At 38.9% G+C, this 144,179-nt stretch overlaps 1 protein-coding gene across 1 annotated transcript; it reads right to left on the bottom strand.

Annotated features, from left to right (window-relative positions):
* Nucleotides 1-28,117: 28,117 nt before the first annotated feature.
* Nucleotides 28,118-140,549, bottom strand: ADGB (androglobin). Its single transcript, XM_032217185.1, is given in 40 exon segments — nucleotides 28,118-28,250; nucleotides 41,376-41,559; nucleotides 42,268-42,346; nucleotides 45,718-45,820; nucleotides 51,291-51,446; nucleotides 54,201-54,385; nucleotides 56,773-56,826; nucleotides 56,829-56,883; nucleotides 61,063-61,259; nucleotides 68,877-69,061; nucleotides 70,928-71,115; nucleotides 71,427-71,580; nucleotides 72,252-72,386; nucleotides 72,652-72,745; nucleotides 73,993-74,122; nucleotides 75,178-75,179; nucleotides 75,898-76,035; nucleotides 77,067-77,108; nucleotides 77,111-77,152; nucleotides 77,155-77,230; nucleotides 77,712-77,826; nucleotides 82,908-83,040; nucleotides 83,695-83,706; nucleotides 87,470-87,572; nucleotides 87,896-87,959; nucleotides 88,491-88,659; nucleotides 94,749-94,794; nucleotides 107,171-107,300; nucleotides 109,932-110,022; nucleotides 117,691-117,865; nucleotides 118,352-118,446; nucleotides 120,107-120,235; nucleotides 122,429-122,625; nucleotides 124,088-124,174; nucleotides 125,920-126,059; nucleotides 128,044-128,253; nucleotides 129,841-129,912; nucleotides 130,502-130,594; nucleotides 133,069-133,246; nucleotides 140,450-140,549. Coding segments are annotated over 40 exon segments (4,581 nt in total). The 5' UTR covers nucleotides 140,524-140,549; the 3' UTR covers nucleotides 28,118-28,181.
* Nucleotides 140,550-144,179: the final 3,630 nt, after the last annotated feature.

Below are 144,179 nucleotides of genomic sequence, written 5' to 3'. Positions count from 1 at the left end.
CCCCTGCTGCCTTCCAATCCGAGCCTTTGATTGCAGGTGGAGCCACGTTGCCTTTTCAAACTTGTAATCAGTGAAGCTGGGCTTATATACTTTTATCCAGCTGTGTGTGTGTGTGTGTGTGTGTTTGAAAAAGGCAACGTGGCTCTGCATGCAATCAAACTTTTTGAATTCCTCCCCCTCCCTCTGACCCCACGCACTACCTTTTCCAGCTGTTTCAGAGAGGATTTCAACTCTGCTCTTGCCTGCCATCATGAAAAGAAAAAAATGTAAAAGGAAAAGACATGAGCTCTGAGGTCAGGCTGAGCTAGTTGCTGCCAGAGCCTCTAAAAAAACACCCTCTACAGGAGGTGGGAGAACGATGTGCCTCATCTACGTCAGGAATTTTTGACTTTTAAACCTTGTTTAAACTCTGCTCGAGTGATCATAAAGTCAGACTAAATGAGGCACGTGGTTCTCCTGCCGCCTCCTGTAGAGGGCACTTTTTAGAGGCTTTTTTACACAGTTAAGCACTAAGCAGAGTCATCCACTGTGACTCTGGCAGCAACTAGCTCAGCCTTTTTCCTTTTACATTTTTTTTCCTTTTCATGATGACAGTGGTGAGGCTCTGCCTCCCTTGCCTCCCCAGACTGCACATCCCTGCTTCTCAGATCTCCAGTTAACAATATCTAGAGACAAAAACTTCTTCTCCCCAATCCCACCACTTAGGGTTTACCAGTCACTGTAGAGCTATTGCTTCATTGCTGGAACAGTGTCTTTAAAGTAATTTACATCTGAAGGCAGGGATGCTTCCTAAATTAAAAACATTATTTTCTGCTTACAGGTTAATTGCCTTGCATCAATTGCATACTATATTTTGCTCCAGAAATTATATTTAGAAGTGAGGGAGGGAGGGAGGGAGGGAGGGAGAAAGAAGGAAAGAAGGAAGGAAGGAAGGGAGGGAGGGAGGAAGGGAAGAATGGAGGAACTGTTTTATGTAATATATACTGTATATGTAGCAGTTGTAGATGCAGGTGGCAATACTTTATTTTAAAATAATATGCTCAGTACTAACTTATTTCAATAAATATCTGACTGTATAAAACAAATGGATTTTTTCAGTGACGTCCCAAGGCCGGAGAATTCGGCAGCTTTATCTTAAGCATTAACGACAGATTCCCTCAATATCTCTTTGATTCCTAGATATGATTCTGTTCATAAAAGACCAATATTTCCAAATAACACACAACTGTGTAGCCTCATTAACATCAGTAGCACTGCACTTGAGAGACTGATTTGAATACAGCATTTTCAGTCTTGTGGCTGGAGGGCATATGAGAAGATCAACAAACAAAGAAATGCTGAATCATTTGGACATGTCCTCATCCATTGCAGCGAGGAACAGTGCTTGTTATGGTCTTCTCTGACTCCTCAGAGTCAGAGGCTAAGGAGCCTGCTGGCTGCCAAGTTGTCATCCTTGGCAGCCAGCAGACAATTCATGACCTGAAACTGACCCAGCAGAAAATAATCAAGAATAGGTGAGGGGAGGTTCAGATGCGAAGAGCCAGGGGTGGGCTGCTGGGGGTTCGCACGGATTTGGGTGATCATCTAGCTAGGAGTCTGCCCGGTTCAGGGAACTCCCAAATGCCACTCCTGGATGGCTCCACCTCTCCTACCAATCCCCTCCCCCATCTCCTACCGCGCCCTTCCCAGGAGTCTCCACGCGCCTGTTCACCATGCAAGGTAAGTGCAGGCCCATGAGGAAGTTTGGGGATGGCGAAAAATGGGCCTACAGGAAATTCGGAAGTCAGGAAATGGGACTGTTTCTGGCCTCCAGAGCCTGGTGGAAGCAGTTTTGCCCTCCCGGAGCTCAAGGAAAGTCTTCACAGCCTGGGAAGGGCAAAAACACCCCCCATGGTGCAGGAGGCCAACTAGACCACACCCACCATGGCCATGCCCACCCAGCAATGGGGCAGCAAACCCAGCCCATCCCTGGGAGGAGCCAGATCCTGGCAGGATATTGAACCCCAAGATGTGAGTAGGATCAAATTGCAATCTACTCAGCCACTCAAAAAGCATGTGGGGCCATGTTGCTAAAGGAGCCACTATTTAGAGGCAGTTCAAGAACTGCCTCTCCATTGGAAACCACTCCCCTCTATTAGACCTCATTACTCTATTCTTTCTTCTTGTTTTGCTCTGGGACCATGGGACCTGGTGTATGATTCCTGTACTACAGGTAGTTCTTACTTTTCAAATGTTTTATTCATTTTCATTTTCAATTTGTACATTCACTTATATACTGAATATTTGCAATAATAATAATATAAAAAATAAAACAAACCTAAACACAACTCATCATCCAACATATAAAACCAACCTGTCGCTTTCATCCTCCATACACCCCTTCTTCTCCCCCTCCAACTTTCCTTTCTCCCTCCAACAATCACCCCTCCTACTTCCCTTTCCGCTCCTATCTTCCTTTCTCGCCTTCCTCACCCTCCTTCCCCTCTCATCCTCCTTACATTCCCCTCTTCCTCCCTCCTTACTTCTCCCTCTTCTTTTCCTCTACTTCTCACTTGGTGCATTTCTCTATTCATTAATCTATTCAGTTACTAAAATTGCGCTAAAAAGAAAAGAGAAGAAAAAAAAAAGAAAAAAAAAAGAGAAAAAGAAAAGAAAAAGATAAGGAACAACAGTATACAAGTGTATTCTTCTTATTCTATATATTGAGACTATATCTCCACCCACACCACCCCACCCAATGAACCCCCCTCCCTAATCCCCTCCGACTTCCCAGGTCCCACACCCGGCACAGTTCACTACCATTCACCTTCTAGAATATCTTATAGTCAAATAGATTAAAAATAATAATGAAAATAAAATAAAAAGAACACTCCGGAAAAAAAGAAAAAAAGAAACAGAGTAAAAAATCTTTTTGCATTATGCTCAGTCCTCCCATCATTAGTAAAATTTAAACATATAGATCATTCCAGTCTATTTTATCTTCGTCCCTTGCTTCTTTGCTATTCACCCCCATCTTCCTGTAGACTCTCCAAGTAGCCTTTCTTAACCTTATATTCAGATAATAGTAATACAAAAATCATTTACCTTCTAATACAGAGCAGTCTAATCATACTTTCGCTACTCTAGTCTTCCTACCCCTCGCTTCTCTACTCCATTCCTCCCCAGCCAAATTCCATAAATTAGGATCTCTCTCTTCACTTAAAATCCTGAGCGTTTTATGTTAGACTCAAGCATGTAAATCCGTAAAAATGTATGTCCAAAATCCATACCACTTCATTCAGTCCCAAGAGCCTTCATCAATATCCCCGCTTCCACCCTGCCTTCTGCCCCACTCCTCCCGACTCCATTCATCCCAAACCGCAATTCAAATAAATCTTGGTCTCCACTTCCTCACACCAGAAAAACAATTCATGCGGCCGTTGTTGGATTAAAAATTCAATAAGTCTTATATAAATCCATACAATATCTGTCCAAAATAAGCGATGCTTCTTTCCGTTCTCATCGATATACAGCTTTTACCATTTCATACCAAACAGGAATCCTAAAATTTTAATCAATCTAGAGTTTAAAAAGTATTTTAAAGACATGGCTGGATCTTTATTCTTTACTCTTCTGCCCTTCCGGAAAGAGAAGGCAACCCTCTGCCTTATAGCCACGTGTCCCGCTGCTTTGAAGATATGGCTAAATCCTCAGTTTTCTGCGCTTCTGCCTCTCCGGTAGGGGGAGAACAACTCCCTCCATCTGTAACAAGTTGAATTGCTGCTTGTCTTTCCTTCACCTTGTCTTTCCGCGGTTCCGAGGTGAGTCAGGAAGTCCCGCCTTCAGAGTTTTATAATAAAGTCCAGAGCTTCCGAAACAGAGTTGAGACGAAATCTTTGATTCTCGAATGTAACTGTGATTCCGACTGGAGATTCCCATTTATACTGTATTTAGTGGTTTCTAAGCTCTTTGGTTAAAAAAGTATTAATCTCTCCTTGCTTGCAGCATCTTGAGTGGTATTTTCTTTAAAGACAAACAAATCCTGCCCATCGATTCGCAGCCTGTTGTTGTAAAACTTTTGGATGATCGCATTTCTGGATTCTCTTGTGAAAAAATATATAATTATGTCTCTTGGGAGCTGTCGCTGTTCTGCTACACACGAATTCTGGCGATAGATTTTTCGAATATTCCAATCAAAATTGAATCCCGGACTTCCCACCGCTTGACTGAAAGCCTCTACAAACGTCTGTTTCAAGTTCTCTCCTTTTCTTTTCGGGCAGTCCTCTGGCTCTTATTGCAAACGCCTTCCTGTTGTAATTTATCATTATAAGTTGTGTTTGAGTATCTCTAATCTCTTGTTGTAATGTTTGAATGTTGGAAGTCAAATTAAAATTAGCCTCCTCCAAAGTTTCCAGTTTAGTCTCCATTTCTTCGGTATAATCTGTCAAAGCAGACATAGCTTCAAACATATCCATCTTTATTTGGGCAATCTTGGTCTCAATTTTGTCACATAAGTCCAGCACAAATTCTTTGATTTCTTGTTTGAAGTCATTGAGTATTTGAAAAAGAAGCTCCTGTGTTAAGGAATCTCCAGTAGGGGGTGTGGGAGGCAAGGGCAGCGATTTTATAGCAAGTTCTTTAAGCACATGCGAAGGGGAGCGTTTTGCCTGCTTAGACCTGGGAGCCATTATAGGTAAAAGCTGAGAATAAACAAATAAGCAGTATCTTCACCTGCTCAGTTCTCAATAAGTTATTTGTAGATTTTGCTTGTTAATGAGGAGCAGTCTCCAGGAAGATAGAGCCGGTTAATTACGCCATCTATTAATCACCAACACAGTAAAATCGCCATTTTGTAGCACGATTGAACAAAGAAGCCTCAAAGGAAAACGAGGCTGGTGTTTAAGATAGTTATAAAAAAAGGAACATCTCAAGAGTGGAACCCGCTCGTGTTAGTCTTAAGTAGCTTTAAGCAGCTTATCATTGTCCTGAGGGGGGGGATCACCTGTCTAGGGCTGCAAAAAAGGCAGCTGAGAAGAACTGGCTGGAGATAAGAGCTCAGTTACGCTGGATCTTTTCTCCGTTCACAGCCAAAAAAAAAGAAAGGGGCTGTGAACTACGAATAAATCCTAGCACCTGAGCTTCTGCCTGCCCCTTTCTGCCAAAAAGGGGTGATATCTATTGATCTTAATTAGATATACAGACCAGAACTCTGAGAGGAGCTCCGTTGAGCTCCTTTGGCGACAGGCACCGCCCCCGGAACCCCTACTACAGGTAGTTCTTGACTTACAACCATCCGTTGAGTGACTGTTCAAAGTTACAATGGCACTGGAAAAAAAATGACTTATGATTGTTTTTCACGCTTACAACCATTGTAACATCCCCATGCTGATGTGATCCATATTTATGACGGTTGCAGTGTCCCAAGGTCATGTGATCACCTTTGCCGATCTTCTGATAAGGGAAGTCAATGGGGAAGCCAGATTCACTTAACAACCATGTTAGTAACTTAACAGCTGCAGTGATTCATGTAACAACTGTGGCAACTGTGGTAATAACATGGGACAAAACTCACTTAACAACTGTCTTGCTTAGTAACTTAACTTTTGGGCTCAATTGTGGTCATAAGCTGAGGACTATGTACTGTTGTGTTTCTCACAATGCCTGACCCAGTTTTGCTGAGCCAATCATCAATTGATTGTTTTTTTAGCCCATTCTTGTGTTTCTGATGTTGTAACTCTGGACTGGTCTCTGTGTTGCTTATGCTATGCCCTAGGCATCAGACACAACTAATTCTCCTTGTATTTCTCCTGGAGTGCACCTGTAATTTCTCAATTGGGTATTTTACCTTCTTTCGTATTTGCCCAAAGTGCAGAGTCAGCATTAAATACCTGTATATAATTGGTTCCAATGCATTTGCTCAGCTTAGAACAGTACACTGCTGGATTTTTTTTTGCAACTATGACAAATTAATATGTACTATAAGATGCTACATATCACAGGATAGAATCTAAAGTGCTGTATCTGCTTATAGGCTTTTTAGCTTGTATCTTTGATAAAAGTCAATGGATCTATTCTGTTCTCTTTGGGATCCCACCCCCAGCTTTTAACATACATTTGCCAGATATTTTTTGAGCCCACCTCAATTATATATTTTTCTTATGGCAGCCTCCCAAAACATAGTGCTCCTCAGATAGGTTGGAATTATAGTTCCCAGAATTCCCAATTGAAATGATGTAGAGGTGGTATTCAGCAGGTTCTGACCGGTTCTGGAGAACTGTTAGCGGAAATCTTAATTTGGAGAACCAGTAAATACCACCTCTGACTGCCCCCACCCCATCTATTCTCTGCCTCACGAATCCCAGCTGGAGGAAATGGGGATTTTGCAGTAATCTTCCCCCGGAGTGGGGAAGGAATGGAGATTTTATAGTATCTTTCTCCTGCCATGCCCACCAAACCACACCATGCCCACCAAGCTATCCCCACAGAACTGGTAGTAAAAAAATTTGAATCCCAGCATTGAAATGATGAGTGGAGAAGGCTAGATTTTTAGGATACATTCAGGTGGCTGACAATAGCATAAATAGGACAAGAACATCCCCTTGTGAGTAAGAAATATTCCAGGGAAGTTGGTTAGATCATATAGGATTTTGTGACAAAATGTGTCTCAGTTTGGGTCTCAGTTTGTAAGATGAACCGCCATGTGAAAAAGAAGCAGAAACAGGGTTGAATGAGATGAAGCTGTAGTGATAAGCACTATTTGCATTGTGTCACCCGAGACAATTGACTTGATTTCTTGGATGATTGGACCAATATTGGTTCCTCAGTACAAATGGTACAAATGCCACTGCCCCTTCGGAGATCCATTGGCCAATGAAAACTCTTGTCAATGAGATGGAGCTACGACCTTCCCCTTCAGGAACTGATTGAGAAGCCTCAGGCTCTCTGATATTGGAACTCATTAGCAGCAAGTGATATATTCCAAGAATGTGTGCGATTGATTTCCAAAATGACCTAAATCAGTGGCTGTCACTTTGTTTTATATAAGTGAATTCCACAGTTTATTTATGTGCTGGATGAAGCTGTACTTCTGATTATTCAGTTCATTGGACGACTCTGAGTTCACCACATATTATTTTAATTGCTCCACACCATGCCTAATTTGTCATATTTCTCTCATGTCCTCCTTCTCTTTATTCTACGTTGAAAAACCCTGAGGATTAGTACTTTGCCTCATGTGGGAGTTTCTTCCGTCCCTTGATAATTTGGCTTATCTCTTCCTGCAGCTTTCCCACTTCTGCAAAATACTTTCGGAGGGACAGTGTACAGGCATAGTTTTGCCCAATGTAATTAGCACCCTAGATTTATACCAAGGGTTTATTATTTTTTTTTACTTTCCTTTTACTAATCTTCCTCTGCAATAAATTTGTCTCTTTTTTTGAGAATCAGGACATTACACTGATATTCCTGAGCAATTTGGTTCCTGTTATTCCCATCACAGTTCCCACCTGTCCTTCCCTGAAGCATCAAACATCACCTTTCATCGTTAGGTTAACTTTGAGGAATTAGTTCTCACAATTGTATGCATTAATTTGTGACAGACCTTCCTCTCTGTGCTTTTGTGATAGCTAAATTAAACTTATTTAGTGATGCTGGTCTGGCCCAAAGCTTTATCACATTCTGAAACACCTAGAATCAGCATCTGTAGTTGGTTTGCAGCCATTGGAGTGGGGTGGGGAGGAGATGCAGGAGCGAAAGATTATTCCAAACTATCACTGTTTTTCTAGAGATTAAAAAAGTCCTTATTTTGTATTACAGATGTTATTTATATAGGGATTCTCTGCAAAAGAAGAAAGCTAGCTAAGAACGTGTGGATTGGACATTCAGACCTGTTGTGATTTCTTAACCACAAAGCATCTTTTATAGGCAGACTCTAAATCTGGCTCAAATGTAGAACATACAAACCACTATTCAACAGTGATTGTGTGTACATTAAGAGTTTATTCACTGGAGACAAATTCTTTGTGTGTCCAATCACACTTGGTCAATAAAGAATTATTCTATTCTATTCTATTCTATTCTATTCTATTTTATTCTATTCTATTCTATTCCACCCCATCCCATTTCTCCTGCATCACTTCTATCTGAGAGCAACAGAAGAAATTGCCTTCAAGAACAGCCAACTTTTCTGTCTGTAAGTTTACCTTTCATTTTCTCTTTTGGTAAGGGGGAAAAACTGACCCAGAGTAAGGGTGAATTATGGGGTGCTTGATTCTTCCAATTCATCTGCATGAAAGAAATGTAGACTCACAGCAGCCCTGCTGATACCATGTTAGAAAGGGGATGAAAGGAAGGGACCAGAGGCAAGTAATCACAGGAGCAGGAAGAAGAAGACAATGTAGAAGACAATTTGCTTGATGTCAGGAAAGGAGTGATAAACAGGGGGGAGGGTTGGAAATTAGGGAGAAATCCCTGCCAAGCAGAAGGTCTCTTTCTTTCTGAAGCCATTCCTAACGTTCAGCACCTGATTCCAGAGATGTCAAGGTTAAATGTAAGACCATCCCATTTGCTGTCTCTGGAAAGCAATGTTACAATTCAACATTTTGAATCAGTATGTTTTTTCCCCAGTAAGAAATTCTTCAGGGTGGGGTGTAAAGTAAAGGCAAACAATTTTAAAATAAAGCAAGGTGGGAAACAATCCCAAATATTTCTTCTTCATTATTCCCTGTTTTATTTTTCTCCCATCTCTTTTCTGTTCTGGAGATCCTCTTGATGTTTTACTTTTTTTCTTTCTTTCTCTGTTAATCTTTCCCAACTCAAACTATATTTCTCATTTCTCCCAATTCAATGTATCATCTAGAAACTCAAACAGTTTTCTATTATCTAATTCAGTCACCCCCCTTCTCTTTCACTCACACACACACACACACACACACACACACACCACACCAAACAGACTACTAGTACATGTATTTTTTTTTGTTTAGTACGTTGGAACATGGTCATTTTGAAAACCAAGCAGAAATAACACCTATGAGCCTTTGCTTTTATCTCTTATCCTGCATCATTAAATCCATATAAAGTCTGTCAACAAAATGCATTTATCTGTTCAACACTCCTGTGCCAAGTGGGAATGAAATGGTTGCTAAGGGCATTAACTGTATGTGTGCTACCAACCTACATTTCTAGACTAAAATTCAAGTTAGGGTTTGTTTTCTGGCTTGCAATAATAATAATGGTAAATTGCGTCCTTGAAGAATTCATAATCCACTGCGCATCAATTTTTCATTTTTTTCCTCTTGGAATAATCTAAACCAGTGCGGTTATTTTTTTCAATGAATTGCAGCAATGGAAAAACAGTATCTGTTGAATACCATGCTGTTATGCAGCCTGCATGGCAAATGTCTTATACACTGTCTGTTCAGTAAGCATACCACAATCTAAAAAGACCATGAAATATTCTGAAAATTCCAACCTACATTGTTGTCTTTAATGAAAGGGGCAGTATGTCTTGTTTTAAAACCCTTTGACCTTATCTTATGAAAAAAAAAGTAAGAACAAAACATTGTATACAAAACTGTATATATTTTAAAAAGTGCTCATTGCTCTTTCCTTCAAAAAAAAAACATTCCCTAAAACACCCTAACATTCAAACGATAAGAGGTGTCCACTGCTAACCATAATGACACTCAAAGGACACAATGTTCATGGTGATGTGAGAATGCAAGCTTTCCCCAGTGTTGCATGTAAATAAACCACAGGTGGAGTTTGCATTCTGACACTATACACTTTCAATTTCAGTTTACTATGGCCATAGACTGGTACAGTATCCCTTGATTCCCCTCTGTGGATCTCTATGGGCGAAATATATAGTTAAGGTATGGACATGTATATATACATCCATATTCAAATAACAAGCAACAATGGTCCTTGAAAAGGTGTTCAACCAGCAGAAAAAGCAATTTAAAGAGTCAGCTCTTGACATTTGTGAAACATGTGTTCCTTTAAAATGTCAGAAAAATGATGCTGCAGTGCACCAAAATTGCAAAAGGAATAAAAAATTGAAATCAAACAGTAAAGAAAATGGCGGCATTCTTTTTTAATTAATCATTTAAAAAAAACCAGGCAGGTAAAAAGAAAACACATATAGTATTAGTAAACAGAGAAATTGCAGTAGATGTACAGTTAATGCTTGATACATCAGTGATAAAGAATTACCAAAAAGCAAAATGCACTGAGCTGTTTTTAACAAAAAGGATTTTAAAGCTTTTTCAATCTCTGAGCTTGATGCTAGTCTCTCACTGCTTTCTTATTTAAAGATAAATCAAAAGAAAGAAGAAAGAAAGAAAGAAAGAAAGGAAGGAAGGAAGGAAGGAGAAGGAAGGGGAGGAGGAAAGGAGGAAGGAAGGAAGGAAGGAAGATCTGCTAATATTATTGAGTAGTTATTATGTTTCTAACTTCCCCTTTGTTGTACTCTATGTGTTATGTTTTGACCTTCTTAACACAGTAACGAAGCTGGTCAAGTTCAACAGATCCTGGCTAAAGTAAATCCTAAATATCTTAATCTATTTTTTAAGGGAGGCAATCAACCTTCATTACTCTAATAATCCACTTGGACTAGGAACTCTAAGCTTATCTCCATAATGCTAGATACTGATGAATCTAGGTTTAACCCGACTAGTTATACAGGCAGGAATCCTGCCATGGCCTTTAGCCAACATTTCTGCACATCACGGCTTGTCACAGGGCAACAGTTAGGAGCCACACAACAGATGGACATTCAGTAACCGGTCTTGTTCCAGCCAGAGATTCCATTATGCGAAAGCTATGGAAGTTAAATCTCATTCAGTTTTCAGTTGTTAAACTTGTTACAAGACTGTGAGAAAAGCATAAGCTTAGACAGATTTCACAAAGGAGTACTGTAATGCTCTGCATTCAAAAAATAATGTTGCTCGAATTTAGGGTGGCAGGAAGAAATAATTAATTCCCCAGGTATGTTTGCATGATTACCATTGTCTACAGTACTGAAAAAAATGTTCATTCCTTTGGATTTAATTACTCAATGGAATGTTTCTAGACTACAAATGTTGGGAGTGCGTGATCTTTAAAAAAAAGAGTTTTTAGTGGAAGATGCTTTCTCCCAGTTTAGGCACTTTCTACTTGCAAGCAAGCTTTTCCTAATCTGGCCAGTGGTTGCACCTAGCACTATCTGCAAACAAAGTGTACCATATGGTCTCTCTGCAACTACTGACTCATGGCTGCTTGCATGGAACAGTACACAGACGAGTCAGGTGTTCACAGATGCAGTTGTGGCAACATCTGTCATTGCAAAAATAAACTTTTGAATTTGAAATGGGCCATAGCTGGGAACAATCAATGCCTAGGCCAGGGGTCGGCAACCTTAAACACTCAAAGAGCCATTTGGACCCATTTCCCACAGAAAAGAAACACCAGGAGCCACAAAACCCTTCCTGTGCCTGATTATTTCCTGAGGCCACAAAACTAGGATATGTAGTTGAATTAAACATTGTTTTCTTCTGAAATTTTTCTTTTCTTGGATTTAACCATGGATGGCTTACTGGAGGTTGAAAAGCTCAAGAAATAATGTGCCAACAGATGTCCAACATTGGCAGTTGTGACACATATTTTGAGCAACGGGGAGCCGCAACAGAGGGATGAAAGAATCACATGCAGCTCCAGAGCCATGGGTTGCTGACCTCTGGCCTAGGCCAAATGTTAAATAGCTTTTGAAAGCCGACCATTCCCAGGGATGAGGACAATGTAAAGAAGTACTGTGATCAAATTGCTTTTTTTTTTAGCTTAGGTCTGCAAGCCCACTGAACTCATTGGTTCCCTAGACAATATTTTGCCAAGTTCCTCACTACTCCTTAAGTGGAGACTTTACTGAACCTCAATGGAATGATCATACTTAGCTAACGTACTGACTTCAGACTGGTCGTTGGCAGTTGATAATGCCTGTGTTGTTTTACATTGTTGGTGAAAGAAAACTTCAGTGTGGAGCAAAATGGCAAGAGAAACCAAGATATGGAATATTCTGCTGCCTTATTACTAGCCTCCTGACATCTTCTGAGCTGTGTCCCATATTTGGAGAAATGTAAACAATGTGAAGAATAATTTTGGAACACTATCCTTTGTATCTGTAATCTCAAGTCTTCAGTTTTACCTTTTAAAATTGGAACAATACTTTTGACTCCACATACCATGTTTCCTGCATTGTACCGTGAGAAAAACTCAATAAGAATGTATATTAGGATGGGCAGTTAATTAGTTCTTTTAACCAGAAGTTGTACTTCCCAAAGCTTTGGTGCTCAGATACACAGTAATGGCTATCAATATTACAGCATGAATCTACACTGCAATGAGATCAATATCATGCATCATTGTCTAATGTATCAGGAGGAGGGAAGTCATCAAAGACATTCATACTGCGTAAGGGTAAAGGCAAAACTTAGCTACTAATTACATTCAGATCTCAGAGGTCTATAGCAATTACATTTGATGATCACAGCATAGGAGACCAAGGCAGGAAATTATGTTGTATTAAAAATGGCCCATAAAACATACCAGAAAACACATACATACAGTACCTACCTACCTATCTCTAGACATATCTGTATGCATAATCTGTGGAAGTACCTATTCAGCTGTTTCCTCTACTCTGTAGGGAGTCTAGTCATTTTTCTATGCTAGCTTTGAGCTGTGGTCGTGGCATCTTAGAATATATATACATATACATATATACATATAATATATATATATATATATATATATATGCATGCATGCATGCATGCATGCATGCATGCATGCATACATACATACATACATACATACATACATACATACATATATATATATATATAATATATAATATATATATATATATGGTGGACACCAGGTTGGGTGAGCTATATTGCAGAGGCAGGAACATAGCTATGCAGAGAAAAATAAAATTGGCCAAATGAAGATCAAGCAAGGAAAAACATGCAGCTTCCCCATTGATTTTGGCTTTTCCAGCCCACTTCAACATTTTTAGTATGTCTGGGATGAAATGATAAAATATATGTTGAATAATCTTATTAACTTTACTACATTAAACTTAGATTAAATCATGTTTAGCTTTTGTCATGGCCCTGTCCACTCAAGTTTGGTCCTTCACTGGAAAGAAAAACAGTGCACAACACTATCAGAGTCTCCGGTAGAGACTCTGGTGGCTGCTTGGCATTCGGCAGCATCAGAGGCCCTCGACCGGATTGCGCCACTACGGCCCCTCCGAGGCGGCGGATCCCGGAGACCTCCTTGGTTCACCGAGGAACTCCGGGAGATGAAGCGCCGGAGGAGATGCCTAGAGCACCGATGGAGGTCCGATAAGTCCGAATCGAATCGAGCAATGGTTACCACCTGCACCAAGGAATACACCAGGGCACTTAGGGCAGCGAAAAGATCTCATAGCCACCTTGGTTGCGTCCGCTGAGTCCCGTCCAGCCGCCCTGTTTAAGATAACCCGCTCCCTATTAAATAAAAGGGAAGCGGGGGAACCCTTGCAGGGCAGAGCTGAGGATTATGCCCAATTCTTAGCGGACAAAATTGCTCGGTTTCGGTCGGACTTGGACTCCATCCCCGCAGTTCCAGCCGAGGCACAAGAGGATCAGGTGGAACATCTCTGGGTTGAGTTTCAGGATGTTACCCCCGGGGATGTGGACAAGGCCATGAGGGCTGTAAGTGCCTCCACCTGCGTACTGGACCCGTGTCCCTCATGGCTAGTTACTAACAGCAGTGAGGTGACACGAGGCTGGATCCAGGTGGTTGTGACCGCCTCTCTTCGGGAGGGGAACTTCCCCGCCGCACTGAAAGCGGCGGTGGTGAGACCCCTCCTAAAGAAGCCATCTTTGGATCCAGCTGTTCTTAATAACTATCGCCCAGTCTCCAACCTTCCCTTCCTTGGGAAGGTTGTTGAGAAGGTGGTGGCCTTTCAGCTCCAACGGTCCTTGGAGGAAGCAAACTATCTCGACCCCTTCCAGTCAGGCTTCAGACCCGGTTACAGCACAGAAACCGCTTTGGTCGCATTGACCGATGATCTCTGGAGAGCCAGAGATGGAGGACATTCCTCCATCCTGGTCCTCCTTGACCTCTCAGCGGCTTTCGATACCATCGACCATGGTATCCTTCTGCGACGACTGCGGGAGGTGGGAGTGGGAGGCACCGTGTTGCGGTGGTTCTCTTCTACCTCTCGGACAGGTCGCAGTCGGTGTTAGTGGGGGGCAGAGATCGTCCCCTAGGCCCCTAACATATGGGGTGCCTCAGGGCTCGGTCTTATCCCCCCTACTATTCAACATCTACATGAAACCGCTGGGAGAGATCATCCGCAGGCACGGGATCAGATACCATCAATATGCGGACGATACCCAGTTGTATCTGTCCGCCCCGTGCCAACTCAATGAAGCGGCAGACGTGATGAATCGAGGCCTTGAGGCCGTTATGGACTGGATGAGGGTTAACAAGCTTGTACTCAACCCAGAAAAGACCGAGTGGCTGTTGTGTTTCCCTCCCAAAGATTCGACCAATATTCCATCACTCAGGCTGGGGGGTCAAATTTTACACCCCTCAGAGAGGGTTCGTAACTTGGGGGTCCTCCTGGATCCACAGCTATCGTTTGACCACCACCTGACGGCTGTGACCAGGGGAGCATTCGCCCAGGTTCGCCTGGTGCGCCAGTTGCGACCCTACCTGAATTGGGAGGCTCTCACAACAGTCACTCGGGCCCTTGTGACCTCTAGGCTGGAATACTGCAATGTCTACATGGGGCTGCCCTTGAAGAGCATCCGGCGACTTCAGCTAGTGCAGAACGCGGCCGCGCGAGTGATCGTGGGTGCACCTCGGTTCACCCACATAACACCTATCCTCCGCGAGCTGCGCTGGCTACCTGTCGATCTCCGGATGCGCTTCAAGGTGCTATTAGTCACTCATAAAGCCCTGCATGGTAGTGGATCTGGATACTTGAGAGACCGCCTCCTGCCAATCACCTCCCTGCGACCAATTAGATCACACAGATTGGGCCTCCTCCGTATTCCATCAGCCAGCCAGTGCCGGCTGGCAACTACAAGGAGGAGGGCCTTCTCAGTAGTTGCCCCGACCCTTTGGAACGAACTCCCCGTGGAGATTCGTACCCTCACCACCGTCCAGGCCTTCCTCACAGCCCTCAAGAACTGGCTAGCCCGTCAGGCCTGGGGACAAGGATAGTTGCCCCTCCCGAATGATGAATGTATGTTGCTTATTACTTTTATTATATGTGTCTATGTTACTGTTTGTACTTCCCCTCCCTGATTTTATGTGAGCCGCCCTGAGTCCCCTCAGGGAAAAGGGCGGCCTACAAATGTTAATAAAATCAAAAAATCAAATCAAACTATCGTACATGTTAGCACTTCTAGTTTAGGGGCCCATCAATACCCCTCACCCCACCCCAGTAATGGTATTCTATTCTCTTCACTATCGGTTCGGTAATGTTCTGGGCATGTCTGGGCATGCGCAGAACTGTCCATGATGATGTCAGGGTGGGTAGGCGGAGCCTCATGCCACTGCCACTACCGGTTCGCCTGAACCGGTGCAAATCAGCAGCATACCACCTCTGCCTACCTCCAACTCTCATTTTGCTCTTGATGGTGGGAAGAAAGAAGAGAAGCAGCTCAATGGAACATGGATCTCCCAATCATAGTTTAGTATATTATGTCCCTAACCATCTTAACAGAATAACAGAGCAACAGAATTGGGAGGGACCTTGTAGGTCTTCTATTCCAAACTCCAATAACACTCAAAAACAGAGACTGTGTGTTTCTGATTGAAGGAAAGGCAAACAATGATGAAAAATGGCAAAGAACAGCACCTCGATGGTTACATTATTTTCCATTTTCTCGTATTTCTTTCAGATGTTTGGATAAATTTATATATTTGTCTAAGGAGCCTGTTCCACAATGTTGTATGATAGGTTAATATTTTAATATCATTATGCTAATTCTACAGAGGAGAGGGAGGGAGCTGAATATGACTAAGGTGACCAGATTTTCAGATTGGTAAAGAGGGACACCTTTGACCGGGAAGGGGGGGGGGGCTTGATTAAAAATTTTATACGGAGCAACAAAAATTTTCATATAACACAAAAATAGTATTGTAATTTTCTTTTATTTCAACATAACTACAATTTACAAATATAAATTGTAACTGTTGCCAAACATCAAAATTTTTGATCGCGTGACCATGAGAATGCTGCAACGGTCACTAAGTGTGAAAAATGGTCATCAGTCACTTTTTTCAATGCCATTTTACCTTTGGTCACTAAGCCCATTATACCACCTTTCTTGCCACAGTTCTTAAGTGAATAACTGTAGCTGGTATTTTGGATAGAATCTTTTTTTAAATAGCCTAAGACAATTTAAAAAAAGAATCCACACAGAATAAATTGAAGTAAAACACTTCAAACTATTCTTTCTATGCACAATATATTTCAAAGTATTGTGCATAGAATTTTAAAAAATGGTTTCACTTCAATTTATTTTGGATAGATCTTTTTTTAAATAGTCTAAGACAATTTAAAAAAAGAATCCACACAGAATAAATTTAAAAAATCCTATGCACAATAAATAAAAAATTATTTTAAAATACATTAAAAAAATAAAAGAAAAAAACCCAGCTCACTTACCAGCAGGCACAAGTGAGCACTCCAAGTCAATCCAGAATGATGTAGATGTTAATACAAAGAACTGAGCAAATTAAAATTGTGAAATTAGTCAGGGAAATATTTTTCAAAGAAACTTTGCCACCATTTTTTCCACACGAGCCGACCTCCAACCTCCATGCCCTTCCCCTCCAGAAAATCCAGGAAAGAACACTTGCTACCTCTCTAGCTAAGTATTTCCTGGAGCTCTATGGTACTTTTTCTATAAAATGAGGTAAAAGGGGGGGGGGGGGTCTGTTTTCTTGCTTTAATGTTTTAGTATCTTGTCCATGATAAATTGTATATCTCAGTGGCTGGAAAACGACCAAGCTTAAAAAAAGTTAGTGATTTCTTTTTATTAGTTAATATATTTATAGCAGCTACTTGGAACTGAGTACAGACATTGCTATAGGGAGAAAAACCCTACAGTGAGCTTACTCCTGAGTGCATCAGACATAGTACTACATTTGAAATAAAATTGCTATAATTTATTTTTAAGTCCCTTTGGTTCACTTGGAGAAAAGTTTACTTTTCTGTGTACAAGGAAAGGTTAAGAGCAACTTATTCTGGGCATGAATCAATTTTCAAAGACAAATATAAGCAAACCTATCTTTAAGCGATAAATCAACACGTATAGAGAAGATATTAGTTGTTCAGTTGGAATCCAAGAGGGCCTTATTCAGTAAATAAAACATTTTGAAACAAATCTCTTTCTATGCTGTGCAAATATAGAAACATCTCCCTCTAGTGACTCACTACATAATGGTACAGATATGTAAATTAGCCAAGATCCAATTTGAGATTTAAGGGTAGCAGGATTCAGTTCAAATGTATGATTCAGGTTACAAAGGCAACAAGATTCAATTTGAACTAATTTGAGATTCTGCTTGATAAAACCTTCAACTATAATTTATAATGGGAAAGCATCAGAATGCCCGAAGCGACTTCATTTTTGACATAAAAGGATGTAATTAACAGTTAACATTCAGATAACTTCAAAAATATCACCATAACTTTCCATTTAGGGAGGGGAAAACTTTCCGGCAAAAGCCTATAGAAAAGTTAAATTGAATTATGCAGAAATGGCTAATTTAAAAATTTCTCTAACTTAAAAAATAAGAACTTTCAGGAATCGAGAATGAATTAAGGTCTTATTTAAGACAGACTTTTTCCCCTCTGCTTTTCTGACCTAGCCTGGCTCATTGGAAGGCTGGCAGTTCAGGGAATGTGGTATTATATGAAATTTACGCAACACTGGGAACCGAAATATACTGTAACAGAGGTGGGTTGCTCCCGGTTTGGCCCGGATCAGGCGAACTGGCAGTAATCGCAGTGGAAGGCTCTGCCCACCTGCCCGGACACTTCTGTGCATGCGCGCATGTGCATGGCCGAACGAACTGGAAGTAAAAAAATTGGACTATTGTGCATATACTACACCATGATATGTCAAGAAAAAACAGATAGGTTGCACAGAGGAAATGGACATGGAGGATGTGCGAGGAGAAAGAAAAGTAATGAAATGGGAATTGAATCAATTGGAGAATGATAGCCAATTCTTACAAGGTCAGAAAGAAACAGACTGAAATCAGACAAGCCCATTACTAAAGTGAGAGATAGGTGGAAATGATCCTCAAACTCAGTGGTTTCAAATCTGTTACGCTCTGAATACATGAGAAAATAAGCAAGAATATAAACCTTGATTGAATGGTCCTTTTAGGCAGAGCTCTCCCTGGGATTATTTCATAACTGATACAATATTTCTATGTATCAAAGAAGTGTATGCATTTTATTAGAGATGTCATATTGGCACATCTGGGAAAACCCGAATCTGAAAGCCCCTGGGTTTTCCCCACCTAAAGGAAAGTCAAAGTCCCATCCCCTGCACCCACATGTCCATTACATGGTCCAATCCATCCACTATCCCAACTGGAGATGATCCCCTAGTCATGCCTCTCCAACTGCAGGCTTAATGTCCTTGACTCCTAGAGAAAGGAATGTTGTTCTGGCTATATATCTCCAACAACTCCATGCAAACCCCCTCCTGTTTTCCCACAGCACTAAGTGTGACAGCCCTGAACATCCAAAGAAAAAGATGGCCTCCAGGGCTGACACTGGCCCAGGGTCAGTGTCTAAACACTTCCTCACTAGCAATCAACACTCAATTGAGCATAAATTAACATCATGATTAACATTAGACCAGCATTGTCTGAGATGAGCCAGATTCTGCAATCAGCAGTCATAACAGAGCCTCTTATGACTATGCTGCTGTGAACTCTTTGTTCTTTGCTTGACAAATTCAATGGAAGTCTCAAGAAGTTTAAGAAGGTTGCTGCACAGTGCAAATTACACCTTCCTTCAGACCACATTCTCCCATACATAGATTGCTTCTGCATAGGACCTATAATGAGTCTCTTGGCTGGAAAGGAACAGCAACAAGTTCTATGACAATGGCCCTTAACAGGACAATTTCATTCATTGCAGATGGTGGGAGCGGGGTGGAGAGGAGGATATTCAAGGAGAGAAGCTTAGCCAATCCTACCCATTGAGTTAAATAACCAAACTGATATTTGAAGCAGCTATTTTCCATTTCTCTCTTTTTTAACTACAATGTTACGTTAGTCTTCAGCTTTATTAGGGCAATATATGTGGATATTTCATCCCAGTACTGTAGGGGGATAGGAATGCTGAAATTCAGAGATTGCTGAAGAGCTGCCATCTATTTAGAGTTTTGCTGATAGGAGGTATAAGGTGCCAGAAAATTATTTTTTTTACAGTAAAATTGATTTCCAGATGACTCACAGTTAATATCAGCAAAACATTGAGAAGATAGCAACTCTTCTGGAAGAGATGCAAGACAGATATCAAAGGAACCAGCCTAGTTAGCGTGGTATCTTCTGTTAATACATCTTTCTTATATAAGGATTAATTATATATTTAGAGAAAATCAATTGTAACCAATTATTTACATTTAGAATATAATGAAGATTACTCTGAAGTATTAATTAAGACTTTAACTTTTCATTAAAAACCTTACAACATTCCTATAATTTAGAAAGCCACACAGTTGTCTAGCATGTCCAGAGACATATTGGTCACATACTCATTTCAGTATATTGATTTTGATCTATTATACCCAAGATAGATCAATTAATAAATAATTTTAATGCATAAAACTTTATTAATATCAAGGTTGATGAAAACCGAAAGCAAGAAACAGCTATGGATATCCCAATTATATTTTCACTGTAGAACACAAGGACTCTTACTGATCTATAGCAGTGGCAATAAGACAGGTCTGGTGAGGACATAGAGAAGTAGACATTGCTAAAGTATTAAGGATGTTGGTGGCCAAAGGGTGGACCTTTGTCAATGAAATCTCTTCTGAGAAGGGAGAGATGGCGTGATCACCCACATGTACTCTAGACAACTGCTCCTTGCAAGTAGACTACAGGAGCTGAGATTTCTGTTGTTGGCTGAAGACCTGAGCGGCTGAGAGTCATGGGATTTCAAGTAAGCTCATGGTTGTAATGTAGCCTATAGACATGAAGTTTGACTGAGATTCATTTCTTAATCACTTTCAGAATTACTTTTTCTTACTGTTTTTCAGGTATTAAGAATTAAGTTTGATGGCATTCACTAGGTGAGTTTCCTTCAATTCTTAATGAAAGAAATTTTAACTGTGGATTTAGAGATTAAAAATGGGTTGGGGGAATAAATGGAAAAGGGTTGATTAGATGTTGAGACTTTGGAAAAAAATGCAAAGAAAAGCAACTAAGACGATTAAGGACCTGGAGACAAAACATATGAATGGCTGCAAAAATTGGGTCTAGAGAAAAGAAGGACTAGGGGTGACATGACAGCAGTATTCTAGTATTTGCACAGCTGCCACAAAGAAGAGGCGGGCAACTTATTTTCCAAAGTAGAGGCAAGATAAGAAACAATGGATGGAAACTAATCAAGGAGAGAAGCAACCTTCAATTAAGGAGAAACTTCCTAACAGTGAGGACAATTAACTGGGGGAATAGGTTGCCTTCAGAAGTTGTAGGGTTTCATCACTGGAGGTTTTAAAGAAAAGACTGGACAGCCACCTGTCTGAAATGGTATATGGTCTCCTGCTTGAGTAGGGGGTTGGACTTGAAGACCTCCAAGGTCCCTTCCAGCTGTATTCTGATTGATGTAAGGCAAACAGGAAAAGCATAGCATCTAAGCATCACAGCCTCAGTACTTAGATCTCTGACTACAATTTGGCACACTATGTCAACTTTAGAAGTGACACTTCTGTGAATCACATGGGGAGAAGACATGAAATGGCCTTCAGCAGAGTGCATCAGCTCCTTCCTTCAAACATTTTTTATGTGTGGAAAAGAAGTCCGATGTGAAGGAGAGAACAGATCTCAAAAGTTTCTTAAAGAGAAACAGGTACAGCTGTAACAAGAAGATTGATCCAAATTGGGAAGCCCAGTGAATGACAGGAAGAAATCAGTGGCCTAAAATGCAGACAGCTAGCCAAAGGGGGCATTGAAATTGGTTCACATAATTGGGCTTTCAGCATGAATCGAGTATGACAGCTTCATCAGTGTGATTTGATGAATGCTGACCGCATAGATACCAGAGCAAAACATTCTATATTTTTATATAGTTTAGAATTACAAATAAAGTAAGTTTTGGAATAAAGATACTAAACATATAATTCAAATGTGCTTGTATGGTTTCCAAGAAAATATTGCCATCATGTGGCCATGTAGTTACATCTGTCAATGTGTATACACAAACATGCACGCACGGACACACACACACCTACCTACCTACCTACTGTTAACTTTTTCATTCAAATATTCTTCAGTGACCTTCTGAAGGGCAGAAATCTTGTCTCCGTGCACTTTGCTCAATGTAACAATATGCCACTTAAATTTCGCTCATTGTCATTTCTCATGCTTTCCCAATATCTTCCCAGGAGGCCTAGTAACAGACAAAGGCATTCATCCTTGCTACGTTTCCTTATGTATGGAGGGGAAAAAATAACATCATTCGTCCAATTGACAGGCCCGTCTCAAGATTTCATAAGCCACCCAGGTTTTCCATAAGCAAATCATATCCACATCTACATTACCACATAAGCCTAATGACACATCTACATTACCATTTCTCCATACAATATATTTGTATTATAATTTTCTGCCTTGGACATTCACATTTATTCACTTCAGGTTCACTCCTTGATGTATCATATAATTCTGCCACACGTCTCTAAAATAACTGTATATGTTCTATTGTCAATTTTCATCTGAAATAATTTCACAATTTTTATTCTTACTTCAGTTTTCTCTGTTGAAGGCCTTTTCTCTGCTTCATCCTTTTTGCCCACTTCTAAAAATAGTGTTGATTTCCATCAAAACTGGAATTGTGTTGCCTCTGTTTAAAACATTTTAATATTGATTTAAAATATATATATAACTAGCCGATAACCCAGGATTGCCCGGGTATTTATTTATAGGGGGAAAATATCAGGACCAAATATCATTTCTATGTTGGATTTTCCCCCTTACCAGAGGGAGCCCCTTGTGGAGTACAATGAAGCCATTGCCATGGCAACTCCACTGCACTGTACAGTAGAAGCCATTTTAAGGCACATCAGGCTGCATCTTAACAGAACACACACCCGAGAGATTTTAGGGGTGTCTTACACACACACGTATTTGTTTCCAGAGAATAAGTCATCTGTGTACCAAGTTTGGTTGAAATTGCTCAAGGCGTTCCAGAATTATGCTGGAAGATAAACACACACCATTTATATTTGTGGTGTGTGTATGTGTGTGTGTCTGTGTGTGTTTGTGTATGTGTATGTGTATGTGATATGTATATGAATACGCATATGCCAGTGACATGCGGTGAGGTTTATGCCTAATGAGGCAGAATTTTTTTAGACTTGTGAACTGCAACTCCCAGAATTCCACAGCCAGGCATGCTCAGTTCCAATTTAAAGCGATAGCATTTGTTTTCTCCTTTGCTAAATACGTTTCCTTCTTTTTTTCTTTCTTCTCCCTTCCCCTCCTTCCTCCCTTCTCCCTCCCCCCCCTCTCTCAAACACACACACACACACACACACACACACACACACACAAAGTTGCACCAGGATTCAGAAAATTTAGGTTTTCCTCCTTAGCCCATGTTAGCAACACCACTAGCAGCATTTTGGCTGGCAGGTGTAAGTAGAAGTGGAAATTCATTCTACTGAAAACATTGTTTTTGCTTATGATTGGATAATTAAAATTTCAGAAGACCCAAAGGCATAGTATTAGAGTGTTACACAGTGCATAAACTAAAGAACTGTCTCAATATGCTCCTTCCTACCTCTCTCAAACACACACACACACACACAACACAAAGTTTCACCAGGAGGATGACGTTTGAATTCCTCCCCTCTCTCCGACCCACACATACCTTTTCCAGCTGTTTCAGAAAGGATTTCAACTCTGCTCTTGCCTGCCATCATGAAAAGAAAAAAAATGTAAAAGGAAAAAGGCAAGAGCTGAGGTCAGGCTGGGCTAGTTGCTGCCAGAGTCACTGTGGATGACTCTGCTTAACTGTTTAAAAAAGCCTCTAAAAAAGCACCCTCTACAGGAGGAGCCAAGAGAACGGCGTGCCTCATCTACATCAGGAATTTTTCGGCTTTTAACCCTTGCTTAACTCTGCTCGAGTGATCATAAAAAGTCAGACTAGATGAGGCACGTCGTTCTTCTGCCGCCTCATGTAGAGGGCACTTTGTTAGAGGCTTTTTTAAACAGTTAAGCACTAAGCAAAGTCATCCATGGTGACTCTGGCAGCAACTAGCTCAGCCTGACCTCAGCCCTTGCCTTTTTCCTTTTACATTTTTTTTTTTCTTTTCATGATGACAGTGGTGAGGCTCTGCGTCCCCTGCCTCCCCTAACTGCACGTCCCTGGCGTATGCATATGTATATGTATGTATATGTATGTATCAGAGGTGGGTTGCAGACAGTATGCCCCGGTAGGGGCGTACCGGAGCCTGCCTGGAGCACCAGGTACCACTCTGGTATGGTACTCCGGAGGGCCCACCTACCTGCCCACGCTCCTTATCTTTCTTTAAAGTCTTTGGTGCTTCTACGCATGTGCATGGTGCATACAGCGCCTTCACGATGCTCTACTGAGCAGCTAGAGCATCGCGGAGGCTTGCGGATGCATCACTGGACAGCAAGATGCATGCACACGCTGCGCACGTGTCAGCGTTCCAAATATCATGCAGAATTAAATCAGAGTCCAAGGAAAAGCTATTCCAATTTAATAAGACAGACTTGGCAATGAACTGTGGAATCCCAAATCTGAAAACTTCCTGGGATTCCACCCGGTTGAAAGTTCATGATCTTATCCCCACACCCATAAATCCACCACATGGTCCAATCTTCTTCGGCCATGCTGGTTCCGGTCAGGTGCAGAGATGCAGAGACAAAAGATGACCTTGGCTTCTAGAAAGGAATGACAACAACACATTCCACCATTCTACTCCCTTCTATTCCCCAGTCCCAATTACTACACTAATGAAACAGCATAGTGAAATAATAGAAAGTGTGGCAGGCCAAAGATCCTAAAAGGAACCTAACTACAGGTCTGACAGTGCGTTCATTTACCAGTTGGAACGAGATCCGGAACCCACCACTAGTGTGTATATATGTACATACACACACACACACACACACACACACACACTTCATGGAAAACTTTGTTAGATTTTAGAACCTAATTCTTCCCTAATAGGGCTCTCTTTTACCTTTAAAGAAATTTGCTAGCTGAAGCCAGATGGGCCTTGACTTGGACGCGTTCTGTAAAATGACGAGCCAATCCTCTTTAGGAGTTTGGGGTTTTATTGGGTTTTAAAATAAAGAAACAGAAAACAACAATACTTTTTAAGAATATGAACTCACAGGACTGTGATATATTGACTAAAAGTCTGCTTTTAGGGTTGAGAAAAAGGTGAAATAGGAGGTTACTTGCTCGACAAGATCTAGAAATTAAGATTTGGAAGGCATTGTCATTTATGGTATGACAAGGTTAAGGTAAATGTTGATTTTAATAGCCACTTCGTTAGACATGCCATTCTAAGAGTTTGGAATAAATATAAAACAAGGTTTTTTATGAAGATGTCTCTTGGGCGTCCAGTCCAGGAAGTTTTTTTCAGAAAGGAAATGGTGGTGAAGCTGGGCTTGTGAACTTAAATAATACCTTTTAATTTTGGTGATCCTATCCTCAAGTCTAAGGAGTTAGAATCAGAAGGACATGTTTGCCATTCATTTACATATTTACAATTGAAAGAAAGATTTAAATTAGATAAAAAGAGTGATGGGTTTGACTTTGTTAAAAATGAATTGGAAATCCTACTGTGTGGTAGTAATGAACATTATTGTTAAGGTTTATAAATTGCTATTGAATTTGAATTTGGAAAATGAATATGTAAAGCGTTGCATGATTCAGTGGTTAAGGAACTTTGGATAATGTAATGTTTGAACAATGGGAGAATATGTGGACCAAAGGTTTAAATTTACCCTAAATTATAATTTAAAAGAAAAAAATATATAAGATGGTGTATTGTTGGTATTTAACACCAGATAAACTGTCAAGAATGTATAAAGTTACTGCAAATGAATGTTGGAAATGCAAATGTAAAGAAGAGATACCATTTATCATTTATGGCGATAAAGCAAAGAAATAGAAGGATTCATATCCTAATACAGATAATTCTTAAAGTTAAAATAAAGATAAAACCAGAAACTTTTCTTTGGGGTTTAATGGAAAAAGACTTGGGAATATTTTTTTGGAACTTTAATGTTATATATGTTGAAGGAAGCAAGATTATCTTATGCACAAAAATGGAAGGACATTACGCTTCCCAGTGAACAAATGGCTGAAAAAGTTGATGGAATTAGCAAGAGATGGCTAAATTGACTGCTTTGATTAAAGAAAAAACACAATTACTTTTGTTTCTACTTGGAAACTGATTCTGGACTTTGTGCTTGAGGTAGAAAAAAATAAAACTTTAATTTTGGTTTTTATGAATTCGATAGGTTTGTTGTTATAGAAATGGCAAATCTATACTATTATGTAAAAGTAAAAAGTTCTGGTTTGATGTTTAAATTATTCCACTGCCCCAAAGGGAGTTGGAAATCAATGCCTTTTATTTTTCTCTCCTTTTCTACACTTTTCCCTCCCCTATTTTTCCTATTATTTGCTTTTGTATTTTTGCATTATATATTGTAAACTAATTAAAAAATGGAGTGTAGATTGGCTAATAAGCAGCAATGATTTTTACTCCTGTAATAGAGATAGTCCTCGAGTCACTACCATTTGTTTAGACATCATTTGAAGTTACAATGGTGCTGAAAAAAATGACTTACGACTGGACTTCACACTTACAACTGTTAGCGTTAGCAATTGGCATGTATTTATGATGGTTTCAGTGTCCTGTAGTTATTTCATCACTATTTGTAACCATCCCAACCAGCTTCCAACAAGCGAAGTCGGGGGGGGGGGAGGTGAGATTTTCTCAATGACCATGTGATTCTCTTAAATTGCAGTAATTTGTTTAACAACTGTGACAAAAAGATTATAAAGGTGAGTGTTGTTCACTTAACAAATGCCTTGCTTAACAACAGAAATTCTGGCTCCAATTGTGGCCTTCAGTCAAATACTATCTGTATTATTTTATTAAACTGTCCTTCTATTTGTCAATCTTGTGATCTAGTGCTGATTGATAGGGGGATATCATCATACTATGCTTGCTAAAAACTTTTACACCAATGATTTATAATAAAGCATCTCCACATCTGTAGCTGAAAAGGCTGCAGAAATCTCCTGCGGAATCCTTGGTGCTCTCTGAGCTTGGTTGTTTGCTTGATGATGCTGTTTACGTAGTTGGTCAATGAAAGGTCTGCAAGCAAACACCAAACCCAGAATGCACCACGACTCCACAATTTAACTCTGGATTAAAAACAGGGGTGGGCTGCTACGGGTTCACCCGGGTTTGGGAGAACCCATAGCTAACATTATGGCTGTTTCATAGAACCTCTAAATCCCACCCCTCACTGGCCCGGCCCCACCCACCCCTCCCAGGAGTCTCCACACGGTGCATTTTGGATGCAAGGTAAGTGCAGGGCCTGAGCGGAGGCTCGGGAAGGGGGGAAAACAGATCTCCCCAGCCTAGGGTAGGAAACTAGGCCACGCCCACCATGGCCATGCCCACCCAGCAACTGGGCAGAGAACCCGTTGCTGAAATTTTTGAAGCCCATCGGATTACAGGTATTGTCTTCTATTGAAATTTCAGGTGTAAAAGAAGAGACTGGAGGCACTACAGCGAATTATGTCTTGGATTGAACTGTATTCTTAGAATCAAGAGCAGATTTCCAGATGAAAAGCTGTATCTGTCAATGCAAGCAGCTTGACAGGTGTCTATGATAGATGATGGACCCTTGTGCACTTTCACATGGCCATTCCCTGCCCATAGCAGCTGCTTACCTGCCTTCTAACCTGCTTGTGAACTGCTTGGAACCTCCTCTTGGGTCTTTGTGCACTTTCACATGGCCATTCCCCGCCCATAGCAGCTGCTTACCTGCCTTCTAACCTGCTTATGAACTGCTTGGAACCTCCTCTCGGGTTCCCCACTGTCTTTGGTTGTTGGAAAATTGCCAGCAGGTCATTGTTTAATGACAGCAACAGAGATTGCTGGGATTGCTATCAACCACCCAATGAGGTCATGTAACATTGTGCTTTATGGCCATATAGCTTAGGGACAGAACTTCTGGTCCCAATTATCATGTTAACAAATGCATTTGTAAAAAAAAAAACAACTTTAAAAATATGTTAGTCTGAAAACTCTTGTAGCAGTTTCTGACATTCAGTATCTCTCATTGTTACATTAACCCATATAGCTTGTTTATAAACACATTCTGTTCTAATGAATGGCAAAATTAAGGCGAGTGCCTTTCCTTTGCCAGGCAATGAAATAATAGGACTGTTTTTCTTCTCCCCAAATCTCATCCCTGATTTGTGCCATTTTGTCACCTTTAGCCCTAGGAATGGGACTAAAAATAGTGAAAGGCTTGTACCAATAATTGTATTAGAAACTTTTATGCAATTAAATTACAAACATAATGCAAAAGTCAATGTAAAGCTAGTCAATTTTTATATCAGTGACATCACTTAAAAGACTGCTGCAGTATCAAATAGAGAGCAAACAATACTTTAAAAAACAACATTAAAAACACTCTGTTCTATATATCTAAACTACAGAGTAGTAAAAGGATGTTGTTTTCTCATCAGTGAATTAAAAAAATATCCCAGAAAATACTATTATTTTTTCTTCCCTACAGGTTTCCCAGCCTTTTTTTTCTGCACATCTGGGCTTTTCTTCTCTTGTTCTGCTCGAAGGGCGGCTTCTTCAGCTGCTAGTGCTTCTAGTCTTACACGTTCAGCATCAAGTAGTTTTGCTCTGTATGTGTCTCGGATTCCAAAGATCCAACTTCGTCACCTCATCTAAGGATGCCTGACCAAAAATAAATGTACATGCTCCATGCGCAATCAGTATGTATGTATGTACCATATTTTTCAGAGTATAAGACTCACCTAGCTTTTAGGGAGAAAAACAAGAAAAAAAATCTGCCTCTGCCTCCCAACAATTTGCCTCCTTGCCGCAAACAAGGTGTTTCTGTTTCAATTTCACACAGCCTGATTAGCACAAGCAGCTGATTGTCAGTTGAATCAGCCTCCTGATGATCAGCTGTTTCAGCCTGCGGGATTGCTATAGCCTATTGCTGCCTCCGCGAGCCCCGTTTTCAGCCTCTGCATGCCCCATTTTGGCCTCTGTTTGCCCCATTTTCTGCCCCTTCAGGCGGCAGGGATGAGAATAGGTGGAAAATTGGGCACACAGAGGCCGAAAACAGGGCGTGCAGAGGTGGCATAGGCAATGACAACCCCTGCAGCCTGAAACAGCTTATGGTTGGGAGATCGATCAAACCGACAATCAGCTGCTTGTGCTAATCAAGCTGTGCTGAAGCCAAAACTGAAATAGGCTGTTTGTGGCTTGCTGCAAGGAGGCAAATTGCTGGGAGGCAGATGCCAAAGGGTGGGGGGCTGGCAGGTGGCAGGACTATATTCGGTGTATAAGATCCACCCACATTATCACCCTCTTTTGGGGGAAGTCTTATCACCGAATAAAGTCCTGCATGCGTGTACAATAGTTGTGCTGCCCTGCAGTCACATCATCACCATTTATGATCTTCACAGCCATTTCCAACCACCAGTCATTAACAATCCTATGAAACTGATGTCATAAATTTGGTGCAGTCCCACGACATTTCACTCTAGGATCATGTCACTTAGTGACAGAAATTGCCAGTCCTAGAGACTTTCGGTGGGCGGGCCTGACAGGGAGTTGTTATTTTTAACAGCTCTCAAATCTGGCATTGTTAAACTGTTTAAACAGCAATCCATCATGCTGTTTAGCAGTGTGTTACTCTCTCTTCAGGCCTAGAAGAGAAAGGTGAGAAGCTATGCATTGGAAGCCCTCTAACTAACCCTCTCAGCCTAAATTCTGGGAGGAAGGGGGCGGCACCGGCAGCATAGCAGCTCCGCGCCAGGAATCATTCTGCCTTTTGTTGCAGAATGAAGGTCTTGCTCATCCTCAGCACAAATGATTTACTGCGGACTTCAAGCCGAGCTGAACCAATATTAGTGAACTTCTAATTGTATGTATAAACCCTTAGCTCCATTTGTAAAGAATTCCTTCTGATAATTACTTGCTGAAAGTTCTACAAAAATGGCACCGAGCTGTATAGGAGCTGTGTAGGAGGGGCGAGATTCTGATAGCACTCTTGCGAAGCCTAGAAGTGATTTATTACCAAGAAGTGATTTATTATCACACTAAACAGCAAATGCTGTATAATTGGACTGCCTGGACTTTTTAATGGACTAAAGAAGATTAAACTTGAGATGGCTTCTAGCAAAAATTTCCCCCTCCTCCTCCCCCCGAGTCGAAAAGTGCCGGGACCTCCCCAGTGCCCCTCTACTAAATTACAGTCATTACTTCCTCCTACTTCTGCAGGGGACCCTTGACAAGGGAAATTCTGCAGAAAGAATTAATTGATGCATTAAAAAATCATGCTGATATGATGGAAGCAAAAATTAAGGAAGAGATAGCTGAAACAGATGTCTGAAGAACTTATGACATGTAATCAAGCAATTAGAGGGGACTTTCTGATGGCTCTGAATTCTCTATCAGGCTATACACTCGGACTTGAAGAAAAGTTAGAAGACCTTAGTGACTCTAATATGAACTGGTAATGAAGCTGGATGTAGTCCAACAAAAGGTCAGTGATGCAGAAAATGAATCATAATGTTACAGTATAGACAAATGGAATCGGCTTTAAGGATAAGGGGCCTCCCCGAAAAAAACACAAGAGAACCTGAAACAGATTCTCTCTGAAGCCTTCGACCTGATGGTGGGAAGGTCAGGAGGGAATTTTGACTGGCAAATTGAAAAGGTTACCGTGTTAACTCCTTGGTAGCAAGACAAAAACAATTACCAAGAGATATAGTGGTGTATTTTGCCACTAGAGATATGAGGAACATGATATTACAGGAGTCCTACAAAACTAAGCTTCAAATTGGGAGTCAGGAGGTGACTGTCTTGAAGGAGGATACCACCTAAATGCTGAGATCTAGGAAAGACTATGCCTTTTTAGTTGAAGAGCTTAAAAATCGCCAGACACAGTTAGATGGACGCGCCAGCCAGCATTGCATTTAGCTACCTTGGAAAAGGACATCGCCTCAATTCAGTATGGAAGGCCCAAGATTCTACCGCAACATATTGAAGGCTGGACACCCCCCTCCCTCCAGATCTAGAGAAAGAGAACAAGAAGGACATGATGGAAAGCAAACCACTCAAGTATTAACAAGGGGGATCAACTTGTTCTCTCAGAGGTACAAGAAGCTAAGGAACAAAGACAAGCCCGCGTGGTTACTAGACGAATGGAACAGGAATTAAAAAGCAACAAGCACAAGCCACCGTTCAGGAGTCTACTTCAGAAGCAGTGGGAGGAGCCAGGCCAAAGGTTAAATTCCAAGATGTTCAGATGGCTCTTAAAAGCTTCAGGGGGCTAAATATGGCAACTAGTTTCTAACTTGGAATTCAATGGTTTAAATTCCCCACAGAAAGGAGAAAATAAACCACTATCTTAAACAATTTAAGAATGATATAATTGTTTGCAAGAAACTTGTATTAGATCAACTGATCAAAAATACCTGATTAATAAAAGACTTGGACAACACTTTATAGCTTCTGCCACTGAGAAGAAAAATGGTATAGTTATATACTTAAGGAAGGATTTGAAAGCTGAATTTATTGAAGCAGACCCCAAGGAAGATATATTGCAATAGATTTGGTTTTAGAAGGGAAAAAGACACTACTATTGGGAATATATGCTCCCAATCAACAAGATTAAATTTTACAAAATGCTTCATGCTAAGTTAGTACATTGGGACTATAGATCCTGTATATTACTGGGTGACTGAATGGCGTCATGGATACCCAAGAAAGACAAGAAGCCTCTCCGCCAAAATACCCCCAAAGCGAACGAAATTACCTAAGTCCTTTTTTGATATGATAGATGATTTTGAATTGAGAGATATCTGGCGAGAAAGGAATGCAGAAGAATATGACTTTACCTTTTTCTCTGATAGACATCAATCCCTTTTCTAGGATTGACTTTATATTAATAACCAATGATTTGTTTTCTAGGGTGAAGAAGATGAAGATGTGCTCCAGAGCCTTATCAGATCATAATCCGGTTTGGATGGAGTTGGAATTTGGGATGCAAGCAAGAAGGACTTAGAGTTGGGGGTGGGGACTCGAGCAGAAGGTCTTGGTGACTGAATGAAAAGTTATTTAGATATGAGAAAAACATTAATGAATGTAAAAAGTTGTTAAAATAATATTTTGTTTTTAATATGAATAAGGGTATTTATTTATTTATTTATTATTTATTATTTGTCTTGTATGCCGCCCACTCCCGGAGGACTCCGGGCGGCTCACAAAAGACAAGGGAAAGGGGGAAACGAGACAAAGACAACATATTAAAAACAAAAACCAACATTCACAATTTCCGTGGAGGTAGATGTTTCTCAGACCCCCCAGCCTGCGGAACAGCCAGGACTTGGTGGCTTTGCGGAAGGCCGGGAGGGTAGTAAGGGTCCGGATCTCGAAAGGGAGCTCGTTCCAGAGGGCCGGAGCTGCAACAGAGAAGGCTCTCCCCCGGGGAGTCGCCAGCCAACATTGGCTGCAGATGGAATCCGGAGGAGACCTAACCTGTGAGATCTAATTGGTCTGAGAGAGGTAATCGGCAGGAGGCAGTCTCTCAGGTACCCAGGTCCGATGCCATGTAGGGCTTTATAGGTAGCGACCAGCACCTTGAAGCGGATTCGGAGACTAATAGGTAGCCAGTGCAGCTCGCGGAGGATAGGTGTAACGTGGGTGTACCTTGGTGCACCACAATCGCTCGCAGCGGCTGCATCCTGGACTAATTGGAGTCTTTGAACACTCTTCAAGGGCAGCCCCATGTAGAGCGCATTACAATAATCCAGTCTTGAGGTCACAAGGGCGTGAGTGACTGTCTGAAGGGCCTCCCGATCCAGGTAGGGTCGCAATTGGTGCACCAGGTGAACCTGGGCAAAGGTCCCCCTGGTCACAGGCCGACAGATGGTGTTCTAAGTCAGCTGTGGGTCCAGGAGGACTCCCAAATTGTGAACCCTCTCTGAGGGGCATATAATTTCACCCCCAGCCTGAGAGATGGAATAGTTAGCCAATCTTTGGAAGGGAACATCAGAAGCCACTCGGTCTTGTCTGGTTGAGTGCCAACTTGTTTGCTCCCATCCAGACTCTAACAGCCTCCAGGCACTGGCACATCACTTCTACTGCTTCGCTGAGTTGGCCTGGGGCAGACAGATAAAACTGTGTATCGTCTGCGTATTGGTGATACTTAATCCCGTGCCGGCGTATGATCTCACCCAGCGGCTTCATGTAGATGTTAAATAGGAGGGGGGGACAGGACCAAACCCTGAGGCACCCCATACTTGAGGGGCCTTGGGGTCGATCTCTGCCCTCCGACCAACACCGACTGCGACCTGTCCGAGAGGTAGGAGAACCACCGTAAAACGGTGCCTCCCACCCCCACCTCTCGAAACTGTCGCAGAGGATACCATGGTCGATGGTATTGAAGGCCACTGAGAGGTCAAGAAGCACAAGGATAGAGGGGTGACCCCTATCCCTGGCCCACCAGAGATCATCGATCAGCGTGACCAAAGCAGTTTCCGTGCTGTACTAGGCCTGAAACCCGACTGAAAAGAGTCTAGATAATTGGCTTCATCCAAGGACCGTCAGAGTTGCGAGGCCACCACTTTCTCAACAACCTTCCCTACAAAGGGAAGGTTGGAGACTGGACGATAGTTGCTCAAAAATGGCTGGGTCCAGCGACGGTTTCTTCAGGAGGGGTCTCACCACCGCATCCTTTAGGAGGGGTGGGAAGATTCCCTCCTGGAGAGAGGTGTTCACAATCGTCTGGATCCAGCCGCGGGTCACCTCTCTGCTGGTCGAGACCAGCCAGGAGGGACACGGGTCCAGTATACAAATGGAGGCACTCACCGCTGCCATGACCTTGTCCACTTCAATCAGGAGAAGCCAGTGAAACTCAATCCATAAAGCATGCTCAAGACCCTCCCCAGTACCTCGGCTGGTATCGTGCAATTGGAGTCCAGCTCTGTCCGAATCCGAGCGACTTTATTCCGTCAAATACTGAACAAATTCCTCAGCTCTACCTTGTAGAGGGTCACCCGCATCCCTCCCTTTCAAGAGGGAGCGGGTTATTCTAAACAAGGCGGCTGGGCGCGATTCGGCGGATGCATAAGGGCGGCAAAATGCGAACATTTCGCCGCCTGTAGTGCCACGAGATAGGCTCTAATAAAGGCTCTCATCAGTGCTCGGTCTGACTCAGATTTACTGGCCCTCCAGCGGCGCTCTAGGCGTCTCTTTTGGCGCTTCATCTCCCGGGTACATCTATGGAAATGGTATGGATGCAAGTAAAGCAGATATTGAGAGGAGTTTTGATATGAATAGACTGCATAGACGCAAACGGGGAAAAGAGAATTCAACTTGAGAATGAAATTAGGAAGAGAGAGCAGGAGCTAATCTTAAACCCAGGAGACAAAAGATCAAAGGGAGATGGACAGGTCTGAATTTTTTTAAGATCCAAAACATAGAAGGAAGGAAAAGGAGAGGACTTAGTTCAGATAATTTCAATATTTTGATAGATGTTCTGGGGAGTCCCAGGACCAAATAACAGAAACAATCGATGAGACTTTTAGAGTATACACAAGGTATGCAATGAGAAATGCTCGTCCAAGGGAAGTGCATGTAAGATTTACTAAGAAAACAATTAAATCACAAATCCTACAGAAAATGAGAGATAGAAAATTAGAATATAAAGGAAAGGAGATTGTAGTACTCAAATAAATCCAAGAGAGGTGAGAGAGAGGAGAAGAGAATATCAATTTCTGACCAAAGTATTGATAAAACAAGGTGTTAACTACAGATGGCTCATACCGGAAGGTTTATTATGTACTTGGCAAGGACAAAGACACAGGATAGAATACAACTGAGAAGGCAGAAGCTTCTACGAAGAATACTTAGAGAAACGGCGGAGAAAGCTGGGAAAGACGATGCAGTGATACAAATACTTGGAACCACCTGTAACCGTGACCGAAAAAATAGAAGGAGCAGTAGGTGGAAGTGAGAAAGAAGGGGAGATAGGGAATGGGAGCCGCAAAGAAAAACGAGAACCTAGATCCACTAGAGCGATAAACCCTGTATAAAAGTATAAACATGGAAGAAAGAAAAATGATTACAATTAACATTAATGGACTCAATTCGGTAACTAAAAGGAAGAAAGTATTCCATAAATTAGAGAAGTTACAACTTGACATAATCTGTCTGCAAGAAGTACATATTCAAAAGAAATATGAACATTTACTAACTCAACCAAAGCTTGGGAAAATGTTTTCATCATTGGCAATTGTAAGAAAAGAGGAGTGGTCTTCTATATTAAAGGCAACATCCCAACAAAAGTAGTATACGCAGAGGAAGAGGGAAGAATTTTGATGGTGGAAATTATGGATACCAATAAGACACTCCTAATTGGAATCTACGCCCCTAATGAAAAACAAGATGAATTCTACAAAAAACTACACAAAAAAGTTTTGGAACTAGACTATGCTGATATTGTATGATGGGAGACTTTAATGGCATTGTGAATCAAAATATGGACTATAAAACACATAAAACAAAAAATTAAATAGGAAGCCTCTGCTGAAATCTTTTTTTAGGATGACAGATGAACTAAATTTAAAAGATATATGGAGAGAAAGAAACGTTAAAAAGAACAATATACCTTCTACTCAAATAGATATTCTTCACTCTCTAGAATAGATATGATATGGGTCTCAGCGGAGCTGAGCTCCAACATAAAAGAAATTGAGATCGAAGCTAGCACCTGGGCGGACCACAATCCAATTTTAATTAAATGGAAAGGACAAAGGGCAAGATCTAGATGGACACTAATAACACTATATTGAAAGAAAAAGAGTTTGTACAAAAAATGGAAAAAGAGCTAGTCCTTTTTTTTAAAGAAAATAGGAAAGAAGATACGTCGTTGCAGAATCTCTGGGACACAATGAAGGCTGTTATTAGAGGTTTGACAATAGACTACACAAGGAAGAGAAACTCAAAAAAAAAGACAAATGCATAAAGCCTTAGACAATGACTATAAAATACTTGAAAGAGACCTACAGAGAGCACCACAAAAAAAAGATGTTAAAATAAAGATGGACATAATTAACACAAAATGGACCTATTAGAAAAGGAAGAACTGGCACAAAAAATTAGAGGTGCCAAACAGAATTATTTTGAAAATGCCAACAAACCAGGCAGGTGGTTAGCATATAAGATGAAAAAAGAGAGAGAAACAAAGAAATACTACAACTAAGAGACAAACAAGGAGAAATTCAATATGGAAATACCGGAAAAAAATATATTATACATGATTACTACGTTAAACTCTATGAACAAGAGAAGGTGGAGGAGGGACGAGTCAAAAAGTATCTACAAGATGCAATCTCCCCCAGGTACCAGATGAAACTAGAACAATGCTAGAAAGAAAAATAACAATGATGGAACTAACAGAGGCACTTAAAAACAAATAATGGGAAAGCCCCAGGACCAGATGGTCTACCCGTGGAATTCTACAGAACATTTGAAGAAATATTGACCCTCCCACTCTTACAAGTCATGAATGAAGTGATGACTGAGAACCAAATACCGAAGTCATGGTCAGAAGCGTATATCACATTACTACCCAAGGAAGAGACTGATTCAACACAAATCAAGAATTATAGACCAATTTCTTTATTAAACTCAGACTACAAGCTATTTGCATCTATACTAGCTGAGAGACTTAAAAAATACTTAAATGGCTTCATCCATTCAGATCAAAATGGCTTTTTACCTAAAAGACAAATCAAAGACAATATGAGAATAATTTTGAATACCTTGGAATACTATGAGGCCCACCCAGAAAAACAATTGGCACTGATGTTCCTCGATGCACAGAAGGCCTTTGATAATGTGAATTGGCAGTTATGTTTTTGCAACTGGAGCAGATGAACTTTGGCAAGAAATTCACTCAAAGTATACGAACGATATACCAGAAACAAGCAGCAAAGATAATGGTAAATGGAGAACTAACAGAACCGATTGAAATAAAGAGAGGTACAAGACAAGGCTGCCCACTATCTCCGCTACTCTTTGTCCTAATACTAGAGGTCTTAAATAGAAAGATCAGAGAAGAAGAAGAATAAGAGGAATGAAAATTAAGAGAGAAGAGTATAAATTGCAAGCGTTCGCAGACGACTTAGTTTTCATTCTTGAAGATCCATTAGAACCGCACCCAAATTGTTAGAAAGAATAGAGGAATATGGAGAAGTAGCAGGCTTGAAAATAAACAAGGGTGGGGGGAGGGGGGGAAGGCCAAAAAGGACAAAAAAAAGGTCCAAGAAGGAAAGGGGGAAAAAAACAAAACAAAAACAAAAAAGAAAAAAACCATCATCACATGCAGCATGTCGTTTGATTACGGTTGTTTTAACATCTACATCTTCAAATAATGTTTACCATCTCAGATATTTCCTCTAATGTAACTAAAGATCTCATTTTCCTTCTACCATATATATTCAGTTAACATTAGCATTGTTTTCCCCCAGAGAATATACTTCTATTCATTGTTAATCTTGCATTTCATACCTTCAAAGACAGAGATGAAAAAATGGGAGAAATTACAGTTATCTTTGCTGGGAAGAATAGCAGCAGTGAAAGTGAATATTCTACCTAAATTTTTATTTCTTTTTCAAACGTTACCAATACTTAAAAATGATGCAATTTGTTAGAATGACAGAAGGGTATTAATAAATTTGTATGGGTAGGTAAGAAGCCGAGAGTAAAACTTAAAATAATGCAGGATGTGCGTGAAAGAGGAGGCTTGAAATTACCCAATTTAAAACTATATTATGATGCAGTAGTTCTATCTATAATTAGTGATTGGATCAACTTAACAGATGATAGAATACTTAATATTGAAGGGTATGATTTGGTATATGGTTGGCATGCTTATTTGCTATATAAGGTGGATAAGAATTTTAAAAGTCATATTTTAAGGAATGCTTTACTGCAGGTTTGAAAAAAATATCAATATACACTAAATGATAAGTTACCTATGTGAGCTATCCCTAGACATGCAATAGAAAATATGAATATAGTACAAAAACAGGATATAATTACGTACAGGCAGCTTCTTACTGCAGAAAGAGGTGTACCACAACTGAAATCTTTGGATGTATTAAAAAGGAAAAGGTAATTCAAACATGGTTTCAGTATGGGTAGTTACAGGCTAGATGGAAAATAGATCAAAAAATTGGCTTTATGCAAGTCGAGGATAATTTACTTAAACAAATTAGAGACCAAAGTCCAATGCATATAAAAAGATTATATAATGCATTAATTGAAATGGACTCTGAAACAGAGTTAGTTAAAGATTGTATGATTAAATGGGCTCAAAATGTTGAAGAACCAATGATGTTGGATACATGGGAAAAGATATGGGTGAGAAATGTAAAATTTACACAGGCCCAAACTTGAGAGAAAATTTTTATAAGATGTTTTACAGATGGTACCTAGATCCCCCCAAAATGGCTTCTATGTATTTGAATTGACAACTTAAATGGTGGAGATGTGATTGTATGGACGCTACATATTTTCATATATGGTGGACTTGCAAAAAGGTTAAGGCATTCTGGATAAAAATATGGTGGATTATGCAAAATGTTCTTTAAAAAAGGTTAAAGTTTACCCCCCAGCTATTTTTGTTAGGTATAATTACTGACTGTACAGCTGTAGAGATTAACTTGATTTTGCACTTGATAACTGCAGCTAGATTGTTGGTGGCACAATACTGGAAGAAGGAAGATTTGCCTACTATCCAAGAATGGACATTGAAAGTCACAAATTTAGCAGAGATGGCTAAAATATCTGCATATCTTAAGGACTATTCAAACGAGAGATATAAACGAGACTGGAAAAAATGGATTGGCTATATTCAAAATAAATATGGGTCTAGGAAATTTCAGATAGCTTATGATTAAGATCAGAAATGTTACAAATTGTTTATAGTTAGTCTAACAAGGAGGAGCTAAGCTCAATTTAAAGACGTATTAATTTTCTACTTTCTCTTTAAGTATATTTTAAACTGTTCTTGTTAAAGATTTATACCTTGTATTAGTTCTGGGAAGTCAGGGGGGGGAAGGTTGGGGGGGTTGGGTGGGAGGGAGGGGAATATACTAGGTTGGGGGAGGGGTGTTGGATTTTAAGGTAATATGATTGTATATGATACTGCTATTTTTTCTTTTTATGTATATTGAAATGGAATTATAAATACCATCAACACAAAAGGGAGTTTGCTCAGAAGCCGAAATACACCAAGTGAATTAGAGGAAGAGTGGGAAGTAGAGGAGAGAAGAAAGATAGGAAGAGAGGGACAGGAGAGAGGGTGAGGGGTGGTTGATGCGGAGTATAAGGAGGAGTGGTAAGGGAAGAGAGGAGAAGGAGAAAGGAAGGGGAAGTAGAGTAGAAAAGGATGATGGAGGGAAGAAAGGAGGTAGAGAGGGGGAGGAGAGAGGGGGAAGAAAGTGTCAGATAAGGTATAAATATGGTATATGGAGAGCAGAAGAGCTAATAACTGGGGATTATTTTTTTTTGGTAGTTGATGGCAAGATGAATTGATGTAATTACTTAATAATACAACATGATATTGACTATGTAATAGTATACATGTGATTATATGCTATGAAAATGGAAATTAAAAAAAATATTTATGGAAGAATTGCCAGTCCTAATAGTGACTGGTAATTGAGGATTACCTGTAGTCCTTAAATTATTTTATTTCATTTATTTGAAAGTTAAGATTACAATTATTTAGTGAAGACGTCAGTATTATAACAATGCATTCATCATTTCAGAGTGCTAACATAGCCTGCTCTATATTTTCTGTTACTTCCTTCCACAATTGTAAAATATTCTTTAGTTTCTTGAAATTGTATTTGCTAATCAATCAAGAGGTCTATGCTTTGAAATTTTTTTCCTTTATAAATATTTTTTATTTCCATTTTCATTTTCATAACACACACTCACATGTATACTATACATATCATATCATAATACTATCATATAGTATTAAATAATAATTACATCAGTTCCTCTTGTCAACAATGCCCAGAAAAATAGAAACCCATTATAGCTCTTCTGCTCTCCATACACCTCTTTCTTCTACCACCCTCCAACTTTCTATCTTCCCTCCATCATCCTTTCCTACTCTACTTCCCCTTCCTTTCTACTGCTCCTCTCTCTACAATCCACTCCTCCTTATCCTTCTCATCTTCCCCCCTTACCCTCTCTCCTATCCTTCTCTTCCCATCTTTCTTCTCCCTCCTGTTTCCCACTCCTCCTCATTGGTGTATTTCCGCTACATGTCAATATGCTTAACATATCCTAGTTTTAAAGAAAAAATAGTAATAATAATAGTAATGAAAATATAAGAAAAAACAGTATACATCTGGGGTCAAATTACATTAAAATCTAACACGTCTCGTCAAACCTGATATATATCCCACCCCCCACCCCCCACAACCTTCCCCCCCCCCCGACTTCCCAGAACCCATACACGGTATAGATTTTTAACAAAAACAGTCTAAAATATATTGGAAAAAAGAATAAGAAATTGATAGCATCTTTGCATTGAACTTAGCTCCTCCTTGCTAAACTAACTTTAAACAATTTAAATCATTCCTGATCTTAAGCATAAGCTATCTGGAATTTCTTAGTCCCGTATTTATTTTGTATATAATCAATCCATTTTTTCCAGTCTCGTTTATATCTCTCATTTGAGTGGTCCTTAAGATATGCAGATATTTTAGCCATCTCGGCTAAATTTGTGACTTTCAATGCCCATTCTTGAATTGTAGGCAAGTCTTCCTTCTTCCAGTATTGCGCCACCAACAATCTTGCTGCAGTTATTAAGTGCAAAATCAAGTTAATCTCTACCGCTGTACAGTCAGTAATTATACCTAACAAAAATAACTGAGGAGTAACTTTATCCTTTTTTAAAGAACATTTGCATATCCACCATATTTTTATCCAAAATGCCTTAACCTTTTGGCAAGTCCACATATATGGAAATATGTAGCATCGAGAGGACCACATCTCCAGCATTTGGGTTGTAAATTATGCTTTGAAATTTTTTGAATGAAGTACTGGAGACCTCATGTAAGGACAGCATCTACCTTGTATTCGTTAGACTGACCCATAATTGAATCAAAAGCTGTTGCACCTCTTTAAACTCCTGGGGAGAAGCCTAAAAACAGCTGAAGTGCTTAAATGAGATCAGAGAGGTGCTGTGCTCATGCAAGATCCAAAGCCTCTCTTCCAAATTATTTGGAAAGTATGGGGAACTTTAATTACAATGTTATTCATCACCAACTCTTGCTACCCATAAAAAGGATTGGTCGCTTTTATGCTCTTTGCTTTAATATTAAATTCTTTACTTTGTGTTGAACGGTTTTTTTTGTTCATTTAAAAAGCAAATAATTTGTTGTCATTTAAAGTTAGGACATAATAAGATACTATTCCCATAAGCCAGTACTGAATAACTTCATTACCAGACAAGATGAATTTATTTTCGTTATCTCAGTAAATGTTCTTATACTGAATTATTAGATGTTTATCAAACATTATTTTATACTAAATATTAGTTTAAATGTGAGTCTAACAGCTGCTTTTTCAGACACAGCACTTTTTCTAATTTGTCTCCCAAGCCAATATGTCAACTGAAAAGATAATAGGAGTTAATTTAGAAGTATGTTTGGAAATTTGTGGAGTAAAATATCTGATGATCAGAATTCCTAACAAAGCCAAAATAGTAAGAATTGATACATTAAAGACATTGTCAGTAATAAGCAAACTTACTTGTAAATCTTCATACATTTCCAGTACATTTTGCTTCAACTGATTCCTTGCCATGCGTTCTTGCTGCCTATGTTCCAGAACCAGTTCTCGAAAATATCTAAAAGAATTTATTTCCTCTGTTTTACGCATCTCTTGCTGTTGGATAATGGCCTCATTCTTCAGGATAGGCACGGCCTGTGTTTTTCTGAAGGTAAAAAGAGATATCTAATATTGTCTTTATAAGGCATCTTAATTTTGGCGCAGCCTCAAGATCTAGATATATTTCCACATGAACCGGAAATGCTTCAGTTATAAACCCAGTGAAGGCACCATGAGTTTCTAATTTTGGAGGCACCAACAGAAGCCAAGGTAAATACTTAAAATAACTAACAGTAAGAACAGGGGTGTCAAACTCAATTTCATTGAGGGCCACATCAGGTTGTGTTTGATTTCAGGGGGCTGGAGTGGTGTGGCCAGGGTAGGCATGGCCAGTTCAGCATCACTCGTGTTGGGGGGCATCTGTGATGGCCCGAGCGATCTACTAGCAAAAACAGTCTCCCAAGCTCTGCTTTCTGCTGCGATGGCCTCCTGCAACCCTCAGCCAGTGAAAACGGAGCTCCAGAGGGTCACCTGCAGCCTTCCCAAGCTCCATTTTCACTGGCAAAGGCATCACGAGCCAGTCTTTTGCTGTGTCCAGGGCAGCCCTATGGGCCAGATCTAAGCACCCCGTGGGCCGAATCTGACCCCCAGGGGCGTGACACCCCTGAGTTAGAAGTTAAAATTATTGACAGACTAACCTACCCATCCAGAGTCACCTTGAATGGGAAGCATAAAACTTTAATAAATAAATAAAAATAAAATAAAATAACTAACAGTGTTTTGGTCTAGCTATATTAAATGTAGTGCCACTTACCTAATATAGGGTGCAAGGTCTGTAGGGGCCCATTCCTTCCGCTGAATGGCTAAGCCTGCTTCAGTGACTGTAGGAAATACTTCAGAAAGAGGAGAAACAACAACTGAATTAGCTTGCAGGAGATGTACATTCTGTTTTCTAATACAGAATATTTAAAAGCAACAGTACTTTAAAGGAAGAACTCTTCAAACTTCATCAAAATTTTACCAGCAATTTACACTGGCATTATATTGGTGTAGTCTTTGGTTGCTTGTATCAATTTGGCAGTCTGGTCTTTAGGATTTAATGACTGTGGTCTGATTTCCTGTCACTTGGCCAGAAATTGTGGCTCACATCTTCAGAGGTAAAGCAGTCTGCTATGTTATGCAGACCCACAGGCAGCTGAGCAAAGACTGATTGGGCTCCTGCCTTAATATTCAGTATGTTGATATTGTTATATGACAATTTTGTTCTAGAGATAAAAGTACATAGCAGTGAGTATAATTGCACAGTGACATACTAAATTGAATTTGCTGTGATTGCGATGAACTCCTTGATTAAGTTTGAGATCTCTTCCTTATTTCAGAATAGATTATTGTTATTATCAAAACTGACAGATTTCTGCTATTTAATTAGTAGTGCATCTGTGTTGGTAGGTCAATTCTGTACATATGAGATCACAGAGAAAGTGACTTATGCTAGAAAAAGGAAACAGACCAATATATAACATCTTCTAATAGAATGGTATCCACCAGGGATTGGTTGCTGCCGGCATGCTGCCGGTGAGCATGTGCACATTTGCACATAAATAGGTCTGCACATGCTCAAAGCATTAAAAAATGAACAAATAAATAAAAGTTGTGCAATGAAAATTGTTCTGCACATGTGCAGAACCTAATATCAAGATGGCTGCGCTGTAGGAGAACCTGTTTGGGGGCATGGCAGGTCTGGGTCACTGCCAGTTCCAGCGACCCAGGCCGCCAAACCACTACTGGTTTGGCTGAACCGGTCTGAACTGGTAGGAACCCACCACTGGTATCCACACTACTTTATCAAAAAATGTCTGACAACATAGACACACAATCAGTATGATCCATGAAAAGCATAACACATCCAGACTTCAAAAACATATCGGAAACAACCAACTGACTATTACAAACGCATGGCATCACTCAAACCAACACTTGTCCTTTACAATATTTTAAGCAAACAAAAATCCCAGAAGCTAAAGAAATAAAAACAGAGGCCATGGACAATATACAGTGCAAGAACAGTAATGACTATGATGTAGCGCAGGCAGGCAGAAGACTAGCAGAGCACATCCACAAACACCACTTAACTGATAGAAGATACAATGAAAACTTCTTAATTTCACAATACGTGGAAAGATTCAACCATACTTTTAATTGGCAAAATATTAGCTTTTTAGAACAAGCCAAATTTTAAAAAAACAATGGGTAGGGAACTCCTGGACATTCAAACAAAGCAGCCATCAATAGTCACACAGAGATAACCACATTTATGAACTGTTCAAAAGAGGCAATAAGTTTTTTAGTAAGGAAAGATTAGAGCCATGATGGAGAACCTTTCTGTGGGCACGCATGCCGTCACCACCTGCTCTTTTGGTTTCCATGTGCATATGCACACCGGCCAGCTGGTCTTCCTGAGCGCTGTTTTCTGGGGCTTTCTAGGGCCATTTTCTGGGCCACTTTTGGGGCCATTTTTCGGGCTGTTTTCAGGATGTTTTTCGGGCTTCTTTTGCCACAAAAAATGGGCAAAAATGCCATGAAAATGGCCAAATAACAGGCATGCACCCATCGGCCAGCTGGTCTTCAGGTTTCTGGTGCTCTGGTGCACGGGCATGCATGCACATGCAGATGTGTTCTGATTTGGGTAATTAGTGCCGAAAAAATTCGCCCTCACTGGAATAGAGCATATTCTCACTATAGCAGCCAACACACCAAACACACAATAAGGCAGAAAACAATACTGTAATCAAGGAACCATTAAGGAGGAAACTATATGGTTAACAAAACTGGCAGGGCATGCTACTGTACATAAACAGACAGCAAACCTCACATTCAATTGAACTGCTGATATTACCTAAATGAATAACAAAACATCTGCAAGCAACCAACCAACTTCCGAGAGCACCAAGAACTCCTCAGCTCAATCCTGGGCTACAGACATTCTCTTTCTTTGATATTTTAGAAAGTATGCCAAGTCCCAAGGCAATCCAGAAAGTGTAGATTGCAGGAAGTTATAGACAATGACATATTATGCAGGGGTGAAATTTGACCGGTTTGGGCAAACCAGTTGGGACAATTTGAATTGGTTCGGCGAATTGGTAAAATCCACTCCTGGTTGTCCCCACCCATGCCCTCCCACTCGCTGCTCACTCCTTTCGGTCAGGAGAACAGCAGCAGGGACGGCGTTGTAATGGAGTTGCTCAGAAGGCAGCCTCCAGTTGCAGCCTTTAAGGTACAATCTCGGCAAGGAGAGGCGGGGGGCATAAAGGGACAGATTGCAGTTGGTGGCTGCCTTCTGAGCAGCTCCGCTGTGAAGGGAGGGAGAAAGGTTCGGCTTCTCTCCGCCACAGCATTCAACGTGGCTACTTTTCTCCTCTTTCTCGGGCTTGTATACATAGAGCAAACATGAGAAGGAGGCAAGAAGCAGCCAAGTTGAACGCTAGAAGACTTGGCCGGCTGAACTTTTATGTCAGTTCTGTGGGTGTGGCTTGGTGGGCGTGGCTTGGTGGGTTGCCATGAGTGATGTAAAGTTGGCCATGCCCACTCAGTCACATGAACACCTCCCCAAAGCCATGGCCACCAAACCATGCCTGCAGAATCGGTAGGGAAAAAATTGAATTTCACTACTGATACTAAGGAACAGGAGTTAATGTAGCAGATGTGAAGCCTTACACTGCTGTGACCCTGCAGGGCTGAATATCTTTAAAAGGTTTTCCCATTTCTTTGTATGTTGAGCACATTGTTGCTTTTTCACCTCTGTCAATAACTGACAGAAAAAAAATCAGCTCAATTTTAACTGCCCATTTCCACAAATTATAAGTGGAAATATTGATTCCCTCACATCTCTTCTAGAACATAGAATAGTTCGAAAGTACCTTGGAAAATTGAGGTCTTCTAGTCCAAACCCCTGCTCAAGCAGGAAACCCTATACCATTTTAGACCAATGGCTCTCCAGTCTTTTTTAATGAAACGTCAAGTGATGAAGCACCCATAATTTCTGAAGGCAAACTATTCCATTGGTTGACTGCTCTCACCGTTAGGAATTTTCTGCTTTGTTCTAGGTTGCTTCTCTCCCTGGTTAGTTTCCATCCATTGTTTCGTGTATTTCTATTCTGTAGTTGAATGACATGCAACATTCTCCTTCCTAGGATTTTAAAATCTGCATGACAAAAACTTTTCTTTCATGAATGCTTAATATCATGTTTGTATTGCCCATGCATACCTGCTTCCCTTGAACCTGCATTAAGGCTCGCATTCTCTGTCTCAGCTTCCATCAGGCTTCTTTTAATGCACTCATTACTATAACGTATGCGTTCTTGAGCAGCCTGGGAAACAGAGATTTGTTGCAGAAAATTAGAAGAACAAACCTGCTTGTTCTGTTACCTACCAAGCCATTTTGACACAGAAACATTTTAATATGTACAGAATATACATTGAACAACAAATTAATTTTATAGATGGATAGGCCTTAAACACCTAATGTAGTCATAAGTATCAGTATATCCTTGCTTTGGAAGCTTCTACAATCTACTTGTATATAAAATATATAACATCAATACAAATCTAATAAGAACTTCATACATTTTTCAAATAGTTTTTTCTCCAAATACATTTTTATATAATACTGTCAAAGGCATCTAAATGATTCCAATAGCCAGTCTATTGGCATATAAAAAGGAACTGAATGACTGCCTTTTGAACTGTTCTTGCACATTGCTATGAAACATACAATACAGCATAGTAGAGCTGCAATTGGTGATTTTTAAAAAAAATCAGAAATATACCTTCATTTCCTATGTAAAACAGGCCTTAAGCAGTAAGAAATGGTTTGCAAATGAGTAGTTTGATATGGTGTTTTAAATTCTGTGCCCTAGCATTGATAGGAATAAGCATCAACTTGCCTTTCAGATTAGGGATGGGCAGCTTCTACAACTGATTTATTGGCTACAAGAAAGCCTTTGATTGTGATCATGACAAATTGTTGCAAGTACTTTAAGATGGGGATCTGGGGATGCCAATACAACTGGTCAACTTGATGTAGTTGCAATACACTAGACAGGAAATTATTGTGCAGACACTGATAAGTACAAGTTAGACAAAGGAGTACAGCAAAGTTGCATTCTTTCAACTTTCTTATTCAACATGCATGCCAAAGAGATTATGAGAAGCTGGTACTTGAAGAATCAAAAATTGGAGTAAAGATTGGCAGAAGGAACACCAACAGTCTTTGATGAGCACAATTTTCCTCTCAGAAACCAAAGAAGGCCTGAAGCATTTGATCAAAAGGACTAAAAAAGAACGCAAGAAATTTGGCCTCTTCCTGAATACCAAAGATCATTGTGAGGAATGGAAATGTCAAAATAACAATTGACGGTAAAGAGACTGAATGTGTTAAAAAATTCTCTTTCCTGCAATAACAGGTTGAGGCAGGTATACCATGAAAAACTAGACAGAAAGAAAATTGACTTGGAAAATGTGGAGAGAGCTGGTCTATAGAATAGCTGAGAATCAATGCACCTGAATGGATAGCAGCAGCAGCATTCTGAATCTGAAGACAAAAGATGCCTTGGAATATGGGGAAATATGCAGTGAGCATCTTTCTACAATTTCTTAAGCCAAATGGGATCTTTTCCTGGATTTGCATTACACATATTATTCTAAGGAAAGATGCAGCTATTTTAAGGAATTGTAAACTGGTGCTATGTCAATCCCTCCACAGTACTTTTCTCTTTTGAAAATTAAGTACCACACAGCCTTCTTTCAGATAAAATTAAATCAAATCACCTCTCACTTCAAAATAGTTCAGGGCTCATAAAGGCTGAGGGATGAATGGCTTATAATGCTTGCATATTAACAGATTAACAGAGTTAACAGAGTTAACAGACCTTGTAGGTCATTTAGTACAACTTCCCACCCAAGCAGGAGTCCATACACCATTTCTAACAGATGGCAGTCCAATCTCTTCTTGAATGCTTCCAGTGATGAAGCTCCCACAACTTCTGAAGGCAAGCTGTTCCATTGGTTGATTGCTCTCTCTGTCAGAAAATTTCTCCTTATTTCCAGGTTGAATCTCTCCTTGTTCAGTTTCTATTCTTTATTCATTGTCTGGCCTTCAGGTGCTTTGGAAAATAGCTTGACTCCCTCCTCTCTGCAAGCAGTCCCTCAAAATATATGAACATGATGAGAAGATCAACAATGTTGTATTAGTTAATGTGCTCTGCCACTAGGCGTGAAACTCCTACATGCTTCATCTTAAAAATGCAATGATGGAACAGTTCTTCAAACTGATCGATAAAAGGCAAGCAACAGAAAATAAATGTTAAGGTTAATCACTAAGCAGGAATGAAGAATAAAGATCAGAACATATCTCAATTAAAAAAATAATTATCAAAATATAATACAGTTGGGGGATCTACAATCCAGCTGTTTGGGAAAGCAAAACAAAAGTTCAAATCAGACAGAGATGAAGAACACCTAATATACAGTCAAATTCTGACAATGTGTTCTGGTTCTTCTCTGAAATGTGATCTAATACCTACTATTCCATCAAGTTATATAAGATGGTGAGAAGAAAATGAAGGATGTATTCTATTGATTCTGCCAGAGGACCAGTTTCGATTCTACTTGATCAATATGAGAATATTATAAAAGTAAGAAAGGAAGCACTATTTTTTTTTCCTTTCGTGTTGTGTCATTTAGATTATAAACCTATGAGCTGGGACTGATTTATTACTGATCTCATTACTGTGCAACTTCTCTGGCAGACCTTTCTCTCTGAAACACAATACAAATAACATAACAAAATGTTTCATGCTGTCTCAGTATATCTAGCTTTCCAGCATCATGAAATTTTCAGGGGAGGGGAAGCAAACATTAGTTTCAGCTAGATAGGTTATATTCAGTTATATTTGGTAAACATTTGATTGCTTATATTTCAGGTTCAGACAAGGCTGCCTATATTTTACATGACTTTCAGTTTCTTGTTCCTCCTCTGTATTTGCTTGCTACTTTGAATTTTAACTATTAATTGGGAATATCAAAACCAAGGAGGATATGAAATCACAATTAGCATAGCTAAAGTTGTCCAATGTAAAAAGTTGTTGCACAAATGTAGAATGAAACAACGAAGAGTCATCAGTGACAAGAAAAATATGGTTTTGTAAGAGATGTGTGAACCATAATCTGGCATCATATCCAATCCAGGTTTGGCTGATCATCTCTTGCTAGTAGTCTTGCCAGCAATTATGAAGTCCTTGGTCCCTAGCCAACACATAGACTGAGATTTCAATCTGGCAGGAAAGGATGAAACCTGGTCAATTAGACATCAAATACTCCTTTGCAATGGTTGTTTTCCTAATTAGAAACTGACTATCCAGCCTCACAGACTCTGGTTCCAGACCAGTTCCTTATAATACTCCTATAACTATATTGGCCTATGGTGGGTCCTTGGTGCTCTCTGAGCTTGGTTGTTTTCCTCGCAGATGTTTTATTACCCAAAATAGGTAACACAATTGGTGCTGATGTTATCTAGTTTGGGTAATAAAGTATCTGCAAGAAAACAACCAAGCTCAGAGAGTACCAAGTACCTCTCATTTCAGTCCTGAGCTATACTCTCCTTTATTGATATTGGCCTCTATACAGTATATGCAATTGTAGCAGTTTTCAAGATATTAATCTATTAGGATTTTGTTTACATTAGTAGCATGTGGCCAGAAATAACGCAGCATAGGTTTTAGGCTGAGTAGTTTAATTATTATTTGCTTTGCAACTGAAAATATGAGTCATTGGATGAAAGCAAACACATGGATGAATGATTCATGTCACAACATTCAGTTGCTGTGTTTGAAATGACAGCACCAGAAACAAAAATATCAATATTTTTGTCTTTAGATTATGCAACTTAAGAATTGTTTAACTGCTAGCAGTTGAGTAATTAAAAACAACTTTGGATACATTAAACTAACACACTCAATAAAGCAGTTTTTAAAGCAATTTGAAATGAGAACAGATGAGGAACTCTCAGCAAAAAAACATAAGATCTCGTTTATAATTTGAGTATTATATTGCATTTGTAATGAGTTTGATGCCTGATGTAGAATGTTCTCTTAAGAAGAGCTTTTCTGGAGTGGACCTAAAATCCACCTGTAGAATGTTCTACTTACAGTGAATGCATGGAAATGATCAAATTTAACACAATACATTTTTGTAGATTTAATACACTTTGCTGGTGAGAATAGCATCATAGGAGGTGATAGAACTAGATAACCTTCACTGATCTTGAAACAGTTAAGCAGGGTCAGAACTATTTAATACTTAAATGGAAGATCACTAGGAAATGTAAAGTGATAGACTTTGCTGGGAATCCTGGAAGAAGGCAGGGACAAATCACTTTCACATTGATGCCAAACACATGTCTAATAGCCACAATGTGCTTATTTCAGGTGGAAGCAGACTTACTGATAACAGCTCTATTAATATTTCACATTGAAGTGGGTTTAAAGTACCTATGAAATACAGCCTAATAGTGATGAAGGGAGAAAATGATGATATAATTAATAGGCTAAACATAGTATTGGAGTAAGAATTGTAAATCCAAATTAGTGAACAATCACATCAGATCTTGACATGAATATAATTTTTTAAGTAGCAAGAGGTTTATCTTTTGTATAACTCAGACATTTCCTAATGAATTCAATGGGAGCCTTAAACTTAATACTGAATTTAAAATATTTTTCAATTTATGGCAAAATAAATTGCATTTTATTATTTTTCTGATGAAATGAATTCCTGATTCAGCAATAAAAATAAAATAAAATAGGGGAAAATTAATATTTCAGTCCTATGCACAAAGAAAAAGGTAAACAACTGTACTGTTGCCAAGAAAACTATAGATATGTCTATGAAACCACCAGACAATAAGATCAATGTGAGCACATTTAAAAAACCATGCAAATAACTCAAGTATATATATATATTTGTTGAAATTAGCAAGCTTTCTTTCAGATTTAAATGTTCTTAAGATTTAATTCTTAGGTTTCTAATTTTATGTTGATCTACAGGTAGTCCTCAACTTACAACAGTTCACATAGTGAACATTCAAAGTTACAATGGCACTGAAAAAAATGACTTATAACCATTTTTCACGCTTATGTCCTTTGCAGCATCCCTTTGGTCACATGATCAAAATTAGAATGCTTAGCAACTGGTTAATATTTATCATGGTTGCAATGTCTCAGGGTCATGTGATCAGCTTTTGTGACCTTCTGACCAGCAAAGTCAATGGGGAAGCTAGATTCACTTAACAACAATGTTACTAACTTAACATCTGTGGCAAGAAAGGTAGTAAAATAGGGAAAAAAATCACTTAACAAATATTTCACATAGCAACATAAATTTTGGGCTCAATTGTGGTAGAAAATTGAAGATTACCTGTGTTACTATAAGGTAAGAACAACTGTTTCCAAGTTGTATACAAATATTCATTTTCAATTATCTATAGTGATCATTACAGCTGTCAAGATCAGCCTGTAGTGTCTTCCTAACTCAAAAGTCCATAGTGGCATTCAGGAGTTTCTTTATTTGAAATTTAGATTTTATTTCAGCTATCAGCACCAATAGATTTCAAAGACAGAAAAGTGAGGTATATCCATTATTTCCTAATACTAAGTCTTCTATGCATTTCCAGCATCTGGCACTGATAAATCACTCTTGGGAATTGTTTTTTTTTCCAGGTAGGAATTGCTGTGCCTCAGTAGTTTTCACATTACATATTGAATAAAAGCACGACCCTATTACCTTGATAGCTCTCCCTGGTTCCGCAGCCTCCCAAGCTTGCTTCATAGCTTTGATCTCATCTGCTCTCTCAGTATCTTTCTTCAGATCAACTGCATCTGTCTCATTTTGCTCAACAACAAGGCGCAAAATCCAGAAGGGTTTGTTAGGATCAGATTGCTGGAAAAGAAGTACACAGAGCAGAAGCAGACAGACATCAATGGCTCTGTATCCACTGACTTTCAAATTCAGAATGTCTCCCAGAGAACTATTGTGATATAATTTTATGGCTAAATATAGATAGTCATCAAGATATGACTCTAATGAAGCTTGCCCATTATGGTCGCAAATCAAAATTTCATAAAATGAATTGGAGACATTTTTATGACTTTTTTTTACCTTGCTTGTTAAGCGAATCAACCAAGTTGTTAAATAAAGAAGATTGGGCTTGTTGTTTACTTTGGTTGTTAAGTGACTACTGCCATCATTAAATGAACCAAGAGGCTAGAGAATTTGCAGTGCTCCCCAGGTGGAGCCTCCCCGGAGGAAAAGCTACTGCCCACCCATCAGTTGTTTGGAAAGGCTAGGTGGCCCTCCACCTCTTGAAGGCCTGCGCAACTCTGGGCAAGTGCCCAGATTTGAATTGGAGTGGGGGGAATTAATTTGCAGGCCTTCTAGTAAAGCTGCTGGAAGGAACCACTGCTGCCCTCCCATCAGCTGTTCTATAAGCAACCTATAGTAGTACATACGAATCCTCAAAGCAAAAGCAACACAGTACACAGTACAGTACTGTGTAATCACTCTTTCCACAAACAATCTCAAACTACATGCCAACGAAGTACAGAAGAATGCAAAGGAACTTTCCAATACTACATATGCTTTCCCGAAGATGCTGCCTTGTAGTTCTGCAAGGAATTCCAAAGCAAATGCAAACAAATAATACATGAAGGAAAATAAAACTAATCTTTGTTGTAAAGTATTTACAACCAAGCAGAAAAGTTTGCAAAGTACTTACAAATAAGAAAAGCAGTTTGTACTTACAAACAAGTGCAACATATAATGAAAAAGAACTTACAAAGGAAACTATAGTACCCTAGACCTCAAGACCAAAGCAACAAAAGAAACAATGGGGCCAGCAACAAAGATTCTCTCCTCTACTCCTCCACTTGGCAGCAATGAGGAGGAGAAAAAAGTAGGCTGGCTGCAAAGACTCCAATATTGATTGGTCATATGAACAAGGGAAAAAAAACATGCCGACCACATGGATCTCGGAAATTGCCTGTCATAACTGTGGTGGAAAGAGTAGTCATTGGACTAAAATAGTCACCATTTCAGGAGTGACTGAATCCCGGTCACATGACTATAGAGGAATCTTGTGGGCTGCAATTTTGAACCCCTGTAATAAGTGCACTTTGGGATGCATTCATAAGTTTGAACAATTGTTCAACGGCTTGTTCATACCTCAAGGACTACCTGTATTGGCAAATGCGGTGCATTGATTTGTTTTGCTAAATGCACATCTTAACTAATACTAGTAGTCACATTGTCTTATAATAGAATAAGGATGGCTAAATATGGAATTGAGCCAGTGGACTAGGATTTAACTCTAATGAGCAAAGACCTTCATGAAATCAATCCATGTTAAAATACAGTCTGGAGGAATTCATATATTAGATGCAATTTAATGGAAAAAAGAGATTTGTGACCAGTTTACCATTAGCAAGGTGGATGGACTGAAGTTACAGTGCAATGAGTGCACTGTTGGAACATGTGAAGGTTGAAAATCTTTCTATATCATCTCTGAGAATCAACCACAACTTTTCATCCATCTCACAAAACGGGACTCTCACCAATGTCTATAGAGATTGTCAGCCATCCAGGTCATGACTGTCTACAAGGTGCTTTTTCAAGAGGCAACTGGACTTTCTGGTTTTTCTTTGAAGACATTTCGCTTCTCATCCAAAAAGTTTCTTCAGCTCTGAAATAGCTTCTTGAATGAGAAGTGAAATGTCTTCAAAGAAAAACCAGAATTTTCAGTTGCCTCTTGAAAAGGCACTTTTAGAATTTTCATCAATGTAAGTTTAAAAAATCTAAGCCATGCAATCTGAATTTTAAAAACATAATTGTCAGTTTCTTATATGGATCATCAATGTACTTGAAAAAATGGGTACAGGTAGTCCTCACTTAAGAATTCTAATTAGGATGGCAAATCTACGGCTAAATGACTGAAGCAGTCATTAAGAGAAACATTATGTGACTGCCCTACTTAACAATAGTAGTCCCAGTTGCAGTTGTTAAATGAATCACCAGTGGTCCTTAAGCAAATGATCATGTGATCATAACGTGAGACCTGCTGGTTTCCTCACTGACTTTTGCTTTTTGGAAACTAGCTAGGAAGGTTGCAAATAGTATTCGTGTGACTGTGTGATGCTATAACTATCAAAAATATATAATAAATGTCAAGTACCTGAATCAGGATCACTTGACAATGGGACACTATGGTCAGAGTAAGTGCAAGGACCGTTGTAAGTCACTTTTTTCAGCACTGTCATAACTTCAAACCGTTGCTAAATCAATGGTTGTTAAGTGAGGACTACCTGTAATATCTTGCCCCGCAAGTCCCATGCATGGGCAACTGTGACTAGAATAATGGAGTTATTCACAAAAATGTAATGATATTATCATCAAACCAGGCACCATTCTGGATTGCAAGATAAATATCTTAAGATAGCAATATACGAGGGCTCAGCTATGACAATTTTAGCCAATGTACTAATATTGGGGGTTGGGTATGAGTGGGGTAAAAAACACAAAGAAGAAAAATTTCTGCTTTCTCCTGTAATATGAGAAAGACAGGAGTAGGCTAACAAGCAAACCCTGATAAATCTACACTGTTACTTTGGACATTTAGAATTTACAGTAATCTATTCTTACCTGTGGTTCTGGTCTAGCAACAGCTACTGGTTTCTCTTTAGGTGCCTTTTCTGTTTTGTCAGTTGTTTTTTCTTTGGTTTTTCTAGTGGTTTTAGAAGAACCAGCAGACTTTTGACTTTCCAAACTGCTGTGGATGTCTGGACTTAAGACAGATATATTCTCTTCATGTTTCTCAACAGGACGAGCTGCATATAATTTTATTCAAATGACAATTTTAAACACTCATCATTTGAAACATTTGTGCTTGAATATCTTTTTTTCAGATCCATATTTGGCATACCAAAAGCACAGAGAGTTATAATCAACATTAAGTGATTGTTCTTTTTCATGCAGTGTGACTTCCTGTCTTTTTCCAGACCATTTCCACCCAATTTTCCAGAGCAGACAGCGGAGATGTTTAGGATGGCACAGGGGGAGATAGTGAAGCAGAAGCAACTTTCTGGTAGATAGACAACTTTGGAATACAGCTCTTATTCTGTGCTTTTATGCTGATGAGATACCTATTCATTCATATATGCATAATGCAGATCTACATACATTCTATGCACCATCCAAAGAATTAACACTGAGACAAGTCCACAAATATAAAAGTGGCAATATTCCATTCAAAATTTGTTTTTCTTTAATTAATAAAACTGAGTGGGGTCAGGGACTCTAGGCTTAAATATCCAGAAAGGAGGCAAAAATATATCTCATCTTGGGAATAATCATGAAGAGCTATTTCTCTTTAGCTTAATTTTTTATAGAATATTTCTTATTCTTTTTCCAATAGTTTTACTTCAGTAAGAGTGTAATTCCCTCCTATTTTTATATATTTATCCATCAGAGGAATGGTTTAAATACCTAGGTACGTTCAGCTCGCAGAAAAAGTGGAGAGGGGACATGACAGCTATTTTCAATTATATGAGGATTGTCACACTATAGAGAATACTTTTTAACCTTGGCAACCTTGGACTTCAACTCTTAGAACTTCCCAGTCAGCACAATGGAAGCCCACACATCCTTGAAGTTGCTACAGTTGAGGAACACTGCTGCAGAGGCTTTGGACTCTTTTGTTCCAAAGAAAAGAGGACTACTGGAGGATTTTAAGACGAGATTGAACAACCATTTGTCTGAAATGGTACAGAGTTTCCTGTATAAGTAGGGGGTTGGATGAAAGACCTCCAAGGTCTCCTTCAACTCTGTTATTTTGTTAATGAAATCAAACTCAAGGCTGTAGATGCAGAGTAGATATTAGAAGAACTTCTTGACAGTAAGACCTGTCAAACAGTGGAACTGATTGGACTGACTGAATTCATACTGCATGGAGTGGTTTCTTCCCCTTCACTGGAAGTTTGCAAATAGAGCTAGAAACTCATCTGTTGGGAATGGTTTCATTATGCTTGTTTTCTCTGCCTTTTGCTGGCATTGTAGGACAATATTTTAAACTAAAATTATGTCTTCTCGGCATTCATTTCCCAGCATACATACATTTTCTACTGGAATTAAACCAGGAGACAACTTCTAAAATTTATACTTTTTCTCCATTAATTTAAAATGTCAAAAAATGATCCATGTGCTCTGTTCTAGCTAGTTAAACCAGCAATAATAATTTACTGCAGATGGCACTGTTACCTTATACTGTGAAGTAAGAAATGTTAATTTGAAGCACACATTTTATTAATGCACAATGGTCTGGAAATTACCAGTAAAGTACATTTGGGTAGACATAATAGAATTTGGCAGTTTTAGTATCAAACACATTCTAATTTTCCTGACAGTTTGTTTCAGTTCTGTTCTATATTATTTTAAGTATTTTGCAACAAAATAACTGTATGCATGAAAAGACATATGCATATCATTTTCAATACATTTATTTCCAACTGTGCATACTTTCTAAAATTACCTGGTTTCATTATAATGTGTGTTCATGTACATTTATCTTTAATTTTCTAGTTTACCTGCTTATAACATGCACTTGTTAAAATTGTATGAGTTGTTTTTTTTTCTTCTAAACCTATTGCTATTGCTTCATATATTCACTTTGTGATCTGAACATCATTCATTCTGCCTTAAAAACCACTTCAATGTTTTTCCTTTATGCTGATCTCTCACATTTGTATTCAATCCATTTTCATTCAGCACTCATTCATTTCCCATCTCTTTTTGTTTTCATCATACACAATTAAATATCCCATTCTCATTGCACTAAATTTATTTTATGATTCTCTTAAGATAATTCATTGTGTAACAATACACAGAAGTGCTGGAAGTCTATTGTTTATTCCTCTTCATCTATATTGGGGGAGGGGTAATGCTTCCACAAAACAGCCATTTTTTGTGTGCTTTGTTTGGTTGATTCTATGCAATATATCCTTTTCTCTATACTTTATAGAAAATATTTCTCTTCTTTTTTGTAGCAATTATTTTCTTGTTTGCATTTGTGTTTTTGTTACTCTCACATAAAGTACTGTGAGTCACACAGGAAAGTTGTGATTTATTCAAAAAAATGAATACATAAAACTTATTAAGAGTTAGTTTAACACTATGACACTTAATCGAGACAGAATAAATACCTAAAACAGTGACTTACCTTTGATTTCATTTTTTTCTAATTCTTTCAGAGCCTGAACAAATACAATTTGACTTCAGTAAGTGGCCAACTATTGTATAACACGGAAGCTTGTATAATATATTTGTGAGTCTGCAAAATTGAAAAACAATATATTACAATTTTGTATATAAAGTTATTGTTTAAATCAATCACACCCTCCTTGATTGCTATTTTAAACCCTTGTAGCTTCAGAAAATGGAAAGAACAAAGAGCTAAAATCAGAGGTTTGATTATTCGACCATGATAGTTATATAAAAACAACTAATCTGTCAGTGGTAACTTCTAGCTTCATTTAAATTTCATTTGAATTTGCTATTCTTTAAGGTTAATACCATGTTTCCCTGAAAATAAGACAGGGTCTTATTTTCTTTTGACCCACAAAATATTAATTGGGTCTTAATATTGGGGGGGAAGGCTTATTGTTTTGGGGTTGCGAGGTGGCTGCTCTCTTGCGAGTGGGCGCCCGAAGAGCCAGGCACAGCCTCAGGGGCAAATGGCTGTGTTGCACTGTCGCAGCAGCACAATACACCAATCATGAGGTGACCTCACTCACGAGCAGCCACCCGGCAACCCCCCTTTCCAGCCGGGCAGAGCACAACTCACCGACCCGGTGATATCCCAAAGGTGCTAATCCGCGTGGTGCTCTGCCCTCCCACCAGCTCCTGCGGCTTGGTATATTCAGGGTACCCTTAGGTCAGTGCATGGCGCTCTGCCGGGTTGGAAAGGGAGGTTGCACGAGCACCTGTTCCGTCCCCAGCTGGTGTGCCTCCCAACCTCACCATGCCCTGGCCCAGTTCTCCCTGCAGGGCCAGGGTGCTGCCGCTGTTGCGGCGCTCCGAGCATAACCTATTCTCCAGCTTCCAAACTCTGGAGATCCGCAGCCGAGTCTTTCAGCAGTAGTCGCTCTGGGAGTACGCTCTATGGTTGTGGGCTGGCTGCCGACAGAGCGTACTCCCAGAACGTACAACCATAGAACGTATTCCCAGAGTGGCAACTCGGCATCCTATCTCCGTGCTTTGGAAGCCACAGAAAAAGCCATGCGGTGGCGTTGTCGTCAGTGGAGATGCCCTAGCTCTGCAGGGAGAGTTAGGCAAGGGCATCATGAGGCTGGGAGGCGTGCGAGCGGGGAGCGGAAAAGCCGCTTGCGCAACCCCCTCTCCAGCCATGCAATAGCAATAGCAATAGCAGTTAGATTTATATACTGCTTCATAGGGCTTTCAGCCCTCTCTAAGCAGTTTACAGAGTCAGCATATTGCCCCCACAGTCTGGGTCCTCATTTTACCCACCTCGGAAGGATGGAAGGCTAAGTCAACCCTGAGCCGGTGAGATTTGAACCGCCGAACTGCAGCTAACAGTCAGCTGAAGTGGCTGCAGTACTGCACTCTAACCACTGCGCCACCTCGGCTCTATGCAGAACCCCATTCACTGACCTAGGGACATTCTGAAGTCGCCAAGCTGCGGGAGCCGGAGGGCGGTGAACAGGTGCTCACGCGGCTTGGCGATACCCCTAGATCAGTGAATGGCACTGTGCCCAGCTGGAAAGGGGGTTGCCGGGCGGCTGCTCATGAGCGTGGTCACCTCATGGCTGCTGTGTAGTGCTGCTGCGACAGCGAAACACAGCCGTTTGACCCTGAGGCTGTGCCTGGCTCTTTGGGAGCCCGCACACAAGAGAGCAACCACCCAGCAACCCCCTTCTCCAGCTGGGCACAGCACCGCTCACTGACCTAGCGGTATCCCAAAGGCGCCAAGCAACACGAGCCTTTGCCCCCCCACCCCATTCCTGTGGCTTGGCACCTTCGGGATAGCCCTAGGTCTGTGAGTGGCGCTCTGCCTAGTGGGCACTGTTCCCTCTAAGGTGCGCGGGTGCGCGGCCGTGCAGGGGGCAACAAAACACAGCGCAGCAGTTTCCAACTGCCACGCAGTGATCTTTAGCATGATGGACTTTAGTCTGTAGGTGGCTAGGAGGCTTCTGTCAGCTGGGCCGGGATATTATAGTGCCTGGACACACCCAGAGGAGGGCGGGCCGTTGGCCAACAGAAATGTGGCCGCCTAGGGTTACGATTGGGCTCCCTCCGCCGGCGTGTGGCTGATTGACAGGGAGGCCGTTCCCTCCTGGATCAAAGTTACTGAGGAGGGAAGCGGTGGCAGCAGCAATGGCAGCAGCCAACTCTCCACAGGACGTGCATAGCAGGCTTCCGTCACGGTTTGTCAGCTAAGCTCCCATGGCTGGCTGGGCTCCCCGCAGTTGGCTCCGCTTCCGAGATGCAGGTGTGTGGGAGGCGCTCACCACGCAAGCAAGTGGAAACCCACGCTGGGTGTGCACATGTTGTCTGAATCCAGCCTCTGCGTTCGGAGCATTGGGGCTCGAGGTTTTTTTCGCAGGAAGGGGGAGTCGAGCTGGTGCTCCGCAGATTTTATTTGATTTTATTTCTCGAAAAGAAAAAGAAAATAAAGGCTTCTTGGTCCGCCTGGACCGGAAAGTCAAAATCCGGAAAATTAACCTTGTTTAGGAAAGTTTTGCGCTGATGGAAAAATACTGTTTTCCAGTGAAAGTTTTTTCCCTAGTTTTCCTTGTTTGCTTTTTTGGCCTCTATTCCTTCTCTTCTCTCCTCTTTTCTTTCTTCCTTTTTTCTTTCCTTTTTCTTTCCTTCCTTCCTTCCTTCTTTCTTCCTTTTCTCTTTCTCTTTCTTTTTTCTGCCTCTTTTTCTTATTGTCCCGCCCTCCTCTCCCCTTTTTCTCTTTCTCCTCTTTCCTTTTTTGTCTTCTCTGTCTCTCTCTCCCTCTCCCTTCCTTCCTCCCTTCCCTCCTCTCCCCTCTTTGTTTGTTTCTTTAGGTGCCCCAATTGCTAATCTACATCAGTTGGTAATTTATTCATAACTTGCTAATATCACTGCAGACTATTGGATAGTAAGGGGGAAAGTATAGTCCTCAACTTACAACAGTTCACTTAATCACTAAAGCTACATCAGCACTGAAAAAAGTGAATTACAGCTGTTCTTCACACTTATGATCATTGCAGCATCCCCATGGCCACATGATCAAAATTTGGATCTTTGGCAACTGCCTCATATTTATGAGGGTTGCAGGACTCCTTGGCTCATCTTTTGCAACCTTCTGCAAAGCAAAGTCAGCAGGAAAGTCAGATTGACCTAACAACCAGATTACTGATTTAACCGCAGTGATTCACTTAACTGTAGCAAGAAAGGTTGTAAAATGGGGCAAAATTCACTTAACAAATGTCTCACTTAGCAATAGAAACTTTGGGCTCAATTATGGTCATAGATTGAGGACTACCTGTATAGGGAGATTTCTTTACTTAATGGATATTTACATGATAGAATTGAGTTTCAAATAACACTGATTTCATTGTCTTGGGTGACATCTATGAAAAAAATTCAGGTGCTCAGGCATGAAAATGTGCTGCTCAAACACTATACTTTTCCGCTCACACTGAAAAAAAATTAGAGGGAACATTGCTGGTGGGAGGGGTTTTTTTCCAGGGGGATTATTTTTGGGGGAGGGCTTACATTTTTGCCCACCCAAAAAAATGTGGCCTGGCCTTATTATCAGGACATGTTGTATTTTCGGGGAAACACGGTAATATTTTGGGTAATTCAACTCTAAATCATTATAGTTCACTGTAAAACCTCTACACTAAGATATAAGCAATGAGAAATCTAGGCTATAATAAAAAGGGAAAAATATATGGTAATTGAACTATAAAACCTTAGCAAAAAGTCCAAATCAATAACATTAAATCTCATAAATTGTTAATTTAATAACCATACTAGAATTACACACATCAATATCTTAATTACACAGAACATGGCATTTTGTTAAAGTTCAGTCTTTATTGCTTTTCAGATTAAACATTTTGATAACGCCTGTAATGTAATATACAATCATACATTTGAATAATTTCTGAAAATAAACCTTTTTTTGGAGATCAAGTGGAAATGAAATCAGATGACATTACTAAAATAACCAAAAGGATTTAGCCATTCCTTGGAGGGAAAAAAGAGCTTGGAAGGATCAAAACAGAGTTATAGTTGTAAAGCTGTGTGCAAAATTCATGCATGGAAATCAGGGTCGTTTTCTTTGTAGTAAGATTTTGCCTTGCTTGTGAGAAAAATCTCATGGCACCAAGTTTTACAAAATGCTGGGTCATATTAAAACTTGGTTAAACAATATATATAACAAATTTGGGATAGGATGTTTATTCCCCCATGAAAGAATGTAAAGTTCTAAATATCCATTCATATCTTTCACCTGTTGAAGCAAATTCTCATCAACGGTAGGAAGAGCAGGAATTTCTTCTTCTGTTACAACTGAACCTTCCTGTGATGCCTTAGCCGAAGTCTTAACGGTCTTCTGAGCTGTTACTGTACCTTTTTTCTTAGGGGCTACAACTTCAGCTTCTTTTTTGGGTGTGCTTTGAACTACACCACTTGCTTTACTTGCTGTTGCTGAGATAGGAAGAATAATTTTAAAGGGACTGAAAAGAGTATCATTTTAAAATAATATTGTATCATATATATTTTATAAACATCATTTTGTTACTGATCTGTTGGTTGATCCCTTTTATCATTTACATTTACATGTGTCACAAACTTTCTCAGAAAGCCTTATTTAATGTGGCTAAACATTAGCGAAGTACAGAAAAAATATTTTGAAAAGTTAAAATTCATTTAATGTGAAAATATTTTAAAATTTTAATTTGGAATTTGAAAATATATACCAAAATATATGACATGTACAGGTTCTGTCAGTAGAAATAACTAGTTGTTTGTGATGGAGTCTAGACGATAAGATACCAAAATAAAAACAAATAATACAAAAATATGTAGACTATAGAGATAACTCCATCTACATCCCAATTAAAAGATATAATCAAAAATCAAGGCATATCTTCCTTAGTAGACAACATCTGATAAGCAACAAACAGCACAGGAACAATCAAGAAAGAAACAATACTCAAATCAAGGAACCATCAAGAAAAACCTCCAACCAAGATTGGTGGGAAAGCTACTATACATAAACAACCAGCAAATTCCACTTCTTCAGATTACCTGTTCTGGTATGAAACATCTGCAGAAAAACAACCAAGCTCAAAGAACACCAAGTACCCATAATTAAGATTAATATTGCTGGCAATAACTCCATAGTAAATTCTTAAAGGCCTTTCAGAAGAACTAGATTTTTACCAGTTTCCAGAAGACCATGAAAATGAAGTTCATTCTCACCTCAGCTGTTTCATGAGAAACCCTCACAGAGAACAGATCCTTTTGCTGCACTTCCTGGTATTTGGATGCTTTTGGCCATCTTGATCAGGTGGCCAAACTCCTTCTGGGAGAATAAACTTCTTAAATACAAGCTCTGAACCATATAGGGTTTTAAAGCAATTTAATTCTTCATTAACATACTATTAACCCTGCAAACTTCTGCCGTAATGATATAATGTAGCACCACCACTGGCCAGTGAGCACATGAACTATTGGATTTTTGATAAGACTTTTCTAGTTGGCACTCAAAAGCATTCCCATGTAGTGTGAAATATAGTTATCTGTTGTGGCTCGGTAGGAGCCTTTGGAGCTGCTATCAGTGAGTAGTTTCAGGATGCTCCTGGGAGAAGATAACAAGCAGCTGGGGCTCGTTAAGGCTCCCCCAGCCAAGGAGGAAGTGCCCAGTAGCCATGCCGGATAAATTTGATGGGAATCAGGCCATATTTGCCGTGTTTCTGGGACAATGCCAGCTGTTCCTGAGTTTGAGACTTTCCCATTGACCAGACGAAGGTGGGATTTATTATTAGTTTGCTCTCAGGCACAGCTGCCCGTTGGGCTACCCCCTTGTTAACTCAGCCGAGCCCTTTGTTGGATGACTTCCAGGGTTTTTGCCAATACTTTAAGCGTATGTTTGAGGATCCCATTAAGGGGGGAAACATCAACCAGATGTCTACAGTCACTGCAGCAGGGGAGTGGCTCATTGCAAGACTATGTAAGTGAATTCAGGCTGCGTAGCCAGGATTCAGCGTGGAATGAACCAGCTCTGATGGACACTTTCCAAGATGGATTGTCTGATGCCTTGCAAGATGAACTGGCAAGGGTGGACAGGCCACCAAAGTTCGACGCGTTGGTCCACTTGTGCCTCCGGATAGACACCCGGCTGCAGAGGCGAAGGCCTCGCCGTGCATTCCAGGAGACCACCAGCATGCCAGTTTATCAAGAGACTGCAGTGAACTGGGAGGAGCCCATGGAGTTGGGTGCTGTTAGACCTCGAGTGTCACATACAGAGATGGACAGACGACGTGCTGAGGGATTGTGTTTCTACTGTGGGGATCTTGGACACCTGGCGGGGAGTTGCCCCAAGAAGAATAGAAGGGTTGCGCAGACTGCGGCTGTCCCTCAGCAACGAACTATCATGTCAGACAATCGGCATGTTTGTGCAGCTTTGATACCTCGTTTGCACAATGTAGCGTGCATTCGTGGGGTGTGGAATCCCAGGGCGGATGCCCTGCCTAGGAAATCGGAGAACTCTGACCCTGCGGACTCGCTTCCACCTCGGACTGTTCTACCCGTTGCATCCTGCGCTGCAGTTTATCATTCCGTGAGCATACAGTCTCTGATACGGGATGTGCAGCGGGGTGAGGAATGGGTGGAGCGATGAAAGACGGAAGTAGGGCCGGCTTCCCTGTGGACTTTGGAAGGGGATCTTTTGAAGTATCGGGGCTGGCTCTATGTTCCTGCAGGGCACATCCGTAGACGGGTGCTCTCTCAGGTTCATGGCGCTTCTGCAGCGAGACATTGGGGTTTTTTCCGGACATTGCGCCTGGCATCCCGTCAGTTTTGGTGGCCCCGTTTAAGAAATGATATGCGGAAATGCGTGGAGTCGTGTGTCCAGTGCCAATGGGCCAGGTCTGCAAGGAGGGCTTCGCCAAGATTCCAGCCCTTGCCGACTCCGGTCCCCGCAGCACAGGACTTCGTTTCTAGGATCCCGGCAGGGTACCAGTGTCTGGGACTGTGTTCCATGGAGGCCGTCACCAACCCTTCCGGGCCACATCCCGAGCGTCAGAACTGGGGGAAGGGCCCTGCGGTGGGGGATAGTCTGGTGGCAGCTCCACCGCAGGAGTCGGTGGAGCTGCCGCCAGACTCCGACGGCGAGGGGTCTTATGAGTTGGCCTTGGAGGAAGTGGAGGACCCTGGACAGGGTGTTGTGGCCAGGCCGGAGCTGTTAGAGCTGCCGCCAGACTCCGACAGCACGGGGGCTGGTGGGTTGGCCTTGGAGAAGGTGGAGGACCCTGGACGGGGTGTCGACACCACGCAGGGCGGGAGGAGACATGGGGGCCACCGGATACCTGGGGAGCATTGGATCAAGGGGAATGTTCCTGCAGGTATTTGGGAATTACGAAGGAGGAAACACAGGAGATGAGTGCGGGCCATCTTATGGACAATCCATTCCGACCGCATCTGGACTGTTAGACCCGGGGGAAGGGCCCTGCTGTGGGGGATAGTGTTGTGGCTCGGTAGGAGCCTTTGGAGCTGCTATCTGTGGGTGGTTTCAGGATGCTCCCGGGAGAAGGGGCTTGTTAAGGCTCTCCTCCTGTGGATAAAAGACTGATGGTGCCACGCCTTAGTTGCAGAAGTCAACGTTGTTTGTCGTTCTCCATTTGTGTGTAACCATTGAGAGAAGCCTTTAGCCAAGTATCTGAATTCATGTAACGCTGTTTGGTATTTAATTTTTTTTTTAAAAATAAAATTTGTATGCCGCCCACTCCCTTGGGCGGCTTACAGACAAGATAAAAACATTTAAAAATTAAAGGTAAAAATACAATTGTTAAAATTGCACACCATCCATTCTGTCTGAGTGGGACTGGACATTGATCAACAGCCCCAGGCCTGCCAGAACATCCAGGTCTTGGTGGCTTTTCAGGAGGCCGGGAGAGTGGTAAGAGTCCGGATCTCTATGGGTAAATCGTTCCACAGGACCGGCGCAGCTACAGAGAAGGCCATCCCCCGGGGGGCCACCAGCCGGTATTGTCCGGTCGACAGCACCCGGAGGAGGCCCAACCTGTGAGATCTAGCTGGTCGTTGGTTTGAGTGAAGACTTTTTGTAAGAGACGTTTATCTATGTTTCTTTTGGGCTTGCAGCCAGCTTGAGCCGGGACTGATAAAGACATTCCTTTTTCAAGCTGTGTGTGTGGCTGTCGTTTTTGAACGAGCAAAGAGGGGGGTCAGAACAGTTATCTAACTGGGAGATGGTAAGAGCACAAGCAACTATTCTCAATACTTCATGTTCCAGCTAAGGCTGCAACCGGTGAACCAGATTAAAGCCCACATGGCCATGACTTCCATCTGCTTTTCTGATAGAAGTTCTGAGTCCATGACATATTTATTTATTCAGATTAGATTGCAAGCCTGTTCTCTCTGAGAATGAACAATTCAATCAAAAGGCAAAATTAGTCATGGCTTTTAAATTAACAGCAGTCTTATTTTGGTTGAGCCTTGCTTCTGTTTCTCCCCACTTAAATTCTGATAGCTCTCAGGCACGGAGTTATAATTTCTATCACATCTTGAACTGGGTCTGGGGTGGGTGGAGTAGCCCAGCATATTGATGGTACTTCATCCTGAATTAGCAGAAATCTTCTCAGACTGGTTTCATGTAGATGCTAAACACAATAGAAGAACTGAACTCTGAGGCAACTCTGTAACAGAGTGCCCTAAGTTTGTTTTCTCTCCTTGTCCCTAACATCACTGGTGAGACCTGCCTGCCTGAGCAACATGTTCTAAAATCAGTAATCCTGAAGGATATCACAAGTACTGAAGATTGTAGGAGGTTTATGTAATGGTACGTGGGGATGACCTTGGGAGCAGGAGAAAGAGCTGCAGCCTAAAACAATAGTTTGATAAACGAAGTTTGAGTCCAAAGAAAAAGGAGTGGCAAAAAAGGATGACAAAAGCATCTGATGCTACCATAGCACACAAACCAACCAAAGTCTTCCAAAACATCATAAATAAACCAAAAGACCTGCAACCCCAGAAGAATAAACAGCAGACACCCACACCATATAGTATAAGGTCTGTAACAGACACTATGTAGGACAAACAGGAAGAAGACTAGCAAAGCACATCCATGAACACTAACCAGCAATCAGAAGACACGAAAATTGTTTCATTTCCAACACATGGACAGACTTCACCATAATTATAAGTTTAAATTATTATTGGGAAACAAATCAGCCATCTACAGACATACAAAGATAAACAATATCTATATATCATTCAACAGAGACAATAGGAAAGCCCAAAACATCTTGCCAGTAATCAACACCCAGCTAAACAGAGATTAACACCAGGGTTATAATATACTAACAGTGAGCTAAACAATACAAACAAGTTAACAATTCCCCTAGTCAAGGGTTGAGAATTCATATATAGTGTGCCACCACACATAAAGAATGGTCTCCGACAATGATCTTGATAAAGTAAGTGACTTACAGTATATAAAGACAAGCATTCTCAAATAAGGGATTCCCCTTATTTTCATTGATTCACTTTTTAAAAAGAGTTGGGATTCACTGGTCTTTATTTATACTTCAAAACTAATTCTTCTACTGGAACAAAGGCAAGTAAAGGCAAGTGAAGAGATGCTTGAAAACAATGTACTGCTTCAATTACTTTGGAATTATCAAACTATAAGTCAGGGAGATGCCAGCAATTTAGAGCAAGGATTACATTTTTAAAACAATTTCAGTAGGATTGCCCAATATATATATAATCTTTGGTATATATAGGTCTTTGGTTATTCGGGTTTTCTCCCGCGTAAAATTGGAAGTGTCTTGGCGACAGGAAATAAATCACCAACCTAATCCAAAAAGAAACCCACACTAAAATCCAGGACAGAGAACAAGAAAACGGAAAAGCCCTCCTCCCATACATAGAAGGCACCACAGACAGAATCAGCAAAATCCTCCACAAACACAACATCAAGACAGCATTCTGCACAAACCGAAAAATATCCACCATCCTAAGAAACCCCAAAGACAAAATTGAGTTAGAAAATCAAGGAGTATATGAAATCTCATGCACCACCTGCACCACCACATACATAGGACAAACCAACAGAAGAATAAGTGCACGCATTGAAGAACACAAAAACTTACATATTTTCATATATGGTGGACATGTCGTAATGTTAAGGCATTTTGGATAAAAATATGGTGGATCCTGCAAAACATCTTCAAAAGAAGGATAAAATTTACCCCCCAGTTGTTTTTACTGGGTATATGTATTGATTTTACAGTAGCAGAGACTAATTTGATCCTGTATTTAATAACGGCAGCAAGACTCTTGGTGGCGCAGTATTGGAAGAAGAAAGATTTACCTATAATTCAAGAATGGACTTTGAAAGTTATGAACTTAGCCGAAATGGCCAAAATCTCAGCATATCTCAAAGAACATTCAAACGAGAGATACAAAAGAGACTGGAAAAAGTGGATTGATTACATAAAAAGTAAATATGGGACTAAAAAACTCCAGATAGCTTATGCTTAGTATCAGTAATACTTTAAATTGTTTTAAATTTGGGTAACAGTAAGAAGCTGAGTTCAATGTAGAGATATTTCAGACTGTGATTGTTCAAAAATTATACCAAGTATGGTCTTTGGGAAGTCGGGGGAGGGAAGGGAGGTGGGGATTTAGGGGGAGGGTGGGAGGGGGGAAATACAATATGTGTTAAGAAAATAAATAAATAAATAAAAAATTGCAATTCAAAAAAAAAAAAAAAGAAGAACACAAAAACGCAATCAGAAAAGAGGAACCAACTTCTTCCCTGGTCCAACACCTTAAAGCCACAGGACATAAAATTGACTTCAAAAAGACCAGAACTATTGCCAAGGCTGAACATTTTAACAACAGAATAATCAGAGAAGCCATCGAGATAGAAAAAACGCCCACACAGCATGAACAGGCGGGACAATACCTCCCGCCTGCCAGCCATTTGGAAGCCTGCCCTTATTGATAAACGAGTCCCTAACATGAGGAATGACACCAGGCCCACACTCACAAGAGCCACACAGGATGTCACCACCAAACATCCACAAAGAAAGCAGACAATAACCCACATTGATGATGAGGCACGACCAAGGACCAGAAGCCAGACCGCAACTGCACCATTAGCCACTTTCAACCCCTCCTATCCTTACATGAAACACAAACCTCCAACCAATCAGAACACACCTCCACCCAATCAGAACACAGCCAAGCTCCCACCCAATCAGCTCAAACCCCCACTGGCAGTTAAAAGGAAGAAACAGCCGAGATCTCACATTGCTCCTGGAAGCACGAAGCCTGAAGATGACGAATGAGACTTTGTCGAAACGTCGCCAAGACACTTCCAATTTTACGTGGGAGAAAACCCGAATAACCAAAGACCTACATACTAACACCCGCAAAAACCTCAGAAAACACACACACACACATATATGGGAAACCATAGATTCCTGGATTAGACTAATCCTACATTAGTCATAATGTAGTTTCCCTTTTTCTACCACTCTTCAATTTTTAATGTTTGATGAAACAATATTATAGATTGGATTCTGTGAAAAGATTGATTAATGGAAGTTGTTAGAATACTCCAGCTAACTGAAAGGGGAAGAATATAGTTTCAGCTATTTTGTTATGTATGATTCAGATTCGAGGCTTACAATATTCAATAAAATCTTCCATCTTTCTGGAGTTGATTTAGGGGTATATTATATAAAAGACTGCAAAAAGAAGAATATTTAGTGATTGTGACAGCATCAGGCACTAACTTCCTATGTGAAACAAGCAGATTATATGGCAAATGCATTGCTACTGCATTTCCTTGTAGGGAAACAGCCTGGACTCTATGGAAAACCATTTCTAGTCATTAACAGTGCCATGCAGAACTCTGACTAGCTACTATGCTTTGCAGCAGGAAACATAATAAATCAAAATTTTAGTCAAAACATTATTGCTATAAATACATAAACACGCACACATATACATTCAAGATAGCCATCATCTAAATAATCATTATTATCTAAAAAAACATAGACTACTGACACAAACTACTTAAAGGTCTTTCAGCAGATATGAAATGAAATGCAGGGATGATAACATGACCCTTCCCAGTAGAGTTCGCCATCTCTTCTTCAGAATCCAGAACTTGTAGTTTAATTATAGTATCCGGTTTAGAGGTCTGTACCTGTACAGTAGCAATAAGTGGCATTGTAACTTTTACGAAATATCTAAAGGGGAAAAAATTAAGACAGAAAATAAATAAATAATAATCTCATATGTAATTCTCTTCAGCAGGTTAAACTCTATTTTATTTTTATTCAAGAAAAGTTTTAAGGTTTGATATGAAAATTGCATGTATATGTGTGTGTGTGTGTGTGTGTGTGTGTGTGTGTGTGTGGTATGCCCCAATTATGGGAGGAAGCTAACTGCTTCCATTATCTGTCTATCTGGCTCGTCACAAGAGTCCATCACGACAGAAACCCAATATTTTTACAGTTGCCTTTGTTACATTTGTTGTATTTGTGCTCATAAATAAATAAAGGGAGACTAGTATAGATCTATTTCAAGCTATTTAGCTCTCATCAGCTAGCCATACCCTTACTGGGATTAGAACCTGTGCTGTATTACGTCTTAGGCAGATGTGTTAACCACTAAGCCACAAGGTTCTCCTCCTTATCAGCTGAGCCAGGGAAATAGGTATGTATTTAGTGTCACAACCCCTGGTATGCCCACATATGGGAGGAAGTCTACTGCTTCCATTCTCTGTCTATCGGCTTGTCACAAGAGACCATCCAGGCAGAAACCCAATATTTTTACTGTTGCCTTTGTTACATTTGTGTTGTATTTGTGCTGATAAATAAATAAATAAATAAATAAATAAATAAATAAATAAATAAATAAATAAATAAATAAATAAATAAATAAATAAGATAGATAGATAGATAGATAGATAGATAGATAGATAGATAAGAGATATATAGAAAAATCTACTTGCTGCTGCACAAATAGGTAGAACATCTAAATGATAGTATTACAGTTAAAGTGGAGTTAACATTTAATATTTAAAAGTGACTCAAAAGAAAGTGAGTTATTTCTTACAGATTAGTAATAATACCTCAATGAGAATGAATAGAATAAATAAGTATACTGAATAACTTTTCCCATGACATTTTGTATTATGTCTCCAATAATCCCCCTCCAAGCACAACTAATGGCTGGACATGAGAGCCAATCCAACTTTCCCTAATATGATGTCCAACACCAAGGACACTGAATTAGGGAAAGTTGTCTTGAATAGTTGCTAACTAATAAGCTGTTCTCAAGGAAATCTTAACAGATGTCCCACAACTTCCATGATCTTTAAGAATTTTAATTCTTTTGCATTGTTAAAGCTTTAGTTTTCTTAAGTTAGGTATGATCTGTACATGTAGGACAGAATTATGTTGGAAAAATCTGACTGCTGATAGAGAATACAATTTTTGAATTATCTCCACAGAAAAGAAGTAAATAGTTTATAAGGCCATAATTCTTCTTTTTATTTACAGCGTGAACTTTACACTCACACCTGTAGAGTAATGTATTCATTACATATTTATCTAGCCAATAACAAAAACTGGAACTGGAAAGCCATTTTTTATTCATACTGCCTCTAATATTTCTAAACAAATATCTAGCAATATTAGATCATCTTCCGTAATCTTTAGAAAAATACTGTAATGAGGTGCACTGATCATGGTGGAAAGAATTGCAAACCAAACTGAACTGAAGTAGTTTTTAGTCTGTTTGTTAGTATTTATTACCTTTCATTCCTTTATAATTGTAGAATCACCTGCATTTAACTATTATTCCCCCCAAACACACATAGAGAAAGGGTGTATAAATTGCATCTTTTTCCAGGTTTGCACACAATTGCTTTGTAAGCTGCTCCTGAGCCTCTTTACATGTGAAATACTCCTTTTCAAATACTTGCTCAGTCCTCTGATATTACATACTAAAAATAATTTATGTGCATAAAATGTATACTACTACTACTACTACTACTACTACTACTACTACTACTACTACTACTATAATTAATCTTTTTCATATTTTACCTGAATATAATATCCTTATCATTTGGTAGATAATAGTCTTTCACTTCTTTAACAGCAAACATGTTGTTTACAGCTTCACGAGAGAGAAATGGAAGAGGAATGTAAGAACTTATGAGCCGAAGTCTTACTTTCCCAGCTGGCACAGCTGATTCACCAGTCTGAATTTCAGCCATGAAAGTATATCCTTTCTAAAATAAAAAGTTAATCAATTGAAATGTTTAAGATGATACTTAAAAATGAAAATTTAAAGAATTTGGAAGTTTTACCAATGAATTTATTTTGACTTGATTCTTAATTTAAAATTAAGATCAAAGCAGTTTTAGCCTAATCAATTTGTCATCACATATTGAATCAGTCTCTTTTAATATTGAATCTTCACTTTGAATTGTGTGTGTGTGTGTATGAGTGTGTGTATGAGTGTGTGCTGGTGTGTAGCAAAAAAGAAAAGAAAGAATGGCAGTAATATGAAGATTAATATCAAAATGTTTGTATCTCTCACCTTGTTCTTTGTATAAAGATAAGGTGCAACTCTGAGAAAGACCCGAGGAATTTCCTGTAATGTGTCATTGTCAACAACATGCAGCACACAGGTTGGTACTGTTGAATAAACTTTTGGTACAATAATCATGTCTTCTGGAACATGAAATATTTCCCTACAATAAAAGGAAGAATTGAAAATAACTTATTTTATATTAGGATTTTTTTGAATAAATCTATTTCTAATTTGTTTGCATGGATATCCATACTGTTGTTAAATTTTCACACTGAAATACTGTAAAACTCTGCAACCAAGCCAATATGTATTTAAATACAAATTTTTGGTATACATAAGCTGCTAAGAATTGCCCTGCAGTTCTTTGGACAGTTAACATTGGAAATGTGCATTAGATTGAAAGGTTTTGAAGTAGCCATTGAGTATAGCAATTTAGAAAGAAGTTTGACTTTTAATTGTTTTAAATTAGTATTCATTTCCCAGGTCAATGAGGGGAAAAAATAAAAGTATTGCTTTACTTTTCAAATAAAAAATACCGAGGAAGTCATTTAATGTTTCTTTCCATATCTCAGACTTAACTTGTTTATAATGAAATTTACTGTTTCCTCTTTGTGATGTGGAAAGCAGAAACTGAAAGAATACTTAACAGAAAAAGAGATTTGCCTGAAAGGACAACATATTAATATATCTGAAATTAGGACAGGGGAACATATAATTGGAAACTTCAGTATGTGAAGATTTGGGTCTAGGCATATTAAGAGAATTAACTGTAAAATAAATTTCATTTCAGATTGCTGGTGGGTTATGTCTAACTCAATAATAAGTCTTCACCTGAAGACTACAAACCAAACATTTGCTTGTTGATCCCCGTAAGTTACAGTATAATCAGCAAAAGTTGTCTTAGTCCATTCATCTTCATAGCAACGATATTTTTCAACTGACTTACATTTACTTTTAAATATATCTCTGTAAAAGATAACACAAAACAATACCAGAATATTAACAGAGACAATGATGAAACAATTATGTTACTTCTGCTAGATAAGATGAACACAGGCCATGCAAACACACAACATTAAATAGCAATGACTATTTTATTAATTTTTTTCAAACATTTATACACCTTCTCATGTTACACCAAACTGTGGGAGGCTACCACGTTATGAAAGGCTGTTTCCTCACAAAGGGACACATGGGTTTGATAAATATGATATTGCAAGAGATATATTACCTCAAAAACATCAAAGAACATTGTTCAAAATTTGGATCAATTACAGCCCACAACTTTTGAAGTGTTTCTTTGACTCTAGCATTGTCCTTTGTGCCTAAAATTACAAAAGGAAAAAAATATATAAACGACTACGTAATATACGGTGAATATTTGTAGTACAGTGATAACTTGTATTATCCAAGTATTGTATAGATTTAAATTAAATCTATTAAATTAATTAAATTAAATTCTATCTAATTCTATAAATAAATCAAGATTCTAGGCTAAACTTAAAATATCTGTCCATGCACATAAGAATCAAACTGACTCTGCTTATGTGACCTCACAATCTTGAGTGGTGGTGATCAGTGGTGGGTTTCCAATTTTTTACTACCGGTTCGCTTGAGTGCGCACACAAACTTGCGCATGTAACGCTTCTGTGCATCACAGAAGCGTCTGGGCAGGTGGTGAATCCTCTCGCTGCCACCACTACCAGTTTGCCTGATCTGGACCTAACCAGCAGAAACCCACCTCTGGTGATGATCATGTTTTTCATGATCACTTGTTATATCCCCAAAGCTGTCTTTTTCAAGAGTTGGACAGAAAACAGACATGTGACTTCCTGAATATTTTTCAAAGTACATTCACATACCAGTTCAACTTTTCAGAATGATATTTTAATGGGAAAAACTATTTGACAGAGATGAAGAGCTTCAAAGAAGAAATTAACAAAATATTATGCAACTAGAAGGAGTGGTAGCAATAAGTAGGGTCTGATCCATACTATTTAGACCAAGTATGAGTTTCTATTGTGAAAATACTCACAAAGAAAGGTATGAAAATAATGATTTTGTGGGATAGTGAAGAAAGATAAGCTGTGTAATGAGGCACATTTAGTAGTATAATTCTATATTCAAGTACATTTTCAGCCTAGATATTGGCTAAATAAATTCTCTGTTCTGAAACTGCTGATATTTTTCCCCCAGGATCAAAAGATCAATAAGCAATAGTCTGTTTATAGTTCGATCCTTGTTAGCTGATTGTATGCAGTTTCAAGTAAACTGAGTTTTGACTAAAAATGTGCTACAAGCATATTTATGATGTGTGTGGCGACTTCTGAATCTGTCTCCATGTGAACATACCTTTCTCTATTCCTCATAAGATTTCTTCCCAAGGGGATTATTGTTTTAGTTTCTGTTTTTAGTTTAACGAATAATAAGCTGTTTGGATGCTCTGACACATCATGAAAGAATTAACAATAAATGATTTTACATTTCTCCTGATAAATTTCACCCCATACATCCCATTAAAAACTCCCACTGTTTTAAAAATAGTGAATAGATTAATTTGGAAAATCCTGACCTGGTTTTCTGCTGTTCATCAATAGCCTGATGTAGGTTCCTCTCCATATAGCTTGCAGTTTAACTGCAGCTTCCTCTTCTTCAGGAGTAGGCTCTCTATTCTGCCAAGAAAAATATTACCTCTGTTGCATCTGAAAATACATAAATATATAATATATAATATACTATGTATATATAATATATACATAATCACAAAAAAATCCTAAAATTCATAAAACACAACGAGTGACTTGGAATGAAATGTTTTATGATGAACTATCCTTTTTTTGTCAAACTTGCAGCCCACGGGCCGGATGTGTCATGCACTGGCCATCCCCACCCCCGTTTAAGCGAAGAGGGAAAAAGTTGCGATTCATCACGTGGTGACGTGATGTTACACATTTGACACCCGTGTTTTAAACTGTTCTGTGGGTAAAAACCTTGAGAGAGGGTTTTTTTTTCCTTAAAAAGCAGTTAAAAATATATGACCATGTGACTTTTATAATATTATGATGATTTCTACGTATTAACAGTGAACTCTATTCCATAAGCACTGATCTTTATTGTATCCCAAATTATCTATCTACGGACAAGAAAAAAAATGCATATTTAAGGATAAAATCCTAAACAATGGAAACCTCATAAAAACTACAGAGGTACAATCAAAAAATGTAAACTCATTGCTCATATCAAAAGGGACAGAAAATAAAACAGCACCATATCATGACTTTATAAATGTGTAGCATGCCCACTGTTAGAATGCTGAATGTAATTTCACAAGGATACTGGAAAATGACTGCAAAAACCTGAAATGGCCACATCATATGACTATTTTCCTAATGAAGAAAAGCTTCAAAAGCTGAGTGTCATTTAATTTCATTCAAAGCATGAGTATCAACTAAAAACTGAAGTTGTAAAATATACAAGAATATATTCTTTTTAAAAAAAAAGTATAATCAATATACAGGATTTATCAAAGTTAGTATTTAGGCTAGATATAGTTTAAATAAATTCTCAGGGGAAAAAGTCAAAGTCTTGCAACTTTAGATAAGAGAGGCATTGTTCTCTTTGTCTGCCAGGAATTAATTAAAACTGAAATTCAATTAAAGTTTTTAAAACATTTATGACTGAAAGTTTTTTAAGGATCTTGCTAAATACCTGCAAGTGTTTAGCGCCACTAGATCTTAATTGCAAATATCCAAAAGACCACTAGAAAGAAGAGCTAAGGAAAATTCTTAATCTTTATTGCCATTATTAATTTGGTAGCATTGGTATTGAAATGACTGCAGCTCCAAAAATTAGGAAAAAACCATAAAGACTGTAATTTTAGGTTTTATTTAAAAAATTGAAATCAGTTTATATATTCACAATATGTTTATTTTTTCAGAATTAGATGCCAGCTTTATATAATAATAGGTAGGGCTATGTGAAATGAAGCCATGCCCAACACATATTGAAAGTTATGTCCAAACTTCAAAATGCTACTTCATTGGCTTTCAATCATCAACAGCATACACAAGGAAGGAAATACAGCTAGCAGTACTCAGACTCACTATTGCCTTCTATTATCAAGGAATGATAAATGTTGAAAAAATAAAAATTAAACATTAAATTCCTCAAATGATGTTCTTCCATTGTGCTCAAAAAGGACCTTCACATCTAACAGGTATGGGGCCTGTTTCCTCAAATAGGCTAATAATAAAGACAATTTAATTAGTCATCTTATTTCAGATTCATGAGGGATAAAAAGGGCATTTACCATTTTAATGAAGATTTAATGAATGCTTAACATGGTGCTTTTTATTTGTCAATATAAGAATGGCTGGATTTACAATATTTACAATATTCACTGATTTTCTCCCAAATTCTATTATCAATAGAATATTTAAAGACAAATATTGCTGATAAATTCTTTCACTTATTTTACCTGAGGATTCAGTGTCTTCAACAGAAACATCACTGAGCTTAAAATCCAGTGTAAAACTTCTGTAAGCAAATTCATAATTGGAAGGAACATTGCCTAATATTTGTTTCATCAGATGCCAAAAGGCATTATTAAAAGCCTAAATATATAAAAATAAACAACAGCAAATTATTTAAAATAAATACACTATTCATATAAAATTGATATATTATTTTATATTTAAGAAAACAGACCATTATTATATTATACACATACACACACACACACACACACAAAGTCAAGAAAATAGATGAGTCTATTTATTTGGGAACTAGCTTTTATTACTATTGTATAAATGGGTTATTTTCTTATTAGATAAGATTGATTTGATATCACTCCAGTTCTGATCAGAAGACATTGTAAAATATTTATTCACAGCATCAGATGTATTTATCTGATCATAATATATGTGTTTAAAAAATAAAATTCACACCATCTCAGAGATTTGTAAAAATTAGGTGGTGTTTTGGGAGCAAATCGGAATTAAGACAGCTGTGGATCCTATAGATTCCCTGCTTGTAAAAAGCAACAGCTGCAAAACTCTGTGAAAATATTGCGAATGGGATTCCAAGATCAGATCTATACCCTCAGAAAACAGGATTTACATCCTGCATAGAAAACATGATAAACCTGACTTAGATCCTCTTAGATGATTGGTAAGTGGTATCTGGGCTAGGCTTTTTGTCCCATTGAAAAATGCCAATTTTCAAATCATTAGGAATTAATAGCATATTTTATTAAACATATTAATTAGATGACAGATCCCGTCAGAAACAATAACCAAGAGCATATACAAGTAGTACTCAACTTATGCCCACAACTGAGCCCAACATTTCTGTTGTCAAGTGAGAAAGTTGTTAAGTGAATTTTGCCCCATTTTACAACCATTCTTGCCAGAGTTGTTAAGTGCATGATTGCAGTTTTGAAGTAGTAACATGGTTGTTCAGTGAATCTGGCTTCCCCATTGACAGTGCTTGTCAGAAGGTTGCAAAGGGGATCACATGAAAGTGATAATAAGTCACTTTTTTCAGTGATGTTGTAACTTGGAAAAGTCACTAAATGAACTATTGTAAGTCGAGGACTACCTATACAAATTAGTGTCTTCTTTTTGTTTGTTTGTTTGTTTTTACCCTTAGAATGTTCTCTTGCGATTCCTGTGCCATAAAGACCAGGGGGCAATGTGTTAATTCCAAGGCTTTCATAGCTTTGGGAAGATTTCTGCATTCCCATAATTAATTATTACATTTCCAATGGCTTTCATTCTAGCAGCAGCTTGTTCCATAAAACGATAGCTTTCCTGGGGGAGGAAAGAAATACTTTATCTGTCAATAACTAAGAACTATTCAAAGAATATGCATATGCCAAACGTATAAGTGGATGTAGTATACCCTAACTTATAATGCTTATCAATATCTCTAATTAGTGACATCATCAAAGTAATCATCAAAACCCACGTAGGGCAAGTGTCATCAGCTCAGGACTCTATGGATATGATGTGTTATCTAATCTCATAAGAAAATGCTGCATGTCATACCTAAGTTAATGATTAATATATCCTTCCACTGACTGCATTAACCTACGTGACTCTAGGATGGAATGTTACTAAAAGTCAATATTTTCAAGCAAGCCCTGGCCACTTTATTTTTCAAAGCCAAGAATAAAACTAAAAATAGAGACTGTAAATAAAATGAAATGAAAAAGGAAACAATCCTCTCCCCCACTATAAAGTAAATAATAGTCAATGAGAACACAAATCCAATTACCATGGTAACAAATACCTTTTCAAGATTTGGTAGAACTATATCCTCTTCACCAAATACACATGGCACCATACTACACAGATTGGATATTGTGTCCTATGGAGAGCTTGCAGTAAAAAGTAACACGTGGCGGCTATATTTTAAAAAAGCAACACACGAAAGTAATTTCCAAATTAATTTTTCCAATATAATGTTCATAATTTATTTACACATAATAGAAAAAAAAGTGAATATAAAATTTATGGACTGAAATAAGCAATGTATGAAAGTCTGCATTTCATTTAACCTGCAAAAATATTGGTTAAGTTGCAAAGTACACATGCATAGCAATGTAGATATAATGCCTAATCCAAAAATCATATGCTGTAGCTAAAATTGAGATGGATTCAAATCTTATGCACTGCAGTTTAGCAAGATGCTCTTTTCTTCTTCATCTCATTTTTTAAAATTTACAGTGTGATATTGTTGTAACCTACAAGGTTGTTTAACTATTCCCAGGCATTGTAGATTAGTGACTAAGGCTGTAATTTAAGCATACATTTAAAAAAATCAGTTTAATGGAACCCAATGGGAATTACTTCTAATAATAACTCTAATATAATAATAATAACTTAAAAAAGCAAGTAAAATCAATTCCTGGTACAAATCTCAACTGTTTCACCAATTTATAAGTTGGGCTAAGCAAAGTACCTCTCAATCACAGCCTTTAACCAACCAATCAGGAATAATATAATGGTTTATTGGAATTATTTACTAATTGATTTTGTATATCCTTAACATTCCCAATGCATTAACAACAAAATTAAAACATTATGATAAATAATGCAAAAACAAGATAAAAAAGAAAAACACCAAAGAATAAAGGAAGCAAGCCAAAGTTGAGTCATCACAATGAATACTCTAACACACTCCAGAAGAAACTCAGGTTTAACCAATTTCTGGACGAATAGGGTAGAAACCAATATCAGTTCCAGAGGCAGGTTATTCTGTAAAGGGCTATCACTGAAAAACATTGTTCTAGGCCCCAGCCACCCCCAGTTAACAAAAGTGTGAAACTCCAACCAACTTTCTTTAAAATGCACATTCTAGGTCAACTGAATTTGGTTGGAGAAGGCAAGTACTAAGTTATCTAGGAGCCAAGACAAATAGTATCTTATTAAATAAATCTTTCCATCTTTGTACATGCAATAATCTTGCTACAGTATCTTGTACAAAACGAAGTTCCATAACTTTTTTCCAACTGTTTGTCCATCATCTCCAAAGAAAAACCTCTGGCCTCTATTGTATATTAATCTTTAATGTCATCTGAATCAGTGTATTTGAATCCAGTATTTTCTAGTGTTCTTACATGTCCACCAAACATGATAAATAGCTTTTCTTGTTAGCCATATTTAAAACATATTGTACATTTGAAGTGCTTTTATACATTCTCTAGACAATTTCTCTACATGACAGATACCAATGATTGATCCTTTTATAAAAAGTCTCTTTAATATTATATTATAATATAAATTTCAATCTTCATATTTTCTTATTGTTTCATCTGCATAATCAGTTTTGTTCAGTTTATCATACATTCTTTCACTTGTTCTGTTTCAAATTTCAATAAAGTTTATACATTTTAGCAGTTACATATTTATCATTTGTGTGCAAGTCTATTTCAAACTCAGTTTTATAATGTTCCAACCATTATTTATCTTTTTAATCTTTCTAATAATTATGAATAAGAGAACCATGGCAATTATATCCCTCCGCCATCAATTCTTGTTTTGTCATCCTCCTTGACAAAATTATTTCCCATCTATATACTGATTTACAGCTAAAGGCCACAAGGGTGTTTGGTATACAATTTATATCTATATTTTCAATGTGGTATATCTAACATGAGTGTCTTTAAAATCCATGTCAACCTTGAGTTTATTGTACCACAAATATCCATGCCACCCAAATTTTAGATCATGTTCTTCTCATTCCAAGAGACTTTACTCCAAAAGCAGTGTCACTCTTTCATCAAATCAAACAGCAAGATGCAAACATTATTTCAAATCAGGTAAATCCAATCCTCCAATGCCCTTTGCATGTTGTAACACTTTAAATTTAACCCATGTTTTTTCCCTGTCACACAAATTTAGATATAACATCATTTAGAACATCATTTGAGGAATATTCACCCGCATAACACCTATCCTCCGCGAGCTGCGCTGGCTGCCTGCCGATCTCCGGATGCGCTTCAAGGTGCTATTAATCACCCATAAAGCCCTACATGGCAGTGGATCTGGATACTTGAGAGACCGCCTTCTGCCAATTACATCCCTGCGACCAATAAGATCCCATAGACTAGGCCTCCTCCGTATCCCATCGGCCAGCCAGTGTCGGCTGGCAACCACAAGGAGGAGGGCCTTCTCAGCAGTAGCCCCGACCCTTTGGAACGAGCTCCCCGTAGAGATTCGTACCCTCTCCACCGTCCAGGCCTTCCGCATAGCCTTGAAGAACTGGCTCACCCGTCAGGCCTGGGGATAAGGATAGTTGCCCCTCCCGAATGATGAATGTATGTTGCCTACCATTTTATTATATGTTTCTATCTTGATGTCTGTATTCCCCTTTCCCGGTTTTATGTGAGCCGCCCTGAGTCCCCTCAGGGAAAAGGGCGGCCTACAAATTCTAATAAAACTCTAAACTCTAAACTCTAAATATATACTTCTGCCACTGTTTAAATGGAGCCTCAGTTGTCAAAACAGGCATTGTTTGAAACAAAAAATTCATAATAGGCAGAACCTTCATTTCTATCACATAAATTATCGCCAGCAATGACAATGGGAGTTTCTCCCATCTTAAGATTTCTTTAAACTTAATTTCATATCTTAATAGAGTTATTTTGAAATAACAGACAATCATATATATTTTACCTTCTTTTCAATCTTAGCACCAATTTTATTCATCAATGCTGTTTAATCTTGTATTTTCATATATATTTTTAATATCTTCATCTTCTATTTATTAATCCTGAAACCTGCTTAATGCACCAAATTCTTTGTTATTGGCAAAAGTCCTTAACATATAACTTCATTTTTTAATTTTTACTCTCACAATCTTAACATCTTGTCTTATATCTCTATTCAGTATTTTAAGAACCAAAACAAGGGACTGGGCATCCCTTTCTTGCTCTTTTTTATATCTCACAGGGTTTTGTTATATCTTCATTAATAAATATTTCTGCTTTCTGTGAAGTACAAATTGATCTTGCCAATTTTATAAAGTTCTTGTCAAAATTCATACCTTCCAGAATCATGAGCAAAAAAGCCCACTTCAAATTGTCAAAGGTCTTCTCTGTATTTAAGAAAATCAATGTGGATTATTTTTCATTATGTTGTTCCAAATATCCAACACATTTCTAGCATTCTTCTCGAAATGTCTTCTAAGTAAAAGCTCATGCTGATCCTCATGAATAAATTGTTGCAAAATTATTTTAGTGTACCAGCAAGAATCACTGTGAACAATTTGGAGTTATGATTCAGTAATGATATTGACTTCTTGTTAAAGTCAATTTTTGTCCTTTATATATTAATACTATATTGGCTTTTTTAAAAACTCTCTGGCATTTTTTCTGCCTATAAGATAAGAGTTCATCATGCTTTATAAAGGTAATAAAAATCATCCTCAAAACCTTTATAATAAGATCCAGATAACCCATCTGCCTCTAGCCACTTTCTTAGTTTAATCCTTTTTACAGCTTCGGAAAGTTCTCTTATTGTTACAGGTCCATTCATAATTTGCCTCTGCTTCTCTGTAATTGTTGTAAATTGGTTTCTTTAAATAATCATCTGTTTTCTCTAGACAGATATCCTATTGGGTTTGTGCCAGGGTTCCTGCCTGCATTGGTACTGGTTTGCTTTGCTCATGCGCACACCAGACTTGCGCTGTGTGCGTGTGCACAGTTCACTGCAAATTGTTCCACGCATGTGCAAAGACCATGTAATACTAATAAAAAACATGCCGGCAATGGCAGCGGAGACCAAGGAACCGGTTTGGGGGTGTGGCCGGCCTGCGACGCTGCTGGTTCTGCGACTCAGGCCAAATTACCACTACTGGTTCGCCCGAACCAGTGCGAACCGGTAGGAACCCACCTCTCACAGCCACCTCAGTTCCACTAAGCAGAGAATCACCTCAATCGTGATATACTGCTTCTTTCTCAGGATAGCTTTTGGATTTCTTCAATTGATTAAAGCTCAAGTGTCTTCTACAATGTTTTATAGTATCAATGACTTATGGTATCAAGCTTTGCTTGTTCAGGTAGCTGAAAGGAAGAGTTTGATACCAGTTTCTCCCAGAATCAGGTGTTTGCCTCTACCAAAGAGTTTTTCTCCCTATGGTTTAGTTTATTTTCTCTGCTTTCTCTGCTTTTTTATCTTCTCAGATGCATCGCTCCTCAACCGCATACACTTTCTCCTCCAATGAGGAAATAAACTTGCATTTGAGCAGGAGTATTTTAGGTCTTCTTCAGTCAAGAAGATAAACATTGCATAAACTCTGCAAGTCCCAACTAAGTTTGTCTCAGAATTTATATTGCTCTTAGCTTCTCTGCTGATTCCCTTAGACAAACTTGGATACCATTTCCCCCTATTTTCTTTACAAGCTACCAAAGGATGCTTCTCTGGTTAAGCACTGGACTGAAAGAAGACAGGGACAAAAAGAGAAAAGTAGAAAAAGGGAGAGAAAAAATATAAACTGTGTTTCTTTTTGACCTTTCTCACTAAACTGTGGTTTTCAAGGTCTTACAGAGATTGAAAAAGGGTAGCATGTAATTCTTGTACGATTTCTGTTTAAATAATCTGTCAAAGTTTATACAATCAAAACAGAAAAGTAGAAGGAAAGTGAAGAATTCTCAAGGCATGTTTCCAAATGGTTGTATAAACATACAAAATGCATGTGGTTCAGTGTAAACAAATATAAGATCATGTTTAGAGATAACAAATGGATGCCTCCCAGTGCACAACATATATATGATAGCTATATAATATATTATGTCCTGTTACAGAGCTTTTATCCCTCCAATATTACCTGCAGGAAACAGCAACAGCAGGATGTTATTGCATCCAGGTTCTGCTTGATGTGGGTTCCCTTTCAATAGTCACCTACCTGGCTACTATGGGAATAGTGAGACCTTTATATCTGATTGAGAATAATGTTTCTCACAGAAAGAAAACCAGCACATACCCAGCAGGAAGACTTATTACAGCAGCTTTAGTAGCATATGTGTGGATCTTCAGGATTAACTGCCCTGGAGATAAATTTTTCCATGAAAAACTTTCAACCATGAGTAACCCCAAAGGAACAACTTGGTTTTCTTCTGTACAAGTGCTAGAAAAGTAGGAAAACAGGATATATTAATAATAATATACAGCCATACCTCTTTTTATAAATGCAAAACAAACAAACAAAAAATCAGCACAAATTGTTGTTAAATATTAGGAAAATTTAATTTATATATTCCAGCAAACGATCTTTGTACCTAATAAGCTATAGTGAAAAAAAGGCTCATCATTTTTTGCGCTTTGAACTTACTTAGGCATCATGCCAGGATATGCCATGAATTCAGAACTGTATTCAGCTAAAAAAAGGTAATCCAATATAATTTTATACACGACTACTGAGAAGTCCCACTGAGCTTAAAAGAAACATACTGTGCCATAACTAAGAATAAGATTGTGGCCAAACATATTTTCCTTGATTTCTTCTCACTTTGAACACGTACTGTGTAATTCAAATAATGAAAATGCCAGTAATATTTCTGTGCCCCTTTTCCCCTCCCTGTTCAATGAAATTTCCATTTTCAACTGAATGACACAGAGACACTTGCCTTATAGGAAAATAAAATCCTTAAATGACTTACACTTCCAATTTGGTTATCTCATGCAAATATTCCTAGAGATAGTTAAATCCCATGTAGTCACAGTTAAATATTTTAACTTAGACACAGACACATAAAAGGAAGCAAATTTACTTTTTGCAAGTGCTCTATTACTTCTATATATTCTTTGGAAAGTTTTTCTTCATACAGCCCACCAATACAACCTAGAAACAATTCATTTGAGAATAAATTTCTACTGTGTTTGATATTATGTGTTTGTTTGGAATGGCATAGGGTCTCCTGCTTGTGTAGGTGGTTGGACTAGAAGACCTCCAAGGTCCCTGTCAACTTTGCCTGTTATTTTGTGTGTGTGTGTGTGTGTGTGTGCATGTACACATTTCTGTATGAATGCATTAGAACTACAGTATATGACAAAGTAGGTTGATATGGGATTGCAGTGACAGTGATTATGCCAACATTACAATTCACTAGAAGTTATAAATTATCTTGAAATTTCTAACAATCCTAAATATCCTGATGATGATAGACAACCATTTCTTGAATTTGTCTATTTTATTAAAGTGTATTTTGTTGGGTGCATTTGTTTCGGCTTCTACTTACATCTGATTTATAACCCAGTTATTTTGCTAGATGGGTATTATGTAATCTTAATTTTTAATTTTTCTAAGTAGGTTTAAATGTGGTACAAAATAAGACAAACTAAACATGTACCAAAGAAATATAGAAACTGGATATACAATTGTGAAACCATTCATGGTTTAGGAAAGTCAGTTAATTTGAAACAGGAATTAGAAAGCAGTAAAATGTATTCAAGCTATTATGGAGAAAAGAAGCAAAACATAGCTAAACATTATTTGCAGTTTGCAGAAGGAAACATACAACCATCGGATAGAATTTGCAGATGTACACAATGCCACTGGTTGTATTTCAATGCAGCAAAGTTCCGTAGAGCAAAGTTTGCTAACACAGAAAATCTATCTGAAAATCCAATTTTTCAGATAGAAAAGTTTGCAGATGAAATCTTGAGCAATGTAACAGGTTTAGGTTTAGGTTTTATTTAATTTGTATGCTGCCCTATTCCCGAGAGACTCAGGGCGGCTAACAATCTGGAGGGGAGGGGGGTACAAAATAAAAATAAAAAGACAAACAATTTAAAATATAGCAACAGTTGTAACCTCGGTTGGGGCTGGAAAATTCAACAGCCCCAGGCCTCCCGGAACAGCCAGGTCTTAGTTGCTTTGCGGAAGGCCGGAAGGGTGGTAAGGGTCCGGATCTCAATGGGGAGATCGTTCCAGAGGGCCGGAGCAGCCACAGAGAAGGCCCTCCCCCGGGGAGTTGCCAGCCGACATTGGCAGGCAGATGGAATTTGGAGGAGGCCTAGTCTGTGGGATCTAATAGGTCTTTGGGAGGTGACTGGCAGGAGGCGGTCTCTCAAGTAACCAGGTCCGATACCATGTAGGGCTTTAAAAGTAACGACTAGCACCTTGAAGCGTGTCCGGAGACCAATGGGCAGCCAGTGCAGCTCGCGGAGTGTAACATCAGTGTACCGAGCTGCACCCACAATCGCTTGCACGGCTGCATTCTGGACAAGCTGAAGTCTTCGAACACTCTTCAAGGGCAGCCCCATGTAGAGCGCGTTACAGTAGTCCAGTCTTGAGGTGACGAGGGCGTGAGTGACTATCCGAAGGGCCTCCCGGTCCAGATAGGGTCGCAATTGGTGCACCAGGGGAACCTGGGCAAAGGCCCCCCTGGTCACAGCTGACAGATGATGTTCTAGAGTCAGCTGTGGATCCAGGAGGACTCCCAAATTGCAAACCCTCTCTGAGGGGCATATAATTTCACCCCCCAGGCTGAGAGATGGAATAGCTGGACCATCTTTGGGAGGGAGCATCAATAGCCACTCGGTCTTGTCGGGATTGAGCGCAAGCTTGTTCGTTCCCATCCAGACCCTAACAGCCTCCAGGCACTGGCACATCACTTCTACCGCTTCACTGAGTTGGCACGGGGCGGACAGATAAAGCTGTGTATCGTCCACATATTGATGATATTTAATCCCGTGCCGGCGTATGATCTCACCCAGTGACTTCATGTAGATATTAAATAGGAGGGGGGACAGGACCAAACCCTGCGGCACCCCATAATTGAGGGGCCTAGGGGTCGACCTCTGCCCTCCGACCAACACCGACTGCGACCTGTCCGAGAGGTAGGAGGAGAACCACCGAAGAACGGTGCCTCCCACTCCCACCTCCCGCAACCGTCGCAGAAGGATACCATGGTCGATGGTATCGAAGGCCGCTGAGAGGTCAAGAAGCACAAGGATAGAGGAGTGACCCCTATCCCTGGCTCGCCAGAGATCATCGATCAGCGCGACCAAAGCAGTTTCCGTGCTATAACCAACTTCCCATTGCCAAGATGACAGTTCCTTTTTATTCACAGAAGATGATATTTTAGGGTGGAGGTGGATAGTACACCAAATAAAAGAAAAATGATGTGATAATTTCTAGTATGATGAATAAGAATTTTCTTGCAGTAAGAACTAAATGAATTAATCATTTCACTTTCTGAAATGTTGATAGATTGCATGGTAATTTGCCTGCCTGGTGCACAAGCTGCCTATATTCACACACTACTTAGATAGTCTGCATACTGATACATATTTAATGATTACTCTGCATATTGTGACATAGGGGAATATAGTCATGAATTCTTGTGTGCCAACTTTAAATTTCTCCAAAGGAAACTGAAAGCCAGTGTGATTCTTTTTGAAATGCTCTCTGCTTCATCTAGACAGCAAAATCAATGGCTTTAAATATATGCCTGGAATTCTGGAATAGGCATAAACAGCTTAATTCATTAGATATTGCAAAACATTTTTAAAAATTCATGTCTGTACAAAAACAATGGGCTCTTCTTGAATCTCGACAGAACCTTGACAAAAAATGGATTCTTATACTTGCCTATGAATAAAAATGAACAAGAATCAACAATTATTTTGAATTGAATAAGAGGGACAGTGTGTACAGAATGTTATGGTAAAACTAGACTCCTCTGAGCCAGGATAGACATTCTGAAAGTCTGGTTTGAAGGATAAAGTAGACAAAGGACATAATGAAAAACTGTTGGAATTTATTTTTCTTGCTCTGCAGATGTAAGTGAAATTTCATTTAGGTGAAGGAACTTTAAGAAGGCAATAGGAAGACATTTCTGTGTTGTTGTATGGGCAAGGCTGAAATAGTTAGACATGTTTGTCTACCAAATGATGAGCCTTCTGGATTGGAAGGCACTCCTCTAGATATTGGGCACAAGTATCTAGTTTTCAAAGTAAATTTAGATGTGATGGTATCAGACCAAACTTACAACAAATCTGATCACTGAAGCCAGAACTTTTCTTTTGAGGATTAATTGACAAGCAGTTAGAAAAAAAGCCAGGGAAGATTATTCCAATATAAGATCACAGCAGCAAGATTATTATGTGCACAAAGATGGAAAGATTCAACACTACTCACTATGTAGGAATGGTTGGTGAAGATTTTGCTGAAATGGATAAATTATCTTTTTTGATTAGAGAAAAGACATTATCTACATTTGTTGGTGACTGGAAGCCTATTATGGACATTTTGTGTAAAAATGAAAAAAAAGAATTTGTGACATGGCTTTGAAAGATAGATATAAAGAAGAGTAATATTATGGAACAATAGAGGGGGGGAGAGAGAGAGGTAAATATATTTGTACTTATAACTGCTATGAAGACTATCAGAAGGTGCTTCTTTATGGTTTTTTTCTTTGTTTTCCTAAAAAATTATTATACTTTTCCCTCTTAATTTCTTTTCCTTTTCCCCGAATATCTCTTAGAAAAAATCCGAAAGAACAATATTAATATTACTCTTGTGCTTTGTATTAATCTTACCTCCAGTTTCTCCCCAATGTACTAATGCAGAAAAGCTAACTAGAATATCAGTAGGCTTCAAGCTGTCCACACACATATAATACAAGACTCGATCATCTACCATCTGAAAGGAGAAAAGATCTTTCTGTTTACATTCTATCATCAAATGTTGTAGCAACTAACAATTGATAGAATTTCTATTATATTTCAAAGTTTGGTACTGGATACAGAACCGAAAGCATCAACCCGTTTTATTAGAGTCATGAATGTTGTTTTCTCATAATTATTAGTGCTGTTCTAAACAACTGACAAAAAGTTTACACTGTTTTGTATGAAGGGTTTTATATATATTATACATAAAATATATAATAAACTTTATTTGATTAATGTTTTATCAATACAAACTGAAATATATTGAGATATAAATTATATTGTCGATAAACTTACCCTAAAATCTGACTTTTGATAGTTATAGGCATAGGTACTTGGTTTGTGGAAAACATATAAATTCCTAAGAAAAATGAATATGATTATTTTAGCATAGGTTATATAAAAATCCCTCAAGTGATGTCGATTTTTACTAAATTAAACAATATTCTTAACTTTTTAATTAAAGGAGATAGAATAATAGTAATAGTAAAAATTAATTCCCAGTATTTTGTAGAGCCCAAACTGAAAAATATTAGTATTGATTGACAGAAATTATTTATAGCCTTTATATTTAAGCGTGTACAAATAGTCTTATGCAGCAGTGAATTCTGTAGTTCTGGTTTTCAATTAAAATCAATTGGTAAAATTCTGGAGAATACAGAACCATAGAAATGGGAGATCTTGACACAAAGAATAATTTCTGTATAGTTCTCATGATGTCCCTTTCAAAAAGGACTCCAATGATTGTGCACGTAACCTTGGCAACTCCTTGCCTTCTTGTTTGGGTCTAAATACAATTTATTTGCTATATTCAAAACAATGTTTTCAATACAAGAACACATGTTTTCAGAAATATAGGGTTACAACTCAAAAAACCCTCACTGCTTCTTACTGAAAGCAAATGCAGAAATCTTCATAGTCCATCCATATTTCCTTGGAATTAATGTTCTTTTCAAGTTCAATTTCTTCAAGAGATTTATTTACTGTTTGGTTGTTGAAAGCAGCATCTGCTGATTCTGGTATCTGAGCTACTTCACTACTTACTTTTTCTGCAGATTCACCTATGAATAAGAAACAAAAATGTAGAATTTTTTCCTCAGATTAAGCCTATGATTCTGAAAAAGAAAAGATGATCGTTTGTTGATGAACTACAAAATAATATATATATGGCAACTCTTGAACTCTTGATGCTTTTACTATCTTAATAAAGTTAAGACAACATTTCAGTATATCTGTTGAATTGAGCTATAATCCAATTCAGGGTACAAATTCAAAACTCAAGTGGTGCAAGCTGATAAAAAATGTTATTGAGGTAATCACATCTGTCTCAATGTCTTTGTCTGGTAATATAATGGAAATTTTAATCTGAAGCAATTTAGTTTAAGACCAAAACCTTTATTCTAAAACAAATACCTAGGTATATATACACTTCCTTAATTTTTTTCATTTCATTTCCAATGTTGTATTTAATTTTTTAAAAAGTCAGATAACTGAATGTTTGTAATATTAATATCCAACACTGTAATTTATTGATAGCATGTCCATCTTTTTTGTCTATATTCAATAAAACTTTCCCAAATATTTTTCTTTATTATAAAGTCTTTTTTACTGTGTAACAGAAAGTCCTAATTTAAATATTCTTGCTGTGATTGGGTAATGGGCTTTACTCAATTTTGAATAGTATACCCAGGGAAGCACTGTTCTAAGGCATCTAATTAACAGAATATTAAGAAGCTATTATATAAATATAAATGGGCAAATTGTTTTGGATACACTATAGAACTAGACAAATGGCAAAAACTTTGGGGGAAAAACCTGTAAGTTGACAATCGCAATACTTATAAAGAAAATCTATATAAAATGTTTTATAGGTGGTAGTCACCACCGGCAAGATTAGCAAAGATGTTTAAAAACATGTCTGCCAGATGTTGGAAATGTAATCAGGCACCAGGCACGCATTATCACAAGATGGACATGTACAAAAGCAAATAAATATTGGACAAAAATACATACATGGTTAGAAAAAGTGTTAACGCAGCACATAGATTATAAACCAGAAATATTTTTATTAGGCATAGTACCAGAAAAGTATGATAAAGGGAATATATATTTAATATTACATGTATTGACAGCACAAGAATTATATTTGCACAATATTGGAAAAATGAGAAAACCCCTACAGAAGAAGATGCAATTAATTTTTTTATAGATTATGCAGAAATGAACAGATAGACATTAAAGACAAAAGAAAAAGAAGATACAGAGTATTTTCAAACATGGGACTTGTTTTACAAATGGTTGGAAAACAGAGGTAGAAATTAGGAATGTGAAAAGTATTATTATATAAGCAAAATGATCCAGACAATATGCTGTTCACCAAGCACTTATGTATGTAAAGTGAAAATGTATAAATTAACTGTTAAAAAAAAAGAAACTATTATATAAATATCATTGTATCAATATATTTGAAATTTGGTAGTCCATGTGGTTTATCTAACATCCTTTCTCTCACATAATATGGTACTTTATTCATTGCAATTTTTATGTAGCATAGAATTCTAGAGATCAGATGAAATGGTTTGGTACTTATGGAATTTCTGCGATTTCACATACTTATTTTCTTTTGTTTGTGAATTCGACTCCACTTTATTTGGCTGACCACTCTGATCTGAATGGCTTATAGGTCTAACATATTGGCAATTGGCAATTTAATAAATTTATATGCCGCCCAATCCCGTAGGACTCTGGGCGGCTTACAGAAACAAAAATAAAAGTTAAAGTTAAAATAAAGAAGAGATACAATTTAAAAAAACACACCAAACATTCAATTTATGTGGGGCTGGACCTTGATCAACAGCCCCAGGCCTGCCGGAACAGCCAGGTTTTCGTGGCTTTTCGGAAGGCCGAGAGAGTGGGAAGGGTCTGGATCTCTACGGGTAGATCGTTCCACAGGACCGGAGCAGCTACAGAGAAGGCTCTCCCCCAGGAGGCCGCCAGCCGGCATTGTCTGGTCGACGGCACCCGGAGAAGGCCCAACCTGTGAGATCTTATTGGTCTTTGGGAGGTATGTGGCAGGAGGCGGTCTCTCAGATATCCAGGTCCTAAGCCATGTAGGGCTTTAAAAGTAATGACTAGCACCTTGAAGTGTGTTTGGAGACCAATAGGAAGCCAGTGCAGCTCGCGGAGGATGGGTGTAACATGGGTGTATCTAGGTACACCCGATATCGCTCGTGCAGCTGCATTCTGGACCAACTGTAGTCTCCGAACACTTTTCAGGGGCAGCCCCATGTAGAGCACATTACAGTAATTGAGCCTTGAGGTGACAAGGGCATGAGTGACCATTCGAAGTGCCTCCCGGTCCAGATAGTGTAGCAGCAGATTGAGGTTTGGTTTAGCAATGTACTTACAAAAGACCAGGACTCGAGACCACGAAGGTGCAAGAGAAACAGCTTTATTGACGCGTCAAGAGTTCAGAGTGTTGCACACCAAAACTGAACTGCCTGGGCTACACCCTGGGCAGTGATTTTATACCTTTTAATCAAACTTCGTAAATCAGTAGGCGTTACAATAGGCATATACATTTTGAATGTCCAAGCCCCCTGCTTAGGACAGGGAAATACATTTTGGAAAAATACAATGGAAAAGTCAAAAGTTACAATACAGAAGTGAATCCTGATAATCATAAAAACAAGACAGAAAAAGTTCTGAGATAATGCCAACATTATTCTGTCATTTGGCTATTTTGAGTTATTCTACACCCACATTACTTCCGTGTGCCATCCTTGTGCAGAAGCTTGCGACATGTTCCCATATTTGCAAGACTTAGGAGGAAGTTAGAAGTCAAAGTGGACTAGAGTGAAATGTTAAGCTAATATGAATTTATAGTTTTCAGCCTATTATGACCAACTAACCTGTCCAGCCATCTGGTGGGCTTACCTGTGCACCCCCTCCTGCCTTAATAGGGCCGCAACTGGTGCACCAGGCGAACCTGGGCAAAAGCCCCCCTGGTCACATCCGACAGATGGTGTTCTAATGTCAGCTATGAATCCAGGAGGACACCCAAGTTGCGGACCCTCTCTGAGGGGTGTAAGATTTCACCCCCCAGGCTAAGGGATGGAATGTCTGGACTATCCTTGGGAGGCAACATCAATAGCCACTCGGTCTTGGCTGGATTGAGTGCAAGCTTGTTCGCTCCCATCCAGACCCTGACAGCCTCCAGGCACTGGGACATCACTTCCACCGCTTAGCTGAGTTAGCACAGGGCGGACAGATACAGTTGGGTATCATCCGCATATTGATGATATTTAATCCCGTGCCGGCGTATGATCTCACCCAGTGGCTTCATGTAGATATTAAATAGGAGGGGGGACAAGACCGAGCCCTGTGGCACCCCATATTTGAGGGGCCTAGGGGTCAGCCTCTGCCCTCCAACCAACACCGATTGCGACCTGTCCGAGAGGTAGGAGGAGAACCACTGTAAAACGGTGCCTCCCACTCCCACCTCCCGTAACCGTCGCAGAAGGATACCATGGTCGATGGTATCGAAGGCCGCTGAGAGGTCAAGAAGCACCAGGATAGAGGAATATCCTCTATCCCTGGCCTGCCAGAGATCATCGGTCAGCACGACCAAAGCAATTTCAGTGCAGTAACCAGGCCTGAAACCCGACTGAAAGGAATCCAGATAATCAGCTTCATCCAAGGTCCGTCAGAGTTAAAAGGCCACCACCTTCTCAACAACTTTCCCTACAAAAGGGAGGTTGGAGACTGGACGATAGTTATTAAGGATAGCTGGGCCCAGGGAAGGCTTCTTAAGGAGGGGGTCTTACCACCGCATCCTTCAGAGGGTGCGGGAAAGATCCCTCCTGAAGAGAGGTATTAACAATCCTCTGGAGCCAGCCTCATGTCACCTCCCTGCTGGTCGAGACCAGCCAGGAGGGACACGGGTCCAGTAAGCAGGTGGAGGCACTCACCACTCCCATGGCCTTGTCCACTTCCTCAGGAGCGACAAGCTTGAACTCGCTCCAAGAAATCCGATCAAGGCATCGGCATCTCGGCTGGCACTCGGCTGGCACTGTCCAAGTGGCGTCTAGGTCTGTCCAAATCCAAGCGACTTTGTCCGACAGAAACTGAACAAATTCCTCAGCTCTTCCCTGTAAGGGTTCTCCCATACCCCTCCCTTTCAGGAGGGAGCGGGTTATCCTAAACAGGGCGGCCGGGCGAGATTCTGCGGACGCAATAAGAGCGGAAAAATGAGCACATTTTGCCGCCCGTATCACCACTAAATATCCTATGAAGGCTCTTAGTTGTGTTCAGTCAGATTCGGAGTTACTAGCACTCCAATGTCGCTCTAGGCGTCTCTTTTGGCGCTTCATCTCCCGGAGTTCCTCGGTAAACCAAGGGGCCCTCCTGGATCCACTGCCGCGGAGAGGCCACAAAGGCGCGATCCGGTACAGAGCCTCAGCCGCTGCTGTATTCCAAGCAGCGACCAAGGACTCTGCCGGATTGTGGGCAAGGGAGTCGGGTATCTCTCCAAGCACCGTCTGAAATCCCAAAGGGTCCATCAGGCGCCTGGGGCGGAACCACCTAATCGGTTCCTCCTCCCTGCAGTGAGGGAGTAGTTTCTGAAAATAAGCCTCAGTAGGAACTGATCTGACCATGACAAGGGCGAGATCTCAATGCCCTTCAGTTCCAGATCACGTCTCCACTGTCCCGAGAGAAACACGAGGTCGAGCATGTGACCCGCTGTATGAGTCGGACCCTGAATTACCTGGGTCAAGTCCATGGTTGTCATGGAAGCCATGAACTCCTGCGCTCCATCCGAGCGTTCGCCGAGAGATGGCAGGTTGAAATCCCCCAGTACTATCAGCCTGGGGAACTCAACTGCCAGTCCAGCTACTGACTCAAGGAGCGCAGGCAGGGCTGTTGTAATGCGGCTGGGAGGCAGGTACGTTAGAAACAAGCCCACTTGACCCCCTAGGTCCAACTTCACCAGAAGGGACTCACACTTGACAGTCTCCGGAGCAGGGATCCCACAAGGTACTAACGACTCTCGGATGATGGCTGCTACTCCCCCACCCTTTTCTCTGGTGTCGCGGTTGGTGGAGCACCTGAAACCCTTCTGGGCACATTTCTGAGAGGGGGACTCCTCCCTCGTGGCCCAGCCAGGTTTCAGTAATACATGCCAGGTCTGCCCCCTCATCTAATATTAAGTCCCGGTCGAGGGGAGCTTTATGAATTACAGACCTGGCATTTAGCAACAGCAACCTGAGACCAGGGCCCTGACATCTCTCGCCACCCGGTCCTTGAGTTGAGCTATCAGGGCCGGAAGGAGGGATCGCTGTGACATAGCGAACCCTGCTTCCCCGGTGATGGGTAGCCCTGTAACTCCCGTCGTACCTGCCTCTCCCAAACATGACCGGGATGCTCCAGCCCATCCCTGTCCCCCCTTCCTCCCCTCCCGCGGCCCCCGTTCTCCCCAGCAGGCCATTCGTACCATACACTCTGGGATGAGAGGCGGCTCCGGGCCCCCATCCACTTCTGCTTCTGCACTCAGTGGAGGGGCTCCAGGCCACACTCTCAAAACAATCAAAACTGAAATTAAACAAGAGATCAATTTACAACAACATCCATTTCATGTACAAGGAAACCATAGAACTCTTATAAAAGATACTCTCATTGTGGGAAGGGACAGGCTCACACCATATCCACCCCCAAGATATACTGGAACAGCTAAATTTTAATAGTTGTTAATAATAATTAATATTTAATGCATCCAAGCTGTTAAAGTCTGCCTTGCATTTTTAAATATTGCACAGGAAATGGAACAAAAAAGCAGAAGGGAATGCATAAGTATTGAGTTAATTTCAAAAGCACCAAACAATCATACAATAGAGCATATGTTACGTCTTCTCTTCTCATGCCTAAATTTGCTTCAAAGTTTCCAATTTGCTGATAAATGGATGACAATGAGTTTGATCAAAAGGATCCTTTTTCATCAGCAGCATTTAGTCTATTTTTATACTGCTTTTCTGTGCAATTGTTGCAATAATTTCTGTTTCTCCCATTTTTAATTAACTATCTAGACTTGAGAATAAGGTAAATAAAATTTTCATTTTTAAACTAAGAGACTGTATTACAACAAAATGTTTACCTTTAGTGGATCCTTCAACAGTGTGTGATGGAACTACACCAGATTCCTGTAGAGTAAAAACACACATTTTAAGCAACTTTATGATAGCAATACAAATAATCATGTAACATTATTTAAGAAGTTACATGGTGTAATCCTGTGCATTACACATATTTACTTTGAGTAATTCCAATTCAATGTCTCAAATGTGCTTTTTCAAAAAGCAATTGGACTTTCTTGTTTTTTTTCCTTGAAAATGCTTCACTTCCCATCCAAGAAGTTTCTTCCAGGATGTGAAGTAAAATGTTTTCAAGGAAAAAAACAAACAAACAAAAAATCCCCAGTTACTTTTTGCAAAAGCACATTTGTAGAAGTTTGTAGAAGTTTATTTATATGCCGCCCTTTTCCCTGGGGGGACTCAGGGCGGCTCACAACCCAAGGGGGAGGGGGAGACAAACTTTTAACATATAAGACAATACATAATTAAAAACACAACATTCATACCATTCGGGCGGGTTACAGTCTTAGCCCCAGGCCTGACGGGATAGCCAGATTCTGAGGGCTGTGCGGAAGGTCTGGAGGGTGGTGAGGGTACGAATCTCCACGGGGAGTTCGTTCCATAGGGTCGGAGCTGCCACCGAGAAGGCTCTCCTCCGCGTAGTTGCCAGTCGGCATTGACCGGCAGATGGAACTCGGAGGAGGCCTAATCGATGAGATCTAATAGGTCGCGTGGAGGTAATTGGCAGTAGGCGGTCTCTCAAGTACCCAGATCCACTACCATGTAGGGCTTTATGGGTGACAAGTAGCACCTTGAAGCGCACCCGAAGATCGACAGGTAGCCAGTGCAGCTCGCGGAGGATAGGTGTTATGTGGGTGAAGCGAGGTGCACCCACAATCGCTCGCGCGGCCGCATTCTGGACTAGCTGAAGTCGCCGAATACTCTTCAAGGGCAGCCCCATGTAGAGCACATTGCAGTACTCCAGCCTAAAGGTCACAAGGGCATGAGTGACTGTTGTGAGAGCCTCCCGGTTCAGGTAGGGGCGCAACTGGTGCACCAGGCGAACCTGGGCAAATGCCCCCCTGGTCACAGCCGACAGATGGTGTTCTAAAGTCAGCTGTGGGTCCAGGAGGACCCCCAAGTTGCGGACCCTGTCTGAGGGGTATAATGTTTGACCCCCCAGCCTGAGAGGTGGAATACTTGTCGAATTGGTGGGAGGGAAACACAACAGCCACTCGGTCTTATCTGGGTTGAGCACGAGTTTGTTAGCCCTCATCCAGTCCCTAACAGCTTCAAGTCCCTGGTTCATCACGTCCACTGCTTCATTGAGTTGGCACGGGGCGGACAGATACAACTGAGTATCGTCCGCATACTGGTGGTATTTTATCCCGTGCCGCCGAATGATCTCGCCCAGCGGTTTCATGTAGATGTTGAAAAGTAGGGGGGACAAGACCGAACCCTGCGGCACCCCATATGTTAGGGGCCTAGGGGTCGATCTCTGCCCTCCAACTAACACCGACTGCGACCTGTCCGAGAGGTAAGAGGAGAACCACTGCAAAACAGTGCCTCCCATCCCCACCTCCCGCAGTCGTCACAGAAGGATACCATGGTCGATAGTATCGAAAGCCGCTGAGAGGTCAAGGAGAACCAGGATGGAGGCGAAGCCTCCGTCCCTGGCTCTCCAGAGGTCATCGGTCAATGCGACCAAAGCGGTTTCTGTGCTGTAGCCAGGCCTGAAGCTGGACTGGAATGGTTGTCCTGGGACAACCAGGACCTGGATGTTTGAGGTATCTTCCAATCCAATTATTTTTGGTCCTCTCTTTTGTTGATGCCAGAACGCTAACATTCAAGAAAAAAATATTTATGATTTTTTCTAAATACAATTTATTAAGAAAGGGGTTAAGCTGATCACACAAAAATTCCAGTGAGCTACCCTTAATATTGTTTACAGAACAACACCTAGTCTCATTATCAGTATGAGAATCAACTCATTAATTAGAGAAGATTCTCATTATGATGAAGCTAGTCCGAAAACATTCTAAATACTCTTTTTATTATATGTAATTATTTATATAACTTGACTGATTTAATATAATCTAGTAAAAACAGCTTGATATGGATTTACAAATAAAACCAGATCACTATCAAACCTCAACATATTTTTATATGCTTGTCAAGTTAAAAGCTAAGTAGACTTCCCTTAGCATCCTTATATTATACCATTATTTGTAATTTGAAATTCCAAATTAGCAACATTTTAGGAACTGAATATATAGAAAACAAGAAATGATTATAATTCACAACCTTCTTCAATATAATTGGTTTCATCTTGTCATCAACATTTTCCACTTTATTTGTGATACTGTTAAATGAGAGCATCAGGACTTAGGGCTACATTGACATTCTTTCTTGTCTACCATCAGAGAACTTAGTCACTTTATTTGATACCAACAACTAGTCTCTCGGGAATAGGGCAGCATACAAACTCAATAAAATGACAAAAAAAATAACTAGTAATGATTCTGTCAACAAATTCCATCTTAATACTGGTTTTGAACTGCACACTGATTTATAGTCTAAATTTGGGATTTTCTTAATCCTTTCTTATTGTTGTATTTTGTGTTTTGTACTGGTCTTATCACAATCCAGCATGATTTTTATAATAGTTTTATTAGAGATTACAGTTAAAAGATAAAACACTAATACAAACTAAAAACATGAGTAAAAAATTAGAAAATGCAGAAAAGAAAATGCAAGAGAATAGAACTACAAAAGAAAGAAAAAAGGAAGCATATAAAGACATAACTGCCTCTTCATTATAACAAGCATAAACAATTTTAGTAACTTATCATCTTGTCTTATAATACAAAAAAATGCTCTTATCTCCCCATATCTCATCCCTTAGCTATAAAAAAAATCTTACAACCTCATGATTCATTCTTGGTCAACAAAATTCATGAAACTATACCAGACAGGACTACTTATCTATTTTAACCTTGATCAAATAAACCAAATTTATATTCCTGCCCTGTGCTTTTAACAACCTTGTTTTTTAATCACTTTAATGATATCTAGGAGCTAGATTTCTTTTCTTTTTTTTTATTTCTCCCTTTTCAGAAAACCCTTCAAAACTTTAACAGATTTCTTTTTTACAGATCAGTTTTATAAATCCAGTACAGGAAAGTTATCTAAATTACTCTTGTAGTTTGTTATTTCAATTTAATTATTAATTTACTTAATTTAATTAATAAGTAGTACATTAATAATCTTTTAATTAACACATCAATTGGTTTCATTTCTATACCAAGTACATTATTTCCCCCATATTATTGTTGTAGTTTGCCATTTCTAAATCTAAATCCACATTCAAATCAATGTCAGTCTGGTAGAACTGCTTCATCTTCTGTAACATCATTTATATACCATCTATGTATTATGAGACATTCCTGAAATTAACATCTGAGCCCACTGTTCATACATATCCTTGAAAACATCCAATGCTAAAAATATTTTGCTCCATTCTGAATTAAATAACTGATTTTAAATATATTTCTCCTTCAACTATAACCTTTAGTTTCTTCTAGGTACCCATGGGAAGCTGGCAGCACATGAAACCACATCCCCTCTGGTCCACAGAAAACCTCTCTCCACAGAACTGGTTCCAAGTGCTCAAAAGTTTGGGGGCCGCTGCTCGAATGTCCAACTCTTATAGTCCCATCCTATCATATTTTTCCTTAAGGAAGTCAAAGAATAGCAATTTCCTATGGGTGCTGGCAGCTCTGTAGCCTGTTGTATCGTGCGCATATGCCGAAAGGAAACGACGAGAAGCGGGGGGACGTGGCCGTGACTTTAACCACCCTCTTTAACTGGTGTCTACTTCCCCCCCCGAAACCGCTTTGGCCATTCTCAGACTCGGGGCCTCCTACCCTCCCTCTTTGCACTTTATATTTTTCCGGACCCATGAGGGAGGAGAAAGACTGGGAATTCCCCCTCCTATACCAACACCAGTTCCGGCTCCGAACTGCACGAATCCGCTTGGGCGGAATTTGAGAACTGCGCAATTTTTACTGGGGTGGAGTATGTATGGTGTGAATGGCGATGAATGAACCCACTTTTAATTTAAATTAATTAATTTTATACTACCATGTTATTGTAACTTTGTATGTTTTAAACGATTACAGTGGGGTATGAATGAGAGAATGGTTGTGTAGTACACATGAGAGGACCAGGAACACAGCCTGGTGCCCCCTCCACTGAGTGCATAAGCAGAAGTGGCAGGGGGCCCAGGCCTACCTCTGGCCCTAGAATGATTGATAGATGTGGCCTGCCAAGAAAAACGGGGGCCATGGGAGAGGGGGGGGTCTATGGGGACGGGGACGGGTCGGAGCATTCCGGTCATGGTTGGGAAGGGCAGGTATGACGGGAGCTACAGGGCTAGCCATTACCGGGGAAGGAGGGCTCGTTACGTTACAGCGATCCCTTGTTCCGGCCCTCTAAGCTCAACTCCAGGACCTGGTGACAAGAGAAGCCAGGGCCCTGGCCTCAGGTTGCTGCTGCTAAATGCCAGGTCTGTGATCCATAAAACTCCCCTCGTCTGGGACTTAATACTTGATGAGGGGGCGGACCTGGCATGTATTACTGAAACCTGGCTGGGACATGAGGGAGGAGTCCCCCTCTCGGAAATGTGCCCAGAAGGGTTTCAGGTGCTCCATCGACACCAGAGAAAGGGGTGGGGGAGTGGCAGTTATTATCTGAGGATCATTAGTTCCTCGCAGGATCCATGCTCCAGAGACTGTGGGGTGTGAGTCTCTGCTCTTGAAGTTGGATCTAGGGATTCAAGTGGGCTTGTTTTTGACGTACCTACCTCCCAGCTGCGTCTCAATAGCCCTGCCTGCGCTCCTTGAGTCAGTAGCCGGGTTGGCAGTCGAGTTCCCCAGACTAATAGTACTGGGGGACTTCAACCTGCCATCACTGGGTGAACGCTCTGATGGAGCGCAGGAGTTCATGGCTTCCATGACAACCATGGACAATGGCTTCCATGACAACCCAGGTAATTCAGGGTCTGACTCATAGAGCGGGACACACACTCGACCTTGTGTTTCTCTTGGGGCAGTGGAGACATGATCTTGAACTAAGGGGGATAGAGACCTTGCCCTTGTCATGCTCAGATCACTTCCTGCTGAGGCTTGACTTTCGGAAGCTACTCCTCCTCTGCAGGGAGGTGGAGCCGATTAAATGGTTCCGCCCCAGGTGCCTGATGGACCCACGGAGATTTCAGATGGAGCTTGGGGAGATACCTGACTCTCTTGCCCACACTCCGACAGATGCCTTGGTCGCCAGCTGGAATGCAACGGTGACTGGGGCTCTGGATCGGATTGCACCTTTGCGGCCTCTCCGCAGCAGTGGATCCAGGAGGGCACCTTGGTTCACCGAGGAACTCCGGGAGATGAAGCGCCAAAAGAGACGCCTAGAGCGACGTTGGAGGGCTAGCAACTCCGAATGCGACAGAAAACTATTAAGAGCCTTTATTAGGACTTATTTAGTGGCGATACGGGTGGCAAAATGTGCACATTTTTCCGCTCTTATTGCGTCCGCAGAATCTCACCCAGCTGCCCTGTTTAGGATAACCCGCTCCCTCCTAAAAGGGGAGGATGCGGGGGAACCCTTACAGGGACGGGCTGAGGAGTTTGTTCAGTTTCTGTTGGACAAAATCACTCAGATTCGGACAGACCTAGATTCCAGTTGGACAGTACCAGCGGAGGTACCAAGGGAAGGTCTTGCTCAGATTTCCTGGAACGAGTTCCAGCTTGTCACCCCTGAGGAAGTGGACAAGGCCATGGGAGCGATGAGTGCCTCCACCTGTTTGCTGGATCCGTGCCCCTCCTGGCTGGTCTCGACCAGCAGGGAGGTAACATGAGGCTGGCTCCAGAGGATTACTAACTCGTCTTTGCAGGAGGGATCTTTCCCACAATCCTTGAAGGAAGTGGTGGTAAGACCCCTCCTTAAGAAGCCTTCTCTGGACCCAGCTATTCTCAACAACTATCGTCCGGTCTCCAACCTCCCTTTTTTAGGGAAGGTTGTTGAGAAGGTGGTGGCCCTACAACTCCGACGGACCTTGGATGAAGCAGATTATCTGGATCCCTTTCAGTCTGGATTTAGGCCTGGATACTCCACCGAAAGTGCTTTGGTCGCACTGATTGATGATCTCTGGCGGGCCAGGGATGGAGGACACACCTCTATCCTTGTGCTCCTTGACCTCTCAGCGGCCTTCGATACCATCGACCATGGTATCCTTCTGCGACGGCTGGAAGAGGTGGGAATGGGAGGCACCGTTTTATGGTGGTTCTCCTCTTACCTCTCTGAGAGGTCGTGGTCGGTGTTGGTTGGGGGACAAAGGTCGACCCTAGGCCCCTTAAATATGGGGTGCCACAGGGCTCGGTCTTGTCCCCCCTCTTATTTAACATCTACATGAAGCCACTGGGTGAGATCATTCGTCGGCACGGGATCAAATACCATCAATATGCGGATGATACCCAGTTGTATCTCTCCGCCCTGTGCCAACTCAGTGTAGCGGTGGAAGTGATGTGCCAGTGCCTGGAAGCTGTCAGGGTCTGGATGGAGGTGAACAAACCCGCACTCAATCCTGACAAGACCGAGTGGCTATGGATGTTGCCTCCCAAGGACAGTTTGGTTAGTCCATCCATATGCCTGGGGGGTGAAAATCTGCTCCCCTCAGAGAGGGTCCGCAACTTGGGAGTCCTCCTGGACCCACAGCTGACGCTAGAACATCACCTGTCGGCTAGGGGGACCTTCGCCCAGGTTCGCCTGGTGCACCAGTTGCGGCCCTATCTGGATCAGGAGGCACTTCACACGGTCACTCACGCCCTTGTCACCTCAAGGCTTGACTACTGTAACGCGCTCTACATGGGGCTGCCCCTGAAAAGTGTTCGGAGACTACAATTAGTCCAGAATGCAGCCGCGCGAGCAATATTGGGTGTACTAAGGTACACCCACATCACACCTATCCTCCGCGAGCTGCACTGGCTTCCTATTGGTCTCTGAGCGCAATTCAAGGTACTGGTCATCACCTTTAAAGCCCTACATAGCCTAGGACCCGGATATCTGCAAGACCGTCTTCTGCCACATACCTCCCAATGACCGATAAAATCGCACAGGGTGGGCCTTCTCCAGGTGCCGTCAGCCAGACAATGTCGCCTGGCAACCACCCCGGGGAGGGCCTTCTCTGTAGCCGCTCTGACCCTCTGGAATAAACTGCCCCCAGAGATCCGGACCCTTCCCACTCTCATGGCCTTCCGAAAGGCTATTAAGACCTGGCTATTCCAGCAGGCCCTGGGCTGTTGACCTCATGACTGAGGTCCAGCCTCGATTAGACTGGGTGTATGTTGTGACTTTTTTTAATCTATGTTTCTGTGTTTTTAACTTTTCTATTTTTAAAATGTATTGTTGTAAGCTGCCCGGAGTCCTTTGGGATTGGGCGGCCTATAAATTCATTAAATGAAATGAAAAATGAAGGATTCTTAAATTAATTTCAAAGCCTTCTTTCAAATCCATCTGGACCTTTAGCCTGATTTTAACTTTTCAAAATCAATACTCTTAATTGCCCTGTTTGCTGTTTATTCTAAAAAAATGTTTTTCTGGATTCTTGAACGTGTACCTAAAAATGCTTTTGCTAAGGAGAAAGGGATTCACCCAAAGAATGTGATAAAAGCTTGCTTTCCAAAGGTTAATAGTTTAAAAGCAGTTAAAAAAAATTCCAAATGTGATTAAGAAATGAGGTTCCAGAGTACATGTCTTCTTTTTTCAGAGAGATTTTGTGAGCCACAACTGAGCATCTGGCTGCCAATCTCTGCCATAAATGCCGACCCTGCTCCTTCAGGGATATTTAGCTCATGGTGCCCTCACTGGAAGTCACAATCCAGTTTGTGACAGCAAGCAGCACTGTCTGCATAAAAAGGAGGGCCATTTGGCTAATTGAGGAGAATGACTTTTTTCCTTTTTCAAGCTATCAATAAGTCATTTAAATCAATATATAAAAAGAAGAGTAGTAAGGAAAATCCTCTCCAAACTCTTTTTTAACAAATATCAAAGCTGTCAGATATCCTGCAAGATTGCAAACACATGTAACTGATTTTGTATTAAGCTCTCCATTTTAATGGTTGTAATTAAGTTCAGAATCTGCCTCTGAAAAAGAAATCAAATCTAGATTTCAAACTAGAGAAGCTGTTAATGTTTTAAACCAATAACTGGTATAAGTAAGAGGCTGCATATTCGCTAATAAGATGAAGCTTAATCTGAACAATGTGTTTATACATAAATTATACATAAATACTGTATGGTCTAGATTCAGCTTTATACCTGAAGGCATAATATAAATCAGTGTTTCCCAAACTTTTGACATATGTGTACCACTTCTATAATTTTCGTAATGCTGAGTACCCCTCATAAAAAACATATGCTTTAATAAAAATCAAAATATATTTATTTTTGACGCCTCACAAGACTGTCTAACCATTAGATAACACTGCAATTCTCCGGCGTTTAAACAGCTCCGCGGTTCAACGTCAACTGTTAATGTTCCCGCATTTTAAAAATGGCCTAACCCGAGCTGCGCGAAGGATGCGCAGAAGTTCCCGCCATAATGAGTTGCGATACGATGTACGATGGCCCCAGTTCCCATGTAAAAACTGCGATGCCCGCCTATTTCTTTCCTTGTTCTGTGGGGGCAGCTAAGCACAGTGCAGTGGATATTCCCACGTGATCCGCACCAAACTCCGGTGCAACGCGTACCCCCGTACTTCCCGTACCCCTGGGGGTACACGTACCACACTTTGGGAAACACTGATATAAATAATAAAACTATACAAATCACTGCTTTGAGACTACTGTAGTATTCTGAGTGCTAAGACAAATGCCATTGGAAAGAGGTTCAAAGCCTCTTTCCAAGTTTAAAGTTCAAAGTACAGTCTTGTGCCACCTGGGTGCTCTAATCAGAAACTTGAAGTGATAACTATTGTTTTACACAACCAGAACAGGTTGGAAATCTATAACAAACAAGGGTGTAATGGTTTCTGTTCTCCTATAAATTATATCCAGCCATAATGAAACATGCCTTAGTTTCAAAAATGTCCAGTTGCATCTAGACAACATTACTACAATGTATTTTATTTGCAGCAACCTTTGAAGAATCTTTAAAGACTAAAAATTTGGTCTAGAATAGGCATTCTCATGGGCATTCTGATGATTTTTTCAACGTAGGGGTGTCAAACAGACTGGCTATGCCTACACCACAAAAAAGTCCCAATATGTGATATGATGCCGCCATGACGACCTGAGTTTGACACTCCTGCCCTAAAGTATTAAAAGGCTTTAATTCTATATTCAAAAATCAGATAAAGATGCTGTCAGCCTCTGCTTTGCTGTTGCTTTCGGCTGCCATGAAACGGGGAGGGAGGGCATGGTATTTGGGAGGGGTTACTCATTGTGCTGGAGGAAGGTTCTGGAGCTCAGCTGCCTGTCGGACTACGCATGCGTAGGAGATTCCCGCCAGGACTAACGGCACCGACATTCCATCTTCGTGATGCCTTTTGAAGTTATCTCACACCTGACACTTGGGAGAATTATGATTGGACTGTAACTGTGATGCCAAGGGGTGGGGAATGGGTTATTCTATATATCAATCGCTTTCGCGCCTAAATAATCAGACTTCGCTTCGCTATGCCTTTAATCATTTATAATTAGTAAAAGTACACTTGATTTCTACTCATGGAGTCTCGTGGTCTTCTTTCCTGATTATTTAATGGAGAGGTTCTGACAGATGCTCTTTACTGTGTTTCAAATGATATAATAAGACAAGTTGCCTTCTTAATGGCCTCACCTAAATTCAGCTTTTGGAAAACAGAGTTTTAGCTTTCCTGTTGACTTTGTATTAGTTGGTAACAACCTCTTTATTTAAGGATACATTACTTTTACAGGGAATGTAAATCTTTTAATGCTTATGATATTTATAATATTAATATATATTCCCAATGGTACACAATAAAGCAGTGTATAAAATAAAATCCATAATCTATCTATCCAAGTGTCTGTGAACTGGCAACAGCTTTACAGTAAAATTATAGATTAAAAGTTTTATAAAACAGTTTGATTTCTGTAAATACCATCAGGGAGAATGCCATTTGGATCTTTGGGGATAGATTAATACACAGGGATGAAACTATAATAAAAAATATTGTCTTTTGTGTCTCTTATCCTAACATTCATAGAAATGCGGGACTACAGCTTTTTACTTATGAAAAGACTAATTAATAGATGTTTCTGGAAATACCATAGTCCCAACCAGAGCTGAGAGAGAGGTAGGTATTTTTAGAAAACAGTAACTCCATTTTGCAGTGATCATTCTTTGGCTTGTTCCTTCTAATTTAGTCTCTCAGAGCCTCCAAATACCAGATTGACTTCCAGAAGATCTCCAGACTAGCTCCAAGTGGAAATGCATACTGAGGAGACTTCAGACCAAATTGGCAGATTTACCTCTTACAAAGGCTTCACATAAATGTTTAAAAACATGAGAGACAGCTGAACCCTATAGCAGGATATATGTTAGCAGCCACCAGACTAATCTCTCCTTTTCCTCCGCTACTGAATGAGATTTTCCATTCCAGAAGGAGTGAAAACACCATAACCCAATGCCATCAAATTTCAAGGAGCCCATACAAATATGATAATTAATGGAAATAAAGGCTACTGACCGGAAAGACCAGGAAGAACCAGTCCCCAATCAAGTCTTAATTAAAGTTTTCAACTACAACAATTATCCAGTTTGTCTGAAACAAACTGACAGTGAGCCAGAGAAACTATTTCTTCTAACTGTAATCTCACCACTTTCTCAACAATATTTCCTAAAAAGGGAAAGTTAAGACTTCGTGAAACTGGTCCAAAATAGCTGGAACCACAAAAAATCTATTCAAGAGGAAGAAATGTCTTTGATTGTTACTTAAGATGTTATTTTCAAGACAACCAACATTACTCCTTCCCTTTGTGAAACATTGACTCTCTCTCAGATCCAGCTGATCATGCCCAGCCAGATTCCTGAAGGAGTCAGCTGGGGTAAGGATGCAGTTTACAAGGGGCTAATAATACAATATAATTTTATATCCACTTTCTCAGAGCTAACAAACTAAAATTATTCTCAGATAATTTCTAAGAACCCCAAGAAACCAACTGTACTAGTAAAATGTTAGACAAATGTAGCCTAATGTTAGTGAAATAAGAGTCTTCTTGCCCTCATTCCTTGTAAGAGGGGATAGGGCCATTGAAGCACAGTTGCAATAAGAATAGAAAATTGAATGGTTTGCTGCCCATATTGCCATGGTGTAGACTCAAGTCTGAGCTCTTTTTATGTTTTGTGAAATTTACTTTAGGTCTTTCTCTTCCATTTCTCTATATCTCTGTGATTGTTTTGTTCCTTGGAAATCCTTCATAAACCAAAAAGCAAACAAGGGTTTAAAAACCAATCCCTGGTCACCTCTCTGTTCTAAAGTAGTCCTCTGACTACATATTCAGAAGAATTAATTCCAGATTGTAGGGAAAATCCTCAATGACTCATAAGAATTGATCTGGATCAATGAGGCATTGGGGTCAACTATCTTAAGCAAGTCCTTCCACTGTATGGAGGCTGACAATGTTGGCATCTCATCTGAATATTGGCTTGAATTAGATTTAATTAAATATAAATGTATAGAGATATATAAAATAAAAATATCTATGTATATAAATATATAAATATAAATATAGTATACATAGTGTTCTGCATGGAGCTGATCTTGAAGAGTATTTGGAATTTTCAATTGGTGAAAAACGTGGCTGCATGGGTAATAAATGGTACTGGCATGGCACATGAAACATCACTACTCCGTGAGCTGCAATGGCTGTCAGTCTGTTTCTGAGTGCAATTCAAGATGCAATTCATGGCTTGAGACCAAGTTACCTGAGGAACAGTCTTTTTCCAAGAGTTTCTACTCATCCAACTTGATCCAACAGATTGGGCATGCTGCAGGTTCCATCACCCAGAGTGTCAACTGTTGGGAACTAGAAGACAGGGTTTTAGCCCCTGCCCTATGGAACATTCTCCCTTTGGAGATTACAATGATTAGAATCCTGTTGGCTTTTTGCAAAGCTTTAAAAACTTGGCAATGTGTCCAGGTCTGGGGCTCTGAATCTATTAAGGGCTCTGCTAGTTGGTTTTACTATTAGTTGAATAATCGCCACAATTGCTCTTTATAGTTATTTTTTGGGGGGGATGTTTTTATTGTTTTAGAATTTTAGAATTGTAAGCCACCCAGAGTCACTTGGTTGAGTTGAGCAATTACAGAAATTGGATGGATGGATAAATAAATAAATAAATAAATAAAAATAGTAACATCTTAACCTGAGAGTGTTCTTCTAAACTGATATTCGTATCTCCAGAACTGTCAAATGCACTTTCATCACTTTCAGTGACACAAGGAAGGCTGGATGCTGGAAGATTTCCCTTTTTAAAAGTGGATGGTGGAAAGTGGCTAAAGAGATACAAATAAACATTTGTCTTAAAAATAAAAGCAAGCTAAATCCTCATCTTCTTGTTTTGAACATTTTTATCTCCCTAATTTTGATACATGGACTAAAATATCACTCTCACCATTTCCAGATATCTTGAAATGTTGATTTCTCTATTAAATGGTTGCCTTGGAATATAAATGTAATAAATAAATATTTATGTATGCATCCATTTTCCCCTGGAAATTGATATCAAATTTTAGTCTTCACGCATATACCCAAATTTTCTTCTGTTGCAGCAACTCTATACTTGTTAATTCCCCCCCCCCCAATTCCCTTAGTTCCTCACGTTAAACCAACCAGTTAATAGGAATTGCTATACATCTGGCAAGACCAATATCCCACAATCAATCAAATGACTTTGATTCCAGGTCTATAAACAAGGATGGTTTGAAATGATTTTTCTATTTATATATTATCTGGACCATTGTACATAAAGTATAACTGAAGAGTGTAGCACATAATATTAAAAGTCCTTCAAATATTAAAACACCATACAATTAACTGCAGAAATAATGTTCTATTGTGCTTCAAAAATATCTCTCAAACTCTTAACGTAATGTCAATCCAGGGGAAGATTTGATATACTGTATATCATGGTATATTTCTTTCCTTTGAAGATGTCTTATTGAAAATTGATTATTTGTCAACTCTCAGCAATCACATAGATTGACCTTTTTAGGGTGGTATGTCCTGAACCTGGCCCTTCGGGTATTTTAGAGCTTAACTGAGTCCATCTTGGTGATCAGATTTCCCAGCATTAGAGCCTTCTCTTGACAGCTAGATATTTGCATAATACTATAATTTGAACTTGATCATTTGTATATCAAATGAGAACTCTGGATTGATTTGTTTTATGATCCATTTGTTTTCTTGGCTTCCCATGGCATTCTCAAAAGTTTTCAGTGCCAACATTTAAAAGTATCAATATTCTTTGAATCCTGTTAACACAGGGAAAACAACTGCCTGATTAGTAGAGGTAGTACTCGACATGACCACAATTGACCTCAAAACAAGTGAGACAGTTGTTAATTGAATTTTGCTCCATTTTATGCCTTTTCTTGCCACAATTGTTAAGTGAAGCACTGCAGTTGTTAAGTAAATAAAATGGTTGTTAAATGAATCTGATGACTTTGTTTGTTAGAAGGTTGCAAAAGGTGATCACCAGATCCCAGGACATCATAAATATGAGTCAGTTGCCAAGCATGTGAATTTTGACCACATGACCATGGGAATGCTGCAATGTTCATAAGTGTGAAAAAGTCACAAGTCATTTTTCTGTGCTGTTGTAACTATGAATAGTCACTAAATGAACTGTTGTAAATCAATCCTTGTTGTAAATCAAGGATTGCCTGTACTTGATCTTTGTTGGGAGCAAGATGCTGACTCTGTAAACAGCTTAGACTGCTGTAAAGCATTATAAAGTGGTATATAATCTAAATGCTATACATACATACATACATACATACATACATACATACATACATACATACATACATACATATCACAGCATCTGGCTATCTGTTCCAAGGACTTCATTGCTATCCTACTAAGTGCTAGTATGTAGCATATTTCTTCACAGATGGTTTCTTTACCATTGACAGTTGATTCTAAAAGGCAGAAGCTATCCACCATTTCAATATTTATGCCAATTCTACCCTGTTTTCGCCAAAATAAGGCCTCTCTGGATAATAAGCCCAATCAGGCTTTTGAGCACATGCGCTAAAATAAGCCCTCTCCCAAAAATAAGCCCTCTCTGAAAATAACTGGGTTGTGTAGTCAAAATAAAATTCTTTCTCATGAGAACCAAGGATGTTCTCACACCTGGCTGGGGGAAGGAGGTGTGATGTCACCAGACTAGCGGATGCTGCATTGATTGGGCCATGTGACTGACTGTTTAGGCTTGGAGGAAAAACTTTTACTTTTAATTAGGTGAAAACCAGATATGTGCCAATTTGATCTTTCCAAATAAAGCTATTCTTTGAGGAATCCACCTGCCTCAGATTCTTGCTTGCGACGGATTACTTGGAACCCAGACATATTTCAGGCTAACTTTATCCACAGCTTGGAGTTCAGTCCTGATGGCTCAAAGTTGACTCAGCCTTCCATCCTTCTGAGGTCAGTAAAATGAGAACCCAGATTGTTGGGGACAATATCCTGACATTATAAACTGCCAGAGAATGCACTAAAGTACTATGGAGTGGTAGATAAGTCTATTGCTATTGCTAAAAAATGAAAAATTATCAATATGTAACAGAAATGGAAAAGTTCCACATATAGGAATTGCTATAATAGCATACCAACAGCATTATGTTGCTATACTGAAATAATACTAAAACATTCAAGCATATTTCAGTATTTTGGAAATCTAGAATATGTTGCATTTCTACATAAGATTTTTGAAATTTAACTATTACAATAATGTTTACATTTTTATAAGAATAAAATTACCCTGAAACAGACCTTTTTCATTTCTGTAGATTATCCCCATGCTTCTCAGGGGTGTACTATAATTAAAATAATTTTAATTATACTTTTTGCCACTACACAATACTGAATTATACTCAGTGAAGCCCACTGATTGATCTACTTACGTGTCTCTTGGTATAGGTATAGCAGGAACTCTGAAGTTCAGAAAAGGACTAGCAAGCTCAATAAATTGTTCAGGTTTTTTAATTACAATTTCTGAAAAGAAACAACAGTGAAATGCAAGAAATAAGCATCCTCTACAAAGACAACAGACTCAAACTTGTTCTCTGAAAGATCAATACATTTATAATATTAGGGTGGCCATTTCTATTTCATCCAAGGAGTAAAAATATATTTACCAAACTAGAAAATAGATTTTCATAAATCTGCATACACTAACTTTATATATAGACATACTGTATAAGAAATAGTTTCTTTAAAGTCAATACAACATATAATTAGCATCCTGCAAAATATTGTAACATATCTTCAGTCTATTCTTCAGGTTTAGTCTTTTGATGGGTAATTTCAAGACTCTTTACTGTAGACATTTACTACATGACTATCTTTAAACTTTATTTGCAGTGGATAACCCTTCAAACAGTCACAAAGTGAAATATTGTAAACTGAGGACTACCTATATACTATGGGACTAGTGAAGTTAGAGCAGGCTGTGTAAACTTACAGATTCAAAAGGAAAGTTGTTACATAAGGACATACATTTCTGCATAAAATTTACAGATTCAAGTCAAAGTTCATAAACTGTTTGTATGGTTGAAGCTTTCTTACAGCACCACCTGAACAGGCTAATCTGTATATAATCATCCAATCCTCAAAATCCATTTTTCATGGTGGAAAGACTTCAGACAGAAAAGGGAATTATTCACCTGTCCACTCATTTTAGGAAACCCATTCCATTAACTGGAGCACCTAACTGAATCATGACTGATTCCAGTTAATAATGCAGTAATTCTGAACTAAATGCAGTTTTTAAACTGCTTTCAAGGACAATGTAGGCGAATTAGAATATTTGTAAAAATCCCATTAGATTTTTCCCATCACAGCTTTTAGGATAATACATTTATTATTATTTGAGGTCTATTATTTTTTCTTGCTCTGTACATTACCTAATATACACACATGAAATATATTTCAAATAAATTTACTATGCAAATTACACATATGGGGACAATCATGCAAAGTCAAATGCTTCTCATTTTTGAATGCTTATGTATCATATCAGTACTGTTCTTGTGAACAATGTTGTAATCTTCAACATAATTTATCCTGTTGCAAAGAGTGGAATAAGAATGGCAATGGGGGCGGGGCCTGAGGAGGTTGTTGTTTTTAACAGCTCTGGATTCTTGGCTGCATTAAACTGTCTAAACAGTATCCATCAACTGTTTGGCAGTTTGATTACCTCTTCTCCGGGCCAAGGAGAAGAAGGCAAGCAAACTATGTTTGGGCAGCGCTCCAATTAACCCCACCAGAACATAAATCTAGGATGGGAAGTGGGAGCCGCCAGGGAAACATAGTGATTTCTCCGCGTCAAGGACCTCTTCTGCCTTTTTTGCAGAACGAAGGCACACGTCCACCCTCAGCTCAAAGACTGATGTATTACTGATTTCAAAGCAGGCAGAACTAATACTGGTGAACTTCTAATTGTATGTATAAATCTTTAACTCCATTTTTTTAAAGAATTCCTTCTGACAATTTACTTGCTAGAAATACACAGAAAATGGCGCCGAATAGCTCTGTAGGAGGGGTCAGGCTCTGACGACAATTTCTACGGAGCTCAGAACATTTAAAGATCACTAAAAGAGAAGTGATTTATTACCAAACTAAATAGTAATTGCTGGATAAGCGGCTTGCCTGGATTTACTAATTGGGTGGAGAAGATTAAATCTGTAATGGTTTCTAAGCAGCAAAAATTCCCCCCCACCCAATGCGTCTAAAAGCGCTGGAAATTCGCCTGCTCCTGGAACTAAATTACAGTCACTACTCCCCCCCTACCCCTGCAGGGGAGCCTTTGACCCGAGAAATTTTGCAAAAAGAATTAAGTGTGGCCTTAGCCGAGGCTTTAAAAATCATGCAGCTGCGATGGAAATTAAAATAAAGGAAGAGATATCTGCTGCTCATAAAGAATTGTCAGAAGAGCTAATGGATTCGGTTCAGACTCGGAACTAGCAAATTAGAGACAATATTCTAGGCTTTTAAGTGCCTATCGGGTTATGTCTCAGGAATTGAAGATAGATTAGAAGATTTTAGTGATTCTAATATTAATCTGGTAACGAAAATGGATGTGGTTCAACAAAAGGTTGGCGATGCAGAAAATGAAATTATAATGTTGCAGTATAGACAGATGGAATTTGCCTTAAGGATAAGAGGCCTCTAAGAGAAAAATCAAGAAAATCTGAAGCAGATCTTCTCAGAAGCCTTTGATCAATTGATGGGAAGGCCAGGAGGGAATTTTGAATGGCAAATTGACAAGATATATCATGTTAACTCTTGGCTTGCCAGACAAAAGCAACTCCCAAGAGACATTGTGGTGTATTTTGCTACGAGAGATATGAGGAATTTGATATTGCAAGAGTCTTACAAAACTAAGCTTCAAATTGGGGGTCAGGAGGTGACTGTTTTGAAGGAAATACCACCTAAAATGTTGAGATCAAGAAAAGACTATGCCTTCTTAGTTGATGAGCTCAAAAATCGTCAGCTACAGTTCAGATGGGACTGAATGGATGGGCTCCAGCCGGACTTGCAGTTACCTACCAGGGGCAAAGATATCGCCTTAACTCAGTATGGAAGGCTCGAGATTTTTACAATAATATATTGAAGGCTGGACATCCCCCCCCTCCTGGATCCAGAGAAAGAGAACAAGAAGGACAGGATAGACAGCAAGCCACCCAAAGACCATCAAGGCTGGACCAACTTCCTCTTTCAGAGCTACAAGGAGCCAAGGAGCAAAGACAAACCCGCGTGATTACCAGGCGAATGGAACAAGAGCTAAAAAAGCAATAAGCTTCACAACAAACACATGTTACCCTCCAAGAAGCCACAGGTCTTAGTTCAGAAGCAGTGGGTGGAGCCAGGCCGAAAACCAAACTTCAGGATTTCCAGAGGGCTCTTAAAAAGCTTCAGGGAGCTAAAGATGACAACTAAGTTCTTAACCTGGAACGTTAATGGTTTAAATTCCACACAGAAAAGGAAGAAAATAAATCACTATCTGAAACAATTTAAGAATGACATAATTTGCCTGCAAGAGACTCATATTAGATTAACTGACCAGAAATACTTGATTAATACAAGACTTGGACAACACTTTATAGCTTCTGCTCCTGAGAAGAAAAATGGTATAGTTATTTACTTAAGAAAGGACATGAAAGCCAAATTAATTGAAGCAGACTCTCAAGGAAGATATATTGCAGTAGAACTGGTATTAGAAGGGAAAAAGATACTTCTAATGGGAATATATGCTCCCAATCAACAACAAGATAAATTTTATAAAATGCTCCATACTAAGTTAGTACATTGGGACTATAAATCTTGCATATTATTGGGCTACTGGAATGGTGTTATGGATACCAAGAAAGACAAGAAGGGTCTCCGGCAAAATATCTGAATGCGAGCGAAATTACCTAAGTCCTTTTTCGATATGATGGATGATTTTGAACTGAGAGACATCTGGCGAGAAAGAAATGCAGAAGAATATGACTTTACATTTTTTTCCGATAGACACCAATCCTTTTCTAGGATTGACTTTATACTAACAACCAATGATTTGCTTTCTAAGGTAAAGAAGACGAAGATATGTTCCAGAGCCTTATCAGATCATAATCCGGTTTGGATGGAGTTGGAATTTGGGATGCAAGCAAGAAGGACTTAGAGATTGAATGAAAACTTATTTAGGTATGAGAAAAATATTAATGAATGTAAAAAATTGTTAAGAGAATATTTTGTTTTTAATATGAATAAGGGTACATCTATGGAAATGGTTTGGGATGCAAGTAAAGCGTATATGCGAGGAGTTCTAATAAATTTAAATAGGTTACATAGACGTAAACAGGGGGAAAAGAGAATTGAACTAGAAGAAGAAATCAGGAAGAGAGAACAGGAGCTAATACTAAAACCAAGAGACAAGAAGATTAAAGAAGCAATTACTTTATTAAGAGAGCAATTTAATATGCTGATGTCAGACCAGGTGGCTACTAACTTGCTATATGCAAAACATAACACTTTTTATAACGCAAATAAATCTGGTAGATGGTTAGCATATCTGATTAGGAAAAAACAGAAATCTTGCAATATATCGAAATTACATTATAAAGGGAAGGAAATGTATCAACAGGATGGGATTCAAAAGGTTTTTTGTTAATTTTTCACAGGATTGTACATGAATGACAAAATACAAGGTTTAGATATAGATGGATACCTGGATAAAGAAAAAATACCTATAGTTAAAGACGAGCAGAGGGAGAGATTGAATCAACCAATAACTTCAGGGGAAATTCTCCAGGTAATTAAACAGCTAAAGGTAGGGAAAGCACCGGGTACAGATGGCCTGACATCGGCTTATTACAAAAATTTACAATTAGAAATGGTAGAACCTCTTAAGGAACTATTCAATAAGATCCAAATAGAAGGGAAGGTACCCCCATCTTGGAAGACAGCCTTTATATCCCTTATACTAAAAGAGGATCAAGATCTTAGTCAACCAAAAAATTACAGACCTATATCATTACTTAATATAGATTATAAAATCTTTACTAAAATACTAGCGAATAGGTTAATGTTGGTTATTCAGCAATTGATTCATAATGATCAAACAGGTTTTATACAAGGGAGACAAATGAGAAGTAATGTAAGACAAATTGTTAATATACTGGAATATCTGGGAAAGAATAACTAAATCCCTGCTGCGCTTATATTTCTAAATGCCGAGAAAGCTTTTGATCGAGTGAATTGACAATTTTTATGAAAATAATGCAAAAAATGCAAATAGGAGAGCATTTTTTACAATCAATTAAAGCAATATATCAGGAACAAAGAGCTCAAATCATAGTCAATGGAAGCTTAACAGATCCATTTAAAATCGAGAAAGGTACAAGGCAGGGTTGTCCCTTATCCTCATTACTGTTTATCATAACTCTGGAATTATTGTTGAACAAAATACGGGATTCAGATGATTTACAGGGAATCAAGATTAGGCATCAAGAATATAGAGTACGTGCTTTCGCGGATGATTTGGTTATAACATTATCCCAACCACAGGAATCTAGTAAGGTTTTAATGAATATGATTAATCAATATGGCCAAGTGTCCGGATTGAAAATAAATTTAGGGAAAACAAAGATGCTAGTTACAAATATGAACACTAAACAAAGGGAAGAATTAGAAGGAATGACAGGATGTGAAATAGTTAAAAAGGTTAAATATTTAGTCTATATTTCAACCTCAAATGGGAAGCTATATAAGTATAATTATGAACCATTATGGCGCAGCATATAGACAGAGATGAAAAATTGGGAGAAATTACAATTATCTCTGCTGGGAAGAATAGCAGCAGTGAAAATGAATATTCTACCTAAATTTTTATTTCTTTTTCAAATGATACCAATACTTTAAAAAGATGCGAATTTGCTAGAATGGCAGACGGGCATTAATAAATTTGTATGGGCAGGGAAGAAGCCGAGAATAAAACTAAAAAATAATGCAAGATGTGTGTGAGAGAGGAGGTTTGAAATTACCCAATTTAAAACTATATTATGAAGCAGTAGTTTTATCGGTAATTAGTGACTGGATTAATTTAACAGATGATAGAATACTTAATATCGAAGGGCATGATTTAGTATATGGTTGGCATGCTTACTTGCTATATGACAAAAAGATAGATAAGAACTTTAAAAGTCATATTTTAAGGAATGCTCTACTGCGGGTCTGGAAAAAATATCAATACAAATGACAAGATACCCATGTGGGCAATTCCTAGACATGCAACATAAAACATAAATATAGTACAAAAACAGGATGTAATTACATACAGACAGCTTCTTACCTTAGAAAGAGGTGTACTACAATTAAAACCTTTGAATGTACTAAAAGAGGAAAAGGTTATTCAAACATGGTTTCAGTATGGGCAGTTACAGGCAAGATGGAAAAGAGATCAAAAAATCGGTTTTATGCAAGACGAGGATAACTTACTAAAACAAATTAGAAATCAAAGTTCAATGCATATAAAGAGACTATATAATGCATTAATAGAAATGGATTCGGAAACAGAATTAGTTAAAGACTGTATGATAAAATGGGCCCAAAATTTTGAAGAACCATTAATGTTGGATACATGGGAAAAGATCTGGGTAAGAAATGTAAAGTTTACACAAGCCCAAAATTTGAGAGAAAGCTTTTATGAGATGTTTTATAGATGGCATTTAGATCCTAAAAAACTGGCCTCTATGTATCCAAATTTACAACCTAAATGCTGGAGATGTGATTGTGCTGATGCTACTTACTTTCATATATGGTGGACTTGTAAAAAGGTTAAAGCATTTTGGATAAAAATATGGTGGATTATGCAAAATGTTCTTAAAAAAGGATAAAGTTTACCCCCCAGTTATTTTTGTTAGGTATAATTACTGATTGTACAGTTGTAAAGATTAACCCGATTTTGCATTTAATAACCGCAACTAGACTGGTGGTGGCGCAATACTGGAAGAAGGAAGACTTGCCTACTATTCAAGAATGGACAATGGAAGTAACAAACCTAGCTGAGATGGCTAAAATATCAGCATATCTCAAGGACCATTCAAACGAGAGATATAAACTGGAGTGGAGAAGATGGATTGACTATACTCAAAATAAATATGGGACTAAGAAATTTCATATAGTTTATGACTGAAGAAACAAGGAATCATATAATCTGTTTAGAGCTAGCCTAGCAAGGAGAAGTTAAAGCTCAAATGAAAGATGATATTAACTTTTTTTTAAAGTTTATTTTAGAATATTTTTGTTAAAGATTTATACCCTGTATTGGTTCTGGGAAGTCAGCGGGGGGGGGGGGAGAAGGTTGGGGAGGGTTGGGGGGAGGGTGGGGGAGGGAAGTAAATATTTGTAAAAGTTTTTTTTTCAAAATTCTCAATTAAAAAAAAAGAATGGCAATGTGGAATAAAAGAACTGCAGAAGGTATTTCTTTCTTAGTAATTTAATTGTCACATTGTGGCAAAGAGGTTGCCACACCTCTTCCATGTTTTCTTTCCAATTCCCTTTCTGCTACACAGCCTACCATATGAAGGGATCAGAAAAATGCAAACACAAAAATAATATTTTCTCTTGAACTGCATGTTACTAAAAGAAAGCAGGGAGAGAGATGTTATTTATATCTAATTATATAATCATTCTATTACTATTTATCTTGACCTCAGGGTTCCCCCTTAGGGCCAGGTCAATGGAACTTTAGTGGCCCCAGTGCCCGATTGTGGCTTCTGAATGCCAGATTGGTGTGTAAGGCTGATGTTTCTTGTGGACATTAACCTGCTCCTTGTTACATTGAATCCAGGGTAACTCTGGGGTTCATGGCTTCCATGGAAATCATGGCTCTGTCCAAATAACACATATTGGGGGGGTGGAGGGGTGAGTCAGGTATCACATGTTAGATCTGTTTTTTTAGCTTAGAACAATTGATTTGGCATTGGAGAACATTAAATGCAAAATATAGAATGGTTTTAAATACCTAAAGAAGCAGTCAAAATACATTTTTATTTTCACAAACAACCATTTTGCATCTCAAAAAGCAATCTTTGTGAAACCACGAGGAAAGAAAACAAATACCTTATATCTGGATTTAATCTTAATTAGAAATAAAACTCAAAGGTTGAAATGACAAACCTTGGGGTTCATCTGTCACAATTGTTTCCTTTTTCTGGCGTATAAGTTTCCAACGAGGTACAGCTGGTGGTTTTGGTGGGGCCACTAAGGGACCTGACCTTGTTCTAGTTATCAGTGCAGGATGGCTATAGATGTGGGAAAGACCATATTGTCGTAACTTTTCAGAAGAATCAGCCTGCAATACGATAAAAGCAGCTGGGTTATATACAAAATACAAATGTATGTTCACAGGAAACATTGACTCTATTATAAGACTTTGTTAGATACAAAGTTATTGAACTTCTGTTCTGTAGAATATTCTGTAGAAAGAGTAAAAATTTGTGCTAAGATTTAAATCTGAAGCAAGGTAATATCTTATTAATATTAACATAATAATAGAGGAACAGAATAATAGGGTTGGAAGGGACCTTGAAAGTTTTCCAGTCCTCTTGCTCAAGCAGGAGACCCTATACCATTTTAGATAAGCAGTTGTCCAATCTCTTCTTAAAAACCTCCAGTGACTTCTACACCATTTGAGAGGCTGCCACAAAGAAGGGGTTTCCTGCTTGACCAGGGGGTTGGACCAGAAGACCTCCAAGGCCCCTTCCAACTGTTATTTTGTTATTTATTAGAATTATTGTTGTTAATTTATTCATAAAAGGAAAAGTACATAAATTCTTACCATTTTCTCTAGTATGAAGATCTTTTTTTCAGGTACATAAAGAGGCATGTAGCAAGCATACACCACCATCTGTGGCTGCAATGGTGTTGCAGAACCTGCAAAGAACCCATCGAATCTATTAAACAGTATAATAGAAAAGAAATAAAGCTGTAGGTAACAACATAATATGAACTGATAATATCCCATGTTAAACATGGTGCTATAAATGCAAGAATGGAATTTGAGAAATGGGATAGTTTCAGTTAGGTAACTTATTCTGAAAAACACCAAAGAAGCTAGTTAAAAATAAATAGTTTTAAAGTTTAAATAATCTGTTGGGGCTTTACATTTAAATTGTTTCTATTTTATTCAAAGAAAGATACAATTAGAAATATTTGATGTAATTGACTAATGTAACTACCTAAAATCAATACATATGCATTATTTAGGACTAATATAACTACCTAAAATCAACAGATATTATTTAGGATTTTAAAAATAAAATATGTGCATTTCCTGAAATGTACAATATAAATATTTTTGTTTACTTTTTGTCAAATCCCTATTAAATTTTATTTTGTGAATAATTTAAAATTATTGGCTATTTAAAACACCTAGTACCATTGATTTTCTTCATAATCTTCTAAGCAGATCAAAGGCTGAAAAGTCAAGAAAAGTGACACAAAGAGAGTAACAAATAAGCAACAACTTTAATCACAAGAAACTAAGCAAGACCATGCTGGGGAGACAACTTAGCTAAGTAGGAGCAAGATTGAATGGAAAATAAATCTCCTAGGTTGAAAGAGGAGGTGGCCTACAGAATCCGAACAGGGACTTCCTCACCATAAGAATAGCATGTGAACCAGCAATTTAACTGCATTGAGAGTTTTAAAAGTGCAGTAGACCTGCTTCATTTCTGAAGTAGAAATATTCTTCAGAACACCATGTAAAATGAAATCTGGATCAGTATCAGATTGTATAATGTTGAAACAAACTGTGAAGTATCTTTGTTCGGCTTTTGACATTCATTTCTCAGATATAATTTTTTGCAGACTCACTGAAGTGAGGAAAAATATTTCAGTTCCTCATCAACCTTGAGCCATTTACCACAGTTTAGGACAGGAGCAAACTACTGTGCCTTTTTTGTAGCCTACAGCCTCTGCAAAGCTGCCAGAAATACTTTCTGCCCCTTAAAATCTCCCAAACTCTCCCAAAATCCAAACAAAAAACAAAACAAAACAAAACAAACAAACCACATTTCATGCTTTAGGTTAAGGAGGACAAGAAACAGGCTAGCACTCTGGCTGATTGATTTTGCAATGATGTAGAGAAAGCTGTGCAGCCCACAGAATCTCACTAATGATATAGCTGACATGACTGATAATATGGAGTGAGTCTTCATATTATATTCTTGTGACAGAATTCTTCATATTATATCCTTGTGATATAAACAAATAACTAATACATGATGCATCTTATTGGTAGGGTGTCATTATTGCTAAGAAGGAACCAGTAACCAATGCTTTTAACCATGAATTTGAGTTAAAACTGTGAAACGCAAATATTGGTCAGATAACCTGTTACTGACCTGCCCCTGAAGCATAAAGTAGAAAAGGTTTTATCTTGCACTTGTAGAAATTTGGAATTGGAGCTCAGATTTCAATTGTAAAATACATCTGCTAACTTCTGAGCTTAATAATACTTAATGATACTTAATAATCTCACTAAAACTTTGATGGTCAATGCACATATGTCTAAGATTTTTTATAATCTTACCATCAAGAAATATCTGAAGAGAACTTTGATAATCAGCAGACATTCGTGCAGAATGAGAAGCTGGCTTAAGTTTATCCTTTTCACCATCTTTGCTTCGCTTCTTTCCAACTTCTTTTTGATCTGGCTTTTCTAAAAATAAAAATCAGTACACTAATAAATACTACGGTACTTTGTCCCCGATTATAAAGGAGATCTTGTCTCAAGCAACAGATAGTATTGAAGACTATGGTCTCAGCTACCAAAAAATCTGTTCCTATTTCTGATAAGGCAAAGGTTAAGGACATACAGGTAGTGTCAGGCCTGCAATTATATTCTTTTTAGAATTTTGGCCTGCCACACTTTCTCTTATTTCATTATGCTGTTTCTTTAGTATAGTTGATGGGAGGGGGGAATAGACAGGAGTGAGATTGTGGAATGTATTGTTATCATTCTTTTCTAGAAGCTCAAGGTCATCTTTTGTCTCCGTATTTTCTCACCTGACCGGAAGCAGCTGGGTGTGGATGCCAGCGTGGAAGAAGAAGATTGGACCATGAGATGGATTGTGGGTGTGGGGACAAGATCATGAACTTTTAACTGGGTGGAATTCTGATGTCATTTCCAGTATTGGGATTCCATAGCATGATGCCAACATGTCTGTCTTATTAAATTGGAACTTTAAGGATAGTTTTGCCTTGATCTCTGATTTAATTCTGCATGATATTAGGAACGCTGACAGGTAGTCCTCAACTTATGACTGTAATGGAGCCCAGAATTTCTGTCCAAAGTCATGATGGTCATAAATTCAGATTCCCAAGTGACCAGTTCTGATTTCATTACCTTTTTTCCCCAGCAGTTAAGTGAAGGCCATAGTCATTAAGTGAATCCCTTTATTCCTATGGGTGTTTTAAACCGGAAACTGGTTTCCAAGCATCCGAAAGGCAGTTATGTGACCATGGAGATATGTGTGCAGTCATTCGAATCTGTAGCTAGATTTATAAGTAGCTTTGGGGGGGGGGGTCTATCGTAATTTTGAATGGTTGCTAATCAAACTTGCTTAAGGTAGTCCTCACCTAAGACCACAATTGAGCCCAAAATTTCTGTTGCTAGGCATGACAGTTGTTAAGTGAGTTTTGCCCCATTTTATTACCTTTCTTGCCACAGTTGTTAAGTGATTCACTACAATTGTTAAGTTAATAACACAATTGTTAAGTGAATATTGTTTCCCCATTGACTTTGCATGTCAGAAGGTCACAAAAATGATCACATGAGTCCAGAACACTGCAACTGTCATAAATATGAGCTGGTTGCCAACCTCTAAATTTTGATCATGTAGCCATGGGGAATTCTGCAACAGTCGTAAGTATGAAAAAGTCATATGTCACAGTACAGTTGTAACTTTGAACGGTCAATAAATGAATGGTTGTAAGTTGAGGATTACCTGTAAAATAAGATTCTGTTTTCAAGCAATTACAATGTTAATAAATCTTGCTGATCGATTTGTCTACATCCTACCCAAACACATTATATTATCTCAATGTAATGTATTTTTCCTTTGTTTCTTTCTCTTATTCAGTTATATTTCAAGTACTAGGTCTCAACCTTTTCATATTTTAAAAACTACTTTGGAATGACAAACAAATTAGAAGCAACTGAAGATGATGTACCTGCAAAATCCCTTATTTTAAAAAAATATCTTCAATTGAAAATTTTTCTTCCTGCATCCTAAACATTTTTTGAAGAAAACTACATTGTTGCAGTAATATACTTCAGCTGTGATTCAGTCAGGCGTGGGGATGATAAGCTTCATCTACTCTAGGAAAGAGCAGTTTCCTGTGCTGTTTCATGGTAGTTTCCATGATCTTTGGGCATACATATATGCATATGCTTAATGTAGATAGAAACAAGAATGAACTATATTTTTCTCCAGAGCTAAATGTATGCATTATAATATTAACGAAATAGTATATTGCTGATCTTAAATATAAAAGAAAATAATAATACAGTACAAAAGGACAGGAAGGTAACAGCTAGGACGTCAAACAACAAAGATGAGATTTGTTTGGGCATCAAAATAGTTTAGATAATGTTTTGGGCAATATAATTGAAAGGTTGGCATATGTATACCTGCTGGCATTTTTGAAAAACACTGATTGTCCTGAGCTTTTGCAGTCTGATTCAGATTTGAATTAGGGACAGAATTGGCTATGGACATCCTGAGGAATAACTTGTGGGAAAGATGAGTGTAATTCAGTTGTACCTGTTTTATCTCTTGGCAATATAACCTTGTTATTCTTCTGGTACTCTTTATTGTGTATCTGATAATGTGGACAATTTAAAACATACCTTTCCCAGGTTTCTCGGCTTTTTCTGGTTTCTCTTGTTGCTTAACAGTAGGCATAGTATCATTTTTTATTTCAGATGCTTTCAAATCCTTTTTTGCATCAAGTGATGATTTGGATTCAGGAATTGATTCTTCTGGTAACTTAAATTCTGGTACAATGTCTCTTAGAAATTCCCAAATTTTATCCAAATATCCAGATCTTTAAAAATAATAAATACAATATATATTTGAAATAATGCCTATTATTAATTTACTACAAATACGTGGCAGCTTGATCTTTTTGATCTTGGGGAATCTGATAACCTGTTTTTAAATAATGAAAAAAAGAAAAGCATTATATTTAAGTTGCATTGGTGCAGTAGTTGGAATGCAGTACTGCAGGCTACTTCTATTGACTGCCAGCTGCCTCCAATTTGGCAGATCAAATCCCACCAGGCTCAAGATTGACTTAGCCTTCCATCCTTCCAAGGTCAGTAAAATGAGGACCCAGATTGTTGGGGACAATGTGCTGACTCTGTAAACGGCTTAAAGAGGGCTCTAAAAGCACTGTGAAGTGATATATAAGTCTAAGTGCTATTGCTATTTAGCTAAAAAGTAAGAAAATGATCAAGTGAGCAGAACTTACTAAAATTCGACATATGTAAAATGAGCAATACATACAATAAAATATAGTTTCCCTCTACATATACATAGTTACATACAGCTATAAATTAATTTCAAATTGATTCAATGTACCATTATTTAACAAATAGTGTGCAGAAACATTAAATATTATATAAAAAGCAATAGTGATAGTTTTACATTATACTCCAGAGAAGACAAACACTATGGAGGACTGGAATCCAGTCAGTCATACTCAGAATAATTTGACAACAATAACTCTTAACTTTTAGTAACTCATTATTAAATTTTCAAAATATGAGGAACATATATTAAAATCTGGACTTTTACATAAGTTATCTTTGCATTCATTGATTCATTTTATATGGTCACCCATTTGCCATGTGACTGAAGTTAGCTAACAAGTATTAAAAATTCACAATATACGACATAATCTGTTTAGAGTTAGCCTAGCAAAGAGGAGTTAAAGCTCAAATGATAGAGGACATTAACTTTTTACTTTTAAGTTTATTTTAGAATATTTTTGTTAAAGATTTATACCCTGTATTGGTTCTGGGAAGTCAGGGGAGGGAAGGTTGGGAGGGGTGGGGTTTGGGTGGGGAGGGTAGGGGGAAGGAAGTAAACATTTGTAAAAGTTTTTTTTCAAAATTTTCAATAACAAAAATCACAATATAAAAATAAGATAAAATAAAAGAATAAAACACAACTGTCCTGGGCATAAAACATATCTAAGTATAATGGACCTGAATCTATGCCTGGGAAAAGAACCTAGTTTTTAAAGCCTTCTAAAGGCTCACAGTATCAAGAATATCTGACTCTTGGGGAAGGGCATGGTTCCCAAGGACAGCTGCTGCAGCAGAGAAAGCATGCCTCCTGACTCCTATAAAATGATACTATTTAATTGATGAGACTCAGAACATGCCAGCTCTATCAAAACTTGTGAAATCATGGATTTTTTACCCAAAGGCCCAATGTACAAAATAACTATAGACAGTACGTGCAATACTTTAAAAGTATATATTATAAAAAGTAGAACTTACTGGAGAGGAATAATTTCTGGTATCCATCCAGTAAGTGCATGAAGAACTGTAAATTCTCCTAGTTCTCTTTTTCCGACCTCATTTATACTATGAAACATAAAAATATGACTATAAACATATGTACATTATATTCTACAAGCTCAATTTTTCATGTTTCATGTACAATCTTTAGCCCCTGAAAATGTACAACCAACGAAAATTTATTTCTTGAGTACTATAGTTATAAAAAGTTAAATATCTAGGTTGAATCTTCTAACATACGGTATAGGTGCTAGTCGTCACTTATAAAGCCCTACATGGTATTGGACCTGGGTACTTGAGAGACGGCCTTCTGCCAATTACCTCCCATAGACCCATTAGATCCCACAGATTAGGCCTCCTCCGAATTCCATCTACCGGCCAATGCCGGCTGTCGACCACCTGGAGGAGGGCCTTCTCTGTTGCTGCTCCGGCCCTCTGGAACGATCTCCCTGTGGAGATTCGGACCCTCGCCACCCTTCAGGCCTTCCGTATAGTCATTAAGACCTGGCTGTCCCAGCAGGCCTGGGGTTGTTGAGTTCTACCCCTACTCGAATTGGTTGTGCTTGTTGTGTTTTTTAAATTGTCTGTATTGTTGTCTTATTTTTTGTCTTACTTTTTTGTATTTGTTCCCCTCCCCTTGGCTCTTGTTCAGCTGCCCTGAGTCCCTTTGGGAATAGGGCAGCATACAAGTCGAATAAATCCAATCCAATCTCACATCTACATTGCTGAACAACTCAGATTCTCATAGGTCTAAATAAATCAGAACAGAAAAAAGAAGCAGGACCTTTAATCTTAAAATTTAAGATTAAATAGCACATGGATGAGGTTGCAAAAAAATAATAATATCTAGATGACCTAATTATAATTTTTAGCAAAACAACAAATATATGCTGTGCTTAAAAATGCATGTAAATAAATATGGTAGTGTGTAAAATAGTTTTTTGCAAAGTAAGCATATATGCCATCACCCTGAGAATGTGGAATCTAAATATTGCCACTGTAGCAGCTATTTTTCATTGGAGCCTTTTACATTTGTATGTGTCCTACTGTTTTACATGGTTGCTATATAACTATATATTGTACCTAGCATAATTTGAGTTATTCAGATATAACTTTAACTTGCACTAGCATTGCTTCAGTACCCTTTTGTTTAATAAACAATGCCCCTAGAAGCCATTCCTTCCAAACAGAAGGTTAAAATTTAAAATGCAACTGCATCTACACAAACAGAATGAAGTTTTCTACTTCTTTATTATCCTATGCATTGCAAAAAATTTAGTACAATAGTACCTCAGTCCTCATCGGTAATTTGTTCTGGAAGATGTGCCAAATACTAAAACCAATGGGTACTAAGAATACCACGCAACCTGCTATTTTGGCCAGAAGAAATAATGAGTCACAAGGCAGCAGGTTCTCCCTTGCAAGTCAACTACTGGGAGAAAGATGAGCACTGGGACAAGATTCCTGCTTCAAAATATGTTGAATACCAAATTCAATGAGTTTTGAAGCAGTTGAGTGTCGAAATATGACCGTACTAGTATTTGAGGGGTGCTCCAAATATGTTTGAATAGAATAGAGAATTTGAAGAGTTCATCTAAGACTTTAATGTTTTTGTACAATAATACTATATATACCATATATATATATAAATACTATATTTATACTGCCTTCCATTGAAGCTGAGAAGATTCCAAGGGTTAACAAAAGGTTCAGGAAGATAATTAGTTGATTAATTCAGAAAAAATAAGCATCCTCTCTGTATTAGGTTCTGGCTTTGCTTCTTTTTTTAATCTCAAAACAGGAAAACATACTCATTGTTTGCTAATTTAATGATGGCTTTGGATAATATCAGTGGCCAAAGTTCAATTTCACATGTTGTGGTGGGAAGCAGCATGACATTGTCTTCACTGAAAGGTATGCTGTCATCCACAATTATCTTTCTCCAACATCCCTAAAAAAAGGAAATCAAATATTATGGGGTAGTAATGAGAAATTGACTCATTATAAAAATCTTCTCAACCTTCTCAAAGGTTGACACTCATTATAATTTCACTAAACAGAAAGAACAATATGAAAATTCAGTGAAATCCATGTATAAAACACATGTATAATACAGCGAGTAATTTTTAAAAAAAATCATCTATAGGAGGGTACTGATGAGCTATCCTCAACTGGCCACATTCTTGTGTCTTTTACCATGGCAAAAATACGTTTTTATTCTTTCAGATATTACTAGACAGCACGTTCTCTTGTTAGAAGCCATAACAAACAAATAGGTTGCCATCATTTTTTATGACAACCGAAATATAATGACAGCATGGATTTATCAGTATAGATTAACTTAACTGAACACAGGAAAGGCAGTGATGAATGACTAAAGCATATGACTGTTTGAGTACTTGTATGTGTGCTAAAGGAAGTATATGGAAAATTACCAAGTGTGCCCAAATGCAACTTGTGAACATTATTTAACAAACTCAGTGATGGCTTTTTTTAACAATCTTACTGATATTGTGACAATTGCACTTTCTACTTAGCCTCTGCCTATATTTCTAGCCAATAAGGTACTTTTTTTACAACATTATTTCCACAAATAAGTCTCCATGGCAAGAAATAATCTGAATCTGTATTCAATATATTCAGGCATTGTTACATGTTAAACAAGTTTTTCTCAACCAAGGTTCCAGAGAAGAGATCATGTTTAAAGAAAAGATAACCAGCATTTTTTGAACATTGTTAGTGCCAGTGGTGGGACACGACTGGTATGCCCTGGTACTGGCATTCCAGTGCCTACTAGGAGCACCAGGTACCGTTCCGCCCTCCTTACTTGTATTTGAGCCGATCGGGGCTTACGCGCACATGCACGGAGCATATGTGCCTGCACAATGCTCCGCCAAGCAGCTGGAGTGTCGCGGGTGGTAAGTACACATACGTGTGCTGTGCGCGTGCTGCACGTGTGCATGTGGTGGATGCCCGGCCCCGTTCCACCATACCAGTTGCAATGGGATCCAGAACCCACCACTAGTTAGTGCTTATAGTGGTGGAAACTTTTAAGCACCAGGACTCAGGTGGCCTGTTCTTTTGCTATTGTTCTATATATTATAAAACATGAATTGTGTGAGAATTGAATTATATTGTGAGTTTTTCATATTTTTGTGAAAGATATAATAATTGTTTATTTGTTCCCTAAGATTGAAAATTTTTTCAATGGTTTCCCCAGGACAAAAAAAGATTGAGAAATGTTATGTTACAGAGAGCCTATATTTCCCTAAGCCAAATGTAGTACAATAAAATAGTATAAGAGAAAATAATTGTTAAAACATTTAAGAGGGATCGAAATAAGGAGTCTGTAGGTGGAAGGCTATTTCAAGAGACTCTATGATTTTATACTGAATATATCTGTGATACTTTTTTCCTATTGAATGTGCTACAACAGATTACTGGACTACTCATGATCTCCTGAAATATGTAAATATGTAAGGCTCTGATGCATTCTAGCAAACACTGTGTAGTAGGGGTGTGCAAAACATTCAGAAGGGAAGAATACTTCCTGCCTTTTCAAACCCACAAGACAGCTATGTCATGCATCTGAGGTGCACTTTTAAATGCATGTATTTAAGGTTTACTGTAAAGTGATCAAAGTCAATCATACTTAAAATATACAGTATATCTAGACTTTGATATTTTCATTCATCCTAGATTATATGAATGCGTAATAACATAAAAACTTTGTGCACTAATTTCAGCTCTTATGCAATAAAAGATACTCTGTGAGTTATACAATAATAGTTAAACAGTAGCATGATTTCTTAATAGCAGTCACTATTCCCGATTGTTCCTTTTCTATGGATAGTTAAATAAGCAACAAAATTCATTTAAACAACTGTAGAAAAAGTTTATTATAATATATAAGATACAGATAGATGATCACTTACCATCCAGAAGAGTTTTACCACATATTTTCCATAGCTATTATACAATGGCATATGACCTTTGATTGCTTTGCATAATGAATAGATGTGTTCCCATGGCTTCCACAGTACTGGAGGTACTTCATTAGCATTAGCTTTAGCTTCAACACTTAAAGCAGTTGTATTGTGCAACTTCCAAACTGCATATATTTCACTTATTATCCATCGCATCAACTGAAGCCAGATGTGGAAAGAAATAAGAGACGTTAGTTGAGCTCTGGCATTCACATTATTTCCATGAATAAATGAAAGTAGACTAACTATTCTGATATATCCTATAGGTATCTACACTATAGATATAGATATCTACACTATATCTATGCTACACATCCTCTTCATGACCTATTTTCCTTGTTACCTTCTGGGAGGAGGCTTTGTGGTACCCGAAGCAGAACATCTAGATTAAGTCACAGTTTTATTCCATATAGCATCAACCTTGTGAATTCTCAAGCTTCCTATTTCCTCTATGTATTCAAAATGGACAGTGATTAATGTATGTATGTATGTATGTACATATATGTATGGATCAGAGGTGGGTTGATAATTTTTTTACTACCAGTTTGGGCGCGCTCCTATGCGCGCACACGCCGCTTCTGCGCAGAAGCATCTGGGTGGGTGGGTGGAGCCTCCTGCCGCCGCTACTACTGGTTCTACCGGCCCCAATCAGGGCCAAAGCAGCAGCAACCCACCTCTGGTGTGTGTGTGTGTGTGTGTGCGTGTGTGTGTGTTTCCTTAAAATTGGAAACAAATGTTGATAATCCCTATATGGAAGAGGAGAAGGTACTATAACTCATGGAGGCTGAATGAAAACCATAGCTCTAAACATAATGTTCACTCAGTTTCATAATAAGAAGCTGTGATATACAGTATAAAGTCTTTAGATAACGATATTCATTTCTAGTTCCTAGTAAGATTACCTCAATAGATTACCTCAATAGAAATCATATCACACATTTTCAAGAGCTGTAGTTACACATAAATATGTACATTTTCTTCTTTATGACTGTGATCTTAAATGAGTTGTGCTTATATTATAATTAAGTTGTCAGATGTGGATTACAGATATAGCATAAGAAACAAACTCTACTGAGTAATTTGATTTTTATCCAAACATCCAGAGTAGGTAGATTTTACTATTTTTGGTTATGTCATTTCCACATGTCTTACGCAAAGTCTGATTTGCTCTATTATTTGCCCAATACTTTTGAAATTGTGAAAGATTTCCAAATAAGACTGAATGTATATGAATGAAGTTTCTATCTGTAAAAGTCTGCAAAACTATGAATCTGGTAGTTTGCTTAAAATGTGAAATGAACAAAATGCTAGAACACCCTAAACCCTGTTTCAATTTCCTAATGAAAACATAATATTTTAACTAAATAGCTCTAAACTGATTTTTCATAAACTTACACTAAGTATGCCATCAGACACAATTAATGAAAGTTGCCCAGTTGGGGAGATGGGAAGCATTTAAACTAACTAACTAACTAACTAACTAACTAACTAACTAACTAACTAACTAACTAACTAACTGCTCATTTATATTATTTTCAAGTAATGAGCCAGCATTTTGCTGCCTGATATGGGGTCTAATCCCATCTTTATCTCTCTCCGCATGTGACACTTTAGTAAATCAGTTCACTGTGTTGCATGACAGGTTTCGATACTTCTTGTTTTTTCAGACCAAAGTCACTTTTATACTTTTGTAACAACAAACATTTCAATGTATGTTATTTCTTATAAAGGATGATTATTCCATACCTCACTGCCCATTAAATGTTCATTTGGTGAAAAAAGATCAAACCAATTTTCATTTTTGACTACTACAGGAACCTAAAAGTAATAATAAATTTAAATATTCTATTAACATATACATACATTGTTAATATTAGAATGAAAATCTATATATTTCATGGCTCAAAGTTATATATCAAAGTGTATCCCAAAAGACTTGTACACTGATTAAGAAAGTATGTTGAAAAATATATACTATGTTGGTAATAAATCAGGTATCCAGAATACCGTTAATATGAAATAGTCAGAAATGTATGAAGGGGTAATAATGCCTTCCATGGTAACGCATATACATATTCTGTTTTTCTCTGTATTCATATATTTGAGAAAAACTTGAAAACCCTTCAAAATATCTGAACAAAGATGATCATGGAACAACTATAAAAACTATTGGATGAATAGAAATTCCAAATTCTTGAAATCTGATTTTCACAATTCTGGAGCTCAATATGAGCTTTTAAATTATAAGAAATACATTTCACATTTCTCATAATCATTGATTTACAATAAAGGATACTCCCATTCTTTTTTGCATATTATCCTGCATTATCCAAGTTATAAAATAAACTTTAAAAAAAAAGAAAACCAAAATTTTAAATAGATTAACCAGAAATTAGGTGCATCTTACCTTATTGGTTAAAATCTCTTGAGGCCTTTTCCAAAAACCTACTTTCAGTGAAGAGGGAAGCTCGAGTTTTCCTTCTGGATCTTCAAAGACATGCTGTGTGCAACATTAATTGAAAGAAAAATTAGTTGATTTCTTATTTATTCATATCTAGACCACACTAACTGAATTTAGTGGTACTTTGATGTTATCTGTTCAGTTGAGTCTGACTGTTAATTTAATGAATTGATCTGAGTTAATCTGTTATTATATTTAAAGCAAATCCTAGCAGCTGTCTCCTAAATGCAGAATTGGTAAAATGTCTATGACTCTGAGTAATGTAAGTAATGTCACCAGAGGAAATAGTCCCAACATTTTGCATCTATTTCATTTTGGCTTATAGGTGGGAGTTTAAAATAAAATGTAAAAACTATTCTGTATATTGACTCTGTGGAAATATTTGTTTTCTAATTATGCCACAATTTTGGCATTTATTTGCTGAATTTTGATCTGATTGTTTTTTATAACTATGTCTAATATATCATAACAATTACAAGTACAAGTCTTAAATCCATGACAAGCAGTGAAGATACTGATATACTATATGCATTGATACTACAGTATCCACTCTATCTACACATTGGACAGGTTGTTAGTAGACAAAACAGCTTCTTCACCATCTACCAGCTCTCTGACACCACTCTCATTTTTAATAACAGGATACACAGAACAATTATTTTAAGTTGTTCATGCATTTTTTTCTTCATATGTTATTATGAAACTCTTATTTTATATGTAACTAATTCTCAAAAACTCAAGAATATAAACTGTTTCATACAGTCTAAATATAGCAGTTTTTTTTAATGAATTATTAATATTACAGTAAAATGAGCAGAGTAATTGAAAAACACAGAGATACATTCTCCGTATGATCCAAATAAATTCAACATTTCACGACTTCAATAAACAAAGTTCTGAGAAGCCTTTTTTCGCTCCTTTTGGCTATGCATATGTTTCATATGGAAAAGAACCCAATCTGGAGTAGATTGGCTTTGTCGTTCATATGAAAAATCAAAGCAAATTTCCAGTTGGAATAGGAAAAAAGATGAAATTTGTTGCATGGTGTAAAATTCCTCACATCCTTTTCTGCTGCAGACCTGATAGTGGGGAGTGCAGAAGATCATTTCTGACTGTTCTGTCTCCATTGGAGATGCATTGGCTTTGTACATGATAATAAGAGATATCTCAAATTTTTGGAAACTGGATTTTAATACTTACTGATTTTATTTTAATACAAAGCACAAACAACATTTTTTAATTATAGTCCAGAGATATTCTAAATAATGAGAATACAATTTCAGAAACTATAAATCTTAAATTTATTGTAGAGGGTCTACATTTAGTCTTTTGTAATGCTGGTAGCTGTTTGGTTTTCCTCATATCTAAATCTTGCTGAAGAGTGTTTCTCACCATTATCATTTGATAACTCTCTATTGAAGGTGTGTCAGACTCAAGGCCCCAAGGGCCACATCTGGCTTGTGGGGAGCTTAAATCTGGCCCACAGGGCTAGCCTCTGACAGCCAAAGCAGGGCATGGTGGACCACGTGAGGCCCCTGTACTCCATTTCTGCTGCCAGGATGCTACAGGAGGCCGTTGAGGCTGAAAATGGGACATGTGGGGGCCTTGCATGATGGGGGGCTCACCCCGTTAGGGCTGGCAGGGTGCTGCAGGAGATGTCCGTCCCATCTCCTCTCCCCCAACTGTTGAAGAAATCCAGTTTGACACCCCTGCTCTATTACATAGGACAAAGAAGCCATTGACAAAGAAATTTCAAGGTTGCAACTCCACCAGTCTAGCAAGCTTTACAGGGAGAAACCCAACTATAATGCTAAAAAAAAAGCAACAGAGAATCCAAAGAGTGAGCTAAAGGAACATCCTGCTGTTCTTCACTCACTATTTCTTCATTTATAGGAACAAAAAGACAAAAAGCTGCCCCTGATCAAATTCCAAATTCTCTCCTCAAATCTTAGGAGCAGATTCAGGTCTATGTATCAAAATTATGATGCATTTAAACTAGTGCAGAAATCAAAATACACAACCAATGAAATAATGGTCATATGCACAGGCAAAGGTCCATATCACATTGATAGAGTCGAATCATTGATGCCAACTGACATGTGGAAAACTTAAGAGTTACTGCAAGTCTTCTCCCCATCTCTTGCAATCATCAAACTGAAAAATAAAAGGCAGAAACATCATTCCCCAATGATACACTCCCCCCCCCCCCCCCGAGTTATGATGGAACATAATATTTATGTAACTCAAAAACAGCTAGCTCAACTAGCCAGCAAACAGATCATTGGCAATTTAAGCACTTTGATTTCCACGCTGCACACAGTAATTAAAATATCAAAATAAACATAGTAACAATTTCCCCCCACAATTCTTCTCATGTATCACATATGAGATGCAAACTTTCCAGATTGGCATCCAACTAAATTTCACCTTCAATAGGTAAGAAAAATGCAATAAGAATTAATTTCTATATAGAGAGGAATTGGGGAAAAAAGATAAGTTTATAGGAAACATACTAGAATAGGGCTTCTTCCAGATTTATCTTTTTCCTTTCCACCTTTTCCAGCATCCCACTTTTCTACATTGATGTCTGCTTCACTCCATTCTGGCCAGATAGGAAATCTTCCTTTCTTTGACTCAGGTGAAGTACCTTGAGGATTTACAGTAGAAGGTGATCCCGAAAGAAACCAGGTGCTGAAATATAACATGAATATGAAAAGTTTGCTATATTCTCCTAATATGGTATTTTATTCTTACATGGCAAATATTTGTTTTCAATTTATGAAATGCTCCAAAGTACAAATAGTTACTAAGTACAATTAAAAACTAACCAAAAAAATGGGAATATTAATTTATACTTTACTTCAGCAATCTGCCATATTGGATGACAGACAAAAGAAAAGTGCTTCCTGAAATCATGCAGTTATAGAGATAGTCTTCGACTTACAACAGTTTATTTAGTGAACATTCAAAGTTACAATGGCACTGAAAAGAGGCGTTTATGACCTTTTTTCATTCTTACGCCCTTTGCAGCAGCCCCATGGTCAGGTGATCAATATTTAGCAACTATTTGGCAACTGTTTGGCAACTGACTCATGTTTATGATAAATGCAATGTCCCGGGGTCATGTGATCAGCTTTTACGACCTTTGGGCAAGCAAAATCAATGGGTAACTCAAATTCTCTTAACAACTGTGTTACTTACTTAACAACTGCAGTGTTTCACTTAACTGTGGCAAGAAAGATAATAAAATAGGGCAAAACTCACTTAACAAATGTTTCACTTAGCAACATAAATTTGGGGATGAATTGTGGTCGTAAGTTGAGGACTGCCTGTATTGTGTTTTGTTATTAGACTGAGATTCCTGATATCTTTTAATTTATCCATGAAAAAGCCCCATCCCCAATTAATCAGTAAAGGCTGACTGCAAAGGAAGCAGTATTTGGTTACACAGACATTGGGGTAGAAAATTAAACTGATTGTGAAAACTTGTTCACTGCAAATGTGAAGCAAAAAAAAATTGTGCTTCAATTTTATAAAAGCAGCAGACTAGTTGTATAAAAATTAAAAAATGCAGAGCAATCACTTATAATACATCAAATGAAGAAAATGAGAACAAGTGGAATGCAACATTACTATATATATATATATATATATATATATGTATATGTATATGTATATGTATATGTATATGTATATGTATATGTATATGTATATATATATGTTATATTTGTGCTGATAAATAAATTATATATATATATATATATATATATATATATATATATATATATATATATATATATATTATAATATATATATATATATATATATATATATATATATATATATATATATATATATATATTAGATTTTTACACAACATACATACATACATACATACATACATACATACATATATATATATATATATATATATATATATATATATATATATATATATTCTGACTCCCCTTCATCGCTCGTTAACAGACGACAGTCAGACAGACTTAAAAGGAAATAACTTTATCAGACCTGGCTCATTCTGGCTGCGAGCCCAAAATAAACATAAATAAAGCCTTTGACAAAAAGATTACGCAGCAGAATGCAAAAACAAAACTCTTACAGCACCAGGTTTTCAAGAAGCAAAATCACTTATCCAAGTGTCTCACAAACTCAAACAGGAACGGAACTCTCCATAAACGAACGATGAACCACGAACGAACGATGAACGTTGACTTCTGCAACCAGGGCATGGCACCATCAGTCCTTTTATCTCCAGAAGACCACCTAACGAGCCCCAGCTGCATTGTTATTCCTGCATCCCGACTCAACTCACAGCAAACTTCTGCTGAGTCACAACATATATATATATATTTGTTGCATTTTAATTTTGTAGGGAAACATTGCTACTTTGTTCAAGACAAACATTACTATTTTGTCATAGGCAAAATACATATTGGATGAAACAACGGTGTTTCTATCTGATCAAATCCAGGCATCAAAATATATATTACAATTAGTATTTTTTAAATAGCTTTAGCATGTATTTTAAGAATGAATAATTTGAACTTGTCTATGATATAAAAGGGTTAAGGTTTTGAATTTTGCATTTTTAAATCGGCCCAGTGAGAAACAAGGCCTTCAGCACTTAATATTAAAAGAAAGTAAATGGCTGTTTAGTGCCAATGGGAGCTTTTCTCCAAATGCAATAGTAGGTGCAAAAGATTTAATAGCCCATCTCCATCAGACTGCAATCCCAATCGGAATATCAATTTTGATTTTTAAAAAGGTCATGCTAAAACAAACCATATAACAAATAAATCAAATTTTATACTAATAACTTTCCTTTTAAGTTAGGAAAATCATAATTTATGTTTTAAATGCACTTCCCAATGTAAGATGGGTATATGAATGACATTGCATGACAAAATAATCCACAACATTTTCTAAACTGAAGCTTTATGCAATGCTTATACTCCCTCTATCTGTTAAAAAGTAATAAATGCTAAACAGGAGTTTAATTTATATGCCAACTGTAAAAGGTTACAAATGTGCTCTACACGAGGCTACCTTTGAAAAGTATCTGGATGCTTCAGCTGGTGGAGAATGCAGCCCTGGGGGCAATTTTGGGTGCTCAAAGAATGGAGCCCTTTTGCGCAAGCTGCATTGAGTGCCAGTTTGCTTCCAAGTCCAATTCAAGGTTTTGGTTATGACTTTTAAGAACCCTATATGGCAGGGGGGCAGGTTATCTATGGAACCATCTTAGCTCTATCACATTGCCCAGTCCCACCTGATTGGGCAGGGGAGATATGCTGAAGACCCCATCAGCCAAAGGATTCTGACTGGTGGGGGTTCAGTCAGTTTATTCAGCTTTTCCTGCTGTTACCCCAGCAGAGTTTGTTTTTTAATTTTTATTCACTTTTTATTTTAAAACTAGCTAATCTCCCGCCATTCTGGAACCTAAGATATAAAGCAATGTATGTCTAATATTCTTTTTTTTAAATCCATTATTTTGAAATTTGTCTAGATGGTGGAAAAGGAACTCTATCATCCTATCCAGTAACTGAATCTCCTATAATGTTTTGATTATGTATAGACAAAGCTGACTGTGGTAACAGTGCAATTTATTATTGAATAAAATCTGAGGTGTTAAGGATGGCTGTGTATGTTTCTTTTTATTTCTTGGTGAGGCCTCTTCCTCTCTTAGAGCAGGCTTTGATGCTGAGGCAGTATGGCATGGAGCTGCTCAGAAATCTGTGTTTTTCTTGTATTTTAAGTAATGTCATGAAGATAGATATTTTTTGTCTTTTAAGTGAAAAGATGAGGCCTACTCCTTTCCCTAATTTTTGAAGTATGTTTTTACCCTTTTAAAAGATTTTGAACATTTTAAAGGTCATGGCGGTATCCAGAGAAGAATAAAATAGATAAAAGATTGAAAAGGATGATTTGAAAATGACAGTGGCTACAGAAGGCACCACAGAGCAGAATGTCAGCAGAGAAGTATGATCTTTATCATCTCCTGTACATTTTTTATCAGAATTCTGCCGAACAGCTTCCTAAATTCATTTAGCAAGCTAACCCCCTGTAGTTTTATATTTTGCAATTTTGCTATCTTTCACTTACAATAGGAAAGAATGACAACATTGTTCCAACTGCCAGATGCAGATCCAATTTTCACACCCATTTTAAACAAGTTGTGCATCACCTCCTAAGCAAACTTCTTTCATTCTGATCCATTAACACCATTAAAATCACCTTTCTCTGAATTTCACAGGCAACTAATTTATTTACTTCTCTTTTATTTCATGCTAATTCATGTTTCCACAATAATACTTTCTTATATGTTAGCTCTTATTTATTTATTTATTTAGACAACTTATATAGGCACCTCTCTTATGTATAAAATCTGGGTGGCTAACATTTATCCATAGACAGAAAAATATAGTAACACCCTTCCAAGCAAAACAAAAACCAGAATTAAAATCATTGTTCACTAGCTGAGCATCATATAGCGAACTCTCAACAGAATCCACACCTATATTGGGCCCATCCATCATCCCAGTCCAGTGCTGGCAAGAAAGGCAGGGCTTCATAGTCTTCTGGAAGTCCAAGAGGAGTAGGGCCCTCATTTCAGGGGGGAGAGTCTGTTCTATATCTTGAGTTAATTTTTTGATTCACAGCAAATGAACCCTGAAGATGTTGGATCAAGAGCCAGTTTTATTTGGAGTGAAAACAACTCATCTTAGTCTGCTGTGGCCAGGTACTGAACTAATCCTTACCTTTTTTCAGATCAATACTTTAGGGCATACCAATAAAGAGAATATTTGTAGCTCAAAGCGGTATTCTGCCGGATTGCGCCACTACGGCCCCTCCGGGTCAGCGGATCCCGGAGACCTCCTTGGTTCACCGAGGAGCTCCGGGAGAAGAAGCGCCGGAGGAGACGCCTAGAGCACCTGTGGAGGTCCGATAAGTCCGAGGAGAACCGAGCACTTTTGACTACCTGCACCAAGGATTACATCCGGGCACTAAGAGTTGCCAAAAGAACACATATCTCCGCCTTGGTAGCGTCCGCCGAGTCACGCCCAGCCGCCCTGTTTAGGATCACCCGCTCCCTCCTCAATAGGAGGGAGGCGGGAGACCCCTTGCAGGGTAGGGCTGAGGACTATGCCCAGTTCTTGGCGGACAAAGTTGCTCAGTTTCGTTCGGACTTGGACTCCACCGCCGTAGATCCAGCCGAGACACAGGGGGATTACTTGGCAAACCATCTCTGGGTTGAGTTCCAGGATGTTGCCTCTGGGGATGTGGACAAGGCCATTCGAGCTGTAAGCGCCTCCACCTGTATTCTGGACCCGTGTCCCTCCTGGCTGGTTGCCAACAGCAGGGAGGTGACACATGGCTGGATCCAGGCGGTCATGACCGCCTCCCTTCGGGAGGGGCACTTCCCCGCCGCACTTAAGACGGCGGTGGTGAGACCCCTCCTGAAGAAACCATCCTTGGATCCAGCCATTTTAAACAACTATCGTCCTGTCTCCAACCTCCCCTTTATTGGGAAGGTTGTGGAGAAGGTGGTGGCCTTCCAGCTTCAACGGGCCTTGGAGGAAGCTAGCTACCTTGACCCCTTCCAGTCCGGCTTCAGACCCGGTTACAGCACTGAAACCGCTTTGGTCGCATTGACCGATGATCTCTGGAGGGCCAGAGATGGAGGCCATGCGTCCATCCTGGTTCTCCTTGACCTCTCAGCGGCTTTCGATACCATCGACCATGGTATCCTTCTGCGACGACTGCGGGAGGTGGGGGTGGGAGGCACTGTTTTGCAGTGGTTCTCCTCCTACCTCTCGGACAGGTCGCAGTCGGTGTTGGTCGGGGGGCAGAGATCGTCCCTGAGGCCCCTAACATACGGGGTGCCGCAGGGTTCGGTCTTATCCCCCCTACTATTTAACATTTACATGAAACCGCTGGGCGAGATCATCCGGAGGCACGGGATAAAATACCATCAATATGCGGACGATACACAACTGTATCTGTCCGCCCCGTGCCAACTCAATGAAGCGGTGGACGTGATGAACCGGGGCCTTGAGGCCGTTAAGAACTAGATGAGCGCTAACAAACTGGTACTCAACCTGGACAAGACCGAGTGGCTGTTGTGTTTCCCTCCCAACAATTTGGCCGACATTCCAACACTCAGGCTGGGGGGTCAAATTTTATACCCCTCAGATAGGGTCCGTAATCTAGGAGTCCTCCTGGATCCACAGCTGACTTTTGACCATCAGTTGTCGGCTGTGACCAGGGGGGCATTTGCCCAGGTTCGCCTGGTCCGCCAGTTACGGCCCCACCTGAACCGGGAGGCTCTCACAACAGTCACTCGAGCCCTTGTGATCTCTAGGCTGGAATACTGCAATGGGCTCTACATGGGGTTGCCCTTGAAGTGCATCCGGCGACTGCAGTTAGTCCAGAATGCAGCCGCGCGAGTGATAGTGGGCGCACCGCGGTTCGCCCACATTACACCCATCCTCCGCGAGCTGCACTGGCTACCTGTCGATCTCCGGGTGCGCTTCAGGGTATTGATGACCACCTTTAAAGCACTCCATGGTAGTGGATCTGGGTACTTGAGAGACCGCCTTCTGCCGATTACCTCCCTTCGACCGATTAGATCACACAGATTGGGCCTCCTCCGGATCCCATCTGCCAGTCAATGTCGACTGGTGACTACACGGAGGAGAGCCTTTTCTGTTGCAGCTCCGACCCTGTGGAACGATCTCCCCGTTGAGATTCGTACCCTCACCACCATCCAGACCTTCCGCACGGCCCTTAAGACCTGGCTCTCCCAGCAGGCCTGGGGATAAGTTCTTAAATTACCCGCCCGAGTGTTGACTGTTGAATGCAAGTTGGTGTTTTATTATTTATCTTGTTTACTCACTGTTTGTCTTTTCTTATTGCACCCCCTTCCCGTGATTGTAAGCCGCCCTGAGTCCCCTCAGGGAGAAGGGCGGCCTATAAATCTTAATAAATGTAAATGTAAATGTAAAATGCCGGTTCGTCCCATTCTTTCATTTCCCAGACTAGGTAACATCATCACTAGTACCAATGATGTTACCCAGTTTGGGTAATAAAACATCTCCAACAAAACAAGCCAGCTCAGAGAGCACCAAGGATCCCTCATTTTAGGGTGTCTCTACAAACACTGCCTCTGTTTCCCCATTTCTATCTCCATGATAGATACTGCAGAAAATGGGCACAAATGGCTGAGGAGTGGATAGATAGAAGTCTTCTGCCATCACAAGGAGCCAGTTTGGTCCTCTCAATTCTACCTAACTTACAGGGTTGTTGTTGTGGGAAAAGTAGGAAGCAGGTGTATTAGATATGGCTTGCAACTTTGAGTTATACACACGCACAAAAAAGGTGAGATATACATTTAATAATATTTTTTCCCGTTCTGGCTTCATAAGTAAAATAATAAAAAGGGGAGAGCAGCAGCAGAATTTACCCTAATGTCTATGCTGCACACCACTAACCCAAAGTAAGGAACTTTAAAGAAGCCGCTATGTGTCATTTACCCTATCCCTTCAGTAAGAAACCCAAGGCAACATAGCATCGTTTGTTTATATAATATCCCAATCGATGTAGAGTCCGGGCACTCTGACAACTTAAAACAATCTAAACTTAAGCCAAGGTTATATTCAGACATCTTTGTCGTTCTTATTATTCCGCACGATCGAGGGTAACTGACAACCCGATTCATTTCAAAGGGAGGAGCAAGGAATGGGGTGGCGGTGGCGGTCCACGATCCCCCCCCCCCCCCCATCTAGGGTTGACACTGCCTCCTCTCGCCCGCGGAAAGCGGGGCGGAGAGGACGAAGAAGGGGAGAAAACCCCTCCAGCGAAAAGGGCAGGTCTTACTCTTTCGAGGGCAGACTTGACTGGGGAACGTTGTTGGCTTTCACCCCCTCCTTCTTTTTGCCGAACTTCGACATGGCTCGACGCTCGGCCAAGAACCTCTCCCCCGCTGCCTCGGCGTCTGCTTTGTTGCTAAGAGACGCCCACGGCCCTGTGCCTTACACCGGAAGAAAGATAAGAGACTTCCGGTAGGTAGAGCTACGCATTAGATTCTCTCTTTGCCTATCTCTGTCTCTCTGTCTCTCTCTCTCAAATTAACACAAACGAACAATTAAAATAATGCAATTTAACTTTGGGTATCTAACAACTGCCCCACCCCCTCTCTAAATTAACACAAACGAACAGTTAAAACAATCCAATTTAACTATGTGTATCTTTGTCCATCTAACAACCCTCTCCCACTTCCTCTCTCATATACCAGCTCTTTCACTCACTCTCCCTCTCTCTCTCACACACACACAGACACACAGACACACACACAGAGAGAGAGAGAGAGAGAGAGAGAGAGAGAGAGAGAGAGAGAGAGAGACTCCAGCAAACTCGACACTGCAACTTTGACCCAAGGAGCTGAAAAACATCACAAATTAGGCATTGGCAATGCAATTTTGGTGCGGATGCCAGTGTCGAAAAGAAATGACAAGAAAACCATCCTAACTGGACACATTCACAAAGTTAGCAGAGGTTCCCTCACCACTGTCAAACTATTTACTAAGGCTGCATTACTATTAGTATTGCCATCGTTCCTATCACCCATTTCCTCCCACTTATGACTGCAGGACTGTAACTGTGTTGCGTGTGTCATTATTTATATTGATATTGTTTCCTGATTGCTTATTTGTACCTTATGACTATCATTAAGTAGTGTACCTGGGGATTCTTGACGAATGTATCTTGTCTTTTTATGTACACAGAGAGCATATGCACAAAAGACAAATTCCTTGTGTGTCCAATCACACTTGGCCAATAAAGAATTCTATTCTATTCCATTCCATTCCATTCCTATTTATGTAGAACCAGATGGAACCTGAAGCCAAGTGTGTTTCTCTGCATTGCCGCCGCTTCCAAAGCGAAGCAGAGAGCTTTGAACCAAATAATGACAAAGATGGAATGATGTCATATTATTTCAAAAGGAATTGTGACACATTTCGCCTAGTTTCTGTTCAATTTGCCAGCGTTTATGTCTTCAGCGATGGATGAAAATGCAGATGTATGTTTGTAAATAGAGTGCAATAAGGCTGGGGTGGTTGGGTTTTTTTTTACAGCCACCTGGTTGAATGAGGTTTAATCCCATAACGGTACTTTTCAGGAATGCATTTGTAGGATGCATTGTGCTGTTTTTAAGAGCTTTGCTTTGCAAAATAAAATGTGTATTTTTTAAAAAAAATCCATGTCCAGTTACCCAATATATAATTATGATTATATTATGTTTTTATGGTCAATAACATGGATCATTAAATGGAATGAAAAAATATGTGTTGAGTGTTTTTGAGAGTAGGAGAAAGGGGACGTATGAAATAGATGGGAATGAAGGTGTCTTAATCTTATGACATTGATGAATATATGTAGGAAAATAAAAATGTAAGTTCCACTATAAATGAAAGAGCTAAAATGTGTATCAGAAAGTATGAATTGGTGTCATTTAGATTGTTTTAGATGTATATGAAATTAGGAATTCAGAGATTGATATAGTTTCATGTTAAGCTCCAAGGAATTGATAATTGAAAAATATGAGATGAGAGCAACTGCAGGAAGACAGTTATAAATAGAAACATAGTTTCCCACAGATTGAACAAACCTGGGTGCCATGAAAATTTACTGTGGAATGTGGAAGTTATTTGGAACAGAATGAAATGAATTAAAGTACCACAGAAGTGTGTGGATTTATGTTACTAGGAAATACTTTGCGTAATAAAGAAGTTTAAAAATGTGTGGATGAAAAAAAATGCCTTGTAGAAAATGATTGTAAGAAATGAAGAATTACAATGATATTATATGATAGAATATATCATATATTATCGTGGATATGATAATTATTGAAAATTTCCTTAGTAAAGATTTGTTTCAAATATATTGTTAACTTTGTCCCTGTGTATATATGAGAAAAAAATTAATACAATTTAAAATCAGAAGGTTCAGTTAGTATACAATGACAGATTTGAATGGAGCCACAGCATTATTTGATAGTGTCAAATGTTGATCTTGGGGAAGAAAGGACATGGAATAAAAGCGGGGGGGGGGGGGGAGAAAAATTAGAACCCCTGGAAAAAATAAGAGCTCTATAGAAATTTTTTTAGAAAATAATCTCCCAACAGATTGAGTAAAAACTAGTCATAAGGGAGACAATGCAGAAGCTATTTGGAATAAGTAAAAAACCACATAAATATCTGGATAGATATTGTATAGTATAGAAATGAGAAATATAAACAGTGGTATTAGATGAAATGATAAAGTAAAAGAGGCTACCCCTGAGAAGAAATGGAGGAAGAGAAGGAGGAAGAGCTCTGCATAAAGTTAAGAAAGATTGGACCACCAACTTTTGAGAACCCTATGTTGGTATTCTGTATTTAAGATCCGGTACTCAACAGAGCTGGATTTGCGTTTATTTGTAAGCTCATAAGTGTAAAAAGCATCCTCTTTGTGGGTGGGTCTAACTTTAACCGCATTTATTTATTTTTAAAGTGTTTTTAATAGACAAATAATAAGGTAACCATTATTTCACTCCCTAAATGATTGTTCCACCCACTCTCTCAGTGCAGTCCCTTATGTACGTCACAAAGCTTGGTATGATCCTTGAATTGACATTGTGCATTCCTGCAGAAGCTGATCTGGAAATCTCTTTTACTTTTCCATTGGATCCTATCCCTTTAATCTGAAACAAATGTCAAAAGCAGCATTGAATGTGTAACCTATGGTGAATGTTCCCTGAAATAACCCTGTTTACTATGAAGTTAATTTACTCTGAAAAGATGTGTCACTATTAAAACACATAAGAATGTTGCAGCATCCTATTAAATTTAAGAAACATGGAAAGATATGGCCCATAGAGTCAGACACTAATGAATGGATCACTTCATCATTAAATTTAGGATTGTATCCAGAGTATGTAAAACACATTATTTGGCTTCTGAATAGTCATGACCATAAGTAGTTATTCAGAAACTGAACCCTAATGTGTGATTTGATGCCTAGGAAAGATTCAGCATGCAGTAGGAAATATAATTTAGAAAAACTAGCTACAGTAGAGACAATTCAACTATTCCTATTGTATTTTTTTTCTATTCACACATCTATGTAATTTAGAGAAAAAACTTGTTAATAGCATGTCACTTATATGTCATATAAATTTTTGAGCATCTCCAACTATAACTTTGGTACAATCTATATAAACATTTGTAACTCAAACTGAACTCAATGGGCCTTTCTTCTGAGTAGATTAGTGTAGATGTGTGCAGTTAAAACATAAATTGAGTCAGATGAACAAAGGAAAAAACGGGTTAAATTTGTTTTGTATCTATGTGAAGACCAGAAAGCAAATTCTTTACAGAAAAACAGCTATTCCTACATGGAGAATTAATCCAGATGATGCACAAATCCCTGACATATGTACACGTGTATAATATTGGGTTTTTTACATCTTGTCAGCAAGTAGAAATTCTGAAAAACTGCCACATGAAGTACCAAGTGATAAATTAAAAAAAATGTGGTTGTATGATTTGTTAAGTTTCTATCCTGC

Source organism: Thamnophis elegans, chromosome 4, assembly GCF_009769535.1.
Source record: "Thamnophis elegans isolate rThaEle1 chromosome 4, rThaEle1.pri, whole genome shotgun sequence".
Taxonomy (NCBI): Eukaryota; Metazoa; Chordata; class Lepidosauria; order Squamata; family Colubridae; genus Thamnophis; species Thamnophis elegans.
The sequence above is the reverse complement of the archived record's forward strand: the minus strand, read 5'-3'. Positions and strand labels throughout refer to the sequence as shown.